We start from the raw sequence: 128,510 nt of genomic DNA, 5'->3' as shown, positions 1-128,510 counted from the left end.
TTATATTTAGTGGTTGATATTTTAACACTTTAGCTTTGTAAATTAATCAGATGTCTGTAAAAACCAAGATCTTAGACAAATGTAGTAAACAGAACTAGCCATCTCTTTCTTGTTGAAGAAAAATCCTTCTACAGGATACCATGATGGTCCCATTGATATACTTAATAACTCGTCTTTAAAAAGCCATGGGCTACATTTTTGTATTGTATCAACATATGTCCTAACTGTTCTTGGTCTTACTGGGGTGCCTCCTTCCTCTAATAATTTCTCTTCCTCGGGGGCAAACAACTTCAGTCCTTGAGTCAACCATTTTCCCCAGTTTGCCTGAGAAAGTTCTAGGAACAGGCAGCTTGGAATAAAAACAAAATAAGTCAAAACAAGAACACATTGTTTTTTGAATTGGTCACCCATTCTTTCGCTCTTCCTCAGGGGCGAGCAATTTCACTTACCTCCAAGCTTTAGACGTTCCCCGCACGGACCACCAAAATGCCGCAGTCTGGCTGGGCACACAATCACGAGCCACTCACAGCCTTGTAGATTCAAACAGCAATTCTTTATTCCCCAACTCACACCAGCACTCTACACACGTTCTGGGGGAATTCACATTCTGGGCCCCAATCACGTTCTGGGCAAAATCCCAAAATACTCTCTGAATCCCGCAAGAACTCAATGGGAACTCAACGAGCAGGCGTGCCTGAGGCAGCAGGATACGCTCGATTCCCAGCAGGGTACACCTTAAACCTGGAACCGCCCTAAACCCGGATTGTCCTAAACCGGGAAAGCCCTAAAACCCAATCTGCCCTGATCCTTGAGCAAGGTCACCTTACATGCAATGACACTGCAAATGACCTGGGTCAATATGGAGAGTCGTTCCTCTAAGCAACATTGGGTAGGCTGACAAATAAATTGCCATGTGTCATTCTTACTTAGCAATGGCCCTCAGCAGGCACCCACCAGAGAGGCCACAGCTGCAGAAGACAGGAGGTGCCAGTGAGGGGCAGGGACACTGCTGGATATGCTGTGCCATCTGCATTCCCAGATCCCCAGAGCAGGCTTGCATTGCCCTGGGGCCTGGGGCTCCTGATTCTGTGAGATGCACCCACACTTTCCAATCAGCTCCCTTGTCTCTTCAATTGTCTGAGATCAGCTTTTTTGAACCAGGTAAAGATCTCAGCCTTTCTAATGCTCTGAACGTCTCTGAATGACTCAAAGGAGTCACCATCATGGAATTTTGAGGAAAATGCTTGAGAATTAACTGAGAATGATTAAGGACGCTGGCCCTTAACTGATACTTCTGTGTGTCCCTCAGGCTTTACCTACTGACCCTGGAGAGGGGCAGAGCCACTTCCCTACCTTCTCCAGACGGGAGAACTGAGGCCAGAGAGGAACCTGAGGACCTGGAGCTTCCCACCTTGCCTCCCTACGGAGGGACGGAAAGACAGTCTCCTGGGCTCTGTGTGTCCTCTGCTCATCCAGCCTCAGGCCAAACAGGGGCCAGGGTGGTCCTCTGAAGACTCCTTGCTCACAACTGGGGCTTCCTGGTACCTTGAGAAGAAAATTCCAACTCCTCCCTGGGTTTCCTCCTCTGGGCCCTGCCTACTTCTCTGTGGCTGCATAGAGACTCCCACAGATGTCCACGTCTGAATCTCTGGAGCGTGAGTATGTCACCTTCATGGCAAAGGACCTTTTCAGGTGGGGTCAAGTTAAGACTCCTCAGGTGGGTAGATGGCCCTGGTCCTGGATTATCAGGGTGGGCCTAATGCCACCACACAGGTCCTTCTTAAAAGGGACAAGAGGAGAAGCTGGAAGCAAGAGGTCAAGGCAGAGGCCACAAGCCAAGGAATGCAGACACTGAATGTCCCAGAAACTGAAAAGGCAATGAGGGAACCTCTCCCAGACCCCTCAGAAGGAATCAGCCTGGCCAACTCTTTGGATTTAGCCCCCAAGACTCACTTCAGATTTCTGACTTCCAGAACTGTGAGATGACAAAGCTGAGGTTTTAAAGTTACTAAGCTGGTGGTCACTTGTTACAGCAGCAAGAGGACACTGATACTGATGCCCCATCTCCTCCACCTCTCTCTCTCAGGCTCTTCTCCCGCCTCCCTCCACCTCAACTCTACATACGCAGCACCCTTGCTCCAGGGATCTCCCCCTCCCCCTCCCCAAGGAGAAAGTGTGAAAGTTGATCCTTCACTTCATTCAGAAACCTTCTCTGACATGACCCTTCAAGTAGCTCGACCTGGTTCTCTCAGGGAACCCCGAGTTGTCTGTCAAATTGTGTCCCCCCAAGTTCCTGTGCTGAGGTCCGACCCCAGCACATCACACTGTGCCCTTCTTTGAGATTCATGTTTAGAGCGGCAGAGTGGAGTGACCTGGCGAGTGAGCTCTAACCCACACAACCAGTTTCCTTACGAAAAGGGGAGATTGTCCCAGAAGACCCAGAGAAGGAAGAGCATGTCAAAGGACACAGGGGGAAGACAGCCATCCCTTCCCAGCCCAGGAGGGAGACCTGGACAACCTCCCCACGCCCCCAGGAGGAGCCAGCCCCGCCCACCGCTGGGCTTGGATTTCTGGCCTCTGGACAGACAGACAGTAAATTCCTGTGTTTAAGCTCCCCAGGAAGCCAGCCACTCTTCATCCCTCCCCCTAGCCCATTCTCTCCCTGAAGGTGCTCACGGTCTCTCTCCATCACAGAGGCAAGTCCCGAGGGACACGGGCCTCTCTTAACCTCTGCAGTCCTTACGCCAGACACAGAGAAAGTCTCCAGCACGTGTTCACCGAGCAAAAGCCAAGGGGAGGGCAGGGTGGCCTGACCCCTACCTGGCCACGTTCTTCACCTCGCTGAGGATCTTCGTCTTGTTCATGCCAACGTTCTTCTTGGACACCTCCAGGAGCTGCATCACCATGTCCCTGCTGTAGCTGTCGGCCCCCTGGAACGTGCCGTACCTGTCTCTCCATGACGGGATGTCATCTGAAGGAAATCACCCAGGTAGGAACAATGAACTCTGGAATTGTGTCCCCTGACTCCAGGTTGGGCTAATGTCCATGGTGGCCAAATCCAGCCGGCTCCCTACTTGACTTTACAAACAAAGACGGGTTGGCACTTGATGTTATGAAACTTCTCTATATTTTAGTATCTGGGTCCCCTGCCTGCAGAAGCTCCACATGAGGACAGATTTGTATTCTTTTCTGTTCATCCACGTCACCTGGAAGAGCAGCTGACACCGCCTGGGTGACAAGCCAATATTTGCTAAGTGAAGAAGGCAGGATGCCCCTTACCTGCAAGTGAGCCTCTCACTGGAGGGCAGAGTGGAGAGGCCCAGAGGCCACTAGAGCCCGGCGTGGGAAGTGGCACCCCGGCCCTGCAGGACTCCCACCCTGCATGCCCCCCTGCTCACCTGAGCCTGGATGATGTGTAGGGTGCCCAGGAGGCAGAGGGTGCACAGGCAGCAGGTCAGAAATGCCCCCAAGAGAGGAGGCGGCATGCAAACCACCCAAGGCTGAGACAGCGAGGGCAGTGCCCTCCAGGAGGCCCGGGGGTGGACAGGGCACAGTCCTCCTGCTCACACTCATTGTCCCTCAGTCATTGAAGGGCAAGCCTGGTGCTCTTTGATGGACCCGGCCCTGCCCAGCGCTGCCAGCCTCGTGCCTCCCTACCCCGCCCACCAGTGCTCACCTCCGCAGTTGTCGGTGTTGAACAGGGGGAAGTGCATCACCACGGGCCCAGCCGCCCCTCTCAGGATGTGGCAGCTCCTGGGCGCTCTAGACCACTCCTGGAGCGCAGCCTCCTCCACTGGGGGGAAGGGGATGCCGTGGTGCTGGCAGTACTTGGCAGTGGCCCTGATGGTCTGACAAAGGGCAATAGGCTCCTGTCTCAGAATGCTCAGAAACCCCCTGGGACCCAGAGACCCAACAGAACCTCAGCCAGGAGCGCAGACTCACAGCCAAGCAGGCGCTGGCTTGGAGGGGGCAATGCCTTCTAACAAGGAGAAAGCGCCCCCTCTTGGCTGCCCACCCGGGGATGGTGTTCCTGCTGTTCACAAGCTTGGGAGTGACCCTAGGGGCTGGTCACACTGACTCAGGGGGTGAGAAAAAGAGAGACCAAATGACGGTTTGGACCTCAGCTCTGCCACAAATGACATGGTCCACGCCCATCTCATCAACACCACAAGAGACACCATGCTATCACCTCATAGTGGGCATGGACAGTGACTTAGACACCCTAGGCCAGTGCTGCTGCTAGTGATGGCAGGTCAGCTACAGGGTGCTTTGACACTGTCTAGTTGCTGCATTGGAAGTAAGTGTGGTGGTCGGCTTTCTGTTACTATCACCAAATACACAAAATAACCATTTTATGAAGGCAAAAGTTTTACTCTGCACCATGGATTTAGAGGTTCCAGCCCCTGATCCACTGGCCTGTGGCTCTGAGCCTGTGGCAAGGCAGTGCTTCATGGTAGGAAGCAGGAGGGAGCAGAACCACTTGCATCTTGAGCCACAGAGCAACAAGAGAGAGGGGAAGGGCCAGCACCCCACATCCCCTGTGAGGACACACTACCAATGACCACTGAGCCACCACCTAAGGGTTCTACCACCTCCAGTGTGCCACTCTGGAGATGAGCTTCACAGGGCTCTTGGGGACAGTCAAGGTCCAAACTGTAACAGTAAGGAAAAAGAAGCAAGCCAATCTGTCTTTAATCTAAATTTTAGTAGATCCAATATGCCAAAAGCATGGATAATCAATATAAAATGGTGGACAAGGTCTTTTATATTTGTTGTCTTCATCCCCTCATTAAAATCCGGGGGGAGCCTCACACGCAGCACATCTCTCTTCAGAGGGCGCACATCTGAAGTGCTCATTGTCACAGGCTGCTGGTGGCACCAAGGTGACAAGCAGCTTTGTGCCATGTTCTCTGAAGTTCCACCTTAACAGGCTGCTGTTTTGGTATCAGCACTCCTGCTCCTTTCCGCACCCCCTGGGAGCAGCAACCTTTCTGCTGAAGATCAGCTAAGCACCCGGCACTGTGAGGAGCCTTTGCAGACTTCACTAAAATGGGTCATGCCATCCCCATTTTGCAGATGAGAAAGCCAAGGCCTGGAGGGTGAGCCCACTGCTCAGGGTTACACAATGAAGATTTGAGAGACTGACTCCCAGGACCCTGGTCTTTCCACCTTTGCCACAATGTCTGGAGATCTTTATTTCAGAAGAAATCCTGGAACCTGGAAGCCTGACTAGCCCAGGTGCAAAGGCAGAAGACAGGGGTAGAGTGGCTGGCCCTGGCAACCGTGAGGGCAGGGGTGTCTGTCCACACTGTAGAGATGCCCACTGGTGTCTTTATGGGTGTGCACCGTCATATCATACCACACTGAGTGGCCACCATCGCATGCAGCATGCTATACTGGAGTGTATGACTGCATATTACAGAAGTGTATACATTTGGTGGGGTACTGGGGATTGAAGTCGAGGACACTCAACCACTGAGCCACATCCCCAGCCCTATTTTGTATTTTATTTAGAGACAGGGTCTCACTGAGTTGCTTAGCACCTCAATTTTGCTGAGGCTGGTTTTGAATTCAAGATCCCCCTGCCTCAGCTTCCCAAGCCTCTGGGATTACAGGTGTGCACTGCTGTGTGCAGCTTGTGTTTGTATTTTTAAAGAAAATATTTGCAAGCCCCATATTAAGTGGCAGGTACCACAATAAGAACCTCACCAGTACCAACAGGTGTTGACAGGTGCAGTTCCTCACCATATAGTGACGCTTGGTTGACAACAGATCACACATCTGATAGTGGCCTCCTGAGAAGATGATGAAGCTGGAAAGTCCCCATCACCTCTGCTGTCACAGCTGCCATGATGCTGTAGCACAAGGCAGCACTCGAGTTGGTGGTGATGCTGGGGTAAACAGACCTACTGTGTTTTCGATTGTATCAAGAACAGCACAGCTAGACATGGTGGCGCATGCCTGTAACCCCAGCTACACAGAAGGCCGAGGCAGGAGGATTGCAAATTTGAAGGCAGCCTCAGCAGTTTAGTAAGGCCCTGAGCAACTTAGTGAGACCCTGTCTCCAAATAAAAAGGGCTGGGGATGTGACTCAGTGATAAAGTGCCCCTGGGTTAAGTTCTCAATTCCCCAAAAATAAAAAGGCACATACTATGAAGGTGAATGACTCCCTGCTGGTTTCTGTACTTACTCGGCCTTGTACCATTATTTGGGACCTATAAAAAGGTTACTTCAGGTGTCCACCCCTGTGTGCAGCAGCAGACTCCAAAATCTCATGTACCTGCATCTCTTGCTCACCTGGAGAAGCTACATGGTGGGTCTGAACAAGACGACCCGTCTCAACTGCTGCAAGGACCCTCTGAGACATCGGCAGGAAGCTGAAACTGTCCCACTGCATTTCCCAAAACATGCCCCCTGGGAAGCTGAGGGTTCTCTCGGTGTGTAATTTTAAAGACAGTGTTTCGAAACCCCCCGCTGTGTGCCAGGCACTGTGCTGAACGCTCCAGGTATTAATTTAATCTGTGTAACAGCCCTGAGAGGAGGAATCCATTTTGCGCTTGAGGGAACTGAGGCACACGGAGGTGCAACAGCCGCTGCAGGCGGCCAAGCCGGGCAGGCAGCCGGGACAACCGAGCAGCGCACCAGAGAAAGGAGAAAGGAGCTGGTTGCCGAGGCCAGTCCGTGAAAACCACGCTTGGGTTTTCTCCCACTCAGCAAGGGCTGCTGAGAGCCAGACCCCGGGAAGCCAAGATGAACGGGAAGAAATGGCCTCGGGTTGAGATGTGCGCACGGGGGAAGCAGGCCCCAGTCAAACTAGCACAGGTCCGGCGGGACCCGGAAGGTGCTAGAACCGCCTGCCCAAAGAGGGGTCCAGCAAGGTCTGGGCTGGATCTAGAAGCTCAGAGGCCGGCTGGGGGTCGCCAGACCCTGAATGCATCAGGACCCAAGGGCCAGTGGATTTGCCTGCAGCACCCCACCCCGCCCACTTCCCAGCTGCATCCGGGTTCCTAGCTGCGGAGCTCAGAGCTTGGCCTCCAACCAGGACCACCCAGGGCTCCTCCCTTACCTGGAAAGGATCCCCCGCGCTGAAGTCGAAAGAGAGGATGAGATCAACTTGCCGAATTGGGGGCAGAACGAGCGGGTAGGGGGTGTTGATGGCGAATCCTGCATCGACCAGGTGCAAGAGCTCCCGAGTGTGCATCGCCCGGTCTCTGACGCCACCTGCGGTGCCCAGGAGGAGAACAGTGAGTCCTCACCTGCCAGCCTCTCTCCTAATGTGGCCTTCCTATGGAGACTGTGCAGCTTGGTGCACCCATGCAGCTGCAGCCCTGTCCTCACGAGCACCTGGAGAGGGGGCCAATGCCCAGCCAAGGTTCACCACTGCCAAGGTTTCAGGGTCCCCAAAGGCTCCTGTGCTAGAAGCCTAGTCCCCAGTGTGACTGTGCTAGGGTGGAGGGACTGATAAGAGGTCCCGCCTCATGGGAGGTTATTAGGACCTGGAGGCACCATCCTCTTGGGGATTCATGTTGCTCTCACAGAGTGAATTATTAGTCCCAGAGAGAGCAAGTTGCAATAAATTGAAGCCACTTCACATACTTGACCTCTCCTGCACATAGCCATTTCCCTTTTTTATTCTATGGCATGTTATGGTACAGCCAAGCAGGCTGTCAACAGAGGCTGAACAGATGGGGTCACCTGAACTTGGGCTTTCCACCTCTCAAACTTTGAGTTGTTAAAATCTCTTTTCCTTCTAAAGTACCCAGCCTCAGGTATTTTGTTAAAGCACCAAAAAAAAAAAAAAAAATGAATCAACAGCCGCTACACACAGCAATGACCAAGGAGGGCACAATTTGGACCTTCCTTTCCTGAAGAAGGCACCTTCTTGATTTGCACAAAGGCAACAGTGTCCAGAACACAAAGATTCCCACTGTTGTCTTATCACAAGAGTGGGGACCTTTCCCAGGAGCAGGGGCAGCAATGCCCTGGGAAAGGATGTTCCTCAGTTATAAGAGCAGAAGCTTCTGAAGTCTTACAGAGCCATCTCTGAGCTAGAGTTCTTTCTACCCACATGATGGGGCTCAGCCTGGGAAAGCACAGTCCATGCCAGCCAGATCCTATGCCTGACCAACAAAGAATAGAGATGTTGCTGTTTGTGTCTTTTCAGAGCCAGAGAAAACCATCAGCTCTCAGGGACGAGGACTTCACAATGTCTCCATGCAGCCACCAGGCCACAGGTCCCTCACCATGGACCACCACCCTGGGGAGGTTCCTCGCTTCAGACCAGCCAGCCCTGCCAGCCTCTCCCCGGCCCCCGGGGAAGGATGAGCTGAGATTTCCTGGTCCCTGTCCCTCCCCATCCCATCCCCATAGGCATCAAGGAGACAGAACAGGGGCTTTCTCACTGTGTTCATGCAGGAAGTTGTAGGTGGTCCCCCATTCCCACTTGGAGCAGCATATAGCAGTTTTAAGCAGAAAAACAAAATAGTCCCAACATGCAACTAGAGGGAGAAACGGAGAGAGCCAGGGTGAGGGCTATGAGATGGATTTTGTCCCCACTGCCCAAAGTCTACGCTGAAGCCCTGTATGTGGAGATGGGGCCTTAAGGAGGAAGATTGGGCCAAATGAGGTGGTAAGGAGATCGCTCATCCAGGAGGACATGTGTCCTCATTGACGGGAAGGGACACCAGGGACATGTGAAAAGCAGGGCCACACGACATAGTGAGCAGGCCTAGGAGAGGGACCTGGGAGAAGCCACCCTGCTGGCGTCTTGATCTAGGACTGACTCCAGCCTCCAGGACTGTAAGAAAATGGGTGTCTGCTGCTGGAGCCACCCAGACCGTGGGCTTTTGCAAAGGCCACCCGAGCTGACTTGTATCCAGAGACCAGTGGTCCTGGGTGTCCCTCAGGCCTCTGTGGCTGGGCTGCAGATGGTGCTACTGGGCAGCTGCGGTGAGGAAGCGGGAGAGAGGGAGACATCTGGCGACCCTGCAGCTGCCCCTGCAGAGGGTGGGTGACAGAGCAGGGAGCATTGGCGGCCTGGCACTCACCCGTCACTGATGTTTGCACTGTCCGTATGGGGTCCTGCTCTTGCCTCTGGAAGCAATAGGCCAGGTATTCCAGGAACTGCTCCTGCTCTTCCAGGGAGATCTCGGTCCAGCTCTGGATCATCTCAGTCATCCAGCTGTGGTGGCACTCATCTGCCCCAGGAGACCCAGGAGGTGTCACACAGGAGAGCCATAGTGCTGTCCACTCAGCCCTTTGAGGACGCCTGACAGCGCCTGCAGTTCTTGGTGGCCTCACCCTAGGCGGCCCCCTGCCCCACACCCCCTTCTGGCCCAGCGCCCCTCACCACTCCCCCTGCCCCCCAAAGGGCTCCTTCTTCCCATCTCCTTCCCTGTCCCCCTCCTCTGTTCCTCTTTGCAAGCTGGTATCTCTAGTATTGGGGTTTGGTCCCAAGCCTTCACCTCTTCCATCCTCCCCCCACCCACAAGGTAGGTGGAGCCCCCCCTTCAGATGGGAGTGCTGCACACACCGGCCGAGCACCCCAAGAGCCAGGCCGCCTCAGCAGGGCATATGCGTCCCCTCCCCAACCTTCACCACACTCTGTGAGGGGGACCTAGCGCCATCCCTGCTACAGAGGAGGCACTTCTGTCATGTGCTTCCCCATCTATGGATTCCCTACTCTATGGATCTCTTGTGGCAACCGTCAATCCGCGGGCCCAGCCCCATCCCCAACATGATCAACTCGTGCCATGTCCTAAAACAAAGGCTAATTAGTTATCAGCACTTAAAAATGGGAAGATTTCCTACAAAGCCCAGTTTTTCTGGCTCTTAACCTGCAGGATGGCTATTATGCGCATTGGGGTCCGGGTGCTTGGGTCCCAACACCAGCACAAACTGTGTGACCCTGGACATGTCACTCAACCTCTCTGTGCCATTGTTTTCTCATCTGGGAAGTGGGGCTAGCCTGAGCACCCATTTCACAGCCTGGTGTGAAGACCAAACGCAGCGACCTGACAGACATGCAGAATCCAGCCTGGCACAGTGACAGGGAGCATTCCCACTGTCGAGGGTGCCTCTTCTACAAGGGCCACTGGCAGGGGCAGAGCACCCCATTAGGTCCCTCCTCCCCTGCGGCTCCCCATCACCTCAGCCCCCTGCCGACCCCCCCCCCACCCCGGTGAGAGGAGACCGTGAGGGTGAAGGAGGAGAGAGACCCAGCCCTCCCGCATCCCTATGCACAGACCCTTCCTCTGCGCCTCCAGTTCCTGCTGCAGCCCCCGGAGTTTCTCCTGGATGCTGGGGGATTTAGGATCTTCGACGTAAGCCATCACCAAATCCAGGAGCGCCACTTCCACGCCTGCCCCAGCGATTGCCCGCCCTGTTTAGAGCAAAAAAATACCCTCAGAAGCACATGGACGCCCGGGGGTGGGGGGGGCCCAGTGGCGGGGTGGCTCAGTCCCGCCTCCTCCCACGTATTTGCTTGAAGTCACACCTGCAGTCAGTCCACCCACTGGTTCTCCCAGGTGCCCAGAGCCCTGGCCCACACACCCCTCCTGGGCCCACCCTATGGTGCGAGTGTGTGGGAGAATGAAGCCCAGTCCCTTGCTCCAGGGGGGACAGAGCCTGAGGGTCAGGCTGGGCTCCAGAGCCCCTCAGGACCAGGTGGGACCTCACCCCTGCCCCACCCCAGCCTGGAGCCACGGTGAGGTCTGAGTGGCTTTGTTGAGGTGGTTTCTGCATCTGGCCAGGCACAGCCAGGTAGGGCCCAGGAGGGACACCCAGGAGGGACACCCAGCCATACTGCTTTTCTGTATGAACAAAATAGAAGCTCTTGGCACCTGAGCCCAGAGTGGTGGGGGCTTCTGCTTTGGTGCAGCATGGCCCCCCTGCCCTGCCCACCGTGCGGCCTCTCCCACCACGGGCCACGTCCTTGTGCTCCTTTGCGCTCTCCCTGGGAGTCAAGCCTCTCTCTTTTGTGACTCTTAGCACATAGGACATATTTTCCCTCTCAGTTTGCCGATCACCTCGGACTGATCCCACTTGCTGCCTTCGACACACCCAGAGCCCACTGGACAGTGCCCATGGTGCTGGCGCTCCAGGGTGTTGGCCTGCACTCTGATTCTGCCCCTCCTGGCTTGTGGCCTTAGCACATCACTTAGACCACATGCCTCTTGATTTTGGTGGTCACCCGTCTTGTGCGGCTCTCACAGAATGCCACAGGCTGGGTCATCTACAAAGAGCAGGAACTCATCTCCCGCGTTCTGGAGGCCCAGAAGCCGGCACCCCATGAGCTGCTCCATCCCATGGTGGGAGGCAGACAGCAGGAGGGAGAGGGGAAGAGCAGGCCCACTGGCGAGGCCACTCCTGGGAGAGTGACATTAAGCAGCCTGTGAAGGCACAGTCCTCGTGACCTAAGGACTTCTTAGGGCCCCACCTCCCAACACCATTGCACTGAGGATCCCGTTCCCGGCCCATGAACTCTAGAGACAGACACACAGCCATCCCCAACTGCACAGCTGGCGGGGAGCTGGTTCCTGGGGGACAGCGAGCACTGAAGGATCAGCACTGGTCAAGCCTGAGGTCAGCGGCTGGGTCCCATGCCCAGCGTCCCCAGGGACTCACAACAAGGGGGGTACTTACCTTCCATGGGATGGTACATCAGTGAGAACTTTTCTCTCAGGCTGGACAGCTGGTCTGCGAGAGAGCAGAGGCAGGAGAGGGTCACCAGCTGCGCTGCGCAGTGCTCCCAAGACGCGTGTAGATTGCCTCCCGGGAAGGCCTTCCTGCCAGCGCCTGCCACCAGCGAGGCCCTGCTGCGGCTCTTCAGAGCTGCCTTCCACTCCGCCCTCAGTGAGCTCAGACGCTGCCTTGACATCCCCAATTTACACCACGGAAATTGGCAAACACCAAACCGGAGGACTCTCCTGTTTCCAGGGAGCAAGCCTAGCACTCCCTCCAGATGTGCGGAACTCAGAGCCATCCCCCAGCCATGGCCAACGCTGGGCCGTTGGAGGGGACAGCAGCTCCGTTCAACTTTAACTAACATGTGGTGAACACAGACGTCAAGGAACATCCAAGCAGGACACCTAGAACAGTGCTTGGCACACAGGAGACACCAAAAGTAGGTGTTTGGGGAAGGGCCAGTGGCTCAGATGTGAGTTCTTAACAACAGGAATGATACTTCCATAGACAACCAACGGGACCACCATGTCCAGCTACGTGTCCGGCTCTGGTCTGGGCATCTTAGACACATCAGGCATTTAAACCTCACACCTTCTGTAGGAGACTGGGAATTGCTGTGGTCTCCACTTCAAGGAGGGAGACGTTGGGTCACAGCTTAAGCAGCTTTCCTGGGTCACCAGAGCACACGAGACACAGCAAGGACGTGGATCCAGGCACAGACCTGGATCTGAACCACCATGGACCCTGCATCCATGCTCACTGGCCAATGACTCAAGGAAAGTCACTGGCCTGTGACTCCGTGGATATCAGCAAAATGCAGTGACTATAGCATCCACTTCTCAGGAACATCATAAGGACTGTGTGACAGAGCAGGTGTTCCCAGTGCTTTTATCCACCTGGCCCTGTCCCCACTGCTTGAGCAGGGTAAACTCACTGAATCCTCATGACTGCTCCTATTACCACCCCATGTTATGGATGCAGAAACTGAGGCACAGAGAGATTGAGTAACTTTCTAGAGGTCACACAGCACGTGTAAACTGGGAAAACAATTCTTCCAAGGCAGCCTGCACTCTCAGCCACTCTCATCACCCTGGCTGCCCCTGATAAAGGCTGAGGAGATGGCAATAATTTCAAGAAAGACAGTTTCGGGGACAATGACACACAGGTCTTTCATCTTCCATGTGTAGGAAAAGTATGGTGAAAATCCTTGTATAAAATACCTTGAAGCTTTGACCCTTCTGTTCTCCAAATACTCACCCCAAATAAATTTCCTGATTTCTTCAAGGCTGGCTAGAGCACTTCCCCATAAACCTACAGAGACGACAGAAGTCAAGTCACAGTTGCTCAGAGACCCGGGAACTAGAGCACAAACCTTGCATCTGCTAGAAGGAAGCACAGGATCAGCACCCTACCCACCAGTGCAGACACCAACCTCCTCAACCGGACACCTAACGCTCAAGACCTACAACCAAGAATCAAATACCAGAACAGCATCAAATTAAAAATTTGCTGCAAAGCAAAGGAAATGATTGAGAGTGCGAATAGAGCTCACAGAATGGGAGAGATCTTTGCCACCTGCATCAGATAGAGCAGAGACAGCATTAATCTCCAGGAAAAATAAAGAACTCAAAAAATGGGCTGTGGCTGTTGCTCAGTGGTAGAGCGCTCATCTAACACGTGCAAGGCCCTGGGTTCGATTCTCAGCACCACATAAAAGTAAAATAAAGATATTGTGTCCAACTACAACTAAAAAATAAATAATTTTTTAAAAACAAGAACTCAAAAAACTCTACACAAAAAGAAAAACCCAAAAACTCAATCCACAGATGGACAAAAGAATTAAACAGACTTTTCTCAAAAGAAGAAATACAAATGATCAACAAATGTATGGTTCAACGTCCCTGTCAATCAGGAAATGCAAACAAAACTACATTGAGATTTTTAACTTGCTCTAGTAGGAGTGGCACTCATCGAGAAGACAGGTAATAAATTGGATAGGGTGGTGCACACCTGTAATCCCTGTGGCTCCGGACGCTGAGGCAGGAAGATCGCAAGTTCAAAGCCAGCCTCAGTAACTTGGAGAAACCTTGTCTCAAATAAAAAATAAAAAGGGCTGGGATGTGGCTCAGTGGTAAAGCACCTGGGTTTAATCCCCAGGACCAACCAATAAAATACAAATAAGAATAGATGCTGTCAGGATGTGGGGGAAACGGTCCACACATTAATCGCTAGTGAGACTGCAAATTAGTACAACTGCACTGGAAGGAGGGTACAGATTCCTCAAAAGACTAGGAATGAAACCACCCCGTGATCAGCCCTCCCACTCCTCAGTATCCATCCAAAAGGGCTAAAACCAGAGTACTCTAGTGATATCGGCACATCAAGTTCATAACAGCATAATCCACAATAATCAAGTTATGGAACCAGCCCAGCCGTCCACTCACAGACAAGTGGATAAAGAAAATGTGACACACACACACACACACGAGAGTTTTACTCAGCCATAGAGAAAAATAGTACCATTTGCTGGTAAATAAATGCAAGTGGAGAAGATCGTGCTAAATGAAATAAGCCAGTCTCAGAACGTCAAGGGCCAGGGGTTTCTTGCACACACAGCAGGCTGCTTATGTGAGCCCTGCCATGAAACCACCTCTCCTGGGTCATCTGCTGTCTCATCAAGGAGGCCTCAGAGAGGCACAGATGACCCAGAAGTAAGAATGCGCATTCCTGAAGCCCCCGAGTCCTTTCTTTTCCTTCCAGGAACACAGGCGCTGGGCAGAGCTCAACCCTCAGGAGGGACACTCCCATCTCCCCTCCACTTTATAATCTGCTTATCCCTGTCGGACCCTGGTACTGACCTCTCAGGAAGGTCAGGTCTCGCTCGGGCTCTTGTCTGACCATTCTGCCCCCCTTGAATTGGCTTCCAAAGTGGGTGGCGGCCACATAGGCCCTGAGCGCAGGGTAGCCAGCGTGGTGAGGGGTGAACTCAAACCAGGTCTCTGGGGAGGAAGCACAGGGTGAGCAGTCAGCACACAGCCAAACACAGTAGGTGCTCAGGGGAAAAAAATCTCTGAAACACAGACTGTCAACCAGGACACAGTCTCCAGACTGCGTGGCCTCAGAGACTCGGTGGGGATCCCACCCCCAGAGCTTTGAGTCCTTATTCTGCTGGAGGCAGCTTCCTATGCCCACGACATCCTGCTGCCAGTCCTTCCCAAGCCCCCACTCCCATCATCCAGCTGCAAGTCCCAGCTGTCGGAGCTGGAGCGCAGGGACGTCTAGACGCTGGGACACAGAGGGCTCTCTGCGCATGCCAGGGAGTCACTGGGATACTCCATGGAGGGAAACCACACCATCAGATTTTTGTTCTGGAAACTTCCACTAGGCAGCCAGGGAAGGAGGTGATGTGAGACCCTGTCCAGGATGTGGTGAGGAGGGCCGTGGACTCTGGGGAGGAGAGGCAGTTTTGATGTCTTGGGAAGGACTGGGCTGGAGGGCCTTCTGGAAGGACGGGCTCCACCCCTTGGTGGGGAAACAACACAGGCTCCACATTGGGAGGAGAGAGACTGAGCAGCGGCCCTGGGGACCACTGAGCCTGGAGAGGCCAGGAGATGTCCCGCACGGGAACCCCGCCCGGGTGGGAGAAATCAGGCGTGTTTGCTGCGTGGACAGAGGCATGTTCTGCTCAGGGAGCTGGGTCAGGAGGTCTCCATCTCAGGGTCTAAATTGGAACTTCTGGAAAGCCATAGCACCTGGTCCCAGGAGGAAGACGCGGTGTGAAAGGCAAGAGCCACCCCCTGCTCGGGCCCTCCAGTGCCCCTGTTAGGACTGTCTGATCTACAGCCAGCCAGCGTGTGCCCTCAAGTGGCTTCTAGGACCCCCCTCTCCCTGAGCGCCCGGTCCTGGCTGCCCTCCGAGGAGCCCTTGCTCCCCCGGGGCTCCCCAGAGGGAAGGTCCGAGGCGCTTCCTGGCATTTCACCCTGTGCCTTCGGACCCCCAACCTCCCCCTCCCTCCGATGTTTGGCTTACTCTGGTTTTTTTCCTTCTGCCAGGCAGAGTGGAGGTCATTGTCAATGGCTGCAAATATTGGGTAGGGCATCGTCCCCTCGTCCACAAGCGTCTTCATGCTGGACAAATGAGAGCCCTGCAGCTTGGAGGAAAAGTACCGAGGTTGACTGGAGGGCAGAGGGTGCCTGGCTGGCCTCACGGCTCCTCCCATTATGGGGACCTCCCTGCACAGTCACTCTGGGCTGGAATGTCCGTTCTCCCCTTTCATCTTTGGAAACCCATTTCAACAAACGACTCTCAGTGTACAACAGTTGTTCGTTCGGTGGATGACTCTAAACACAAGCGTCATCTTTTCTGCACCTCTTTCCTGGGTGCCCCCGGGAGGATCAACTGCAGCCTGACCTGTGTGCCTTGGCCCTGCCCCTGAACCTTGTGCAGGTGGCTTGGTGTGGTCACGAGGTCCAATGCTGGGGGTGGACTGCCCTGCTTGGTCTCCACACCCACCGTCTGACCGCAAAGCCTGGGTGTTTAACCATCTTACAAGATGAAGATCAGCGGGGCAAACGCAAGGCTTCCTGTGTCTGTCCTTGTGGGGTTCCAGCAACACGCGTGGCCAGGAATTGAAAGCACACATTTAGTTGGGAAATCCCTTGGGAACAGCAGGAGTGCAACCAGGTGGGAGCAAGGATTTGCCCCATGTGGGATCCCTGAAGGGGCCTCCACACAGTTCCCACATTGCATACACCTGCGAGGGCAACAGCCATGGACAGGGGTGACAGGGCCTGTGTCCACAACTTCTCAAACGCTCACACTGGGGGAGGAACAGTCTGCCTCATAACATATTATTTTGGAGGGGAGTATCTGGGAATTGAACCCAGGGCTGCTTCACCACCGAGCACATCTGCAATCCTTTTTATATTGTTATTTTGAGACACGGTTGTTGAGTTGCTGAGGCTGGCCTTGAACTTGCCATCCTTCTGCCTCAGCCTCCAGAATCACTGTGATTACAGGTTTCTGCCACCACACCAGGCTTGTAACAGAGTTCAGAGGGTACAGTGCCGTTCTGTTAATGGCAGATCCTACGCTGTACAGTGGATCTCCAGGGCTGACTCGCCTCACATAACTGAAACTTTATATCCTTTGAGCAACAGGCTCCCATTTCTGCCTCCCCTCTGCCCCAGGTCCTGCAGCCACTGTTCCAGCCTTGGTTTATGAGAAATAGAAAATCTCCATGGTCCACTTTCAAAATACAGTATTTAACTTTAAATGTAAAATGACTTTGGATGTAGGAGAGGCAGCTGGAGGGGAGAGCAGAGTGGAAAGTTACAAGAAGGTAACAACAGAAGGTCAAAATGCACAGCATCTTGACAGACAGGTGGTGAGAAGGAAGGGGCCACCTGGCCCTCAGAGCTAAAGGTATATGTGCCAAAAGGCGCTCCACCCAGGGGGACTTTCCTACCACAAGGGACAAAAGGAGGTGGGGACAACTAAAGATATATTTGTTTAAATAACCCAATGGTCATTTCAACGGATGCTAATGCCTAGTGGTCAAGTGCCCTCTCTCCTAATAGCTGTTGGAGCCAAAGTTTGCTGTCAGCCCCACCCTAGGGGCAACAAGCCGGTGCCCTTGCCTCAGGGACAAAGCCCAGCAGACAGCCTGCTCTGTGCGCCTGCTTTGGTCTTAATTGCTGTGCGTCCTTCTGCACATGGAAAAAAAATCTTGCCCTGCTGACAGAGCTGATGAGCCCCCGAATGTTCCTTATTGACTTCCGGGGTTGCAGGACCCCTGATATTTCCAACATGCCGATGACAGTTTGACTGTCCCCGAGGCCTCCCGGAAGTGGAGCCATGCGGCCTGGATCCTCCTGTACCTGGCTCATTTCAGCAGGTGCAATCCCAGGGACCGGCCCATGACGAGCCCTGACCTGCACCTCTGACACCAGCACCTCGGAGCACAGAGGTCTTAGGAGGAGACGGATACGTTTGTACCTTGAATTGTGACAATGGCGTCACAGTGCATACAATTGTCCAAACTCATCTAGATGTACACGTTAAACACGCATGCAGGTCCGAATACTGTGTATATCAATTACATCTCAGTGAAGCTTAAAAGCAGCAGATTAAACTATGAGAGAGAGAGACAGAGAGACAGAGAGAGAGAGAGATCCCGACTCCATTCTCACTCTATTACAGGTCCCCTCTGTCATTGCTCAGGCACACCTGTCCCCCAGGTGACACTCTGGCAAGAATCCTATTCCCACAAGTCTTTTCAGCCACCATCCCATAGTGCAGGCTTTCTCTATCCCTTGCTCCAATGTCTAAGAAGGGGACAGTGTTAGCCCAACCCAACAGGTAAAAACAGGAGTCCATTGGAGGACCACCTCATTTTGGGCTCCCACCCCATGGTCACCCTAACACTCCTGCTCTGAGAACTGCACCCCACATGGAGGTCGCCGTGGCACCATGGACATTTGGACCCTAGGTAGCATCTGCCCTGACTCCAGATGACCGGGTGGTGTCTTCAGGCAACAAGGGGCTCAGTCCCGGGGTTGGAGGCTCTGGAGGTGAACACCCGGCTGCTGTGGGGCTGGGAAAACATGTTCTACTAAGCTCATGGAGAAGCTGAAAAATCAATCTGCCCGCACTCAGCCAGGGACAAAGGAGAGAAAGTCAACTTGGGTCCCTGCTGCCCTCAGACACCCTGGGATCTTTCCTAGAGAGCAGGTTACTTTATTCTTGGCATAAATGAATCAGAGTCTGATTCTGCTACCTGCAACCAGAGCAATATCTTTCAGCCTTGAGGCAAGAGCTAGGCACCCAGATCTGGAGGCTGAAAGCCTTAAAAGGTGTAAAGGGACATGTTGGCCAAGATCTTCCCTAGTCCTACCCCTGAAGCCCCAGGTCCTCCTCTGGGGGTGACTTACTTCTCGGGTTTGTTTGGAGACGACCAAGTAGGCCCAAAAGTCAGTCAGAGAGTAATTCTTCAACGTCTTCGCTGACCAGACGGCTTCCTGCAGGCTACTGTGCCTGTCCCACTCCCTCTGGTCAAATCGACGTTTCAGTTCGGCCTCGATGTCTTCCAAGTTCCCGTCCTTGGCATAAAATGAAGACATTGCCCTGGGGATAGAGGAAGCAGGCTAGGCTGTGTGGAGGGCCTGACTGTGGACCAAGAGGGCTGGGAGGGCCTTCATCAGCCCCGCAGGCCTCCCTTCCTGGGAGACGTAAGTAAGACTGCAGAACATAAAGCTCAAGGGAGACTTCAAACAGCCTCTGGGGTGATAGTTCCATTTTATAGACAGGAAAATGAGAGCAAGACAGAAGCGATTGATGAGAGCCAAATAGCGTTTTTCAGACTAACATTTATCAAGAGTTGATAGGCGACTGTCACAGGTGTTATCTGTAGATATTTATAACAAACCAACAAAAAGTAATAAGATTATCTTCAATTCACAGAGGAAGACACGGAGGCACAGAGAGATTAAGCAACTTCTGCAAGATCACACAGGTAATGTGAAGTAGAACTGGATTGTTTCCATATAGTCGACCACCTTCCCATTATCTTCTGTAGCGTGCCTGAGAGCATCATGCTGAGAACCAGCCCAGATAGGTAGACTTTTCCAAGGAGGAACACCTGACCATTCCTAGTAAGGAGACTTGACATCCATTTGTTCAGTCAATAAATAGTTTTGCTGTTCGTATTCTACTTCCTGAGTGCTGCCCAACCTGGCCCTGTCCAACGTGCTCAGCACAGCCACACGCAGCTCTTGAGCCCTTGAAATATGACAACTGTGACTTAAGAATTGGATTCTCAATTGTACTTAATTTTAATTAGCTTTTTAAAAAATTTTTAATATACATATTAGTTATAGATGGACATGATGCCTTTTTTTAATCTATTTTTATGTGATGCTGAGGATTGAGCCCAGTATATCACATGTGCCAGGCAAGCACTCTGTCACTGAGCCACAACCCCAGCCCCAAGTTGAATTAATTTTTCCAATTTAAATTCCCCTTGGTTCCTGGGAAGCGGAAGCACCTTTGGAAAGAGGTGGGTCTGGAACACTGCTTCTCAGCTGCACATTCACGGTCACTTCCAACAGGGCTCGAGCTTCCGCACTGGAAAGTGCTGAGTGTGAACTGTGCACGACTCTCAAAGAGAGTCTGAGAGAGGAAAGAAAAATCTGCTTACTAGCATTTGTACTGACCTCGTGCCAGACCACTAAGGTCTCAGAAGTGTTGGGTTAAAAAGAAGACACACTGTTACAGTTTGTTACAGCTCTTTCAAACAACGCTACTAGAAAATTTTATTGTTATTAATTAATTTATTGTCCTGGGAATTGAATCCAGGAACCCTTTACCACTGAGCCACATCCCAAGTCCTTTTCATATTTATTTTGAGAGAGGGCCTCATGAAGTTGCTGAGGCTGGCCTCGAACTTGCAAACCTCTTGCCTCAGCCTCCAGAGTCGCTGTGTCACAGATGTGTGCTACCATGCCCAGCTTAATACTATTTTTTGAAACAGGGTCTCCCTGGGTTGCCCAATCTGGTCTCCAACTCCTGGACTCTAAGTGATCCTCCTACTTCAGCCTCACTAGTACTGGGACTATAGGCTTGGCACCACTGCACCCGGCTTGAAAATTTAAATAAAAGGTGCAGCTTAGGCTGTGTTTCTATGGGATGCATTGCTTACCATTGTCACCTTGTTTACAACAGCCCTCAAGCCTGTTAACCTCTCTGACATTTGTGGAAACCAAGGCCCAAGGAGGTGACATGGGGCGCATAACAGCTCACAAAGGACAGCTCCAGGAATTTAAGGCTTCCTCCCACCCACAGGCTGCAGCACCTGCACCCTGAAGGAGATGTTGCCTCTCCTGGGGCAGCAGCGCTACCTGGGGGTAGCCACAGGGCAGTTCGGCTAAGCCCTCTGCCCTGTGGCTGGGAACCAGGTGTTGAGAGCCACAGCCAAAGGGGCCCCAGCAAACTTCCAGCTGCCGGCTGATGATTGGCTCACAGCGGCCCCAGCAACATCTAGCTGATTGGCTCCTCTGCGGTGATGCTCATTGGGCTGTTTCCCTGCCCTTTCAGACCACGGAGCTGCTCATTGGGGGACTTTTTTGGCTCCGCCCACGTGACCCAGCCAATCGGCCTCAAGAGCAGGAGGATTGTGGGAGGTGGAGAGAAGCTTGTGTGGGAGAGAGAGGCTTGTGGAAAGCCGGTGGTGGCAGTTGAGGCTCTGAGGGTTTTTCCTGAGAGGCTGTTTTGTTTGGCGTGTGTGGTTCTAAAAATAAAGTTAGTTTCTTTTGACAAGTGGCTCCTGATTGTGCCCAGCCAGACTGCGGCATTTGGTGGCTCGCACGGGGAGCGACTGAGGGTAAGTGAACTGCTCGCCCCTGAGGGCAGGGCAAGAGGATGGGTAGCCATTTTAAGATTCTTCTTTTGTTATTTTGTTTCACTTTTGTTTTAAGTTGCCTGTCCCTGGAGATGTGTAAGATGGAAGAAAAACCGCTCACATCTGAGGAACAGATAGGGAGAAAGGACGGATGGACATTTCAGGAGGCTATTATAATGATTTTGTGTTGTTCCAATTTTGTTTCACTCTGTTTCAGTTTTGTTAGGCGTTATCTTGTTGGGTTGTATTATAGTAGAAATACGGGATCAGAAATTAGTAAAAAACAAACTGAAAGAGTGTTAAGTAAATTGTTAGAGGAAGGAGGCATCTCAGTAAAATCAAGAACAATCAGGGCATACGTTGATACAATACAAAAATGTAGCCCATGGCTTTTTAAGGAGGAGTTGTTAAATATATCACAATGGAACCATCATGGTGAAGATTTAAAAAGAATAGAAAAGAAAAGCCCAGGGACTCTGCCAGTTGGCACATTGCCATTGTGGACGTTCATATCTTGTTTGCTTAGTCCAAAGCCTTCAGTTCAGACAATGGTAGAGGAAGAAGAAGACATAATGATTCAAGTAAAAGAGAAGGTCTCTCAAGTTAGTCAGACAGAGGAAAAGATTCAAGTAAAAGAGAAGGCCTCTCAAGCTAGTCAGACAGAGAAAGAAAGTGTAAAACAGAAAAAGCCATCAGGGGGAAAGTTACAACAGGAGACTGCTACTAACACCTTTCTATCACCAGAGGACGTAAGTGTCCAACTAACAAGGCCACCTCCATATGCTGGGAGGTCCCCAACCCCCGCAGTTGATAGTTGGGATCCTGAGACAAGATCTCAAATATTAACATGCCCTGTATTTGAGGCAGGAGGGCAGCGATTTTACCAAGTTTTAAATTTCAAAACAGTGAAGCAGCTAAAAGAGGCTGTAACAACCTATGGTCCTCAAGCACCCTTCACTGTAAGCATGGTCGAATCCATTAACAACTTGAACATGACGCCAGCAGATTGGGCTAATATGTGTAAAGCTGTGCTAAATGGAGGACAATACCTGTTATGGAAGGTTGCCAATGAGGAATTTTGCAAGGAGACGGCTAGGCGAAATGCAGCAGCTGGTTATCCTCAGAGAAATCTAGATATGTTGTTAGGAAAGGGACCTTATGAGGATCAGCAGCAACAAATTGCATATGATCCTGGTGTATACGCACAAATTGCTGCAGATGCAATTAAGGCATGGAAGACTTTACAAGGACATGGAGGTTTACAAGGTCAATTATCTAAGGTAATACAAGGAGCTAATGAACCTTATGCTGAATTTGTAGATAGGCTTATTCAAACAGCTACCAGAGTTTTTGGGAATACAGAACAAGCAATGCCATTACTAAAACACCTGGCTTATGAGCAAGCGAATCGTTGGTGCAGAGATATCATTAGACCATGGAAACATGAAGATTTAAACACATATATTAAATTATGTAGAGACATTAATGAACAAGAGCAAGTCGTGGCAGCTGCAGTAAAACAGGCTTTAGATGCCAGAGACATTAATGAACAAGGGCAAATTGTGGCAGCTGCAGTAAAACAGGCTTTAGATGCCAGGCCAAGAACATGCTACAATTGTGAACAAACAGGACATTTTAAAAGGAATTGCCCCATTGGAGGAGGGTTTAACAAAACTAGGTATCAAAGGAGTAGAATACCAGGTATTTGCCCACGATGCCGTAGAGGGAGACATTGGGCTAATGAATGCCGTTCTCAAACCACCATAGAGGGTACTCCATTATCAAAAAACGAACAAGGACCAGGTGTTTATCCACGATATCGTGGAGAAAGGCATCGGGCTCCATTGCCAAAAAATGGACAGGGGGGCCCAATGCTCCGGGGCCCAAAACCACAAATATACGGAGCACTGGAGGAACCCAGCAACCCCATCAGGGTAGTGCCCAGGACACATTGTCCATCAGATCCCTCATCAGACAAACCAGAGGGAGCGCAGGGTTGGACATCTGCGCCTCCGCCAGAGCAGTACTAACTCCAGAGATGGGAGTTCAAATCATTCCCACAGGGGTGAAAGGACCTCTTCCCAAAGGAACAGTAGGCTTATTATTGGGACGCAGCTCTTCTACTCTAAAAGGACTTATGATAAGTCCTGGGGTAATTGATCCCGATTATGAAGGTGAAATAAAAATTATAGCCAGTTCTCCAAAGGGTATATCAGTAATTTCACCAGGAGATAGAATAGCACAGTTACTAATAATACCCAGCCTACATGATAAATTTTCCAGTCGTACTGTAGAAAGAGGTTCCAAGGGATTAGGCTCCACAGGTGTAGATTGGGCTATGCTTTCTTTAAATTTAGATTCTCGCCCCATGCTAAAACTAAATATTCAAGGACATGAATTTAATGGGCTACTGGATACAGGTGCAGACCTTAGCATCATCTCTCGTCAAGAATGGCCAAAACATTGGCCATTACAACAAGCCACTCAAACGCTTCGAGGCCTAGGAGTGGCGACTAATCCCCATAGAAGTGCAATGGTATTAGATTGGAAGGATCCTGAAGGATGTGAAGGAACTATACAGCCATATGTATTGGATCATCTTCCCGTAAATTTATGGGGACGAGATGTCCTAGATCAATTAGGTTTGACATTAACAAATAACATCAACCAAAATGCACCCACTATTATGACTAGACAAGGTTTTAGGAAAGGAAAAAGATTAGAAAAACAAGAACAAGGTATAGCAGCACCAATACAAATAGATCAAGGAACAGACAGACATGGGTTGGATTTTCAGAAAGGGCCACTGAGACAATAAAAATTACTTGGAAATCAGAAAGACCAGTATGGGTTCCTCAGTGGCCCCTGACTAAAGAAAAGATACAAGCAGCCCATGACCTGGTCAAACAACAATTAGCAGAAGGACATATACAACCTTCTGTATCTCCCCATAATACTCCCATTTTTGTCATCAAAAAGAAATCTGGTAAATGGAGATTATTGCAAGATTTAAGAGCCATTAATAATGAGATGGTTATTATGGGACCTGCTCAATCAGGGATTCCTCAATTGTCTGCTTTGCCAAAAACCTGGTATGTTTTAGTTATAGATATTAAAGATTGTTTTTTTTCAATTCCAATTCATCCTGAGGATAGTCCACGTTTTGCATTTACTATCCCTGCACTGAATCATGAAGGTCCTGATCAGAGATATGAATGGAAAGTACTCCCTCAAGGGATGGCTAACAGCCCAACTATGTGTCAAATTTATGTTAACAAAGTAATCCAGCCACTTAGAAATCAAAATCCTGAACTACAAATATTTCACTATATGGATGATGTATTATTAGCACACAAAGATAAAAACACATTGCTAGAATGTTATGCCACACTTACAAACTTATTAAAAAATTATAATCTAGAGATAGCAATAGATAAAGTACAATTAAATTTTCCAATTAATTATTTAGGAGTTCTATTATCCTCAACCATGGTCCGTCCACCAAAAATTCAAATACGAGTAGATCAACTCAAATCACTTAATGACTTTCAAAAGTTATTAGGAGACATAAATTGGATAAGGCCTTATTTAGGTATACCAACAGGAGAGTTGGGACCTTTATTTGATATCCTAAAAGGTCCATCAGATCCAAATTCACCCCGAATGTTAACGCCTGAAGCAAGAAAGGCATTAAAAATCATTGAAACATATATGGAAAATATGCATTTGGATAGAATTGATATAAGTTTGCCTTTATTATTTATTGTACTACCAACAAAAAATATTCCTACAGGAGTATTTTGGCAAGAAGGTCCATTATTATGGATACATTTATCTTATTCTCCTAACACTATTCTTACTAGGTATCCTGAGGCTGTAGGACAATTAATACTCAAAGGAATAAAAGCAGCAAAGGGAGTGTTTGGAATTTCTCCCAATAAAATTATTACTCCATATACTATGAATCAAATTGATGAGTTAGCTAATGAGTTAAATACTTGGGCAATAATCATGTGCAAATCTAATGTTTCATTTGATAACCACTTACCATCTAATCCTTTATTGTCTTTTTGGTCATTGCATCCTGTAATTTTTCCAAAAATGACAAGAAAAACACCTATCATGAATGCTCCAAATATATTCACTGATGGGTCAAATAATGGTACAGCAGCAGTAGTTACCCCTGATCAAACTTTTACATTTTTAGTACCCAAACAATCAGCTCAAAAGGTAGAGCTTAATGCAGTTTTACAAGCTTTTGTGATGTTTAAAGATTCTGTATTTAATTTATTTTCTGATAGTCAGTATGTAGTTAATGCTATAGTATCTCTTGAAGATGCTGGTAGGATTTCCCCTTCTTCTACTGTTTTCTCTTTGCTTTCCACTATACAAAGTCTAATCTGGGACAGAAAAGATCCATTCTTTATAGGACATATCAGGGCACATACAGGATTGCCTGGAGCCCTTAGTTTGGGCAATGATTTAGCAGATAAAACTACACATGACATACATATTTTCTCTACACTAGAAGAAGCTATAAATTTTCATAAAAAGTTCCATGTCAATGCTAATACTTTACAAAAGCGTTTTAAAATAACTAAGGAACAAGCTAGACAAATAATAAAACAATGTCAAAATTGTGTGACCTTTTTACCACAAGTTAATCTTGGAGTCAATCCTAGAGGATTGATACCTAACCATATTTGGCAGATGGACGTCACACACTTGCCAGAATTTGGAAAATTAAAATATTTGCATGTTACAGTTGATACTTCTTCTGGATTTTTGATGGGCTCCCTTCATGCCGGAGAAAAAACTAAAGATGTTATAGCTCATTGCTTACAAAATTTTGCCACTGTGGGTGTTCCAAAACAGTTAAAAACAGATAATGCCCCTGGTTATACTTCTACCTCTTTTAAACAATTTTGCTCAACATTTGGCATTACTCATATAACAGGAATCCCATACAATCCACAGGGACAAGGCATAGTTGAAAGAGCTCATCAAACTATTAAAATGTACTTATTAAAGCAAAAAGAAGGAATTGGGAAGGGGTATATATTCCCCAAAGATAAACTTAAAATAACCCTTTTTACTCTAAACTTTTTAAATTTGGATTCATCAGGACTTAGTGCTGCGGAAAGGCATATGTGTCCAAAAAATGTACATAAGCCCAAGGTACTTTGGAAGGATATTCTAACAGGACAATGGAAAGGTCCTGACCCAGTAATTGTCTGGAGTCGGGGGTCTGTTTGTGTGTTTCCACAGGGAGAACAGCAGCCGATTTGGATTCCAGAGAGATTAACCAAGGTCCTGACCCAGTGATTGTCTGGAGTCGGGGGTCTGTTTATGTGTTTCCACAGGGAGAACAGCAGCCGATTTGGATTCCAGAAAGATTAACTAAAGCGATTTCTACAGACCAAAAAGAAGATGATTTGGCTCAAATCCATAACAACTGATATCCAAAACTCCAGTTTGGCTATTCTTACATCTGCAACAGAACCAGGATGCTTTTTTCAATATCTATTTTATTATTGCCCTTTGCCATATCATGAAGTTCTATTTTGTTTTTTGAGCTCATACAGACCTAGGTTAATGTTTTGCTGATCAGTTCTATTTTTTGACTATAGAGTTTTTAAACATTGCAATGGAGATTTCACCTGTAAAAAGTTATAAGGCCTTTACTATAATGTTATGTGTTGTATGTATTATATTATGTGTGCACACTTGTGTTTTGTGTTATATGTTTGAATGTATGTATGTCCATATATCATATATGATGAGCGCTCATGATAAAATGGATCCAAATATTTTTTTTTAATTCACGTGATTTAAATGGTTTAATTTAATTGGGTAAACAGCTGTTAAAGATTGTTTTAATATGTGAACACAAAAGAAGGTTAACAGATCTGTTTGTTTACTTTCACCTTTCCTTTTCATTATATTTAATAATTCTCTTAAAGATAATGTAAATTGTTAAGAAAATTGTTTTCTTTTAGTGCCTTCTGTAATGTTACATAATTTTTTCTTTAGCCATTATTGCCAGAATTCCTATCTTCATCCCAGTGCTGGTGAAGTCAAAGATAAAACCAATCTACAGCTTCTACAATAGCCATCACTGAACTGCTTGCAGAACTTGCCTGGACACATTGTGAGCTCACCTGTATGCATTGTGAACTATCTGTTGGTGCAGCGACTTGTGGTAGTGTTGGGGTATTTTTGCTGATGATGTCATCGGTGGTACAATTTTTCCAAAAGGAGCCGTCAATTGGCTTGGTGTATCTTCCTCCCTTCTGCTTGTCATGATCGTCCAGCTAAAATTTGGGGGCCAACAGAGGTGAGGCAAAGAACCTCACCCCCCCGCTGGTACAAAGACCTCTCCACAGGTGTGGCTGTATACTGGACCGGTAGTCAGTGACGGGTAAGATCCAATTGCAATGGTACCAACCTAAGGACCATATGTACTATTGGACAACCTAAGGCAGGCACGGTCCCTAAGCCACATGCTTGTTGTTTAAACAGAGAGGGGGAGATGTTGAGAGCCACAGCCGAAGGGGCCCCAGCAAACTTCCAGCTGCCAGCAAACTTCCAGCTGCCGGCTGATGATTGGCTCACAGCGGCCCCAGCAACATCTAGCTGATTGGCTCCTCGGCCCCAGCAACATCTAGCTGATTGGCTCCTCTGCGGTGATGCTCATTGGGCTGTTTCCCTGCCCTTTCAGACCACGGAGCTGCTCATTGGGGGACTTTTTTGGCTCCGCCCACATGACCCAGCCAATCGGCCTTAAGAGCAGGAGGATTGTGGGAGGTAGAGAGAAGCTTGTGGGGGAGAGAGAGGCTTGTGGAAAGCCGGTGGTGGCAGTTGAGGCTCTGAGGGTTTTTCCTGAGAGGCGGTTTTGTTTGGCGTGTGCGGTTCTAAAAATAAAGTTAGTTTCTTTTGACAAGTGGCTTCTGATTGTGCCCAGCCAGACTGCGGCAACCTGGGGCTCTTAGGTGTGAGAGGCAGGACCAGCCTCGCCCCTGAGCTCTGTGTCCCTGTTCTTCACGCTGGTTCTTGCCATCCATTATTAACCTCCTCTCTCACTCAGCCCCCAGCCAGTCCAGCTTCACCTCCTGCACGGAAAATGTGCCCAGGTGGACGAAGGTCTGCCCTGGGCATAGGAGCAGGCTCTGAGTCCCCTTCATCCCTGCCATCTGGGGCCTCCAGAGTGAGCAAGTCCCCCAGACCTAATGCAGTGCTCTGTCATAAAGGCAGGGGAGTCTCGAGCAGCTGTATTCGTCTCATCCACCTGAAGCATAAAACCACTCATGGACGTGAAGGTTCATCACAGGCACTTACCACACTGCTTGTCCCAGGCCTTCTGTGGTCCAGGGAAGCAGTTCAGTGTTTGTGGCCTATTGCTGGCACAGAGCCCCTAATGCCCTTGGGAGTTCCTGATGACAAGAACAAAGTTGTCCCTTCTGTTCTAATGAAATGACTCTTGGCCCAGGGCTTCTAACAGCTTCAGGATGGGACTGGTCACCAGGAAGACCAAAGCCTGGAACTTTCAGCCCAGATCCACACCTCCAGGGCTGGGGACAAGAGGGGCTGGATATTGGGTTCAATCCCCAATGGGCAATAATTTCATCAATCATGTCTCTGTGATGAAACCTCCATAAACCCTAAACCACAGGGTTCAGAGACCTCCTGGGCTGGGGAACTCATGGAGATGCAAGGAGAGAGTGTGCTCGGAGGGCATGGTGCTCCCCGGCCCCCAGCCCCTGCCCTGTGCACCTCTTCCTCTGGCTGTTCGTAAGTTCTCTGCTTCACAATAACTTGTAAATGGAAGCAAAGTTGTTCCTGAGCTCTGGGAGCTGTCCTAGGAAATTGTGGAACCCGAGGAGGAGGTCATGGGAATTTATAGCCAGTCCCTCAGAAGTCCTGGTGGCGCAGAACTTGGTGTGTGACATGGAGCCAGTCCTGTGGGGCTCAGCCCCTTTTGCTGATGGGATCCCACGCCACTCTGGGTAGACAGTGTCAGAATGCACGCAATTCGTGGGACACCCAGTGGTGATGGAGGCTTGGGGAAGAGCGCAGGAAACATCAGGACAGTGGTCACCAGAGAGTGGGAGGGTGGGGAGGCAGGGACTGGGCAGAGGCTGGTAACAGGAAAGAGTTACTGCCAGAGAGGAGTGAGTCCTGGTGTTCCATCACACAGGGGGGTCCAGGCAGTGAGACTGTATCGTGTCATTCAAAATAGCCAGGAGAGAGGACTGGAAATGTTCTCAACCAGCAGAATTGATGCATATTGGAGACAGGTGGATGATCTAAGCATCCTGAGGGATAATCACACAATGCACCCAGATGCCAAAGCGTCACACTGCACCGCATGCAGACATATCATTATTATCTGACACTTAACCCAGTGAGTCCCAGCTTCCCAGATGTCAAACACGCATAAAAACTTAAAGAGAGCTGAGTGCCATGGCACACATCTGTAATCCCAGCCACTCAGGAGGCTGAGGTGAGAGGATCTCAAGTTCAAAGCCAGCCTCAGCAACTTAGTGAGGCCCTAAGGAACTCAGTGAGATCTTGTCTTTAAATAATAAAAAGGGCTGGGGATATGGCTCAGTATTTGAGCTCCCCTGGGTTAGATTCGTGGCATTTAAAAAAAAAAAAACCTTAGTATAGCATATAATACACAACATATCTACTAATTATATAATAAAAATGATTGTGTATAATTATAATAATAATACATACGATCTAAATTTTATTTCCAACCTATTTTTAATACACCAGGGCAAAATTTATCGAATTTTTACAAAACTGAAAACTTGTGACTTAATGGGTTAAAAAAAAAAAACATAAAAAGAAAAGACAGCACACATTTAGTTATCAGAAGGGAAAACCTTCTTCACCCTCCTGACCAATCGGAAGTGCAGCCAACTCACCAAGTGGACCCTGAGACACCCGCGAGGTAAGTGATGACATCCAGCAGCCCGTGTCGCCTCAGCTCGCTCAGGACCCCGAGGCAGGCGATGTGGGCACGCAGCCCTCCGCCAGAGCACAGCACAGCGATGACTGGAGCCTGGGCATCAGGAAAGGCCAGTTAGAGGGTCTGCGCCTGGGGACGAGGCTGTCCCTTGGGCAGGGGTAACCTGTGTCTGTTGCCACCACTGTGGAGGTGCAGGTGGGTGTCCTCCTATTTCCGCCCCTGCCCCGCGGGGCTGAGAGGCACCCCAGAACCCTGCACAGGGGCATCGTGGGCCCGGAGCCTCCCTGTCCTCACCTGCTCTGCCTGGATGCACAGTCCGTGTAGAGCCCTCAGCACCTGGTGGCTGCGTTTCTGCACCGCCACCCTCTCTTCTTCCTGGAGCCCAGGGATGATGAAAACCCCAGAGCTGACAGGGAGGAAAAGGAACAAAACACTTGAGAAGCTTCGCCCTGAGAGAAAATGAATAAAACTATCCAGTTTATCCAGCATGACGGCGGCCGGGGGTAGCCACCAGCCACCAGCCGGGAGGTGATGGAGCAAAGGTGCAGAGAGCACATGGAACAGGCAGAACAAAGAACCGCAGCTCTCTCAGGGATGACTCGCTACAATTACAATATTTTGGATCAAATGAGTATAAATTCAATTAGCCCTCAGCATCGGCAGGCTCCACGTCTGCAAATTCCACCAACCTCAGGTCAGACACAGGGGAAACTGAGGATGTATATACGTTTTTCTTGCCATTATTCCCTGAAGATACAAGGTGACAGCATTTACATTGTATCAGACTTTGGAGTCATTGGGGATGATTTACTGTCCACGCGAAGGTGTGCTCAGGTTATGTACCAACACTACACCGTTTTGTATTATGATTACATTATATTATTATTAATTATATTTCATAAACTATATTGGAGCATCCAGGGATTTGGGGGGGTTGATGGTGGTCCTGGAACCAGTCCCTTGTGGATACCAAAGGAATTCTTCAGTAGATTATTAAGATTAATAGCATGGCTAGGCATGGTGATGCACCCCTGAAATCCCAGGGGCTCTGGAGGCTGAGGCAGGCAGATTGCAAGTTCAAAGCCAGTCAGCAAAAGCAAGGCGCTAAGCAACTCAGTGAGACCCTGTCTCTAAAGAAAATACAAAATAGGACTGGGATGTGGGTCGAGTGCCCCAGAGTTCAATTCCTGGTACCAAAGAAAGAAAGAAAGGGCAAGGTGCAGCCACAGTGGAAACAGCTTAGCAGCCCCCAGTGTCGAACAGAATTGCCACATGGTCCAGCAGCTTCATTCCCAGGTGCACAGTGAAAAGACCTGGAAACAGGCGTTCCTGAAAAAAGTGTGTACCCGCGTTCACAGCAGCACTTCCTGTAACAACTGACAGAGGAACACAACCCAAAAGTCTACCAAGTGACAACAACTGAGCATAGTGAGTTCTAGCCACACGTGGAGACATGGCTCAGCCCTGAAGAACCTGTGGCCCAGGTTGGAAACACCACCGCAGGCAAGGGCCAGATCCTGCTTGATCCACCTGTACAGGCAGATCCAGAGACAGGAAGCCGCCCATAGGTGCCAGGGTTGGGATGGAGAGCAATGAGTGACACTCCATGGTACAGACTCAGCTTCAAAAATGGCCAGAGTGAGGTGGAGGCGGTGGTTGGACCACATTGGTATGTTCTCAGTGTCACCAGATGATTCACTTTAAAATGGCTTCAAGGGGCAATTTTATGGCGCCTGTATTTTTGTGCAATAAAAAACTAAGTAGACAAAACAATTAACACCCGCCACCTATTTCCATCTACTTTTTACAGTACAGTTACAAAGCATTAAATTGCATGTGACTCACCTGTTTTCATTGTGTGGGGATGATGTGCAGGGCTGCCCGCAGCTCATCTTGTGTAATGGCCTCTATCTATTTTATTTGAAATGTTTTCCTTGATCGCCGCCGCACGCCCACTTCCCGTTTGGCAACAGGTTGAAGAAGACGGTTTGGGTTCTGGAGGGACCTCTAGCTGGGGGGACGATTCCAGATGAGGGTTCCCTAGAACAGATCAGATCCTGGAGCTGTCCTCCCTGCGTGCTTCGTTGCCTAACCAACATCCCAGTACCCAGCAAAGACCTGGGGTGGGTGGCAGGAGGGAGAGAGGGTAACTCAGTCCTCTGGCAAATTTGCTGAAAGCTCTTTGGAGGAACTGTCATCGGGCTCCCTGGCTTTGGGCCGAGTGTGTTCTTGTCCGTTAATGGCCTGTTCCTCAAACCATCTACAGTAACATGGACATTCCCAGGATGAAGCTAAGCCAGGGGCCAAGGTGTGTCTTGAGCACACCTGTCATTTCTGTAGCCATTGCCCACCTGGAGCGCGGCCCACACACATCCCGGGTCTACTGTCATTGTGCTCCCACATCTGTCCACCATCTACCTGGAGGTACAGGAGACTGTCACTCCCTGGTGAGCAGGGTGGGCGACTTGGTGAGACCACACACCCCAGCATTGCAAAGTCAGCTGGCTGACCCCCCATCAGTCCTGGCCTTGTCCTAATCCTGAAGTCCCTTTTGTGTGAAAGGCCCCTGTGAGGACATCTCATGTCCCTGCATGTCCTGCTAAGATACCAGCTGTGAGAGACCTTGGCAGTGGGTCACCATATGGGTCACTGCCAGCCTCCCTGTGTCCTTTTATCCACTGAACACCCTCCTCCTCCATGGCAGGAACTGGATGAAAAAAAGACAAAATTCTGTGGGTAAAATCAACTGTGTGGAAGGAATTACCAGGGGAGTTGGGGACTAATGGTTGGGGACTAGCAGGGTGACAGGGCTCCCATACGCCATGTAGAATGTTTAAAACTTGGCTTAATATTTTGAAATTCTGTTTAACAGTTGATCTGTTCCTGTGCTAGTGCCTTTTAAGAATGAAATTCTTCGGAGTTTTCCGTCACTTATCTGTAAGCTCGTCCCAGGGGGACCCACCCTTCAGGGTGGGTTTGCTGGCTGGCTTCCATGACATAATCACAAGGGGAAAGTTTAAGTTTTGGCTACTTACAGATTGTGGGGTGCCCAGCAGATCCTGAGCTCAGTAGAGTGAAGCAAGTGCGAAGCAAGGACAAGGGAAATGCCTGAACCCCACATTTAAAGGAGCCAAGAGGAAGCCAGAGCCCAGCCAATCAGGCAGGAGAAAGGCCTTTATCTTTGGCCACCTGCCTGGGTCACTTGGGTGTGGTGTACCCTTGGAAACTGCCTCCAGGCTGACTTGAAAAAGCCCAACCTACAATTAAAATAGATTCTGAAACCACTTGGAACTCTAAGCACTCAGGACAGTGTCGTACTGTAAAACAATTGCTATGTATTTTAACTCTCTTACAGGGCAAACTCCATGTCCCCATCCACAACCCCAATTCCTCTTGTTTTTCAGAATTCTCTCAGATTTTTGCTCATGTTTTGCTGCCAGTAATCTTTTCTTCTCGCAGATTTACTGAGTATCACTGAAAAATAGATATTATTTTTTATTTGTTTCACTGTCCTAGAGATTAAACCCATGGGCCTCCCCAGCACTTTGATTTATTTATTTGTTTAAGACAGGGTTACTCTGAGTTGCTCAGGCTGGCCTGTAATCACAGTGGCTTGGGAGGCTGAGGCAGGAGGATTACGAGTTCAAAGCCAGCCTCAGGAAAAGTGAGGCAGTAGCCACTCAGTGAGACTCTGTCTCTAAATAAAATACAAAATAGAGCTGCGGATGTGACTCAGTGGTCTAGTGCCCGAGTTCACCACCATTAGGTGCAAGTGCACGCTCATTGCTGACATCCAGCATGGCTCCAACCTCACACTCCTCGGATAGACCTTTAGTGGTGACAGTGATAAACCACACTTAATCAGAATTTGTGGGGACTACAACTTGGCCTGCCTGTCCCTCCACCCTCCTTCCCATGGCACCATGAGGTAAGGAGTGTCCTGCCTTCACTCAGAGACCAGGGACCTGAGACCCAAGATAACTTCACTTTTCAGAGTGACTTTCATTGACAAATAATAGAACTGGGACTTGCACCCAGACCTGTCTCCCCAAGGCCCCTCCAACTACTTCAAAAGCCGCCTCCCTGGAGCAGTCTGGACTGCTCTTTTCTACACCCCAATCCTCGTAGCCCCCTGTATCCCCACAGACTCCCCCTCCCCCTGCTCCCCAGTCTCTCCCTGAGCACCACCCAGCCCAGCCCTGCCTTCCTCCCCCGGGTCTCACAGTTCATGCGGACTTGCTGGCCCAGTTCGGTCAATTCCATCTCCGTGGGCATGTAACCCATTGTCCTCATGAGATTCCCCAAATCCTTATGGGAGATAAACCCATCTCGGTCCTTGTCAAACTCAAGGAATGCTTCCCGGAGCTCTGAAAGTGAAGAGAGAAGAACTTTGGAGGAACTTGAAACAGCCGGGGGGAAGAGTGGCATTCCTTGAAACTGTTGCTGAGGCAGTGACAGAGACTCGAAGGGGAATACACCATAAACCCCAGCACTGCAGAACAGCAGTGAGTGGGAAAGGCGCCCGCAGGGGGAACGGCTCCGAGCTGCTCACTGAGCCCCCAATCCTCAGGGTCGGTGGAGAGCCCTCAGAACCCCAGGAGAAGGACCCACAGCTTTGGCCTCATTTTAAGGCTCCCCTCTCCTCTCATCCCGGGTTTCTGAGACATGGGCCGGGCATGTCGCTAAGGACTCCCAGGCACTTAGCTGCCCTGAGGAGGTCTCAGGGTGCAGTGGAGGGGACAGGAAGGGGTGTGAGGTGTGCATGGGAGGAGGTGACACAGACACAGCTGAGAGCAGGTCCCTGGGGGGCGTGGAGGGCATTTGGGGGGCAGATGTTACCTTCGATCTCGTCCTGCCCCAGGGGTCGCTCCTGGAGGGAATGCAGGGAGGGAAGGTGGAGAGACAGTCAGGGTCCCCCGCTCCTCAAGCAGGCCCGTCCTCCACGCCCCTGTTCCCTTCACCTCTCCTCCTCCCTCCCCAACTCCCATTCCTCAGCTTCTGCTCTACTTCCTCCCCATCCCCTCTCACTCCTCTTTCCTGTACTTGAACCTGGATCTGCTCTTTCCCAGACACACATTCCATTGTACGTGGAGTCCGAGCCTCCCCAGATGGACAGGGTGGGATTTGCTGTCCCAGCCCAGGTGTCAGAGGCTGGCTCTGCTGGGGCTCCTGGCATTTGAACCTCAGGACGACTCTGGGAGGGAGACCAGGTATCATTCCCATCTTACCCATGAAGACGCTCAAGAACAGGGAGGTCAAGGAAGCTGNGTATTTTATTGAGAGACAGGGTCTCACTGAGTTGCTTAGTGCCTCGCTTTTGCTGAGGCTGGCTTTGAGCTCACCCATCCTCCTGCCTCAGCTTCCCGAGTTGAAAAGGATCGATTTTTAAATGGAGACCAGAGGTGACTTTGAGACTGAAACTGAAGTAAAATTGCTACTGGTTTGCTTCTGGGCATGTAACTGAGTTAAGGTGGAATTCAAGGTGGTAATGGTGTGCTCAGCCCTCTGTGTATCTGCAGATTCAAGCAAGTGCAGATGGAAAACATTTGGGAAATAATTGTGTATGTACTAAACATGTTCAGGCTATTTTTTTTTCTTGTCATTGTGCCCTGAACAACACAGTATAAACTCAGAGAGCATTTCCACTGTGTCGGGGCCTCTGAGACATGCCCCGCCCACGTCTCAGAAACCTGGGAGTGAGACAGGAGCCAAAGCTGTTGGTCCTTCTCCTGGGGTTCTGAGGACTCTCCACCAACCCTGAGGATCGGGGGCTCTCAGTGAACAGCTCGGAGCTTAGAGATGAGGTACAGCATATGAGAGGTTTGCGTAGGTTACATGCAAATACCTTGACGTTTTGGAGATGGGACTTGACCATCTGCAGATTTTGGTATCCATGGGGGTTCCTGGAACCACTCCCCCAGTGGATGCCAAGGCATGACTGTATTCGTATCTGGAAAAGCCTCAGGTGCAAATGTAACTCACACTCCCTCTTTACAGATCCACAGACGAGGAACAGGGGTCCTGACCATGCTCAAGGTTGTGCAGTCAGTCAGTCACGTCCCCATACGTGCCTTGTCCACCAGGTTCAGTTTAGAGGGACACAGGGCTTGAGCTCAGTGAGTGAAAGATAAGGGGGGTTCACCCAGCCACAAAGAAGAATGAGACTCAAGCATCTGCTGGTAAATGGATGAACTGGGGAACACCGCGCTCAGTGACATAAGCCAGACTCGGAAGGCCAGGGGAGAACGTGTTCTCTCACAGGGGAATGTGTGGGGAGGGGATCCCATGAAACAGAGGGGACATCAGTGGGGTAGGGGTTGAGGGAGGGAAGAGGGACAGGAACAGGGAAGAACCGAGGAATGAAATGACCAGATGATGCGTATGTGCACATCCCACTCTGAGCTCCACCTTTATGTGCACCCATAGAGCACCCACCTAAAAGTCAATAAGCAGAAGGATCCAGGAGAGGAAGGGACCCGGAGGAGGGAGGAGGGGAGGTAGAGAGGAAGCACTGGGGACCGAAAAGGAGCAAACTACAGTCCAGGCATGAGCATGTCGAAACTAACCCGCTAGTGTGTGAGGCTGCCATGCACTAATGAAAGTGCAGAACAGGAAACCCGTGCATGGCGGGGACCTGGGAGCCGCTCTCTTTCTGGAACTGACTGGAAGGGAGAAGCGAGGGATTGGAAGGTCAGGGTGTGGAGTCCCACTAACCTCTCCCTTTCTGCCTCAGTGGGGGGCCGTGTGGACTTTGACGACTTCGTGGAGCTGATGACCCCCAAGTTGCTTGCAGAAACGGCTGGGATGATTGGTGTCCAGGAGATGCGAGACGCCTTCAAGGAGGTCAGTGAAGGGGTCCATGGTGCTGGGGGTGGTCACGTCAGCACCATGGACAGAGCCTACCAGAGGGCCACCCCCTGCCCTCCTTGTTTTGGCCCAGCCCTAGTGGGATGGATAGGGAAGGGGATGACACTTGACATGGGCCAGGGCCTCCCGCTTGCTAGGCCTCCACCATGAGCTGCCCCCCAGCCCCTCACTTTTTCTTTAATGTAGCTACTAGGAAACTTAGAATCCCCTGAGAGGCTCCCGATGCATTTCCCCCTGGACAGAACTGCTCCAGGAAAGTCCCATCCCAGGAGAGGACACTGCACACACCAGGAGGCAGGACGCTGTGTCTGAGGAAGGGTGACAAAGGGTGACAGGGAGCTGGAAAGAACATAGCAGGGGACAGATGTGGTGGAGACCTCAGAGTTGTGGAGGGCAGGGCCCATCCACCTGTCATGGACTGGACAGGAAGCCACCAGGGGGAGTGACAGGATCTGACTTGTCCCCTATGTGACTGTGAACACGGAGCCTGACATGCAGAGGGGAGACCCTGGCAGGAGCAAGACGGCAGCCAGGGACCCCTGCAGGCTGCACAGGTAAAGGCAGAGTCTAGGAGGCTGAGAGTCCTGGCCAAATCTCAGTCTACCTCCTACTAGCTGAGCTTTGTAGCTGGCAACCAAATCCTGATAGCGACAAGTGTTTTCTTATCTGAAAAATAAGAGATCATAACTGTACTAACACGACAGATTTCTGGGGTGAGTTAAGGTAGGTAATGCGCCAGACGCTGAGGGCCACCTCTGCCTCATTTGATTCCCTTTGAGGGACCCCTTTAATAAAAAATAAGCAAATAAACTAAAAAAACAGCAATCTCCATTCATTGATTCATTGTGAATTTGTTGCTGGGAAATGGCCCCCAGCCCACTTTGTTATATGAAGCAAGAATTACTCATAGAATCAGAAAAAAACAACTAGGAAAACAATGGAGGTGAGACAAGCCCAGGCTGAAACCCTACACCAGAGTTTGCTTTGTTTCTGGCCACCTGACTGGAAGGACCTCAAGGGTAACTTCCCCTCCCCTGGTCGGGGACCTGCTGTTTCAGAGCTGTGTGACCTTCAGCAGCTTCCTTGACCTCCCTGTTCTTGAGCGTCTTCATGGGTAAGATGGGAATGATACCTGGTCTCCCTCCCAGAGTCGTCCTGAGGTTCAAATGCCAGGAGCCCCAGCAGAGCCAGCCTCTGACACCTGGGCTGGGACAGCAAATCCCACCCTGTCCATCTGGGGAGGCTCGGACTCCACGTACAATGGAATGTGTGTCTGGGAAAGAGCAGATCCAGGTTCAAGTACAGGAAAGAGGAGTGAGAGGGGATGGGGAGGAAGTAGAGCAGAAGCTGAGGAATGGGAGTTGGGGAGGGAGGAGGAGAGGTGAAGGGAACAGGGGCGTGGAGGACGGGCCTGCTTGAGGAGCGGGGGACCCTGACTGTCTCTCCACCTTCCCTCCCTGCATTCCCTCCAGGAGCGACCCCTGGGGCAGGACGAGATCGAAGGTAACATCTGCCCCCCAAATGCCCTCCACGCCCCCCAGGGACCTGCTCTCAGCTGTGTCTGTGTCACCTCCTCCCATGCACACCTCACACCCCTTCCTGTCCCCTCCACTGCACCCTGAGACCTCCTCAGGGCAGCTAAGTGCCTGGGAGTCCTTAGCGACATGCCCGGCCCATGTCTCAGAAACCCGGGATGAGAGGAGAGGGGAGCCTTAAAATGAGGCCAAAGCTGTGGGTCCTTCTCCTGGGGTTCTGAGGGCTCTCCACCGACCCTGAGGATTGGGGGCTCAGTGAGCAGCTCGGAGCCGTTCCCCCTGCGGGCGCCTTTCCCACTCACTGCTGTTCTGCAGTGCTGGGGTTTATGGTGTATTCCCCTTCGAGTCTCTGTCACTGCCTCAGCAACAGTTTCAAGGAATGCCACTCTTCCCCCCGGCTGTTTCAAGTTCCTCCAAAGTTCTTCTCTCTTCACTTTCAGAGCTCCGGGAAGCATTCCTTGAGTTTGACAAGGACCGAGATGGGTTTATCTCCCATAAGGATTTGGGGAATCTCATGAGGACAATGGGTTACATGCCCACGGAGATGGAATTGACCGAACTGGGCCAGCAAGTCCGCATGAACTGTGAGACCCGGGGGAGGAAGGCAGGGCTGGGCTGGGTGGTGCTCAGGGAGAGACTGGGGAGCAGGGGGAGGGGGAGTCTGTGGGGATACAGGGGGCTACGAGGATTGGGGTGTAGAAAAGAGCAGTCCAGACTGCTCCAGGGAGGCGGCTTTTGAAGTAGTTGGAGGGGCCTTGGGGAGACAGGTCTGGGTGCAAGTCCCAGTTCTATTATTTGTCAATGAAAGTCACTCTGAAAAGTGAAGTTATCTTGGGTCTCAGGTCCCTGGTCTCTGAGTGAAGGCAGGACACTCCTTACCTCATGGTGCCATGGGAAGGAGGGTGGAGGGACAGGCAGGCCAAGTTGTAGTCCCCACAAATTCTGATTAAGTGTGGTTTATCACTGTCACCACTAAAGGTCTATCCGAGGAGTGTGAGGTTGGAGCCATGCTGGATGTCAGCAATGAGCGTGCACTTGCACCTAATGGTGGTGAACTCGGGGGCCCTCAACCACTGAGCACATCCCCAGCCCTATTTTGTATTTTATTGAGAGACAGGGTCTCACTGAGTTGCTTAGTGCCTCGCTTTTGCTGAGGCTGGCTTTGAGCTCACCCATCCTCCTGCCTCAGCTTCCCGAGTTGAAAAGGATCGATTTTTAAATGGAGACCAGAGGTGACTTTGAGACTGAAACTGAAGTAAAATTGCTACTGGTTTGCTTCTGGGCATGTAACTGAGTTAAGGTGGAATTCAAGGTGGTAATGGTGTGCTCAGCCCTCTGTGTATCTGCAGATTCAAGCAAGTGCAGATGGAAAACATTTGGGAAATAATTGTGTATGTACTAAACATGTTCAGGCTATTTTTTTTTCTTGTCATTGTGCCCTGAACAACACAGTATAAACTCAGAGAGCATTTCCACTGTGTCGGGGCCTCTGAGACATGCCCCCGCCCACGTCTCAGAAACCTGGGAGTGAGACAGGAGCCAAAGCTGTTGGTCCTTCTCCTGGGGTTCTGAGGACTCTCCACCAACCCTGAGGATCGGGGGCTCTCAGTGAACAGCTCGGAGCTTAGAGATGAGGTACAGCATATGAGAGGTTTGCGTAGGTTACATGCAAATACCTTGACGTTTTGGAGATGGGACTTGACCGTCTGCAGATTTTGGTATCCATGGGGGTTCCTGGAACCACTCCCCCAGTGGATGCCAAGGCATGACTGTATTCGTATCTGGAAAAGCCTCAGGTGCAAATGTAACTCACACTCCCTCTTTACAGATCCACAGACGAGGAACAGGGGTCCTGACCATGCTCAAGGTTGTGCAGTCAGTCAGTCACGTCCCCATACGTGCCTTGTCCACCAGGTTCAGTTTAGAGGGACACAGGGCTTGAGCTCAGTGAGTGAAAGATAAGGGGGGTTCACCCAGCCACAAAGAAGAATGAGACTCAAGCATCTGCTGGTAAATGGATGAACTGGGGAACACCGCGCTCAGTGACATAAGCCAGACTCGGAAGGCCAGGGGAGAACGTGTTCTCTCACAGGGGAATGTGTGGGGAGGGGATCCCATGAAACAGAGGGGACATCAGTGGGGTAGGGGTTGAGGGAGGGAAGAGGGACAGGAACAGGGAAGAACCGAGGAATGAAATGACCAGATGATGCGTATGTGCACATCCCACTCTGAGCTCCACCTTTATGTGCACCCATAGAGCACCCACCTAAAAGTCAATAAGCAGAAGGATCCAGGAGAGGAAGGGACCCGGAGGAGGGAGGAGGGGAGGTAGAGAGGAAGCACTGGGGACCGAAAAGGAGCAAACTACAGTCCAGGCATGAGCATGTCGAAACTAACCCGCTAGTGTGTGAGGCTGCCATGCACTAATGAAAGTGCAGAACAGGAAACCCGTGCATGGCGGGGACCTGGGAGCCGCTCTCTTTCTGGAACTGACTGGAAGGGAGAAGCGAGGGATTGGAAGGTCAGGGTGTGGAGTCCCACTAACCTCTCCCTTTCTGCCTCAGTGGGGGGCCGTGTGGACTTTGACGACTTCGTGGAGCTGATGACCCCCAAGTTGCTTGCAGAAACGGCTGGGATGATTGGTGTCCAGGAGATGCGAGACGCCTTCAAGGAGGTCAGTGAAGGGGTCCATGGTGCTGGGGGTGGTCACGTCAGCACCATGGACAGAGCCTACCAGAGGGCCACCCCCTGCCCTCCTTGTTTTGGCCCAGCCCTAGTGGGATGGATAGGGAAGGGGATGACACTTGACATGGGCCAGGGCCTCCCGCTTGCTAGGCCTCCACCATGAGCTGCCCCCCAGCCCCTCACTTTTTCTTTAATGTAGCTACTAGGAAACTTAGAATCCCCTGAGAGGCTCCCGATGCATTTCCCCCTGGACAGAACTGCTCCAGGAAAGTCCCATCCCAGGAGAGGACACTGCACACACCAGGAGGCAGGACGCTGTGTCTGAGGAAGGGTGACAAAGGGTGACAGGGAGCTGGAAAGAACATCGCAGGGGACAGATGTGGTGGAGACCTCAGAGTTGTGGAGGGCAGGGCCCATCCACCTGTCATGGACTGGACAGGAAGCCACCAGGGGGAGTGACAGGATCTGACTTGTCCCCTATGTGACTGTGAACACGGAGCCTGACATGCAGAGGGGAGACCCTGGCAGGAGCAAGACGGCAGCCAGGGACCCCTGCAGGCTGCACAGGTAAAGGCAGAGTCTAGGAGGCTGAGAGTCCTGGCCAAATCTCAGTCTACCTCCTACTAGCTGAGCTTTGTAGCTGGCAACCAAATCCTGATAGCGACAAGTGTTTTCTTATCTGAAAAATAAGAGATCATAACTGTACTAACATGACAGATTTCTGGGGTGAGTTAAGGTAGGTAATGCGCCAGACGCTGAGGGCCACCTCTGCCTCATTTTATTTCCATTTAGGAAGAAAACCAACCGCCACTCCGACATCGAAAACTCCAGGGAACTCCATTCAGTGTGAACTACTTTTTGCTGGGAGCTCCCAGCAACATTTCCGACACCTGTGGTCATGTGATGGGACCGTGTGTTCTGGTCAAGGCAGGTCCTGAGCAGGGAGTGCTGCTTCCTGGTGTGCCGCCTCCAAACCTGCCATGTGCATGACCCAGAGTCCAGCTCATCGGCACCCTACCCTGGTGAGTGGTGACAATCCTTAAGGGTCAAAGAGGATCCCACTCTGGAGGGAGATGGTCTCCACTGCTCCCCCACCTCTAGGCTCCTGCCTTTAGTGAGCACATGAGCAAGATCTCTCCCCTCCAGACCTGACCACTTCACATCATGCCATGGCAGAAGGTCCCACATCCTCACAGGTGCACTCTGCCCATGGCAGAGACCATGGGCCTGGAGCAAACAGCCCAGGCAAATCCTGGCTGTTTCCCAGATAGTGAGACAGGGAAAGTAACTCCCCTCAAGCCTCAGTGTCCCGACCTATTAAATGGAGATATGGATGTACCCACCTCGCAGGGCTGTCGTTAGTGAGAAGAGTGCAGGAGCTGAGAGGCCAGGCAGAAGGCCCTGGCTCAGGCCTTCACCACAGGCTCTCTAGAGAATCCAGGCCAAGGACCCTGCTGAGCTCCTCGGCCCCAAGCCCTCCTCTCCCTGCCTCACTAACCATCACAGCAGCCCTGAGGGTACCTCCAACTGCAGCAAGCAGGACCCACCCGAGAACTGCCTAACAATGGGGAATTTCACTGTCCCTCAGCTTGGTGGCCACAGAGAGGCCCCAGGTGTGCAGATCTGGGCCCTGCTCCACCCTCTTCCAGTTGGTGACCACAAGACAGCTGCAAGTCCCCTGGAAGGTGCCAGGCTGCAGTTCTCAGAAAACAAGCTTTTGCAAAAGATTCCTCCCCCTAGACCCAAGATATTCCCACTGCACTGACCAAAGTCCCACTGCTGGCCTGTGTCACTGAAGCCTTGTGGAACTACACAGGGCCACCATGACCAGCTCCAAGTGTCTATACACAGGCCAGGGGCCCCTACGCTTGAAGCACACAGCAGTGGTGGGAGGATGGGGAAACTGGGGTGACCAGCAGCCTAGCAACAATGCCCGGCTCTCACTCACTCAGCCATGATCTCCTGAGCAGCTAGGATATGCCAGGCTCCAAGGCATAACAGCCAGAACAGGAGTGGTCACTGCTTGTTCTGGTGGGGCGCCTGGAACACTGTGTAGTGCATCTGAAATGATACTTAGTCCCCAGATCGGGGTGCAGAACTGGAAGCCACACACTGACCACTGAACTTATTGTCTCCCAGGAGGATGGGACCTCATTAGAAAGGGCCCTGGATAAACCACTGATGTCTGCACACAGGGCTTAGGACAGGGACCACCAGCTGGATTGCTTGGAGATCCAACAAGCTAACATAAACTGTCATAGTCAAAATGAAATATTTGAGTCCTTGATTGCACTGTCCCCATGTGGAGAACTCAATGGCCACAGGTGACTGTCAGCTGTCACCATATGACATGGAGCACAAAAACTCCACTAGCTCTGTGGAGGGTCCTGTGGGACAGCATGGGCTCCCAGTCCCCATAGTATTCTTCAATGCCCAGTGTGAGAGCCCAGAGCCCAGCATGGCCCTTGTCACACACCAAGAGTTTGGTAATTATTTATTGAAAGAAATAACAGAATGAATCCCAGACCCAGTGTAACACCCCCTCACCCCCCCACCAGAGTGCGAAAGCAGACCTGCTCCACCCTGGGCGCCTCACCAGCCCCGGGGAGGCCAGGCCTTAGTAGAAATCTTCAGGGTTGGAGTCTGAGTCTGTGTCATGTTGATTCTGAATCTGACTTTGCTTCCGGTACAGAGAGGCCACCTGAGGAGGGGGCAGGGGTGGGTCAGCAACTCCCTGCTGCTCCACCTGTGCAGGACTCCAAGCCAGTCACCTCCCTAAGAGGCTGGTCTGGCCACACAAGCCCACCCTAGGCAAACCCCATCTTCCAAGGGTCTCACCTGGGCACTGGTGGTGGCTTCCTCTGGCTGCTTGTCTTCACGGACACGAATAAACCGAGGGAAGCGAAGGGAGATGCCCTTCTCGCTGTCCACCTGGGGAGGAGGCAAGGCTCAGGTACTCTAGCCAGGGTCCTCCTCCTGCCCCGTCCTGCTGCTTCCTGATCCACACAGTGGGGCTCAGCAATGGGGGGAGGGGGGCACAGAGCAGCTGAGGAAGAGTCTGGATCCTGCCTGGTGCTTCAGAGGCACCAGCTGCCAGGCCCATGTGAGGCTCCCACCTAGCTGCTGCCCTCAGAGCCAGGTGGCCTTGGCCAGTCACCTCAGCTCTCGGAGGCACCATCTCCTGGTGTGTAAAACCGAGATATTCCTGTGGACGTTTCTGTAAGGACTACATGAGGGACATGCTGGTCACTAGCACAGTGCTGGCTGCACAGTGAGCACAGGACAGATGAAAGCTCCTTGCGCGTGTGACCAGGACACCCTGACTCAATGAGCAGTATGAGGGAGAAACTTTAAGTTCTAACAGCAGCATGCCGCTAGGTTCTGAGGATGGGACGAAACTCGCAGCACGACACTAAAGGTGAGCTTCCCTGCACTAAGGATAAGGGACGTGGTCACACTGCAACCACCGCTGGTTCTGAGGGCAGAACCCAGGGAGCAACAGCGCCCCCGGGATCTACACTCAGCACTGTGAGAACCTGGGCGAGGAAGCAACTGCGGGCCTGAAAGGAGACGCCTGGGGCTGGACCGAGTGTCCACGCAGAAGACCCAAGTTGCCAAAAGGACCACGACCCTAACAGAGCAAGGTCACTTCTCTTTCTACCACCTGAGAATCTTTTTTTACAGAAATAATTTCCAACCTCATTACTGGACACCCCAATACTCTAAAGCTTTCTTAACCATCACGTGGGAGAGCAGATGTGGCCAGGCCCACTCTCGCCCAGGCCCCTGTACTCACCAGGCCCCGGGCAGCGGGGTAGATGGGGGAGAGGGAGAGGTCCGCACACTTCACTTCCCACACAGCGCTGGGATCGAGCCAGTGGTCGGGGGCCACAGCACCATCAGCCCGCACGTAGGGACGTGGGGTGGGCAGCACCAGGGCCTATGGCAAGCAGCAGGGAAGAGGGAGGGTCTCAGAGCTCAGAGTCAGGGCCAACAGGTAGGGAGGTTAGAAAGTAGGGCAAGAGGGAAGAACAATGAAGGAGAAATGGGGAATGGAAGACAGGGAGAAACAAGACAGGACAGTAAAGAAAAAATCAGAGGCAGACACCCAGAGGGAGGGACAGACACCAGGGGGTTGGTGGGCAGGGGCCCCAAGAATGGAAGACTCGGCAAAGGACAGTGAGAAAGATCCAAAGAATGGGACAGAGATGGAACCAGGATCCAGAGACACCAATACACATCATAGAGACCCCAATTACCTGCAGCCACAGCACTCCCTCCCCTAGGGGCCCACCAAGCACCTCACAGAGGCCTCCCTACAGGAACCCCTGCCCTGGTTCCATACTGCCATGAGAAAGCCATGTGTCATGCTCAGGGAGAGACCTCTTGGCCAGTGTTACCAGCTGGTAACTGGCAGAGCCGCACCTCGAACTTGGATATGTGGAGCTTTAAAGCCAGTCTTCCTACTGCTGCCCTCCTTCCCAATCCCTGACCCCAAGATGCAGGAGACCGGTCACTGCACAGAGCAAGGGCTGGGAGGGCAAGGCCTGCAGTAGCGGGGCTCACCTGCAGGCTCTGATGCTGCTCTTCCAGCTCCTCATCGCTGAAGCCGGTTCCAAGCTGCAGGGAGCACGTGGCAGGTCAGAAGCTGGGCTGGCCAGCTGGCCCAGCACCTCCTCCCTGTTCTGCCAGCTAAGGACTACACCTTTGCACACTGACAGCCCCCAACCTACTCTGGTTCAACCAGTCTATAGAATCAGGACAAAGAGGTGGATCACCACGAGGTCCAGGGTGTCGCCCACGCCATCCAGATAGTCCTTCTTCAGCTGCGGCCAGCACTGGCCAGCACCTGGATGGTCGGCCAGGACCCTCAAGCGGGTGCCACCTCTCATCCAGCAGGCAGCCCCTCAACCACTCACTGCCCTGTGTTTGGAGGAAACGCCCTCCTCTCCTCCTCTTGGTGCTCCACCAGGTCAGGAAGTCGCTCCCCTGGGCTCACACACATCCCACCCGCCTGCAAACCAGCTGAAATCTTCCATCTTAATACTGCCCACAATTTCAACTACCAAAACAGTCACAGCCAGCAGACAAGACAGGCACCTTTAAGCCACTGACAGAAAGTCTCGACTGGAGACTCCTGCTCCTATACTTCCCCTCTTGTCCTAATAGCAGCTACTTAAAGTATCTCTGCTACAGGAATAATGTAAAATGGTGACAGACTGGTGCCCCAAAATGTGGTGAATCATAAGATCATTCTGTTCACTGCTGTGGGCTCATGAAGTCCTAGGTGAGGCTGGCAAGAGTCTGATCATCAAACATAGGGCATGGGCTCAGGAAATGGGGCCTGGACCCTGAAGACTCTTATGCAAGTATCAAGTCTGGTCACCATGCTACTTAAACTCATGACAGCATTTGAAATAAAGTTAATTATTTATGGGGTATTGGGGATTGAACTCAGGGGCACTCGACCACTTAGCCACATCCCCAACCTATTTTGCATTTTATTTAGAGACAGGGTCTCACTGAGTTGATTAGTGCCTCGCTATTGCTGAGGCTGGCTTTGAACTCATGATCCTCCTGCCTCAGCCTCCCGTATTCTTAAGACAAAAAGAAAAAGAAAAATTACTTAGAAGAATCGCAACATCATAGAACATAAATGAAACACGCCCTGCCCTGCCCTGCTTCTGGTGCTCAGCAGTGGGAGTCTTCCTAGGTGATATTCTGTTCTGTCTCTGTGACTAAAGACCCAAAGTCGCTGGATACAGGAAAACAGGAAATGCACAGGAAAGGCCAGTCACAATGCACACAGCTCTAAAACACTTTCTAAACTTAAAAAAAAAAAAAAAAAAAAAGCCCACATTTCCTAAGGACAGGAGTGAGCCATGGAGTAAGACTCTGACAAGAAACTTGGGCAGACAAATTTCTGACAGTCCTGGCTGGGACTGAGAAGGCGGCCGCCCCTCCTTGACCCCAGCCTTCCTCTTGCGGCTTAGGACACGAATCCCATGATGGAACACCTGCAGCCACACTGCGACAAGGAAGCCAGAGCATATGACAAGAAGGACCATGGAGAGACAGGAGGACCCCAGGTCCCTAAGCAGGCTGCAGAGGTGCCTGCTCCAGAGACTGCTCATCCTGTAGCGATCTCCCCCTCCTGTGCAGGATGACCTCCATTCCTTACACTCCCTCTGCATGCCTTCTAGATGAGTCTATTTTTCTATATGAAGCAAGAGTTACTCAGAGAATTAGAAAAACACAGAATGAGGAAAACAATCATCCCCCATATGCAAGAGGTGAGAGCCTCTTGGTCCAGGTCCCCCCAGAGTCTCATCTATTGGTCTCCTGCTTCAGTGGTGGGCACCCCTCCCCAGGACCTTGCATATGGCTTGCAGCTCCTCACTGTCCTCATCATAGGCGGCCAGCAGGAAGCCCCCGTACCGGCCAGCCCGCTTCCCCCGGCCCAGGTAGGCGCCGATCACCACGAGGTCCAGGGTGTCACCCACGCCATCCAGATAGTCCTTCTTCAGCTGCGGAAGGGAGCCAGAGGTGAGGGGGACCCAGGCACCTCAAGGCTGGAGGTTCATCAGTGGGCTGAGGAGGGCCTGGGTATCTGGGAACTTCTGGAAAGAACACCAGGAGTGGCCACCCCAAGGAGACATGGGAAGAGCCTCCAGGCTTGAAGCCGATGTGTGGAGGAGGGATGGGGGGGCACGGGGGGCACGGAGGCCACTTGACGCCCTCTCCCCCAAGTCCTCTCCCCAGGCGCCTGGGACTGTGGGTAGCAGAGTGGAGACCTCCCAAGACAGGAAAGGTCTGTGTGCTCACAGCTGCTTCTAGTCCAGGAGGTACACAGACCAGGGACACACAGAAACACACAGCGGTCCGGCCAGTTCAGCTCCCGCCCTGCTGCTTGGCCCCCTCCCATCCTGCCCACCTGCTCCCCTCCAGCCCCCACCGCCCACTCCCACTGCTGCTCAACCCCCAGCACGTCTGGCCACAGCCACAGAGCAGCCAGAGGACCCACAAAAAGGTCATCAGACATGTGACTTCCTGTATGAAACCTCTGCTGGCTTCCCAAAACCTTCAAAGGAAAATCCAATTTTTATCTTATGATGGCCTGAGTGGCTGTGTGACCTGGGGCCACTCTCCACTCCACCCTGCTCCCGGCATACACCTCCCACCTCAGGGCCTTTGCACCTGTGGGTCTCCTGCCCAAACATCCATGTGGCCAACCCCTTCCTTCCACCCAGGTCCCCACCCAACGCTGCTTCCAGAAGGGCTTTTCTGGATGACCCAGAAGAGGCCCGTCCTCACTAGCCCTGAGGTCACTTCATTCCCTCCATATCTGGCTGACTCCCTTCCCAGGATCCTGGCCCAATAGGGAAGCCTTCAAGGAAAGGTGGAGCCTCTTCTGGCCTCCTCCTCACAGCTCTGGGGGCTTAGGCCAGAGGATCACAGCCAACTCCTGGTGGGCTGGTCAGCCAGGAGATCTAGGGGACGTCTGACAGGGAGATGGACAGGAGGGGACCTGGGAGCATGCATGCAGCTACAGAAACATCACTGAGTGAAACAGGGACCAGCTTCAGGCCCCGGTAGGACAGACTTGGGCAGTAATCACCTTGAGCCAGTTGTGTGACCTTTTGGCAATCTCGTAGGTGGCATCGACATCCAGGGTCTTCACCATCAACCCCTCACAGGAGTCTGAGGGAGACATGGAAGCATGGCTGGTGGGACTCCCCAACTCACCAAGGCTGGCGCAGGCTGGGGACCATGCAGGAGGGAAGAGTGGCTTCCTCACCTTTAACCGACTGCTCTAAGAACTCAGCAATCTGCTCAACGTCCTTGGTGTCCAGGGAGGTGGCAAAAACAAACTCGCCCTCTGTCTCTACAAAGTGCTCACGGAGCAGCTGCCGGCGTCGTGACAAGGGTTCACGGACCAGGGACTAAAGAGGGGAGGGACACCATAAGCCCTGACCTTGAGGCCAAAGGGAACCACATGCACAGGTCATCAGCAGGACTCAGAATGTAAAGCGTAAGCTGAGGCATCAGCAAGAGGGTGGACCCAGCTTAGAGTTGTTGGTGACCTTGGGAGCACCTGGCTAGAAGCATGGCCTGGCTAGAGCTGGAATGGACTTCATGTACCTCTTGTTAACGCCAGCCCAGTAGAGCAAAGAAGAAACCAACGGCCATAAGGTTAGTAACATTGTTCCCAAGAACATGTTTTCTACATCAACACAGGATCTGGCAACTTCTTTCCAGTAAGAACCAGAGTAAATACAGTTGTCCCCTGGTATCCTTGGGGACTGGTTCTAGGACCCCTTGTAATGCAGGGAGTAGCACGAGTACACACACCTTAAATCGTCTCTCCATTAGCTACAATACCTAGTGCAGTATAAATGTAAGTGCGAGCCACGCTGTGGGGACTAGGGAATCATTACAAGAAAAGCTCTGCACACATTGATTCAGATGCAGTTCTTTCGGATATTTTCAATCCCAGATTGCTGGAACCCACAGTCGTGGAGCCTGAAAATGCAAAGGCAACTGTGTTCCTGGCTGTGTCTGCCACAGCCATCCAGCCCTGCTGCTGTGGGGCAAAGGCAGCCACAGACTGAAGTGCGTGAAAGGGTGAGGCTGCGTTCCAGCAGAGCCTCAGTTACAAACACAGGTGGTGAATGGGACAGACGTGGTTGCGAGCCTCCGGGCTTGGATGAGACCACGTCTAGTGGTGGATGCTGCTCACTTCTGCCCTGAAATGAACTCAGGTGACTTGCTCTCTGGGTATTAGCAGCCTGTCCTCCCTAGGCTCTAAATTCTCCCAGGACTGGGGTCAGCCTTTTCCTTGCCCAGCATCATGTGGGTGGGAGTATCTCAGGAGAGGCAGAGGGAGAAGGCAAGAGAAAGAAGAGCGCTTTCTCCTCACTCCCACCAGAGGATGACTCTCCCCTCCCAGATCAGGGTGAGAATGCTTCCTGCCTCAGCCCCTAGAGGCTTAATGGACACCTAAAGCAATCGTCTTCAGACTTCTCAGTCTCGGGACCCCTTACACCTTTAAAAAAGTATTGAGAACTCACTCCAAAGAGGTTTTTTTTCCTTTTTAATGTGGGTTATATATCTTGATTCGACCATTTTAGAAATTAAAAATGAGAAATTAAAATAATAGTAATCCATTTAAAGAATAAATCCAATATGCTCATCAGAATAGCACTTTTTTCTTGTTGCTGCAGTGCTGGGGACTGAGTCTAGGGCCTCGCATGTGTCAGGCAAGTGCTGTACCACTGACCCACCTCCCTGATCTCAAACAGTACATTGTGTAAAACACACCTCTGTTTAAAAACAGAAACAAAAAAACAAAGAAACAAAGAAAAAACCAAAAGTGAGAAGAGGGGTGTTGCCTGACACTTTTCTGCTTCTTTACTGTCTGGCTTTTCATATCTGCCTATGGCACTCTGATGGCTTCAATGTTGGTCTGGGTGACAAACATGGAGAAATCTGCTCCCCACAAATGGGGAGCCATAGGACCTCACAGACCCCCCTCAAAGGGGCTGGGGACCCCAGGGGTCCTGGAATCACATATTCAAAGCACTGCCTGAGCATGGTCTCCCAGCTAAGTGAGTGCAGAATAAGCAATAGAAGCCACCCTGCCAGCCCCAAGCCTACCCCCACCCCAGCCCTTGGCTGCTCCAGCCACAGGTGGAACTCACCTCTCCGTTGAGGTAGATGAGGTCAAAGGCGTACAGACACACCTGCACCTGGATCTCCGAGGGGTCTACCTCCTGGTTGGGGCAGAACAGAGACGATGAGTGGGCGAGGTGAGACAGGCAGGCCGCGTCCCTTCCCACTGGCCATGGCCAGGACACACCAGTCACCTACACTCTCCCCTTCCCCCTGCTGCAGCTGCACCTGAGAAGGCAGGTCCTGAGTCAAGATGGCTCTTAGCAAACCCCAGCAGCCTCATTTCCCTTCATGTTTGCTCTCCCAGTCTCCTCTGCAGCTAATGGTGGTGACATCAGGCAATTCTGACCATTCTGTGGTAAAGGGAAAGCCTGGGGGACCTTCCAGGACAGATCTACTTTCATTCTAAAACAAGTAAGATACAGAAAAAGGGTCTTTCCCCTCTTCCTAACTGGGATGCTGGGGTAGAACATGATGGCTGGAACTATGGCAGTCACTTTACCAAAGGCTAACAGGACTGCATTCAGCCCCCTCAGGACAGTGACAGTGTGAGGAGGGGCCACGGCAGGTGGCAGGGGCAGGCTGATGCTACCTTGCGTTTGCGAGTGGTGAGCACTTGGAATGGCTGAATTTGCTTCTTTTCTCGGTCCCAAGCCACAGCTTCCGTGTCCAGGATGAAGGACGTGACTGATGGGAGTTTAATCTGAGGAGTGAAGGAAGATTCAGAACTTGTGAGACACAGGAGATGAGTTCAAGAAACAGACACAGGGAAACAAATGGCCTTTCCTTCCACAGCACTCCACCGACTGCTGCCAACCCGAGACGTGAACACTGGCCCCTTCTGACTTCCCACTGAGCAGAACTAACTTCTCTAAGACTATGGAGTCCCACAACTGGATGCCCAGGAGCCTGTCATCTCCCATTTCCTCTCTATCACTCAATCCCTAGGAATCTGTGACTTCCCCTGAAATCTAAGCCACCTCTTCCTACTTCTCTGCCCTGTCCTGGGGGTCCCCTCGTGCACCCCATCAATCTACTCTCCTTGCAGCAGACAAGGGATTGTGGCAAACCCTGAATCGGATCATCATTCAAACCTGCTGTGGGGACTCTCCTCCATCATCCCTGGTTCTCCCCAGCACACCTGGCCCATGGGCCAGAACATCAGCCTCTCCAGTTCTCAAATGGGCTGTGCCTGTCCCACCATGCTCTCTGCACAGGCTGGTCCTTCTGGGATGCCTGCCCCCACCCTTCTCCTGTCCTGCCCGTGGCATTCCTGGGAAGCCTTCTTCTCCCTTGGTAACAGCTCCAGGGGGTGCCTTTCACCTGCACACTGGGACTGTGTGACCAGTCTGTTTCTTACACCAGCTAACAGCATGCTGGATCTTTTCTTCAGAGCTTTGATCTCCCTATGGAATTACAGAGCCAGAGCATAGACCCTGACAAAGGTCTGCCCGCCTGCCTGTGAGGACAGAAGCTTGGGCCAGGGCCATCCATGCTACACCTGGGCTCAGCAAAGGCCTGGTGCAGAGCAGGCCCCCAGTAACACCTGCTCAGTGAGCAAGAGGCCATGGACTGCACAATGCCATTGTTGGGAAGCTCCAGAGGCAAAGCCAGCCTGGGAGACAGAAGCACCACGGGGGCTGCCTCTGGCAGAGGGGCAGGCCCAGACACCAAGCCTCTCGAGGAAACTCTTTGGCTGATGAGATGCGGCCATGTTTTCTACACTGACTGCGATGCTGGTCACATGGGTGTGTGCGTGTTGACATGCGCCAGGAAACATCGCCCGGTGCTCAGCACTGAGACTCCACTGGGTACGTGGAGGTGCTACTGCCTTCACTGCCTGTAACAGGGAGCATCCCCAACTGTGCTTTCTGCTCACTGAAGAAACAACTTCCTCTCTGATCAGGGGCAGGTGAGGGGAGGTGCTCCTCAATGGGGGGGCTGCCGAGACAGGCTTCAGACGTCCTCTGGGTACAGAGGACCCCCTGCTTCCAGGCCCAGCACTGCCACATCTCTGGGCTCACAATCTGAGACTCCAGGCTGAGCTCCAGGCTGGCTCCAGGCTGGCTCGCTGCCCACTCCTCCCAAGCCTCCCCGCCTTCCTGCTGGAGAGACAGGCTGTAGAGCTCCTATTCCCAGACCTCTGCTGCATTAGGGTAGCCATGGCACCCAGTGCTGGCCAGTGGTGGGGGAAGAGTCCCATGAAGTGACAACCTTCTCAGAGGAACAGCAGAGGCTGAACCCCTTCTGTCTCTCTGGAAGTGTAATAGTTATTGGGGAGAGACCCCCCAGGTCCTGCTGGCCTGCATGGGCCCAGGTGGGTGCCCACCTTGGGGATGCGGCTGATGATGTCGGGGTACTTTCCCGTGTTATCTTCTTGATTCCTGCTGAAAATCTTCACCTCCCCGCCTTCCAGAAGGTGAATCTGCCATCAAGGGGTGAGAAGAGAAACCTCAGCCCAGCCTAGCCCAGCCCACGCAGCCCCTCTCTTCTCCTCACACCCCACGTCCCCGGCAGAGGTTCAGCAGCTCTGAGGAACCAAGATGGAGACCTGAGCGAATCGTCTCCTTGGCACCTCCTGCCCATGTCACCACCCCAAGTCCTACTCTGCTGCTGCAGGCACGTCTCCCTGGCTGCAAGTGCACACACTGGTCTGAAGATCATTATGCCCGCCCCCTGGTTTCTGTTCTGTTTTTTAATTTGGTACTAGGGATTGAATCCAGGGTGCTTAACTACTGAGCCACATCCCAGCCCTCGTTATATTCTATTTAGGGACTACAGCCTTGCTAAATTGCTGAGCCTGGCTTTGAACTTGTGATCCTCCTGCCTCAGCCTCCTGAGCCACTGGGATTACAGGCATGTGCCACAGCGCCTGGCCCCTGGTTTCTACTGTTGGTTATTTATTTTAAGTCACCACCCCATGCAGGGCTACACACAAGCCATCTCACAAGTGTTGGCTCAGGTAGTAGTTATGTATTTAAAATCACGACCCCTCTGTAAGTTATTCTTGTTTTCTCAATGTTACCTGTAAGATCTACCTGTCACACTGTGTCTATGGAATCTCCTGCTCATAACAGCCTCAGAGTTCCATAGACATCACCTGCCTCGCATGCCCCACATCCTTATGTGGTGAACACAGAAATGGACCCAGACCCCACCAGGACAAGAGAGCCATGACACACCCACACTGAAAGCCAAGACCAATGGCACCTGTGGGTCACAGGACACGCACATATCAGAGCACTAAGGGTCACATAGGAACCTCCAGAATGGCCTCATACATAGCATCCCCAAGCGGAGCAGGTATCATGGACCTCCCCCTATCGCAGGTCAGGACTTCTATGGACTACCCTCCGACAAGCTAGTGTGTGCTGGGGGTTACCACACCCACTGCGGAGAGGAAACCAGAGCCCAAAGGCAAGCAAGGCACAGGCAGCTCACGAGAGGCTGGCTCTGTGCTCAGGCCAGGTGCTTCCTTTCAGAGCCAGGGCTGTGCCCACCCCTACCTGTGCCCTCTGCCCGTCATACTTGTACTCGCAGGTGAAGGCTGCCTCCTCAAAGCGTTTCAGGACCTCGCTGACGCCCCGAGTGGGATGCGCCAACATCGGTTTCAGGGGAACCCCTGGGACGGGGGGAGAGCATGTTAGGGAAGTCTGGGGCAGAGGAAGGGTGGGGAGTTCCTGAATCAGAGTGGGTGGGGGGGAGGTGGCCAAATGCCCAGGATTGTTTTCCCCTGAGTGCTGCAGAAGAAACAAAGCCTCCACATTTCTGAAGGGCCCCCACTTGAGATGGTACCTGTCAGTCTCCCTGGCAATTGGGAAAGGTGACTAGAAAACAAACAGAGCACGTGCCCAATGTCTGGCCACAGCCTTAAAAGCAACATAGCTGCCTCCCCTCCATCTGGCACGAAGACATGATAACTCACACCTGTCAGAGCACCAATCTCAGAATGGCAGAGAGACAAAATAGAAGGATCATGGGGCTCTGGATGACCCCAGGAGCACAGCCAGGAACCCTCCCTGGCCACCTGCCTTGTTCTAGACACTCATGTGTGGGACAGATTCTATCTGGACAACCCACTGTCTTCTGGGCTACCTTAGTAGCTTTACCACACACTGGCTATCCAGAAGGGGAGGCAAGAAGGGGGTCTCAGGACCAGGGAGCAGGACTGAGTCCTGGTGGGGACAAAGGGGACTCTAGGTCTTCAGTAGGCACCTGGCAGGGCCCCTTGCACTTGCCCTGCAAAGGGTGGGCTGCACCCAGCCTCCAGGGCCCATGGGTGGTACCTGGGCTCAGCCTGCAGTGCTCCGGGAGATGCTCCAGGCCATGTTCCAGCAGCACAGGGACAATTCGATCCAGGTCAGGCACCTCACTGGGGTAGGGTGAGAACAGTATGGAGGAGTCTTTCTAGAACCTGCACAACTTGAAAACTGCTGTGTGGCTGCACATACTGCAGGCAGGGCCTCAGCCCTGCTCAGACCTGAGATCAAGAACACTTCTGCCCATCTCTATGACCATGTCCCGGCTTCCCTGCCACCCTGTGTCCTCCCTCAGTCACTAAAGTCACCACCTCCCTTTGTCACCCCCCACCCCCTCCGTGAAGCTGGCAATTCTCTACACAGCTGCACAGGGAGACCAATCAAGTTAAACCCAGCTTCTCAGGACCAGGCGCCACCTGCAAAGACCCTGACTTCAATGGTCAGGGCCTGAGCTCACAAGTTGGTGGAGCCGGTGCCTGACCAGGAGAGATCAGGGGTTTGGTCACAGCCGTACACCCAGCCCCAGGGCCATGGCCAAGAGAGACTGTCCTGGGAGCGTGTGTGGAACTGTTTACAGCCTTCCTGCCTGACACAATCACTGTTTTGCTGTCACTAGCCCTAGGCCAGCTGCTGGCTGAGGCCCTTCCACATGGTTTGCTCTGGGGCCTCACCACCATGTTCTGTGACAATCACAACCTCTCAATACAGGTCAGTCTCCAGCCTCTCCCAGGTCTTTCAGGACCTTTTCTGTGAAGTGTGGCCAGAACTCAGGCCTCCTGACACCTGCTGTCCTCACTCCAGGTCAGCATCTCAGTCTCCCTGGTCACCACCCTTCACATTTGCCACCTTCCTGATCTTCATCACCACTTTATCCCCATCACCACTTCTTGCTCTCTGGGACTCCTGCTGCACCCAAGGCCCCTGGATCTCACCAGAACGTCTGCTTCAGAATCAGGCATTGCTCCTCCAGCCACGTCTTCCTGGCCTCTGCTGTCCTGCCCTTCCCAGCATCCACCACAGCAGGGGGATATTCTAGGAAAAGAGCCAGCAGGAAAACAGACAGTGGTTTACTGCTAGGTGAGGAATGCAGGTGCAGGCGCCTGGGCACTCTTCTAAGGCGAAAAGGGGCTGGAGCTGTGGGGGCTGTGAGGGTCGGGTGGGGCACGGGCTTCTGAGGAGAAGGAAGACCACTAATACCAAAAATGGGCAGGAAGAGGAGCCAATGGAGCTCACCTTGGCCTGGGGGTGTGAGGCTCACAGCCTGGGCAAGGGCGGCCAGCACTGACTGCTCTGCGAGTCCAAGGCGCAACCGTCCACTCAGGGACCTGGAAAGAGGCCAGCAGGGTGTGCAATGGCTGGTTCCCTCCCAATCTAGTGTGCCTATTTCTGCCTCCTTGGCTGGAAGCTGGTTTAACCCCCATACCTACATCCCCTGTCCACGGGAGCAAGGAAACCAGGGTTGCCCTGGGAGAACACTTGGCACGATTTTGCTCCTCACAGCAAACTCATGGCTCTGTGCTCACAGCCCCATCAGGCCAGGGTAGATGTCACTGATAAACCAGGGCAGGCCTGGCCAAGAACCCAAGGTCCTTTTCCAGCAGTACCACGGAGGAAGGGGACAGTCTGTGAGAGGAAACCTGGGCTGCTCTCCTATGCCCTCAGGGTCTGGCTCTTGTTCCAGCTTTTCCCACCTAAAGAAGGCCACAAGCCGCCAGGCCTCCCACCTTCACCTGCCAGGTGCACGCCCCCTCAGCCCTACCCGCTCACCTGGCGATGAACCGGGCTTCCGAGTGGCGGCAGGCCACAAAGAGGCCTTTGATGATGTCCATCTTCTTGGCCATGGACTGGAGCAGGTGGGGAAAGATGAGAGTGCCTGGTGGTCACGGGGGAATCCCTGTCCTCCCCATTCCACAGCCTCTGGCTGTCCTCCCTCTCCGCCCAGCAGTGTGTCCTCATCCCTAGACTCCAGCAGCAGGAGCCTTCCAGCCACCCGCTTGGCCTGAGGTGCCCGGATGTCCTGCACAGGGTGAGCCGCCTGCCCCACTCACAGCACTGCCGGCCAGCCGGGCGATGTCGCGGAACTTGGCGAAGACCCCGGAGGTGGTAAGGGGTGGTGGCGGCAGCATGAGCCTCTGGGTGCTGCGGCTGCTCTCAGCCACAAGCCCCACATCGCCCTTCTCGGCCACCTCGGCCCGCACAGTCTCCAGCTGCCGACCTTGGAGGGGAGAAGGCAGGCAGTGCTGAGGGGACACATGTCCACACAGCTGCCACTGCTGGTGGCAGGATGTGTCCTCTGGCTCCACATGCTGGGCACGTTCCTGGACACCCCCATGGCAATGTTCCGCCCACTGGTGGGGAAAGCTCTTGAAACTTGTCTCCATCATGTCAGGGTAAGAAGCCCGAGATCTGCTCACAGCAAAGGCCAGCAGCTGGGTGCACCAGGCCTAGTCAGGGACGGCTGAGTGGGCACCCTTGTGCAGATGGCGGGAGGAGACCCCAGGGCAGAGGCCAAGGGACCCCATTTCTAGTTGGCACTATGTCTCATGGCAGCAAACATGAGCCTTTTGCTTTTTGTGTCTTTTGATGTTACCAATTTGTATGTGGGACATCCCTTAGTCTTATTGTCCAGAGTTGGGCCCCAAGGACACCCCTAGAGGTAAGAGGAGGCTAGGAGGATGGAGACGCCAATCATCATGACAGATGACCAACAACCCGGTCCCAGAGACCCTGTGGCACAGCCTTCCTAGTCTGCACTGAATGCAGAGATGAGGCCACCTACAACCCCACCCTTCAAAGGTGATATGGGGACCGGGCCCCTCTCAAGGTCCTCCCTTCCCGGCTTCACCTTCAACTCCTATCAGCCCTCATGTCCTTCTGCCCTTCCCACGTCTCCCTGTGAGCTCCTCTCCTGTTGGTCCCTCCACAACCCCCTCACCTGTGGCCTGGGCCACTGCTTTAAGGAGGACGCTGTCACCAATGCCAAGCTCCAGGCCCTGCTGGGGTGGCCCAAGGCGGTTGAGACTGAGATAGAGGACAGGTAGGAGGTCTGGAGGTGACAGGGCCACTACGGAGCGTAGCAAGTTGCTCAGCGTCTCCACCATCCGGAGCCTGGAGGAGGGGACAGGGTCACACTTGCCTCTTCAAGGTCAAGGAAAGCGTGGGAGGGTTCGGGGATGTATCAGAAAGAACAGGAAAAGCTGAGAGAAGCCGCTGTGTGAGCTGGAGCCACCAGCACCACCCCAAGTAGCTGCTGGAGGAGCAATCTGGCTGACGGTGACAGTGATAATGAGGGCGGCAAGCACACCCAGAGTAAAAGCCTCCCTTGCACAGAGGGCACTAGGGCTGGCACTAGGGTGTCCCCAGGCCTGGGGGCTCTGTGAGAGACATGCCCTCACAATATAACCCAACTTCCTTGAGACCCAACTTCCTTCCACTAACCATGAGGCATGGAAGCAAGAATGAAGTCACTTTTGGTGACTTAAGTCCACTGAAAATGGCCAGTTTCAGCCGTTTCTGTCCCAAGGTGGAGCATGTTTCCCAACCTCACAACTCTGAGCTGGTCCTATATCTTGCTCTGACAATAGAATGAGGCAGAAATGCTACCATGTGTCTCCAGAGGCTGGGCCTCAAGAGGACCTGGAGGCGCCCTGTGACAGGCCTGTGCACCCATGTCACACATGTGAGGGAGAGAAGAGAGGGCAGAGAAGTGGGCAGCAGGAGGCAGTGTCCACTGTCATACAGGGGACAGCAGATGAGCTGTCCATTGGCCACTGCCCCACTCAGGTCACTGCCCCACCCAGGCCTGATAATTACCGAGCAGAAACCTCCTCAATCTTCTCGAATGTGCGGGCCACAGCCAGATAAGGGACCCTGGAAGGAAGAGAGGTGAGAGCCGCTGGGATGGCCCCAGGTGCTTCAGCACCACCCCCTCACTCGCCAACACAGGGGCATGAAGCTGTTCTGCTCACTGCCCACTGTCCCTTCCACACTGCCGACTGTGCCCCAGGACAGGAGGGAGAATGGTCAGTCCTCCACGAGGCCCTGGTTGGAGACCCCACGGTCTAGGAAGGCGAAGCCTCACTTCTGGCCTGGTTTCCAGCAGGCGTCCTCAATGGGGTGGTAGTTGTTCTTGGCAGGATTATAGCTAGTCGGATCCAGAGGTCTGTAGGGGCAAAAAGGAGACTGAACTGGATGGACCTCTGAGCCAGAGACGCCAATCCTCCAACGAGTGTTTCCTAAGAGCCAACTAGGTGCCCGGCAGGCTGGGCCCAAGGGCAGTAACCCTGCACCCTTTTGCCTCCTAATTCCGTCTCCTGCTACTGCCCCTTCTGCCTACTCTCCTCCAGGCACAGGGCTCCTCACTGCCCATAGATATCCACAGCTGTCACCTCAGGACCTCTGCACCTGCTTTCGCTCTGCCTGGAACCTTCTTCCCCTTGGCTCACTCCCTCATCTCCTTCAGGTCTTTTACACAAATTTCACATTCCCCAGCAGGACCCTTTGGACCTCTCCACTGACCCTTGTGGCCACTCCTCCCAGCTGCTTCCCCTGGTCCTTCCCTACCCTTCTTCACAGACTTATTGCCACGGGACACACTTTGCTCACTTGCTATTTATACCCTGCTATTATCTGGGTCTCGAACGTCCCCCAAAGGCTTGCTGGAAGCTTGATGCCCAGTATTCAATGTGCTGAGATGCACTCCTGGAAGTGACTGGACCTCAAGGGCAGAGCAGCACTAGCCCCAAGGGAAAGAGCACATATCCTTAGTGCTGGGGACACACACTGGCACTGGCTCTGACAGTGGGAGGAGGGAAGAGCAAGCATCTGGCTTCCCTGAGCAGGTGAGAGAGGAGGAGCCTAAGGGCACCCTGCTGGGCAGAGTGGGCTGGGGCAGTGCTCTAGGCAGGGGCCTGCACGTTCAGAAGCAGGGAGAGTTGGCTGGAATGCGGTGCTGGGGGAGCAAGGAGAAGCCTGGCCCTGTCTGGAGCCGGGAATGTGGCCCAGGCAATCTTCAAGGGCCGGAAGGAACCCAGTGCTTATGCTGGGTGCTGGGGAACCACAGAGGGGTTCTGAGCAGGCAAGGATGGGGTCTGATCTTGGTACTTGGTAGGGTATTTATCTGTCCACCCTCCAACTGATCATTCAACAAATCTTCCATGAAGCCTCCTATCTATGAGGTATCACAGATGGGCCTAGGTATCTTCTTTTCCAAGAATTAACAATTACAATGACGTGATTGCTTAACCCTTCATTGTCCTAATGAAGGCATTAAGGGGTCCAGGACAGGGAGGGATGGCTCTCTATGGTCTAACTCCATTCACAGGCCACCAAGATTGCAGAGGAAACCTGCCTGCTGCTACAAAGGCACCCTCCAAATACACCGAGTCTAGTGCAACTGGAACAGAGGGGAAAGCAGGAGACAGAGGTGGGGGTCGTGGCCAAGGGATTAGATCTTTTTTTCCTGGGGACACAGGAAGCCATGTGAGGCAGGGTCAATTACAGGTATCACAAAGATGCTCCCAGGCCCTGTGGGGGTCAAACTGAGGATGGCAAACTGGAGGCTGGAGGTCAGAGAAGAGGCTGGGCAGGGTGGGCCCACTCCACCCTCAACTCTTTTTTGAGCCTGTGAGCTAAGAATGGCTTTGCAAAGGGGGCCACATGTGGCCAGCAAAGCCCAAGACATCTATTACCTAAGGATCTCCAGAGAAGAAAAACAACTGCCAAGCCCTGCAAGAGGAGAAAGCGGAGCCAAGCATGGGCCATGGAATGGAGAAGAGGGAACATGCCCAGGAGAGGTTGGTGAGACCGAACGCCGACTCACCCCTTGGCCTCGTCCTTTCCCAGAGCACTCGACTCCTCTTCTTTCACTTCTATTTTGACCGCCGGCTTCCGGGGGGCTAGGAATGAAGGCAGGAACAATAGGTCTTTTCTCCTGATGGCCCCCACCTCCCATCTTTCTGCACCCAGCATCACTCTGACATTTGGGGTAGTTACTCAGGGTAACAATCACTCAGAGCAATGGGTGATAAGCCAAGAGACGAGTCAGACTTTCTAAACAGATAGGACTCTCAGAGGGACAGACAGACACACCCACCTCCTGCCTGCACAGTCCAGGGACAAGAGGGGAAGAGACACTCACTGAAGAAACTGCTGAGCGTCCTGGGGGCTCTGGGAGGAGGCTTGCTCTGGTCCTCTTCCTGTGGCTCCTGTCGGCTGACTGCCTTGGGTGCCTCAGGTGCCGCAGTGCCTTTTGTCTTTGCTGGAGTCTCCGCTTCTAAGAAAAAGAGGGCAGAAGACGATACCCACTGTATCCACCTGTTTCCACTTCCGTTGCCCTCCTGACCCCCAGGTCATTCTGCCTGGTGGGGAAATGTAGCGAATTCTTCCACTTTCCCTTCCACAGCCCAGGCTCTGAGCCTCTGGGGCCTGGTGTTACTCCTCAGTGCTGACCACTACAATCAAAGCAGTTAGCCTGAAATCAGAGGCCCAGGATGGCAGCAAAAAGAAATCACAATAGTATTGGAAGAAAAGATTCTCCCTTCTCCTGCAGTTGCAGGAAATCCTATTTGGTGTGGTATCTCTAAAACTGTCCCTACAGTGCTGTCTCTAATGTGGGGCTCAGGGACACCGGCTGCAAGAGCTATCCCATAGCCTGTGGGGTGAGCCCAACTTCTGGACCCAGCTTATATGGCCCACTGAATAAATCATTGCTCAATGAATCCATTTAATTGGCACCTATGACCCCTAAAAGCTGTAAATACTGGTGATTGGTTCTTTCCTCTTTTCTCACAGGTCTGGGGAAAACTAAAAAAAAAAAAAACACCCAATGATCATAATAATGCATCTGATTCTCCCAGATCTTACATATACACAACAAACTGAAGAATCCACACCTTGAGTAAATTAACCAACCCTCAGACTCCATCCCCAAAATCAGAGCGATGGGCCTGGGGGAAGAGGACGAAGAACTCACTAGGGGGCTTTGGAGGGTCAGGGGGTGTGCTGGGGTGCTCGCCTTCAGCTTCTTCCTTTGTCTTTACCACTTCAGCCTCTGTGGGACTTTCTCTTGGGGTGTCTGCTTCTGATGGATGACACACAGAAAAGTCAGAGAGCAAAACTCGACTCTGATGCCCCAGGTGCTCCACTCAAGACACTCTGTTCCACTGTTCGTTCTTGTACCAATCAAGTGCAGCCGCCCTCCACATCTGTGGGTTCTACATCTGTGAATTCAACTAATAAAAATATTTTCAAAAAGTGCATCTATATTGGGGCCTGGGGTTGTAGCTCAGTGATACAGCGCTTGCCTAGAACACGTAAGACGTTCTATCCTCGGCACCTCATAAAAATATAAATAAATAAAATGAAGTTGTAAAAAAAATTTTAAAAAGTGCATCTATACTGAACATGTACTAACTTATTTTTCTTGTCACTGTTGCCTGAGAATCCAGTGTCAAGTGTTTCCATGGTGTTTACGTTATGCTAAGCATATGAACAATCTTGAGATGATTTACACTGTATGATAAAAAGGGTGCAGGTCAGGCGTAATACTGTGCCATTTTACGTAAGGGACTTGAGCACCCTGGATTTTGGTGTCTGCGGGTTTCCTGTAACCAGTACCCAAGACACCAAGGGAAGACTGGGTCTGCAAAGTGTGGGAAGTTGTCAGGGCCTGCTCCTGGTCAACCATGAGCAGCAGGGACTTCTGAGGAAATCCAATCTCATTGTTCACCTTTGCAGTTGAAAAACAAATGCAAATATTTTCTCATAAACTATTCCTTGAGTATTACCTCAAAATAGAAATTTAAAAGGGTTCAAAATGCATATGATAGCTTGTGATACACAAAAAATAAAATTTTTGAAAACTGACAAAAAAGGCATACCTCTAAGATAACATAAAAACTGCAAACTGGGAAAAATATGCCTTAACAGAAAGGTTACTGACCTCCCATCCCTGGACACCCACAATGGCCAAAACTGCCTAATTTACAATAAAATTTATTACTGACTAGAAAATGCCGATAGAAAATCCAATTTCCACCAAATTCGGATCTCCAAATTATTGGAGAATCTGAGCACAATAAAGAAATGAAACCCTGGCTGTGGCAAAGGCTGCAACTGGTGGAGCCTACTCCAGGTCCCCAGTGGTCAACGGGCAGGTCTTCACTGCTGCTTCTATGTGGAGGGAACTCCCTGAGGAGCAGCAGGCAGTTCCCATTCCCAGAGGAAACCCAGTGACACCTGCTGGATGCTCTAGGAACTACTAGCTTGGCCTCTTTCAGTTTTCAGTATCATTAGTTGGTCCAATGTATCAGGGGTTCTGCATCCTGGATTTAATGAACCAGAGATCAAAAATACTTGAGAAAAATTTTATGTGCTTCATACAAGGAATATATTCAATCAACAAAATATATAAAAAAATATTCAAAGATACCTATGGTGGCACACACTGGTAATTCCAGCAGCTCTGGAGGCTGAAGTAGGAGGACCATGAGTTCAAAGCTAGCCTCAGCAAAAAGCCAGGCGCTGAGTGAGACCCTGTTTCTAAATAAAATACAAAATAGGGCTGGGATATGGCTAAGTGGTCAAGCGCCTGTGAGTTCAATTTCGTAAAAAAAAAAAAAAAAAAAAAACCCTCAACATCTCTAGCAATTAGAGAAATGCAAATAAAAACTATATTAAGATTTCATCTCACTCCAGAATGGCAATCATCAAGAATACAGGCAACAATAAAAGTTGGTGAGGATGTGAGGAAAAAGGTACACTCATACATTGCTGGTGGGACTGCAAATTGGTACAACCACTATGGAAAGCAGTATGGAGATTCCTCAGAAAACTCAAAATGGAACTACCATTTGACCCAGCTATCCCATTCCTCAGTTTGTACCCAAAGGACTTAAAATCAGCACACTATAGTGATGCAGCCATGTCAATGTTTACAGCAGCTCAATTCACAATAGCTAAACTATGGAACTAAACTAGGTATCCTGCAATAGATGAACGGATAAAGAAAATGTGATTATATATATATATACAGTGAAATATTACTCAGCCTTAAAGAAGAATGAAATTATGGCATTTGCTGGTAAATGGATGGAGTTGAAGAATATCATGCTAAGAGAAATAAGCCAATCCCAAAAAACCAAAGGCTGATTGTTTTCTCTAATATGTGGATGCTAATTCACAACAAGGGGGTCACTATAGAAGAATAGTGTTATCTTAGATTAGGTAAAGGGGAGCGAAGTGAAGGGAGGGGAGGGGACCTGGGGATAGGAAGGATAGTAGAATGAAACAGATAGTATTACTTTATATACATACATACATATACATACACACTTGTATGTTAAACAACAAAATATATATGAACATAAATTCATTTATATATATATATACACACACACACACCCATAAATACACTCTACTGTCACGTATAACTACTAAAAACAATTAAAAAAATTAAAAAGTACTGTGTCTGTGCTCAACATGTACAGACATTTTTCTTATTGTCATTTCCTAAAAAGCAGTGTAACAACTATTTATACAGCATTTACATTGTATCTGGTATGTAGGTCCTATGCAAAGGCCACACCATTTTATGTAAGAGGCTTGTACATTTGCAGATTTTGGTACCCAAGGGAGGTCCAGGAACCAACCTTCTCAGATATGAAGGGTCAACTGTGTGAGATCATATTCCTCTCAATGAAAATGCATCTCTGCACATTTGGGTCTTTGCTGGTTGCTATTATAAAAATCAAACTAGCCAGGTGTGGTGATGCACACTTACAATCCAAGGAACTCAGGAGTCTTAGGCAAGAGGAACACAAATTCAAGGTCAGCCTCTACAACTTAGTGAGACCTTACCTCAAAATAAAAAGGCTGGGGATGTGGCTCGAGTCTTGAGTTCAATTCCCAGTCACAACAACAACAAAAAAATCAAGTACTGTGCAGAGACCAATGTGGGATAGGAAATGAGGACAGTTTTATACTATACTCCAGTCTGAGATGCTGTATAGTAGCCAGGGTACCTCTTATTAGTAATGACTGCAGTTAAAAAGAAAACAGTGTTTTCTTTCAACGTGTTTATCTTAGTAGTTGTTCAGACAACCACTGAATAATGGAACTCCTAAGGGACTGCCAGAGGGGCAATATCTTAAAATTACTGAGAAACTAAGTGCACTGTGAACCAAGCAAGTTTGGGAACCTCTACTTTATGGTAAAATGTTCAAGGAAAAAGAAATATTTTCCATAAAATTAATATTAGAACACTAGACAACAATGGAAACTATGAATGAATTAGTACTGAGTTAACAGGACCAAAGAGTATTCCAAATGATTCTTAGAGCAAAGTTCTTGTGCTGTGTGAAATTCCGACTGACATGCTTGGATTCCTGGATACAGGCACCAAATCAGTGACTTCCTGCAGTCCTCCCTGCCCTCCAGACCCCACCATGCATGTGAGTAGACACACCCACACAGTGCTCTCACCTCCTGGGACCTCACCTTCATCTGCCTTCCTCCTCTTGGCTTCTCTTTCCATGTCTTCACTCTGCTCTTCCAGGACATCTTGCATTGACCGTTTCGGGAGCTGCTTCCGAGCTGGGAAGACAGAGGGCTCAGTGTGGCTGAACTTGCTGGCCTGTCTCTACCTTTGAGGGATCACATCCCACTGACAGGGCCCTGGGAAGGTCTGGACCCCTTCCCTTCTGCACTTGCCCACAGCCACTGCCCTAGTGCAGGCCTCACCCTTCCAGTCCTTGAACAGATCCCTTGGACTCTCTGTGCTTCCCTCTTCAGCACTTGGAAATGATCCCAACAAGTAAACAGACTCAGATGACATGCTTGGCTTGGGTACCTGACTCCAACAGGTGCTCTCAGCACCCTACCCGCCACCCCTGTGGTTTTACTATCTCCATATGTTCCAAATGGCTTTTGGGAACCTCAGAAGTCCAGAAGTGGCAGGGAATCCACAGGCCATGGGTGTGGCCTTGCCCCAGTGACTGATGGGAACTGGTACATGACCACCCAGCTCCCTTGAACCTGGGGGTGACTCTGAAGCCCACATATATGCTGTTCCCAGGTGTCACACAGAATTAAGCTCCAGTTGTCTACCGCAGTAACTGACCTAGTAATACAGGTCCAGTGGCTGCTGACCTTCCCAGTCATCCCTGTGGATGGCCCCTCCCCAAGAAACACCTTGCACTTGAACATCGCCTCAGCGCTACAGAGGCTGCTTCTTTGGGACCCCAAACACATACAACTCGCAGTGAAGCACTCACTCAAAGGCCGCCACAGGTGTCTTCAAGTTCAGGGCCCATCTAGACCACTGCATCAGCTCCTCCCTGGTCTCCCGGCCCCCAGGGTCTCCTTCATACAGAAGGACCTTCATCAGCCATGCCAGTGCTGCTCCTCCCTGCTCAGGACCCTGCCAGACCCCACTCTCCATTTTCCCAGGATAGGGTCTCCTGATGTCCACTCACCCTCCTGAGTCTTTCTCCTCCTGACCTCATTCCTCCACACCACACACTCTGCTTTCTCTTACAGATAAACCTGTGGTGTTCCAAACCCACCAGGCCTTCCCACGTGCAGATTCCTGTCTGTAACATTCTCCACCTGCCTTTTCTCAGCACGGCCAGCCCTATCCCATCCGCTAAGACTCAGCTCAGCTGTCGCCTCCTCTGGGCTGGCTGAATTCTGAGCTCCCAGCATGCTCTTTGGTACAGCACTATCCAGGGAGATGGTCAAAGAACAGATACGTGACCTTAAACTTCAGAGCAGCCATTTAAAAAAAAAAAAACAAAAAACAGGTAAACTTAGTTTCACCACTTATTTTACTAAACTCAATACATCCAAAATGCAATCCCAACATGTGCAATAATAGACTATCAACATTCTTTTTTTAAACTAAGTTTTCAAAACTGGATGCCTTGATTGCACATCACAACTTGGACACAAAACTTAGCAGAAATATTTATGTGATTTTAGGTTTCATAAAATTTATAGTGGCAACAGTAGATCCACACATCCAAGTTGTTGCTAAAACACTGCAAAGTCTTCACTAACTGATCCTAGAATGGCTAATCATCCCTTATCCAAAATGCTTGGGACCAGAGGCGCCTCAGATTTGAGTTTTCATCTTTTACTATTTGCATAAACTTTACCAGTTGAACTGATTTGATGCTCAAATGTTTCTGATTTCACAGAATTTGAATTTTGGATTAGGGATACTTGACTCATACTGGCTTCCAAACGTTAATCTAATCAAAATGGCTCAACATTATACTTCAGCCCTTTGGTCACCCTGCCCTCACTCCAGTGCACAGCAGGCCACAGGCACAGCAGGCTCAAGTTTCCTGCGTCAGGTGTGCATCTCCCCTTTCCTTCCCCTCCCCTCAGGACAAAGGCGCCCTTCCTCAGGCTGGCTGTGCAGACCTCCTCCACCTTCCACGCCAAGCCCTCAATCCTGCGCTCCCCAGACCCCAGTAGCCCCAAGGACCTGCCAATGCATGCTCTTCCCTCCTCCTTTCCCAGCTGACTCCTCTTTGCCCTTCTGGGCACAGCATGGTCAACCCGTCTTCCAGAAGTCTCCCTGAGCTCTGCAGCTTTCATCACTGCACGACCAACGTCCACTGAGGGCTCCTGTGGGCAGGGCCAGGTCCCAGCACTTTATACTAATAACCTCTAACCCCTGGACTCTTGTGCCATCACCTTTAGATCAAGTGACTAAGGCTCTGTGAAGGTAAGTCACTGCTCAAGGTCACGCAGCCAGTGAACGATGAGGCCGTGCTTTTACCACAGTGCTGAGATCAGGGCATGCTAAAAGAACGATGGCTGCCTGGCACAGAAACCCCAGCAGGGAGATAGCAGCTGAAAGGGCAGGGGCCCAGATGTCCTTACCTGTGAGACGCTTTGGGATCCCCGATGGGGAGGTGTCTGCAAGGGAGGTGTTGGAGATGGAGGGGCTATTCCCAGAAGACAGGGCAGGACTGGGAGGAGAGCCTTGGGGGGAGTCTTGCACAGGCTTCTGGGAAGGAAAAGAAAAAGTTCTAGATGAGGGGAGGCAGGAGGAACCACCTGGTGATCTCAGCTCCCAACATCTGAGAGCAGCTGGGGCTGTGCCTACCCTCCTTCCTGGCCCACAGTCCTGGCCGCAGTCCAGGCACCTGTCCCACCTGGGCCATCTCTCCATTTGCTCGCATAGCTTTTTGGTGCCAGATTCTCCCCACCAAAAACCCATTAACAATGCTTTTTAAGCAGTAGAATTTGCCGTTCAGCTTTGCACAGAAGAATCCACATCTCCAGCCTCCTTCCCGCTGGCTGGTCACGAGCCAAAGGACTGCATTTGGTGGCCTGCCGTGCTGACGCCCACAGCTCTGTGTTCCAGGGCATAACCAGAGCACCTGCCCTGCTCTAAGGGAATGTCCCAGGTCCACAAGCAAATGGGAATTAGGGTTCTGGTGCAAACGGACAGGCTGATGGGGACCTACCTGGCCACTGGGTGGGGTGAGGGCTTCATCCTCCTCTTCTCCCTCACTGCTCAGGACCCGGGCCACCTTCCTCCCTGGCCTCTTCACTGGTGAGTCACTCTCGGGCAGCACTCCATTCCGCTCCTTCAGTGCCACTCTGGAAAACAGGGCCATGTGGGCCTTAGACAGTGTGGCAGTACTACCCCCAAAGCTCTAGCTGTCTCACTGTACTTCTCCTTTCTGCCTTCCAAGCTCTCAGAGGACACTTTCTAGGTGCCTCCTGGGCACTCACTCCCTATCATCCACTCACCCCTCTGTCCCAGGACTCCAGAGGCCCCTTAGTGCCCGCCTGTGATGAGCCAGCCACAAGCTGTGTGTGAGCTGTGAGCATTTTGAGCGCACAAAGCGGACAGGACTGATGCTGCTGCTCTGCCTGGGCTGTGCACGTAGGTGTTGCTCACTCTGCCTTTGATCATCACACAGCATGAGAGATGGGTGTGGCCTTCCAAGATGCCAGTCAACCTGCTGACAGCAAGACCTCACAAAGCTAAACTCAAGACCTCACAAAGCTAAACCCCTGAAACCTGACCCTTTGCCTCATTTGAATGGCTTCTCCCCAATAAAACCTGGGTTTGAGGCATGCTCTTTCTTTCTTGCTTGCCTCCCCCTGTGGGAGCTGCAGCTGAGGAGTGGTTAATGAACCCAAAGAAAAGGTACTTTCTGTGTCTGTGTCCCCAAATTCACTTGGAGTGATCCTGACCAGTTTAGTCATATGTCATGACACCTGCCCTGTGACAGGCCATACTGAGAGGCAAGGGCAGGGCTGGCTTTCAACATCCCCTGGAAGATAGTCTCTCTTATTCAACACAAGCCCCTGAGTTTCTGTAAGGCTCATGGCCACCCAACCAAGGACTCTCCCCAGCTACCCTTGCAGCTAGGTATGGGAAAGTGACAAGTTCTAACCAACAGGATACAGGTGGCACAGAAGAGGCAAACAACTTGCTCCTTACTGCCAGCCCCCTACTCTGCTACACCCCGGAACTGACCTGCCCACTCACTGACAATGCAGATGAGGGTATCAGCCTGAGCCCTCAGGACAGCCTGGGGCACTGGGCCACCCACCTGCTCTACACTGACCACAGCTCAGGTCTCCTACAAGAGAAGGGTAACATGTACTTTAAGTAACTCATAGTGACTCTGGTTAGTGTTAAAGCAGCCCAACCTCCCTGACATGATCCAGATCTGTGAAGGTGACAGACACAGTCCACCACAATGCAGGGGCCATGCATGCTGATGGAGGTCATGCAGGCACTAAGAACATGGCCTTTGCCTCCAAGCTTCTGCACACAGAGCTCACAGACTGAACAGACAGCCCAGCATTTATACCGCCAAGTCCCTGCTTACCATTGTGGACACTCACTTTATGGAACACCGTGTCAAAGAATGCTGTAGATTCATATGCAATGCCAAGAGACCTCTCTATGGCTTTTTTAATGAGGGAAAAAATAAAATCAGCTGTGGGCCCATGAGAGGGATGGTCATCCATCTTGTTCACCACTGAACTCACAGGGTCTAGAACACACTAGATACTCAATAGCTATTTTCTGAACGGTGAATGTGGAAATGTAAAGAAAAATTAGTGTTTGCCAATAATATGCAAGCAGTATGCATATACAATAGCCCTACTTTGATATTTTAAAACATACTAAAAGGTATTTGTATGTCGCCAATCTATTACAACAGGCATCATGCCAGCTATTCAAGTGAGCAGACAGTTCCTGTTACTACGGGGGGATGCTTATTCACCCAAGGAGTATTTACTGAGTGCCTACTACATGCCAATAACTGTGTCAGATGTATTACCTCAAACTGGGAAGTGAACACTGGAAGAAGTTTAAATTTTTGCTTTGTCTACTTCTCTGAGTTGATGTTGTTTTTATAATTGCCACGTGTAACTCCACATGTGGCTATCTCCTCCCTGTACCACAGACTTATTACAACCAATTGGAAACAACCAAAACACCCAGCAGTAGGGGCATGCTTAACAATTTCTATAGACCATCAATAAAATGGAGCACAAGTAGAGGGTGAAAGGATTAAGGTGCACCTATGCTCCTGAGCAGAAAAAACCTCTGTCACGATGCTAACTAAAGGCGCAAGTTAATGAAGTGTACATAGATGCACACAGTATAATTTGGTTTTTCAAATTAAATAAACCAAGTGTGAATATAACTACAGCAATGTGTACATTGAAGGGCCAGATCTGAAAATCCAAGATGTTGGAAAAAATTCATTATTTGATACTGGCCACTTATTGAGTACCTTTTATGAATGAAGCATCGTTCTACAAAATGCACATCTGTTCACTCATGGAATCCAACAGCCTGGTGTAGATTAGATATTCTTTCACAGTGAAGAAATTGGGGCACAGGAAGTAAACCTACCCAGGGTCCCAAATGAGGGGCAGGAACTAAATCTGGCTCAAGTACATGCTCTAGCAAGCTGACTGGCCCAAGGGTGGTCATGTGACCCAGGCAAGGACTTCCCTAAGACCATGACCTTGTAGGAAAAGCCTAGTCTAGAATGAAGCCAAGACATGTAGAAACAGAGCCCTGAAGACAAATCTGAGGGCCTGGATCCAGCTGTGCATGAAATTGGACCTGCCTTATGACTTCCAGCTACATGAGTAAAAAATTTTCCTTTTGGAGTCGTAGATATTTTGAATGAGATTTATAACACTTGCAACCCAGAGAACCATGACCACTGAGGGAAGAGCCCACATCCTGGTCCCTATACATACTTTGGAGGGGGCTCCGTCTCTCTGCTGCTGTTGGTTGTCTCTTTCTCAGGTTTCTTTGCTTTACCCTCTTTTGTGGGGTAGAAAAATGACCTAGAAGAACACAAGGGGGGAAAATGGGAAATGATAACAGCACCAATACCCCTCCTATCTGTGCTGCGCCCTACAACTTCTGATACCCTTTCCAACCCAGCACAGATTTTTTTTTTTAACCTAAAAAGGAAAGGGAGAAAAAGAAAAGAAAGGAAGGAAGAAAGAAAAGGAAGCAAAGCAAGAGAACATAAAGCAATTGAAGGTGTTGTCAACCCAGGACCGACTATCCCCAAATTCCTCATCACATGGAAAAAATGCAACCTGGAATCCATGTGAGCCACTGACTCCCAGATTCTCCAGCAGCTGTCCAGGTCTGGGTCTGTCTAGCATCCATTTCCTGCTTCTGGTAACAGCCCCTCCATTTTCCTCTTGGGATGTCTTCCCCCAGAATTCTCTCAGCTCACATGATAAAAGTAGGGCTGACCTTTCACCTACAGCCGCACACTGACACACACCCCAGGCTTGGCCAATCATGCATCGCATGCCTGTGGCCACAGTGGCTGCTCAGGATGTAGCCCCTGAAACTTGACTATATATTGTTGGAACAGCTGGGAGAGAGAAATTCTCTTTCCTCTGGGATTGTTAATACAGGACAAGCCTGCCTGAGTAACAATATCATCAAAGATTGCAGAGCTGAACAAGAGACAGGGTCCGAGTGACAAAGCTTTGGCAAATGGATCCCATTAAGCCTAAGACCATTTACTCGAGGTTTCACTTAGTTAAGTCATAAAGTCCCCTTTCTTTCCCAAAACCCACCTGCATTAATTACTATAGGGTTTCTCAGCCTAGCACTACTGCCATTTGAGGCCAGGCCATGTTTCACCACGGGGTTCTCCTATGGGGCTCTCTCCTATGCAGCACAGGATGCTTGGTGCATACTGACTCCAGCCCATGAGGTGCCCGTGCAGACCGCCCACCCCAAGCTGTGATAACCAGACTTTCCCTGGGGGCAACAGCACTGCTGCCTGAGGACCCTTGGGTTAGGGATTCTGCCCTGCAATCAAAAGGAGTTTTGGTTAATACACTCCTATCTCTAATACTCCCTTCCCCATTCTCCCTCCTAGCCAACTCTTGGGAATTATGACATGAAATCTACTTTTGGAGTTTTTCTAAGAAAAGGCCACATCTGGAACAAAAAGCTAGGGGTTTGGGGAACATAAGGGGGATGGCAGGGTCCTTACCTGATACTTCGCTGCATGATGGGTCTTTAAATCTCACTTCCTCTTTTTTCTCAGCTGTTTCTGAAACAGAAATCCGAAGACTTATTGAAGATACTGGTTGTGCAGAAGCCAAAACACAAAAAACCCTTCCTCAGGGGGAAAAAAAAAAAAAAACAAAAGAAAACCACTTTCAGAAACAGGAGTCTCCTATTCAAGAAGAAACTCCCATTTTTATGAACCAAAACGGATTTGCTAATAAGATTTATTGGTGAAGAATAAATGTACATCAGAGAAAAAGGGAAGATGTCTCCTTTATCAAATGGAGCCTGTTTCTCAACTAATTCACTGAAGACCTGAGGAGTTTTTTTTCCTTTCTTTGAAAGTTTTAAGGTTAGAGAAAAATTGGTTTTAGGTGTTATATAAAGCCCTAAATTGACTGTGAAATATAATTTATAAAATTGTACCTACTGGTCTACAAAACCCAGCTGTTGAGCAATTTTTAAGACATGTTAATAGAAATGAAGGGCAGTACACCACAGACAGTAAGAAAAGTAGAATGCATAATATGAATTGTAATGCATTCTGCTGACGTATATAATAAATTAGAATTAAAAAATAATAAAAAAGGAAGAATATGTAACATGATATAAACAAAGGAAGAGTGTGTCTTTGATTCTACATGCACAGAATGTGTCTGCTGGGAGAAAGCAATGGGCAATGCTGCGCTCTTGGGGGCCAATCTTGGGGGAAGTCACTGAGGGAGACTGTTTACTGTGTACCCTTTTGTGTGCAAGGCCACCCGAATACATTACAAAATGTCATTTTAAAACTTAAGTATTTCTAAATATAAATCTATTGCTTAATGAAATCGTAAGTCATTAGGGTTTCTATAGAGCAACCCTAAAGAAAGGTTCTTAATCTGGTGTCCACAGAATATTCCTATTACACAGGAGTCCAAGAATACAATTCAAGAGGTCTATGAAATTTGATGAAAAATAAATCATAACTTAATTTTTACCAACTTGCAAGTGGAACTGAGCCTTATCAATACTGGCAATAAAGCAAGAAGTAGCACCAGGATCTCTGAGTGGACAGCTGGAATTACTCTAGCACCCTGGATAACGCTCTGTCGGCACAGTGACACTTGCCTCATGTCTGCCCGTTTCCCACAGCCTCACCCAGTACAGTCCTGGCTCCAGGAACTCAGACTCAAATTTTGGAATCAGAAAACATATTAATTTCTAAACAGGGCTCCTTAAGGTGATTTGGGAAGCAAGAAGTGAGCCAAACTCCCTCTAGAACTGTTCACAAAGAAAGGAGATTAGGAATCAGCCACCAAAACCCTGAGGAAAGAGAAAGGCACACTGATGACTCTGATCCCTGCTGAGTGCCTCCCTGCAGGAACTTTGCATTATCTTATTCAATCTCCACAACAACCCTAATATCAATGAGGAAACTGAGGTACAGAGAGGTACACGGACTCAATCTAGACCAAGTACTTTCCACCCAGACCTGCCTTCTCCAAGGCTCACCTCTCAACCACAGGCTGAGGTGCAAGGGAGGAAGGAAGAGCTGGCCACTGACCTGGAGGCTAACTCAACATCTGACAAATTGGTTACATTCCCAACCAATACTCAAGTCAGCTCTTAAAGAGGTATGATCAGCCCCACTTTCCACATGAAGGTACTGAGGACAGAGGGACATAACTGGTGCTTCAGCAGGGCCTGGAACCCAGGTGTGGCTGGCTAAGAGCCCAAGCTCCTTCTTCTTTACCCTGGGGATTTTAAAAGTTGGCCTCATATTGCTGGGCTGGTGGGTGACAAGCTGGCCAACTTCACTAGAGGGTTTCCTGTCCTCACCATCAGAATGGCAATGCCAAGAGAGACATGCATGCATGGGCCAAGTCTTGTGAGCAGAGTTCCTCTCTTCAGCACTACCTGTAATGAGAAAAGACTGGAAACTAGTGGGATATTTCATAATAAATGGGGTCCCCACAAAGGGGTGGAAGGTGGGGAGGGAGGGTGAAATGCTAGGAAGCAATACTGACCAAATTATATTGTTTATATTGGGTGCATATAAAAACATGCAATAACAAATCCTATCAATTTGTACACCTATTTGAACACAATAAAAAATGTAGAAAAAGAAACAGGGGTCCCTGAACACTGATCTAAAAACTGATGAATCCCAGACCCGAATAACTTTTCTACTTTTGGTCTCCCTCACTTCATCCAGGCTCTTTCCTCTGCAAAAAGTAGGGAAGAAAAAGAATTCACTGTCCAAGAAAGGACAGACACATGCAGGGGGAGAAATGAAGAAATGAACAAATAAGCCAATCAATGAACTCAACCAAAACCTCTCAATTCTCAGCTAAGGACTCAGTGCCTGGCATTAAACACCACTTATTCACTGATGTTGACCTTGTCTGTCTCAATTCCTGCTAACCAATGCTTTCTGTCACACCCCATTCTCCAGCGCCACATTTTCCAGCCAAATTCCTATAGAACTCAGCTCCTGCCTGCACACCTGGTAGATATACTCCCTCTTCACAGGGGCCCTGCCCCATCCTGGTGCTCCTGCCGCCCCCCCCCCCCTCACTTTGTCACTTAGCTGGCAACAAACACCACAAAGCAGATTCAACCCACTGTCCACATGCTCTGTTCCTGCACCTACAGGATCCCACAGCATCCCTTGGAACTTCCGGACATTTCTCTAGCCCATCAACTCTCCTGCTCACCCACACACCGCTTTCCCAGTCAGCAACTCCCCCTCTACCCTCATTCAGCTGAGAAAATGGAAGCAGCCAGGAGAAAGGCAAGCTTCCACACCACAAGCCACCGACACAACTATAACCGAGTTGGCTCTGGCTGCCTGCCACCAGCAGTTATTGGGGGAAAGTTTATAGCAGCTCTGTCTGAGATCAATCATCAAATTCTGGCTACAACTTGAGTGTCCTTTGGGTAAAAGATGACTGGTATATATGTTAGAAAAGGCTCTTTCCTGCCTGCAGAGCAGTATTCCACTGTCGGTGTACTGAAGTTCCTTTATAGCACTGAGCCATAAAAAGCAACGAACTCTGGTTACACCTCAGGGATAAGACAAAGCAGTGGTTGCTGGGGGAAAGATGCACTGCAAAGGGGGTGCAAGGCAATTTTTAGGGGTAAAAGAACTGAAAGTTGATCATGGTAGTTACATGACTCCACTCCTACTTCAAAAATCACAGCAAAATATTCACACCAATGAGTACACTTTACTGTATGTAATACTTTTAAAGACATTTTTTAAAACCCTGGAGTTCCTGTTAACTAATGCTTTCTATCACACCCCAAATTCGTGTACTAATGAGTCTCATTGGCTGTACCTCCAAAGGACAAACCCAATCAAACATGGCTGGCCACTCCACTAAGACCCAGGTTAGGCCAGCAGGGTCCCCTCCCCTCCCATCTCGCTTAGCATAAGCTCCCAAGTTCATTCAGCCAGTCAGCGGATAACCGGATCCCCTCCCTACCTCCGGCTTGGGGGCTCCCAAGCCTCAGCTCCTCAGGTCCTTTGCTGCAACCAAGCTGGCTGCCCACAGCTCCTACCCCCAAGACTAGGCTGTCTGCAGAATCACGTCCTAGCTTCTGTCCTTATAAGCCACCTCCTCCCGGTGGCCTTCAGTGACTGCCCGGCCAAGGAATAGCCACCCGCCCCCCCATAGTGACATTCCCGCACTTTAATCACAGTGGGAAGCCGCAGCCCCAGGGCTCATGGGGAATAAGACAAGGAAATCAAGGAGCCCTTTCTTACATTTGACCTTCCCAACCTTCCCTCAAGCCCTCCTGCTTCTCAGGTAGGCAGAAATTGGGGTGGAAGGCAAGAAGTGGTCCTAATCCCATTTTCCAGTTCCCGCTTCGCTAACCGCCGCCCTCTCGCCCCGGAGCTTTGCTTTTTCAGATGCCAGGCCCGCTCTCCAAATGTCCCTCTTCCTTTGCCAGCTCCTTGCCCTCGCCCCTCCGCGCGTGCCGGTTCCCTCCCCAGGTTCTCCGCCAGGGCAACGGCGAGCCCCGACTCCCTGCGCTCCGGGCCCCCGCCTCTGCGGCCCACCTGTTCCGNGTCGCCCCAGCCCCAGCCCCCAGCCCCAGTGGCCCCAGCCACTTGCCTCGCGCCGCTCCGCGCGCCGCTCCCCCGGACGCCACGCTCAGCTCGGCGCCGCGTACCCTAACAGTCCCAAGTTCGCGCCACGGAATTCGCGCGCAGAACTCGGCGGGCGGGGCGGGGCGGGGCCGTGAGGGCGGGGCCTGGGTGCCGCCGGCGCCGCCGGCGCCGCACGGAGGACGCCGGGAGTCGTAGTCTCCTCAACGTCAGGCAGCCTGGAAAGGAGGGTGAAGCAGGGCAAGCCCTCGCGCACAGCATGCTGGGAAGCGGCCCGAGCCGGCCCGAGCCTGCCCTCTCCTGAATGAGCGGGTGTGGCTGCAGGCCCCCGGGGTGACTGGCGGGAAAAGGGGATTTGCCTTTCGGAGGAAGCCGCCGCGCCGGGCACGGCGGGAAGAGAGGCGAGAGGCCGCGCGGGGCATCCCGGGAACGAGGGCCGGGCCGGGCTTCGGCGCGGGGCATTGTGGGAGGTGGACGCCGCTCGGGGTTGGGTAGGTGAGTTGGGGGGGGCGGGAAGGGTGCACATCTGGGGGAGCCGAGAAGCGCCGCTGGGAGGGACGGCGGGGCGGGAGGGGCCTCGGCGAGCGGGACTAGGAGCGCTTGGGGAGGCGGGAGAAGGCTGGAGGGAGGTGTAGGAGGGAGGGGAAGACGCCGGGCATGGGGGGAGCATCTGGGGTGAAGAGCCGGTCCGAGGACCAGGGGCCCTGTCTTGAAACCAGAAGCACATTGGAAAGGACAGTGGCTCTAGCTGGGAGGAAGGGGCCGCAACTTGACCTGCGGGGCATGCATCTTAGGAGGAGGTGCACCACAGATGAATATTGGTGATACCTCAGAGTTGGACTGTCCACAAGTGGGCCACACACCTGTAGGCAAAGGGTCCGAGACTGAACGTGGGGAGCACGTCTGGACATGAGAGCATCTCTGGGAAGCAGCAGCCACAGCTGAATGTGATGATTCATAGGGTCACATCTGGGGGAAAGGCACCTGCTGCATATGGGAGATCTATCTGGGGAGGAGGGAGCCACAGGTGCATGAAGAATATGCCTGAGGATGAGAGGGCCGTGCTTGGATATGGGAAGCACATCTGGAGATGGAGCATCTGCAGAAAGGGGCATGGATAGCCAAGTGTAGGCACCTGAAAAGGGGAGTTGCAGATGAATGGGACACTCCGATTATTGCCGAGGGTGGGAGACATATGCCAAGGGAAAGAAACCTTGTCTGAAGTTCAGAAAATAAGGAGTCATCTGCGGTTGAGCTTCAGGGTCATATTGGGAGAAGTAGCCCAACTGAACCTTACCTCAGTTAGAATAAGTTGCAGTGAGCCAGGGGGAAATGGGTCAAGGAGAGAAGAAAGACGGGGTGGAGACTCATATCTAGAGAAAAAAATCTTGGATCCAGCTGGGGTCCCTACAGGTAGAGGTACCATCACAGACGGGGTAGACTAAGGATATGAGATACCTTGGGTGGGGATGGTTCTGAGGTATAGCACTACTCCCCCTTTCCACTCAGGGCCCCAGGATGGAACTGCCGGAGCCCCAACCCAGCCCAGCGGCCGGGAAGGAAGAGCAGGAGCTGCTGGAGCGAGCCTTCTTCTCCTGGGCTGAGTTCAGCCGCTTCTTCGACAAATGGTGCCAGCAGCGGCTGGTGGTCTTTTCAGTCAAGAGCTCCACTCATGTGGCGCGCAGCCCTTGGGCCAGCGCGCCCCCGCTGTACAGGCTCATCCACGTGCTCAAGTACAGCTACGTGCTACTGGTGTGCAAGGACATGCGCGCGGCCAACCAGCCCGCAGCGTGGTGCGTGAGCTCGGCAGGGGGAGGGACACAAGGGGGGGGAGGGCAGGGAGCCCCGCACCCAGACATGTGAGGGAGAGAGCCAGACTGAGGCTGCTAAATATCCAGAGACTGCGAGTCAAGGAAGGACGCTTAACTAAGATGGAGGTGGAGCCCAATTTGTAGACTTTCACAGAGGGAGACACAACCAAAAGACAGGAAAAGAAAATTACAGAGACTTCAGAGCAAGCCAGAGAAAGAGAGCCATGTTTAGCACACAGAGAGAAAAAGTCAGAGACTAAATTGTAGGGAAAGCCGCCAGACCTAAAGATTCCTCTGTCAAGAGAATACAATAGTTAAGTCGGGTGGGGCTGGGGGCATTGAGCAAAATCCCTGTCCCTTCTAGAACTTTCAGACTGGACAGGTAGATGTACATCCAGCTCACAGGTAGCTCTCTACAGCTGTGAAATATGACAAGGAGGGGCAGGAGAACAATCCTGGGAAGCCAGTTCTCACCAGGGCCAGGGATGTTCTCATTGATCCACATTTAAATAGCTCATTTAAGTCAAGCCGAGTTTCTAGATTCCCTTGGACAGGAAAGGGAGCTAACGGCCATCTCTTCTTTAGAGCTTTGGTGCTCAGGTTTGTGCCAGACCCTGTGGCTCTGCTGCTTCATGTTCAGTGCTCTCACTTTCCTTATCCTACCTGCTTGGCCTCTGCAGGTGTGTGAGTTTGAGATCCTGGGTTGTGGAGCCATAGACAAGAGTGGAGTGTTTTAAGAACACAGGCTATGCCTCAGGCTGCCTGAGGCCAGCTCTGCTGCCCACTAGACAGGTCTTTGGGCAATGGACTTCACATCTCCAAGCCTCACTTTTCTCAGCCCTGAAATGGGGTTGTCATAGTATCTGTCTCTGAGGGCTGTTGTAAGGATGCTGTGAGATTGTGCAGGAGAAGGCCACTGCCCCAGGTCCCAGGGCAGCTGGTTAAATGATGGCCGTAACAAGAGTCAAAAGTGCAGAATGAACTTCCTCTGTGGAGGATGAGTCAGTGCTGTTGAGCGTGTGACTTCACCTTTCTGGCTCAGTTACCTCACTTGGAAGATGGAGGAGTCTGTCTGATAGGTTTGGTGAGGATTGACTGAGCTGATGGATGTTAATTGTTCAGAAGCTCATCTAATACAAAAGGAGCATTCCACAGCTCTCCTCGCCCACAGTTATTTAAACATTTGTTGTTTAACATTTACTGTTCTCTAGTTGCCTCTTTATTCTAGAAGGAGAGACTCGAGGCCAAAAGCAGAACAGTGTCCATCCTGCTTAGTCTTCCCTACAGCTTGTGCCTAGAACCAAGAGATCTTTAGGGTGCTGGTACTTTCAACACATCACACGGCAGTCTAGAACATGGGCTTGCAAGAAGCTCAGGCCTAATCAGGAATCACTAACAGGGTCCAATTCAATGTAATATATTTATTGAGCACTTACTGTGTGCACACCTTTTGCTGGACATTTGGAACCCAGAGCTAGCTAGGCCCCTGAACTGCTCAGAATCTGATGGAGAAGACTAAATAAGTAAATGGAAGTAGTGGCCCATAATTCCGAGAGTAAGATTGAATACCTGAAAGCTTACAGGATGGTTTGTAGAAGGCTTTCTATAAGAGGTGACTAGTAATTGGAACCTTGAAGGACTTTGTTTCTATCTTTATGTATGCACAGTGTTTGACTTAATAAGTACACGGTGCTTAGTATGTACAAGTAATGTCCCAATGATTATCAGAGCCCTGGGCAGGACAGACAGGGCTATAGAGTAGGTGAGGACAGTGTCTTGGGTATGGGCCTGGTGACCAGTTGGACCATGGGGTCGGAAGCTCAAGAGGGGTCAGTGACTTGGACCTATCAATCATTTCTGAGCTCTTACACCTACCCCCAGCTGCTTGAAGCCGGGTCTCTTCTGTGTCACGGTCCCTGAGCCAAGGTCTGAGACTCAAAAGTTAGTGCAAGAAGAGGCAGAAGTGAGGAATGTCTTCAAGGCCTGAACATTGCAGGGCTGAGTCCAGTGGCTGAGATTTTATCCTGGGGGTGCCAGGGAGCCCCAGAAAGCTGTGAGCAAGATCAGCTCTGGGTGTAGCAAAATCCCTCTGAGCCACGTGGTAGACAGTATGGAGGAGAGTTGGGGGGCTAGAAAGGAGCCTGCAGCCTGGGGTCCAGGAAACAGGGGGTTTCTTCCTGGCCATTCCTCCCCTCTTTCCAAAAGTTGCACAGTGACCCCCTCCAAGTCTCCCTGCTGCTCCAGCTGTCCAACTGCCAGTCCCTCTCCCTCACCTCTGAGCACTTCCCTCTCTAGGTCAGGATTGCTCAACCTTTCCCAACACCCTCCAGCCTTTGAAAACATAAAGATATTTAAAACCTGCAAGATCAAGAGTAAAAGGGGCAAGGAGAACACAAATAAATCAAAAGTACTTTTAGAAGAAGAAAAAAAATGTATTAAAAATAGTGGCTATTGCTTTTCAAGTGTTGGTTAGGTACTCACCCCTTTTCTACATTATTTAACTCTGTCTGTGAGGCTGATATGATTTCAGCCACAATTTCCAGATGAGGAAACTCAGGCACAGACTTTCCCAAGATAGCACAGCTGCTAAGAGGGAGACCAGAATTGGGACTCCACTGTCTGACTGCAAAGTCATGCTTCTTATAGCCATGGTCTTCCCTTCCCTCTGTTTTTACTTCAGTCAGTATGTGAATTGAACATACCAGCACCCTAAAGATCTCCTGGTTCTAGGCACAAGCCTCCTTGTCCAAGAGAATTGTTTTGAGCACTTGCTAAGTGCAGGGTATATACCTTCGATGCTGGGGTTTTCTGAGGAGTGTACAGAACAGACAGCATCAATCAAACCATCACCTTGGTGTGTGATGGAATTTGTCCTAGACCAAAGATGGTCAGGGAAGGCTTCCTGGAGGAGGTGGTGCTGGTTCTGCAGTTGAAGGATGAGTAAGAGTGGACTAGGTTGAAGGAAGGGAGAAGGGTGTTTCATGAAGGAGGAAGCACTGATGGCTGTGGAGAAATCTGGATGGTCAAGAGAGGTTTCCGAGGAGTGATGGGCAGGTGGTGGTGATGGATGGTTTTGATGGGATGGGGGTGCATATCCCAGGGAAGGTGTGACAAGTGTCTAGGTCACCAAGTGGATTCAGGCGTTCACTTATCATACCGTTGTCCCTGGGGATTGGTTCCAGATACCAAAATCCTCAGCTGCTGAGTCCCTTATATTCAATTGCTTAGCATTTGCACATAACCTCTACATCTTCCCATCTACTTTAAATTGTAGGTGACACACCTAATATGTGTAAATTCTATGTAAATTGTTCTGTGTTGTTTAGGAATTGACAAAAAAAAAAAAAAAAAAAGGTCTATATGTTCAGTACACAAGTTATTTTCAAATATTTTGATCCATGGTTGGGTGAATCTGAGGATGTGGAACCTGTGGATATGGAGGGCCAGCTGTATACTTCCTGAACACCTGCAGAGGCAAGGTACTGGTCTAGGTGCTAGGGACACAAAGATGGGTAAAACAGACAAAAGTCCCTGTCCATGTGGAGTTTGCATTTAGAGTGGGGGATGGGTAGCATTACCACCCCCACCCACAGGTGGAAGGAAATCACAACAATGGTGTGTTGGGGCACTTGTAGGTGGTTATGTGAGACTTCATGAAGAGGTGGCCTCCCCTGAGGGAGGGCCTGTCCTAGGGGCTGAAACTCCTAGGCTGAGAGAGGCCAGACCAGTTTCACAAAAGTGCATGAACTATTCCAGGAAAATGGCCTGGGTAGAATCCTGTGAACTTGCCATTTGGTACATCAGAAACAGCTGCATGTGGGACATGGTGGCGCTGTAATCCCAGTGACTCAGGAGGCCGAGGCAGAAGGATCAAGTTGGAGGCCAGTCTGGGCAAAGTAAAGGCTGGGAGATGTAGCTCAGTGGCAGAGTGTCCCTGGGTTTATTCCCCAGCACTGCAAAAACAAACCAACACAAAACTGCTGTTGGCAGTTTCTTTTGCTTTCACCTGAAGCCGAGTGGTGAGTGGACATTTGTTTTATTTATAATGATTTACATGCTTAAAATTTTTCTCGATTTGCATTATTTTGTTGCTTTAAATTAGGCAAAAAGTTTCTAACTCTAGCCAGGTGTGGTGGCACACACCTGTAATCCCAGAGACTATGGAGGCTGATGCTGGAGGATCTGAGTTCAAAGCCAACTTCAGAAACTTAGCAAGACCCTGTCTCTAAATAAAATATTTAAAAGGACTGGGGCTGTGGCTCAATGGATGAGGGCCCCTTGGTTCCATCCTCAGTACCGAAAAAAAAAAAAAGTTTCTAATTCCAGATTTTCTTAAACTGTCATGTAAGAGGAAAGGGGGGGTGTCAAAGATCCCCTTTTGGTTTAACAAGAAAATTCTTGAGTATTTATCCTGGTGGTCCTGAGGGGGGTCCCTTTCTCAGGAGCACATGGAGAAAATGTGTGATCATTCTCTAGGGGGCACTACTGCCTCACCAGGAGCCAGGGCTTCTTCACTACTGGCTGGGCCCTGGAATGTTACCAAGCTCAACCAAGTAGGAGGCCTTGGGGCCAAGCCCAGCCTGTGACCCATTGTTATAATTAAAGCTTTATTGGGACACAGCCACATCCATTCATTTGCACATTGTCTATGGCATGTGTGTAGAAGAGCTCCAGGAGATGTTTATTATCTGGCCCTTTGTGGAAAAAGTTTCCTTCACAAACCTGAAACCTCCTACCAACGATGCTGATGTCACACCCTCATGGAGAAGCACTGGCCCTTCCCCGACCTTTAAGGAAGCAGATGCCAACATGAACATTACCAGGGAGATGCGGGTTGAGACTTTTTGTTTCTTTTTTTATTTGGTTTGGTTACAGTGCTGGGAATCAAACCCAAACACAATTTCTTTTTCCCGTTCTATTTCATTCTTCATCCTGGGGTTCTAACTGCCTGTGCCATGGGCTACATACACCCTGCAGCTTGAGGACCACCCTCCAGACAAGCTTGCTTACACTCAGAGGTGGCCTGGAGAGGGCCCAGTGGGATGCTGTTTGTGAGGAGGAAGACCTGCGAACCCTCCCAGCCGGAGAGTCTGCAGTGAGCGTGAGGCAAGGGTGAAGGAACGAGGCTGAAAAGGGAACCTCTGAGCAGTAGCTGGCAGGCTGCCAAGGGACACGGTGACGCCGTCTCTCTCTCCATAGCTGTTGTAATGAGCCACGACCACCACACTGCCCAAGATGATAATTATTATTTTAGAGTTCTGGAGGTCAGAAGGTCTCACTCCAGCCTGCGGTCCTCCCAGGGGCTCTGGAAGAACCTGCTTCCAGCTTCTGGAGCCACCAAAGTTCTTTGGCTCGGCTCCTACCTCCATTGTCAAAGCCAACAGAGCAGCATCTTCGTCTGTCTCTGTTTCTTGAAGGAGATGACATTGGGTTCGACCAATAATCCAGAATCCCCCCATTTTAGGACCCTTAATTTTTTAATTTTTTTTTCTTTTTTTTTGGTACGAAGGATTGAACTCAGGGGTACTTGACCAATGAGCCACAGCCCTATTTTGTACCCTATACAAAATACATTATTCTGTATTTTATTTAGAAACAGGACCTCACTGAGTTGCTTAGCGCCTCGCTTTTGCTGAGACTGGCTTTGAACTCATGATTCTCCTGTCTAAGCCTCCCAGAGCCACTGGGATCAAACTTTCAAAAAGTTTAATATAACATCATACATGGGCAACATGGTGATTTTTCCCCAAAATCAAACGTGTAACTAGCACCCTGAACAGAAGCCAGAACATGTCTAACTCCCCCCACACACTTCCTCCCTCCCCTGAGGGTTAAGCCCAGGGAAATCGCTGTCTAGCCTCCTCCAACAGCCACTTGCTGCTGCCTGCTGTTGAAGTCTATCTGGCTTCTGACAGCTGGTGTGTGGAGGGCGTCCATGTTGGAGATCATAAAGGTTGTGCCTTCTCAGTGTTGATGAGCATTTTACTCTTGGGATCTGCCACAACTTGCTTTCTCACTCTTGGATGTTGGGTTTCGTGTATTTGGCTGGTAGGTGGCACTGCGGTGAACAAGCCAGCTCACAGCACCTGCACGTCTCCTTTGGTGCCCATGTGCAGGCATTTATCTGGAGTAGGATGGCAAGGGCACAGGGAGCCGGGGCCCTGCCAGTGGGTCTGCCACACGGTTTTCCATTGATGCTCGTGTTGGTGGCATGACAGTTCTGGTTGCTCTGTGTCCTTGTCAAGGCTGCATGTTATCAGTCTCTCTCTCTCTCTCTCTCTCTCTCTCTCTCTCTCTCTCTCTCTCGTGTTTTTTTGTTTTGCTTGAGACAGGGATCTGGCTGGGCTGCCCAGACTGGCCTTGAACTCCTGGACTCAAGCAATCCTGCCTCAGTCTGACAGGCAGCTGGGACTACAGGCTCCTGCCACCATGTCCCTCACTGGTCTCTTAGGGCCATCCTGCTGGTGTGTAGTGGTATTTCTTTGGGTTTTTCACTGGTCATCTCCTTGGTCATTGCCCCTGGGGTATATGAAGTTGGAAAGCAGAGAAACACACCTTCCCTTGCTTAGGGGCACATAAAACCATGTGGGAAGGTGAAGTCCATGATTTTGGTAGTGGCTGCCTCTGGGGGCAGAATGAAGAGGGGTTTGTTAGGACAGAATTCACCCAGGGCTTCAACTTGTGATGCTGTTATTGCTAAACCAGAAGCAGATACAAGACTAAGATGTTTTATTGCTGAAGTCTTTGGAGGTAATATAATAAAGCATTGGTTCACTTTTGACAGCTGGTGGTGGGTACAGAATTTTCACAAACATGTAGTGCTTACTGTGTGCTCTACACGTATCAGCCCTTTCCATCCTCAACCCTATGAAGAAGGTCTGATGATTGTTAACCCACCTTTGAATGTATGTGGAAACTGAGGTACAGAGACCTGAAGTGACTTGCCCAAGATCACACAGCCGGCATATTCTTAAAAGGCTCTCTACTCTCCTCTATGATTAAAACTTAATTATTTAAAAACAAGAAAGAAAAAAACAGGAAGGAGAGAGCGGCAGAGGGATGTGACCTGCTGTGGTGGTTCCTCCCGCAGGCCCCCCCAGCCCAGCTGCCCGGCCTTCATCACCGTCAAGCTGAGCCCCCTGCGGGACCGACTAGTGGTGTCCGAGTGCCAGCTGACCCACTCGCACCCGGCCTGCCCGCGGGAGTTCGCCTACCACTTCCGCCCTGGGCACCTGCTGGCCAACGCCTGCCTGCCGGTGCGCATCACCAACCAGATCTCCAAGCAGTTCGTGGCCCCCGCCGACGTGCGCCGCCTGCTGTCCCACTGCAAGGGCCCCGACCACGGTGTGCTGGACGCCCTGCACGTGCTGGAGGGGCTCTTCCGCACCGACCCCGAGGCCAAGGTAGGATCTCAGGAGACAGCGAGTCGCTTGTCCCTTCCCTACCCACTCTGCCCTGCACCCCTTCCCCGCACCCCTTCCCTGCACCCCTTCCCTGCACCCACGCATTCCTTAGCTCTGTGGGCAACCGGCATGGGGCAGAGAGAGACTCGTCCCTGTCCCCTGTGGGATGTGCACCTGTCCCCAGTGGGAATGTTCTGATCCTGTGCCTGTGAGTGCTTGAATTGCAGCCAGTGTGAGGGGAACTGGATGCGTTTAATATTAATCCATTGAAATTCACATAGCCATTTATGACCGTCAGCTACTTGCAGTTCCAGTACGAGAAAGCAGCAGTGGACAAACACGTCCAGGTGTCAGTACTTCGGGGGAATAGGGGGAGGACGCCAAAGCTGGCAGAAGATGCTAATTGTTTTTAAATTAAACTACAGATAGAAAATGCACAGTACAAAACGATCAGTATATAGTTTGAAGAGTGTTCACAGGGTTCCACGCCCAGATCAAGAATGAGAAGGGGGTGCTGTGCCCTAGAAGGTGACCGAGTGGAGACCTGTAATGCAGAGCAAGGCCGGGGCTTTCAGAGACGCGCTGCAGGGGTGCTGTTTGATCTGAGTGGTCAGGCAAGGCCTTTTTAAAGAGAAGGTGAATCAGGGAAGGGACGGGACGCCCATGTCGTCAGAGGGAAGAGCTCCAGGAGAGGGGGCAGCCAGTGCCAAGGCCTAGAGGCTGGAGCAAGCTTGGCGAGTCAAGGGTGCTGCCCCTCCATCTCTGCAGCCCAGGGAGGGGGCTTGAAGTTTAATAAAAAAAAGGCAAGGAGGGGGGAAACTGGTATCTCCACGTGGCTGTATCTTTGTCTTTCAAGCTTAGAAATGAACTCAGCTCAGGGTAGAGCTGAGCTGTGCACCCATCCCCCTTGCACAGGCCCAGAGTACTCACCCATCACCTGGCCAGTAACCGCCTGTATCCTCAGGTAATGCTGATAACTTAGCTAAAGTCTTCAGTGTATCAGGCACTACCCTAAGTGCTTTCCATATCCTCCTTCCTTATTCTGTTCTTTGTCCTTTGTTTGATTGTTTGTTTGTTTTTTGATCTGGGGATCAAACCCAGGGCTTTAAGTGCTTACCACGAGCTCCATGCCAGCCCTTGTTGTCATTGTTGAAATCTCACCTCAGATGAATGAGGAAGGCCTTCACTATTCTCATTCCCCATTTTACAAACAAACAAAACCCCTGAGGCATTGAGAAGTCAAGTAACTGGCCCAGAGTCCCAAGCTGTTTAATGGCAAAGCGGGGTTGGGGCCCACAGTCTGGATCCAGGCTGTAGTCTTCACTGCTGTGCCCTTGCCCAGTTGGAAGCATGGCCCAGCCCCACTCCAACAATCCCATCCTCCAGAAGGTAACAGCCCTACCCAAGTCAGTTTGCTGCCCTGAGAAAAATGGGGGTATGCACACACAAACTCCCTACTCCACTGGTCTTCACAGAGCTAATAACTGTCACCCACTGTCCCCACTGAATAAATAAACCTCAGGTGGTCTCCCCAGAAGCATCCCGCAGGTCTTCCATGAATTAAAGCCATTTGTGGAATGGGATTGGCTTTAAAACTTCCATCTTGGATGCTGCCAACCCAAACTGGGTTTAATGAAAAGCCCCTTTGTCACCTCCTGGCCCCAGGTCCCCTCCTCACAGGTCAGCAGAGTCACCAGTTGCTCATAGATTTAATATCTTCTTATTCTATGGCCCAGCATTGACTAGTGGATCTTTCTACAATGATAGAAACATCTGTGCTGTCCAGTGTAGTAGCCACTGGCTCCTGGGACTACTGACCACTTTGTTAGTATGAATGAGGAACTGGAGTTTTAAAACTTAAAGTAATGGAAATTTCAACAGCCCCATGTGGCTGGCGGCTTCTGCGTTGGACAGCACAGTGCTATAAATGTGCAGGTAAGTTTGCATTTCTGTATTTTTAACCTCATTAACTCCTCCGCCCCTGCCACTCAGCAGGGCTGTGTGTTCTGCACACGACTTTGCTTCTGGCTTTCTGTGTTGGGGAGGGCCAGGGGTCAGTGTCTTTCATTCTTCCTCTGGGGCTGGTCAGATGCCCCTGAGAAAGCTCCATCCTCCTGGCTGGAGGAGAAGGCCAGGCTGCCCACTTCTGGAACCTCACGGGGAAGAGGCAGGGGAGCTGGCTCTTGGTCAGCAAAATGCACCCAGTCCCATATGGGATTCCCCCTCCCTCATCCTCAGATGGGCCTGATTCCCCAAGGCCAGTGCCCCTTTCTGCTTTACTGTCTACAGTAATGGGGACCAGCAGACAGGGTAGGAGGAGGGAAAGGTGGGATTTGGGGGTCAAGTTGCTTCTTTACTGCACCTGTATTGTAACTTCCCACTGCGGATTTGCCAGGTCCGTAGGAGGACTGTGCGGTTGGTACTCAGTACTCCCTAGCTCTGACTTAAGGTTTATGGGGTTTTTTTTGGTAGGAGAGGAGTCAGCTTGTTCTTCTGTTTTCCAAATTCCAAAGCTTGGTACCTACCATCTTTCCTATTGCCCCTGTTCTTTCAGGTTGTAAAAAGTCATTCCTATAGATGGGTTTGAGGTTCAAGAGAAAGTGAGATGTGTCCAGGCCATCACTCACATACTTTCACCAGCTTGCTTTCACTTAAAGGGTCTATTTAAAGAGTTCTGCATTATTAATATGTCAATAATTATAAAAAAGAATGCTTTATTGTCATTCCAAGACTAGCTAAGCAAGTGTCATACATTATTCTTTTCGCTTTGCAGCAGTCTTCCAAAGGAGAATGTATCTCTTTGGGTCACTGTAACAAAATGCCCAAGGCAATCAATTTATAAAGGGGAAAGTTATGTATCTCACAGTTCTGGAGGTTCCAGTCCAAGACTGGGCAGCACAGCTGTGGGGTGACTTGGGTACAAAGTTGATAACTGTAATTGGTGAAAGCAAAAGATTGGAAACAACCAGATGTCACCAGTGGGTGATGGTTGGTTATTTAATCTATGGCACATTCATCATGGAACACTATGAAGTTCTAAAAAGGAATGAGAAAACTCTAGGCCCTGATCTGGAAAGATCTCTCAAATGAATTTTTTAATATATATATATATTTTTAGTTGTAGATGAACATAATACCTTTATTTATGTATTTATCTATTTATTTATTTTGTAGTGCTGAGGATCGAACCCAGAGCCTCACACATGCGAGGCAAGTGCTTTACCACTGAGCCATAACCCAAGCCCCTCTCAGATGCATTTTTGTGTTTAAAAAAAAAAAGCAAGTTGCAAAACTGCACACAATGCGCCATGTTATGTATAAATTAGAGAAAATAAGACATACAGGTATGCTTGCTTATATTCACAGAAAGAAACTTCAGAAGCATGCCAAGAGAAGTGGATGGGGTGGAATAGAGAGCAGAAACAGGATGATTAGAATGGAGAGCTGGGAGTGTGACATTTAATTGCTTAATTACATGAATTCCATCGTTTCACTTTTGGGCCATGTGAAATTTGCACATTCAAACCATTAATTTTTTTTCTGGCACTGGGGATTGAATCCAGGGCACTTTACCACTGAGCCGCATCCCCAGCGCTTTTTATTTTTTATTTTGAGACATGGCCTCCCTAAGTTGCTGAGGCTGGCCTCAAACTTACAGTCCTCTCAAGTTTCTTGGATTATAGGCATGCGCCACCATACCCAGCTCCAATAATTAATTTTTAAAAAGAAAATGAAAAGTGTGAAATAGTCCCAATGTACTATACCCATTTGTTTCTCTTTTAAGAGGAAAAATTAGGGGGCAAATGATGGGGCCGCGTCAGGCCTGGGGTTTGCTCTAGTAACAACCAGCCCTGGCATCTCAGTGGCTGAGCTCAGTGGGCTTTACTCACTGCTCACCCACAAGGAGAGGAAGCAGGAAATACTGCCAGTCTTTCATTTGGGCACCCAGAAGGACAGGCTGTACTCTATCTGTCTGGGATGGCAGTTAGGGCTCTGTCCAGAAGTGATGTCTGAGGTCATTTCTGCTCCCAGTTCATTGGCCAAAGCAAGTCACATGACCCTGCCTACCTGCAAGTAGTAAGGAGAGGTGCATAATTACCTAGTGTCCCGGATGGAGAGAACTGCAATTACTTGGAAAAGGATAAAGGACATTCTGGGGAGCCACTTCACCAAGACCCTCCCAAAACCCTGCCTGAATCTGGGGCTCAGGGTCCCCCTGCTCTGTAGACTCTGGGCCTCCTGCAGCTCACTCCCAGCAGGAGTGTTCTCTATGAGAGCCTATTTTTGCATTAGATCAGCCAACTTTGGAAGGACAAAATAACAGCTGCCAACTTCTATGTTGATATGTGCTAGACAGCTTTTTACACATTCTGACTGCTATGTGTGGCTTTGGGACATTGAACAAGTTATGAACAGGCTACCTAATTTCTATGAGCCTCAGTTTGGGGACAAAAACAATAGATAATACCTTATAGAACAACAGATAATACCTATTGCTATGTGAGGAATAGGTTTGTATGTAACAGGAAGAGGAGAAAACAATGCCCAGAAAGTAGGAAGCCCTCTAGGTGTTAGCTCTCCAGCTAGTATTTTTATTCCCTCAATCCCCCCCGCCCCGCCGTCCCCCGCACATCAGAGTGGAAAATAGTACTATTCTGATCTTGTGATAAAGGAAATGTGGACTCAGATGTAGGAAGAGGCATAGGTAGAACATAGTGCTGTGATTTCTGGTGTTAGCACATGTAGAATCTTCTAAGGTAGATGCTTTTTCTGTTACCAACTTGTGTGTCTGGAAGTGACACCTACACTCACTTGGGTCCTCAAAGTCTGCTCCTCCCTGGGCTCCTGTGTGCCCCCAAATGAACCACCATGCACTATATACCTCCAGCCAGAAAACTCTGGGTCAGACCTGTTTGGTCACTTTCACAAAGTCGTGAGTGTACAGTGATAACAAACAGATCAAATCCTCGCTCTACCTGGCAGGTACTATCTGGGTGACTTGAGGCAAGCAGCTGGACCTCAGTGCCTCAGTTTCCCCTTCCAGAACAGGAAGATGACCCAGGCGTGATAGTGTGTGCATATAATCCCTGCAACTTGGGAGGCCTAGGCAGGAGGATCACAAGTTCAAGGCCAGTCTCGGCACCTAATGAGACCCTGTCTCAGAAAGGGCTGGGGTTTGGCTTTTTGATAAAGCACCCCTGGGTTCAATCCCCAGTACTGGGGAAGGGAGTACAGAGGGATGGAAAGCTGATAATTCTGTTTCATAGGGTGGTTATAAGGTTTAAAAGAGTCAGTGCACAGGACTGTACCTGGCACAGGGAACCCACTTCATGTGCGTTGTTACCTTCCCAAGGACTTTACTCACAGAAATCATCTTCTTTATATTTATTCATTTCGGTTTGTTGGCTGTCTCCTCCCACTCTGGGATGTCTTATTGTTCTCCTCAGTGTCCAGACCAGTACCCAGCACATCGCACTTGCCCAGTAAGCCTTTGGTAGAACAAGGCATTCATTACATAATCCCACCTTGGTCATGTCACCACACCCCTGAAGTACCACCCACACATCTCCTCCCACCCCTACCTTTGATCCCCAACCATTCCTAAAGGCCTGAACCTGGCTCCCAGCCCCTCCACTTGCTAATTCCATGGACTTGGCAGGTCACTCCCCTGGGGTAGTTGGGGGTCCCTAAGACCATCCCTAGGTTCAGTGATTCACTAGAAGGACTCATAGAACTCAAAGAAATCATTATACTCATAGTTAGCATTTATTACAGCAAAAAATACAGATTTAAGTCAGCAAAGGCAAGAGGCACACCAGATGGAATCCAAGTGACCAGGTATGAGATTTCAGGTGTCCCTGCCTGGAGGAGAGGATGTAAACAATGTTTAGTTCTCCCAGCAGTGACAGGTGACAACATTGCATGAAGCATTACCACCTAGGGACTCTAACCCGAGCCTTGGTGTCCAGGGTTCTTGGTGGCGGTCTGTCACATAGACATGTCTGACCTTAGTCTCCAGCCTCTCCAGAGGTCCAGCATATACAGCATGGCCCAAGGCCCCCACCATGAGTCACACAGTGTTAGCATAGACTGCTTGATGTGACCTGTGTCTGCGGAACAGAGACTCTGTTATCAGGCAGAATGGCCAAGGGCCTAGAAGGGCCCTCCCAGAAGCTGATCAAGGGCCAGACTTTTCTTTGAAGTGTGCAGGGTTTGGACAGCCCAGGTCTGTTGAGTTCATCCTTTACTGCACATTCGGGCCCTTCAGTCTCAGTGTGCATATCTGCAATCTTGGGAAATAATGATTCCTTCTCAGCGATGACCCTTACTCCATCAGAGGTAGACACAGCAACCCGGTCCCATTAGCCTTTCTGTTCAGCATGCATTCCACACTCAGGTAACCACTAACACCCAGCGAACACTCACGCCAGCACTGCCTGCGTGCTTCACATAGATTAACCCTTTCAGTCCTCATATTATCTTTATAAAGTAGATGCAGTTATGCTCCCTGTCTTTGCAGACAAGAAAGAGTGAAGCACAGAGAAATACAGACACTTTCCCTAAGTCACACAGCTGGTGTGTAAACGTACGCAGCTGGTAGGTAGACAAACCTGGATTTGGATTTCTGTGACAGTCTGGCTCTTGGCTCTAGGAACTCTTAATTTTCTGATCCTTGTGCCTCTCAGCTGAAAGCAGCACCAACTGTCCTATTGCTCATTGACTCTTGACCAGTCCAACAGGGCAGGACTTGGGGCCTGCCTTGGTCTTTTTGTCTCCTTTTGGCCTAGCATAGGGTTTAAAGAAAAAGTGGGTATACAAGAAAAAGCTTATAGACCCCACTTTGAAGAAAACCCAAGATCAGGAATCAGAGTAGTTCATGGAAGAGCAGAAATTAGCTTCTGGTTAGTCAAGTGCTTGATTTTGGACAAGTCTCAAGGCAAATGTTTTACTGTCTATCTCTATTCCTGACTCCCAGGGAGAAGAAGATGTGAACTTCCCTAATTCTGTAGAAATGTGCACTTTATAAAAACCCATTATGGCTTTTATATTTAAGTCAGTTTCTAGACCATTGCTGTCCATTTCTGTGATCATGGACATGTTATATATCTCTGCTGCCTAGTAGACACTAGCCTCATGTAGTTGTTGAACACATGAAATATGACTAATGCAGCTGAGGAAATGAATTTTTATATATTTAAATTTTTTTCTTGCAGTGCTGGAGATGCATTCATACTAGACAAGGGCTCTACCCCTGGAGCTACATCCCTAGTCTTAAATTTTTAAATTTAAACATGGGATTCATGGCTAGCAGGACAGAGCAGGTCTAGATTGAACATCTACTAAAAAGATTAAATCATAGAGTAATAATGTACAGATTAATGATGGTCAAAAAATTGTTAGCAGTTATGTAACTCACGCAATTGTAAGCATACTGGTTTTTTAAGAAATATCTTGAATTTCAATGCTGAATATATTATTTCAGGGTTAGGAAAGTATTTCATTCTTCTTTTTGAACCGAACAGTAGGTTTGTTTTTGTTTTTCTAAACAGAGCACAGCGCAACACTTTTGAAACGTGAAATGGTCCTGTAGGATGGGCTTGGGTGGTGCAGATGTTTATGGAGAGACGTGTGGACAACTGGATTCAATCCTGCCTCATTCTGCAGCTGTGCATCAGCTCTCTTAGGGACTGGCTGAGGGACCCCAGCCACTGGCACAGTATGGGGGACCCTGGCTCATAGCTACCAATCTCTCCTCCCCATCAGGTGACTTTTTGGCAATAATGAGGCCAGAGTGGCTGAGACCAAAGTGGGAGAGAGACAGAAGATGAGATCAAAAGGGCTAATTTCCCCTATTAGTCAGCTTTGTATCACTGTAGCCAACACCAGGCATGGGCTGCTTGGGAAATAAGAAGAGGTATGTTTTGGCTCATGGTTCTACGAGGTCCAAGTCCAAGATGGAGCTGCCCCACTGGTTTGGGGCTCTGGTGAGGATGGCACCTCGCGGTGCCTATACAGGCCAAAGCAAGTACCCAGATGTCCATCCAGGAAGGAGAGAGAGAGAGAAAGGGACAGTGAGAGTCCAATGGGTCCCTCAGTTCCCTTGAGGGACACATCTCCAATGACCTCAGGACCTCCCAACAAGCCCCAGCACTTCAAGGCCAATGGCACCTCCCAATACTGCTGCCCTGATGGACAAGGTTTAAGCATATGGACACTGCCCATATTCAAGCCACAGCATCTCCCAAGGCCCATAATTGTGATGTGGATTCTTGATCTTAATTGGAGTGGGAGGAGAAGGCCTGGGAAGCTCTTTCAAGCAGGGGAGGGAGCAATCTAATGGGAGTTTTGAAAATGCTTCTTGTTGCCACTGTGGGGAACAGACAGGGTGAAAGTGGACACCTGAAGCCCAGGTGGGAGAATGTGGTGGCCCCAGCCAGGATGGTAGCCGTGGGGTTAGGGAGAAGTGGCTAGGATCTGGACTCATTCTGAGGAATAGTTCTGGGATTTAGGCATGGATTGCATGTGGAGGATGGAGAAGGAGAGAAAAGAAGCATCGCCCCGAGTGTTGGGCCTGAGCTACAGGAGGATGGTCTATAGCTGGGATCTGTACATGCCAGGCATTGCTGCAAACCTTGGACAGGACTGACCTCATTTTAGCCTCACCAGGACATCCCATTTTAAATAGACATTCTCATTTTGCCGGACAAGGAAATTGAGGCTCATTGAGGGGGATGTCACTGCCCGGGGTCCCATAACTAATGAGGCAAACCTGAGATTCAAATGCAGTCTGTTATCTGAAACTCCACTCCTGAGAAGTGGCCATTGGATTTCCCTCCCTCCCTCCCTCCAGATGTTTCAAACTGTTTTCCTGGGACAGGTGCCTTGAAAAGCATCAGAGATGCAAAAGGGAACAACATTCTGGCCCTGTGGGGCTTACATCTTAGGGAGGGCCAACAGGTAGTGGGTGAATTGACAAAAAAGATACCAAGTCCTGGAGGGTGGCAAGTGCCATGTCCCACAGGAGCTGGAGAGAGATGGGGCCTTGGCTTAATTGGGATGGTGGTGTTGGGGCAGAGCTCATTATTCTAATATTGAACTCTTAGAGAGCACTTACAACTTGTCAAATGAATAACAGTAGTGACGCTATTTGTGCCAGGAAGAGTTCTAGATGCATTTCATCCTAACAATCAGAGGGGTTTTTTTTGTTTTGTTTTGTTTTGTTTTGTTTTGTTTTGTTTGGTGGTACTGAGGATTGGACCCAGGGTTGTTTTACTACCCAGCTACATACTCAGCCCTAGTATTATTACTACTATAATTATTATTAGGGTCTTGCTAAGTTGTCCAGGCTGGCCTCAAACTTTGTGATCCTGCTGCCTCAGCCTTCCAGGGTGCAGGGATTACAGGCGTGCCACTGCCCACTGAGGACTGTTCACAGAGGAACTCTATTATCACTTTACAGATGAGAGGGAGGTTAGGGAAATTTCAAGAGCCAGCGAGCCAGGAAGGGTCAGGACTGAGATCCCAGGACGTCTGGCCAGTCAGTCAGTCTGTCCTCAGGGGCTTTGCTTTCAACTGCTGCTCTCTTCTGCTGGAAGAAATGAGTATTCAATTCCTAGGGCGAGAAGTCTCAGAACCCAGAGGGTTTAAGGAGGAACTGAACTAAGATACTGAGAGGGAAAGTCAAGCAGTTAGGCTATGGTAGGGGTAGGACTCAATCTGGACGTTCTACCTCTTTGGTCCACCGTTTACCACTAGACTGCCTCCTAATTCAGCCCTAGGAAGCCCCAGCATGGAGGAGTAAAAAAATATTTCTGGGCCCCACCCAGAGTTTCAGCCTTAGTAGGTCTTGGATGAACCCCACAAGGTGCATGTCTATCCGTCAGCTGCTGCTCCTGGTCCAGGGCCTGTACTTTGAGAATCACTGCCCCTAGGCCGCCTGACGACTCATGAAGCAATGAACACTCCGTTCCCAGCAGGAAAAAATGAAGCTAGGCAAAAAGTGTGTGTGCAGATATCATATTGCTAACAGGTTGTGGTGCCTGGATCTCAAACCCAGACAATCGGGCTCAGTCTGCTTTTTTTTTTTTCCCCTTTGGCCTCTGTCTGGGGAGCTGGGCGGGGTGGCCCCTTTGTTCCCTGACTTCTTTCCTGCCTCCTTGCCCTCGCCCGCAGGTGAAGCTGGTGTTCGTAGAGGATCAAGCTATGGTAGAGACTGTGTTCTTTCTGACATCGCGCACCAGAGCGCTGTTGCGGCGTTTCCCGCGCATACTCCTGGTGGACCGACTGCCCGGCCTGCAGGGCGCACTGGACCTGCTGGCGGTGCTGTGCGTGGACAGCGCAGGACGCGCACGCCAGGCTGCCTGCTGTGTGGCGCGCCCTGGCACGCCAAGCCTCCTACGTTTTGTGCTGGTCTCATTGCTTCAAAGCGCACCCGACGTCAAGGGCCGAGTGCGCTGCCTCACTGCGGGGCCAGAAGTGGCAGCACAGCTGCGGGCCGTGCGCCAGCTACTGCCATGCGCACGAGTGCAGATCTGCCGCGCGCAAGGCCTCGAGACGCTCTTCAGCAAGGCTCAGGAGCTGGGCGGTGCCAGCCAAGAAGACCCAGGTCTGTGGCCCTTGCTGTGCCGCCTGGCTGGCGCGTCATCCTATGCAGCCTACTCCGAGGCACTAGCCGAGCTGCGTGCCCAGGGCCCGGCCGCCTTTGTTAAATACTTCGAGCACAACTGGGCACCCCGCCATGACATGTGGGTGCGTTTCCGTGCCTATGAAGCATCCCGTAATCTGGATGCGTGCGCCCTGGTGCGTGGCCACCGCAAGAGACTTCTGCGCTGCCTCAGCCCCTCACACAGTGTGGCACAGTGCCTTCGCGACCTGGTGGCCATGCAGTGGGCGGACGCAGTGGGGGAGGCAGCCTCCGAGGGCGCTGATGGTGATGGAGCATGGCTGGACAGCCAGCCCGGGAGGGGGGGAACCCAGGTGGAGAATGAGAGGGTGAGGGGTCTGGAAACCAGTGACTGGGGAGGAGCTCAGCCAGAAAGTGAGAAGGGGAGGGGATTGCAGGCCAGAGAACAGAGAGGAGTCCAGTTGGAGAACCCGAAAGTGAGGGGGCTGGATGGGATTATCTGGAGAGGGACCCAGTTGGAGAAAGATCACTTGAGAGGGCCAGAGATCAGAGACTGGAGGGGAGGCCAGTTGGAGGATCAAAGGATTAGGGTGTTAGAGATCATAGAAAAGAGGGGAACCCAGTTTGAGTCTGAAAAGGCAGGAGGTCTTGAAGGGAGCCCCTGGAGGGGGGTCCCGTTGCAGGAAGAAAGGGCAAGTGGTCTGAAACTTGGAGACTGGAAGGGGCCTCAGGCGGAAGTGGACAAGGACAAGAGACTGGGTCTCAGAAACTGGAGGGGGATCCATTTGGAGAAGCCCCTGGATTTAGTCCCTGAGAACGGAGATCGGAGGGGGTCCCTGGGGGGAGAAGAGGGGAGGAGGGGGCCAGAGCTAGCAGAAGAGAGGGGAGGGAGGTCGGGGGCCAAAAGAAGACGAGGCCTGGAAGACATAGTTGTGATCCAGCTCGGGGACACCAGGGTCACAGGTGTGGCAAATGGAGAGGGAGCCCCGTCCATGGGCCCCACAAACAGAGCAAGACAAGGGCTGGACACAGGAGGGAGGGGTCCAGGGCTGGGGAATGGGGTCCTGTGCACCACCCCCATGGGAACTGTGTTGGAAGGCAATCCAGAACGGGCAGTGATGAGGAGTGAGTCCCCAGCTGCAAGGGAGACCCTGCAGGAAGGAAGTGAAGAAGGCCCAAGGGAACCAAAGAGGCTTTGCTGCCCCTCAGGAGAGGAGGAGGTAGACTGGGAGCCACTGGCCAAATTCCGAGCAGCCTGTGGGCCAGAGCTGGCAGACCTGGTGGCTGAGGAGCTGGCCTTCGCCAGGCAGCACGGGACCCGGGGTTTCCACTGGACCGGAGCTGGGTTTGCTCTTAAGGATGGCACCTCAGACTTCTTCCTGGACGGAGCGCTGACCCACTGCAGCTGCTCCATCCATGCGGCTCGACACCTACCCTGCCGGCACCTCTTTGCAGCCCGCCTCCTCACCGGGGCAGCCTTATTCCACATGGACCTGCTCAGGGATTGCTGGGGGAGCGCCCAGGAGCCCTGACCCTTCTGCCCTCTACCTGCCACCCTCCATTTGGAGGGCATTCTTCAATCCCAAAGATAACAGTGCTGAGGCCAAGGAGGGCACCCCAGTCCCTCTGGTCACCTCCTGGGTCATCCAGGGACTTCATCTTGGCAGTTTGCCTCTCTGGGTCCAAGGGGAAGCTGGCAACGGTCTCTGAGGTCCTAGAGCCACAGCTGTGGAAACTGCCGATGGCCAGGGTGGATTCAGAGGGCTTCCCTCGGAAGAGGAAACGTGTGATGAGAGGTATAAACAGGGTCAGGCCAAGGTGGAAAGCAGGAGAGGGGCTGAGCTGGGGGGAGGGAGTAATAGTGGAGGGAAGGGATGACACCAGGATGTGGGGAGGGTCTGGTCCAAATTGAACTCGTCCGGCCAGGGAGTGCACAGGGGGTGGGGGAGCAGAGGAGGACAAGAAGACATGGAGAGGGAAGGGCAGAGAAGATAAAAGGGGAGACCCATGGAGGAGAGGACACAGGAAGATGCAGAAATGGAAAAGAAGTAAGGAAATGCAGGGGAGGCAAGAGAGGGTGAGGATGGGAACCAGGAAGAGGAGGAGGAGGAGGAGACAGGGAAGAGGGAATTTTAAAAGGAGATGAGACAAAAGAGAGGTGGAGAGAGAACTGAGAGGAGAATGGTCTGGGTGTTTCTCCACTTGGCTTTTCTTCACTTTCTGGTTGGCCATTCCTGGAAAAAGGGGGAAAGGGCAACAGGGGTCTGGAGGGATGGGCTGGAGACTCTCCTCAGGAAGGGGAACTGTCTGGACTACTGTGCTTAAAGACCGGAATAAAGCAGTATTATTTTGGTTTCCATGCTGAGTTCATGGCTTCAGGGGGAAAGTGGGAGGTCCAGAAGCAGAAGAAAATTGAGCTGGCTAGTGTCCCTCTATTTTCTATCAACAAAGCCTCCGGGGGCCAGATGGATGGAGGAGCCACAGTGAATCAAGCCATGGCAGCTCAGGCCTCGCCTATCTCCTCTGGACCCTCAAATGACTGGCCCCTGCTGATCATCTTTGCCAGTGATTGGTTTGAGAATGGACCTGTGACCAGTCCTAGCCAATGAGTCTGCTCAGGTTGGGGTGGAACTTCTAAGAAAGATTCCCTCATTCCTAAGAAGTTTCAGAATGAGATGGTCTGGTCTAGACCTGCTTTGCAGTCACCCTGAGATGGTGTGACTAGGAACCCACACTGTGGAGGACTGAGCTGAAACATGAAGACAGTCTGATCTTTGCTTGGCTGATGGGAGTTCCTGGAGTCTGCTCTACCACAGGACTTCTTAAATGAAAGATACCTTAGTGATTTAGGGAAGTTCAGTTGGGGTTTCTGTTGTCACAACTGATGTAGGCTAGAAAGTCCTGGTTGAGGTGACTGAACACTTCTCAAAATTGTGTTGAGATGCAGTTGGATTCAGTAGGTCTGGAGTGGGGCCTGCAATTCAAGCAAACTCTGATAATGCAGTTGCCGATGAACAGCAACAAAGGAGATTTGAGGTAAAAGACAATTCAGAGGTTCAAGTTGTGAGAAGTGAAGGGCTTCACCTGCTGCTTAATGCTGTAACAATGTCAGGTTTCGCCTCTCATTTCTCCTGTTCTTTGTGGATTCCTTCCAAAGAAGGCCCTCTCTTGGCTGAGAAATATAGCTACTTGAAGTTCTGGTAACTTCATGGCTCCGTGGCAAAAAGACTTTTCTACCAGCACCCATATAGTAAATCTCAAGGAAGAAACTGGACTTAATAAAGTTATCTGATATCTCTGGGTACATTAATGCTGTGTAAACAACAGCAGCACCTCAAAGATATATAACAATGAGCCCTTATGGCTTATGTGTCTTGGGTCATCGAGGGGGTTGGCTAGACTTTTGCTTTTCAAAGTATGGTCCACAGAGCAGCATCATTGAGGTTTCCTGGGAGCTCCATTAGAAATACAGAGCAGGAAGAGATGTATGGTCAGCAGAACAGGCCAGGGTAGATGATTCTTCTAGAACTGAAACTTGAAAGACATGTTGGCTAAGAAAAGAGGATGAAGAAGTACATTCTTGGCAGAGGTAGCAGCATGTACAGTGGTATTTTGCCCTTGGGAAATGCAAGAAGAAGGGAAAAAAGAAAAAACAAGGCTAGTGGCCTTTACTCCTCTCTATATAGTCCACCTTAATATCCCACATGCTCATCCCACAAGTGAAATCAGTCCCTTCAGGTCTCTGCTGAAGTATCGTATCTTCCTGAAAGCCATCCCTGAGCATTTTTTCTAAAGTCACTTTACCCTCTTTCTACTTTATTCTTAGCACTACTTCCTGAAATCATACCATAGGGCTATTTACCAGTTTAGCATTGTGGTTAAGTTTATCAAGTATGAAATCCCAGCTCCAACCTTGTGGCCTTCAGTTGCCTGACCTCTCTGTATTAAGGTTTGGGAATAATAATAGAACCTACCTCGGGGCTTGGGGATAAATGGATTAGTATATGTACCAATGTTTTAATGTTGCCTGCATTTCCGCAACCCCCAAACCACCCCAATTACCTGTTAACACATATTGTGTTTTCCATTGACCTGTGTTTGCAATTATTAACAATCGTCCCACACACCAAAGTGAGAGATCGATTTTATGCTCCACTGTACCCCAGTGCCTGTGCAAAGTAAACTCTGGTTTAGAAAGATCATAGAATAAAATGGCAGACTGGCTAGGAGGGCTGGCGCGTCATCATTTCTTCGTTGCTAGGGTGGGGATCGCGCCGGATCTGAGATGCCTGGCTTCAGTAACCTTGTTCCTGCCCCCTTCCGGCTCACCATTGGCCGGCCACTGGTCCCTGCTGCGGCGGCAAACACGAAACTACAACTCCCAGGAGGCGGAGCGCCGCCCCATCTCCGCGCCCACGGCGGTCGCACGGAGAGTGCGCGCGCGGTAGGAGCCGCTGTCGGCGCTCCGTCTGAGCTGTGCGGGCTGCTTGGGGCTTAGTCGGGTGCCTGCGGAGGAGTGCCGAGCACTCCTCCCATTTTGGGTCCCCTATACATCTCAGGGTCCGAGAGGTTTGGGCCCAGGGTGCCGGGTCTATGGATGAGGGCCATTGGGAGGGGGAGGGGCATTTTCTGGTCTCCATGGTAACGGGCGGTCTTGGCTGGCGCAGAAGGGGGTGGAGCCACAGATTGGCGTTGCCGTAGTAACCCTGGGGCGGGTTAGTTGTGGGGGGCGAGGAGCTGGGGATAAGGACATTTTGCCAGGAATGAGAGTACCAGCCCGGGAACCGGGGTGTTCTCGAGGAATGGAGAGCGTGATGGAGGAATCGGTTTGAAATAAGAGAGCTGAGCTGATATTAGGGGGGTTCGGGTATTTTGAAGAAGTGGGAATGTTTTGATAAATTCGTATATAATGAGGGGATTTAGGGAGATCGCCGAGAAATCGGTACCTGAGTAGGTAACTGGGATGTTTTGGGGGTGGGTGGAAATGCAGGAAGGAAAGTTGGGGCGCTAAACTCATCATCTCACAGCAGTCTGTAGCGCTCCTAGGAAGTGCAGGCACTGCCAGATGTCAGAATCCCGTGGTGACTTTAGAGGGACTTGGGTTTTGTGGAGAAGTTAGAGCGGTATAGGAATGGTGGCTCCTGTGCGCTGCGGGAGCGACTGGGGCCAGCCTGCCTGAACCTGAGTGAGAGGGTGAGAACTGAACGAGATGGATTGTGCAGGACCCTGCATGTCAAGGTTAGAAGTTTGACCTTTATTCCGAATGTTTTGTGAAACTATTGGATGCCTTCCTGAAAGAGTAACATGTTTTTTAAAACGTTCTTCTGGCTGCTCTGAGAATAGCCTAGGAGGCAAGGATGGAAGCAGACCAGTCAGGAGGCTTTTGCAGGCATCCCTAGGAGAGGTGTCAGGATGAAGATGCCCTGAAGTGGGCAGGGAGCACTGATAGACAGAGAGCCACCTGGATTCAAGAGAGTCTCGGAAATAGAATGAACAAGGGCACTTTGAGAAACAGGAACCTGATGGGGAAAGATAAGCTTTAACTAAATGGGTTAAGGAAGTAAGTAGGGAACCACTTAGCAAGGTATTAACTGCAGACAATCTGGATTCTGATTCCAGTTTGATTATTAATTGCTCTGTGACCTTGGGCAGGTGATTAGCTCTGTGCCTCAGTCTCCTTATCTGTGGAATGGGAATAATAATAGTAGCCATCCCATCACTTCCTTTGAGGAAGAACTGCAATCACGGTTGGAATGCAAAACACTGATGTTAAAGCTGGGAGGGACCCAAAGTCCTGCCTTCCATGTCTCATCCTGTTCCTAAATTCTGCCTCATTACACCTGGGAAGAACCCTGAGTTTCCACAAAATGGTTTGAAATCCACCCCTTTGAAGCAGATCATCTCAGACTGTCTGGCAACACTGGGCTGGTGTGCTTTGTGACAGTAGTTTGCAGATATGTAGCAGCAGCTCTGTCCCCACTGTCCCCTCCTGTCCTCTTTCACTCATCCATGTTGTCTGCTTGCCCCATGATGACATGTGATTTGCTCTGAGCCACTTTATGTACATGCTCACCCAGACTGCCAGGAGGTGGCGTGCTGCCTCTTTTCCAGCTGGGGTGACTAAATAAGATAAGCTCTGTGACTTGCTTAAGGATATACAGCAGAAAGGAAAGTCATCCCTGTGCCCCCAACTTTCACCTATGTTGTCACTCACTCTCATTTAGCAGAAAGTGCCTGATGGAGTCACAGTTTCTGTCACCCACGTGCTAAGGTTCTTTTGCTCTGAACATGAATTCATCCTGTGGAAATGGTAATGATAACCCTCCAAGATTGCTTTGAAAATTGAAAATAATATCTTTAAACCATCTAGTAAACAGGTTGATACATCAGTGATTGGTTGTTATTCTAGATTAGCCCACCTCCCTGCCTTTCTTTTTTTTCTTTTTTTTTTTTTTTTAAAAAACAAAGGATGGAACCCAGGGGTGTTTTACCGCTGAGCTACATCCTCAGCCCTTTTTTATCTTTATTTTGAGATAGGGTCTTGCCAAGTTGCTTAGAGCCTTGCTAAATTGCTGAGGATGACCACAAACTTGTGTTGGGTGCTCGAATTCGGGACCCCCAAAAGACCACCAGAGACCAAGATCGATGTAAGCAGCGAAGAGGTGTTTATTGCGAGCTAGCTCGGTCCTCCGCGTGCACACACAGCAACTGGTGACGCTGAGAGGCCCCGAGCCCAGGGTTTGCAGCAGTTTTATACACTCTTTGGGGAAGGCAGGGATCTCCACATACATCATAGCATCTCTTAGCAAATCATCACACACCGCGGGAAAATCAAATAACAACTCTAAAACATGATTAGCACATTCACTGGCGGGAACAAGTCGGGTAGGGGTGATTGGTTACTACGAGAGGGGGATTCATTTGAACTGATTGATTTAAGCCAAGAGGGGTGTTCATGCTGAATTACATGGTTTCCCAACACCATAAACTACTGGGAGGGTCATCTGGCATCCCAAGTATTTCCCTGTCTCATGCTGATTGGTGGCTGCTAGGGGGATTACTCTGGGTCCCCACCTAGCCTGACTGAGTCAGGGACACCTATTATTTGTAGATAAACAACTCAGCAGGGTGGGAATGTGCCTAGGAGTGCTCTGTGGGTCTTTCCAAGAACAAAGGTCATGTCCCTTCCTTGGACAGGCTTTGCTCTGAAGTAGAGGCTGGTTTTTCACATGCAATTCTCCCGCCTCAGCCTCCCAGGTGGCTGAGATTACAGGAATGCACCAACATGCCCAGCTCTCGTTTTTTTTTTGAAAGACTGAAGCTTTGGGCTGATATTTGAGTGGAGTTCGGTGATGCAGCATGGAGAGGGGCTTCTGCTATTTGTCAGACCAAGTCAATCTCTTAAACACCAGCCCTACACCAGAAATACACCGTGTGGTGCACTGGGGCAGCCTGAAGTTCTGCTGCGAGTGCTCCAGTGGGGGGGAGGGGGTCCTGTGAACCGAACGTTCTCCTGGACATACGGGGCAGAGCATGGCACCGAGGCGCGTGGGAAGCAAGAGGGAGGCAGCAAAGTGTGAGGAGACCCTGGCCGAACCTGAAGAGCTCTGGGAGCCGTGGTCGGGTGGCCCCTCTACCCCTCACACACCTGAGTCCCAGCCTCACCTGCTGCCTGTTTTCTTGTGCCACTCCAGGAAAGGGAGGAAGGGAGTGGGTGTGAAGGGGCCATCTGGGTGGCAGAATACTTGTCATGGAGGCCGGAGGGAGCACTGAGGGAAAGGGGACCAAACTGCTGCAAGAGGAGCAGCGGGAGCTCCTGAGGACTCTGGCTTGAAGGGTGGGGTGGGGAAAAGAGGTGGCAGGCAGAAGACCACTAGGTGGAGTCAGAGATGGAGTGGGCGAGTTCATGACGGTGTAGCGAGGGGGTGTCACTGGTTGGAAGAGAAGCTGACAGGAGACTTCTCAGCAAAAAGAAGAACAGAGGGGCTGGGGACAAGAAAAGCCTTCCAGGGCACACCTCCGTTGGCCTGTGGGCTCCAGCTAGGTCCCACCTCCCAGTAATCCCCTCAGCCATCCCTGGATTAATCCAGCAGTGAAGCCAGAGCCCTCGGGATGCAGTCACTTCCCCAAAGCCCCACCTCTGAACAGGAGAGACCTTGGGGACATTCTAGGTCCAAACCAGACAATCACAAAGGGGTCAGTTCAGCAAGAGAGAAAAGCAATTCTAAACAAGTATATATCTCTCCAATATTAGAGCACCCAAATATAAAAAGCAAATATTAATAGACCTTAGTGGAGACATAGACTCCAACACAATAACGGGACTTCAACACTGCACTTTCAGCAAGGGGCTGATCATCCAGACATAAAATCAACAAACAGCCAGCAGAATTAAGCAGCACCCTAGACCAAATGGATCTAACACACAGCTACAGAATGTTTCATCCGACAGCTACAGAAAGCATTCTTCTCCCCAGCGCATGGAACATTATCTAGGATAGATCACAATGTAGGCCACAAAACAAGTCTCAACAAAATTTAAAAATTGTAATCATAGTGCTACTGACCTCATGGGCTCTTATGCTATCAGAAGAATAAAAGCACAACTGGAATCTCAGCACTACAATCAATCAATCAATAAAGCACAATTGAGGAATGAGACTGACTCTTTATTTTTATGCTTGTGCCAAAAGAGGCAGCACACAGTGAACAGAAATCTTGGGCTGAATTGAAGGACAAAGGAATACAGCTTTTTTGGCATCCAGGGTTGGCAGGGACCCCATCTCTTGATGTCACATGGAGTGTTAGTTACACCCAGGTGCTACATCATGCGTCTTTGCAGGACACACATCTCATCATCATCTTAAGACCCCACTCAAGAGTGTGACTTTTATTTTGGTAATAGAGGTAATCACGTGTTATAGTTAAAGCTTCGTCCCAGGGTTTCATAACCTGACTTCCAGACCACTCACATATAATCGAATCAAGCCTTTATTGAAGCACACCGATGGCGGCTGACCAGAACATAAAGCTGTTTTCCTGATCAGCCCCAAACAATTGCGAGGGCACTCCTTATAAGCCTGAAAACCGCAAAAGGGATGTTGGGGGGGGGGTCTAGCCAATGCAAGCAAGCCAGGTTACNATTGAAGCACACCGATGGCGGCTGACCAGACATAAAGCTGTTTCCTGATCAGACCCCAAACAAGTTGCGAGGGCACTCTTATAAGCCTGAAAACGCAAAAGGGATGGGGGGGGGGGTCTAGCCAATGCAAGCAAGCCAGGTTACAGAAGCGGGAGAGTGCAGTCAAGCGGAGGGAAGCCTAACCAATCCCAGTTAGCCCAGTCACCCCAGTTACAGAAACAGGGCCCCGTTACCCTAGTTACAGAAACAATACCCCATTAGGTAGTTTTATGTTCTTAAAGGTTTCTATAGCAAAAGGAAAAGAATATCTTGCTCCAGTCATGACTCTTCTACTTGGCATGGTTGTTTTTCAGGATGAAGTCATAAAACAAAATGGAGTCACATTTGCTCCTACTACCACAATGTGAGTGACTATTCTATGCATCATTTGTCTCTTACCAACAGAAAGTTGCCTCTTATCATCTGGGAGAGTCCCTGATATTATTTTCAGAACAGGGAAGGCACTGTCCTGTCTCAGTGGATTTCTTTTTTTTTTTTTTTCATTTTTTTAAATATTTATTTATTTTTTTAGTTATCGGCAGACACAACATCTTTGTTGGTATGTGGTGCTGAGGATCGAACCCGGGCCGCACGCATGCCAGACAAGCACGCTACCGCTTGAGCCACATCCCCAACCCTCAGTGGATTTCTTAATGACCTTGTTTTTCTTGGCCCTGGCTTCTCAGTGTCCCCATTGACCAGAGGCTTTGAAGGCTGTGCTGACTTCCCAACCTCTCATTTCCAGATGTTATCTTAGCTCTATGGCCATGAACACTTGTCTACTTTTGAACTCCAAGTTTTTGGGTATCTTAGATATATTGATGTTGAGGGTCTTTTCTGATCAAAATGCAATAAAGTAAGAAATCAGTGACAAGAACAGTTTTGGATTTTTTACAGATATATGGAAATTAAACATGCCCAATGGCAGGAAACCTGCTTACTCCATCTCCATGTTTCTGGTTCCGTTGATAATCCCAAAAGATATAAACATATCACTGCAGTTAGTATTTCTATGCACTCAACTTTATAACTGTCATCTGAATTACCATGATGGAAACCTAAGTCTTTTGATGAGATTGGTCAAGAACCACGAGGAGTCACCACACAACACGCAGTCACCCAAAGAGCCATGATCTTGAGAAATGTCATCTTTCACACATGGAAGCAAACAAAAAAGACTTCTCTCCATTTTCTGAGCAAGTATCAGTGGTTTAATGTACGTGCATAATGATTATCCGCAGTCAGTGTTGTGAGAATGTGCTTCTAGAGAGTCAAATTTGGAATAAAATCTGTAAAACAAATTAGAACCCTCTAAGAGATTCTACACAATTTATACCTCTGAGAAATTATATGAAAGTGAAATAAATAAACTGTAAAAAGTTAATGTTGATAATTTTACATAGTCCCGGGGGACTAAAAACCAAAGTAAAACAAAACAAAAATGAAAATCTGACATGATAAAGTGTATTACAGGGATAGATTATGGGCAGTTGCGTGGAGGTGGTCCATAGAGCCGGCCAACATTCACAACCCTTAATCAGATTTTGAAGTATTGCATTATGATGAATATCTGCTTTTTTCATTTGAAGTATAACTTTTCTTGAAGGATATGTTCACCTTCATTTTCTATGTGGCACTGCTCTCCTTGGAATTCTATGCTTCAATACACACCAACATAAGTGCTGCCTATTCAGCATTCCCATCTTCTGTGCCAGGCTCCATGCTGTCTTGGGCACATGGAAACCCGTTGCCCACGCACTCATCTACACACCACTACAATGGCAGAAATAATACTGTGGTCAAGCAGCAACACCATTTTGTGTCTTCTTATCCTTTTGTGCTTGTGATTCTTTTCCAACCTGTCTGTAACTTTGCTGGCTTATTCAGACACATAAAGCTGCAACTCATTAAAAGTTCCTGGAATTTAATCAGCTGGAAGGAACGTCACTGCAGACAAGTCAATTGTAGACTAAAGATTTTGCAGCTGCTGTATCACATGGTTAATGAATCCATCTGAATTTTCTTTCAAATTCATTTGGACAGATGGAAAAAAACAAACTTAGTAGGTAACACTTTGAAATTCATCTTCAGAAGCCGGTTTGCACCTCATTCCAAATCTGTCATTACCGTTCAGGAATTCAAATGAGATCCTTTTTCTTCTTCAGTGTCCACCAAGTCTTAAAATAAGTGTTCATAAAGTGTTTTACTTTTTCCAGTTATTTGTACATAAATGAGCAAGAAGTTCTAGAATTTTTGATCAACCAGAGGAATTTATTGTATATATTTGATTTTTCAAAAATGGGATAGTTTTGAAGGTTCCGTGTGTGTAACTAGATTTTATTTCTATTTCTTGGCTTGCATTATGTTTTCATATATATGAAATAGTGTCAATGATTGTTTAAGTATTTGTATACTATTGTTACCAGTTGGCTGAGGGTTCTTTTGCTCAATTTGGATAGAAATTGTAGAAAAGCAAAATGCAGCTCCCTCAGTGCTGCTAACAGCTCTGAACTCCGAGAGCCGGTAGCTCTTGGTTCTTATTGTTAGCAGCTCTCCACAGCCAGAGCTAATGGCTCCCAGCAGCTCTCCCGGAGCTCTTGGTCATTCTGGAATTCTTCAACAGCTCTCTGCTGCTACATGTTCTCAGTAGCTTTTAGTGTTACCAGCTTTTGGTGCTACCAAACCTGTCTGCTGTAATTGGGATAGAATTCACAAATAGGCAAGCTAAAACCATCTGAAAGAGGCTTCTTTGGGCAAGCAGTGCACAGCATGTAGATCCAGCTCCGTTTGGTCCTCCAGCAGCATCTTTCTTACACCCATCTTGGTGGCCCTGAACACCTACTTAATTAACATCCTGTCTCTAGGACCTCTGAGTAAAATGAATGTTGTTCTCCTGAGCCCCTTCTCTCTCTTCCTGTAGCCATCCCTGACTGATCATTATGCAACAGAGTAAAAAAAAAAAAAAAAAAAAAAAAAAATTTGCAGTATGATGCCATCAATAAAAAGTGAAAGTCTAGGGTTGGGGTAGACCACCTGCCTACCATGCATGAGGCACTGGGTTCCACCCTTGGCACCACACAAAATAAAGATATTGTGTCCACCTATAACTAAAAATTAAATAATTTTTTTAAAGTGAAAGTCCATAAACCCTCCAAACATACATACTTTCGAAATCAAACTTATACCAACATTAAATTTAAAAAATAAAGGATAATATATAAAACATTTAGAAATGTTAACCCCTAGAGGAAATAAGGAATATATTATACACATATTAGGTGTTCATAGTAATGGCTATTGTATTAATTAAGCTGTTTTGAATATGTATATGGGTTCTTTTCATTTACATTGCATCATATATTGTGTAGGAAATATTTAACAGTGGAATTTGGAGGGAAATTTCAATTTTATATTATGGCAAACAATTTTAAAACAGCAAACAGATTCCATAACAAACCAAGTGTGTAACAAATCCTCAGTGATGTCAGGGCTACAGTATACCCTGCTGCCCTGTCAGGCCTGTGCTGCACGGAGGGTGGAGGAGCAGGGGGCACAGCGGCCTCCCCTGAGGCAGCCAGCGTGTCCTCTGGGGTCCTGCTCAGGGTCAGCTTGAATCGAGGGCTGTGCTCATTTCCATCAGCTGCTTGGAAACTTTTGGTGGCTTTCTAGGTTCTCAAGTTTACTTTCTGAGGCAGTCCAACGAGGGAAAACACAGCCTCAGGGATGACGTAGCACTCCTAATTAATAAACCTAACAGTTACACCCAGAGACTCACTGTGCCTCTGGGAGAGGATCTGTTGCTCCTCTGGGTGCATCAAAATGATTCCTGGTAAACAAGGTCATTGAGGCAACAGGTGACAAGGTGATCAACGACCCCTGGGAGTAGAGTTCCTATCATTGTGTCTCTGAAATACAGTCTCTACTGGCCACATGCAGCCTTTCCAAGATGGCTCATTGTGTTGGGGAGGCTGACTGCCTGGAGCAGGGACCCTGCAGCCCTCGGCCTCAAGAGAGAGTAAGGTAGGAAGTCCTTGTCTGTATTCCCATTACCACGTCTAACTTCTGCACAGAGATTTCAGTTATTTTTAGATTTTTATTTTTAATACTTCCGTTATAATGTACATGCATGATCCTTTCTCTTAGTTTCTAACTCTTTTTTGCAGGAGGATACGGGAGATTGAACTCAGGGGCACTCGACCACTGAGTTCACATCCCCAGCCCTATTTTGAATTTTATTTAGAGACAGGGTCTCACTGAGTTGCTTAATGCCTCCCTTTTTGCGGAGGCTGGCTTTAAACTCACGATCCTCCTGCCTCAGCCTCCCTAGCTGCTGGGATTACAGTGTGCACCACCACACCTGGCTAGTTTCTCTCTCTTTTTTTAAATATTTATTTTGGACTTAGTTTGTGGCTCAGGTTTGTGTCTCAGCACCACATAAAAATAAATGAATAACATGATGGTATTGTGTTCAACTACAACTGAAAACTAAACATTTTTTAAAACAATATTTTTCAGTTGTAGTTGGACACAATACCTTCATTTCATTTATTTATTTTTTTATGTGGTGCTGAGGATCAAACCCAGGGTCTCACATGTGCGAGGGGAGCCCTATACTGCTGAGCCACAAACCCAGCCCACTTTCTAACTCTTAATTCTCTTTTAATATATGCCTGTGCTATCTCCATTCTTTCATTCCTGTGTGTGTTAGTATCTGTTATAACTCTGCATATCTGTCATTGTTTAAATCAATTGAGTTTTGTTGAAAGTATCTGACACACATTCTTGATGTGCAGATCTTGAATTTTCTTTTAACATATATGTGAAATTTCCATGCAGTTCCATGACAATCTTAGGTCTCCTGTATTGTGTGATCTTTCTCACACTCTCATCTTCATATTCAACGGCTCAATTGACATTTGCTTATATTTCAAATGATTTACATCCAACTTCATTTACTCCTTTTTCTACTCTACGATTAAGTTTTAGTTTTCAGAGCATATACATGTATATATGAAATATGTAATATAATAAACATAATACATATATTACCTTTTAAAAATTAAAGGACATTCATTTCATTAAATGCTATAGTCACTTAGATTAATTTATCATATCATTTCCAATTGGGTGCATAACAACTTTTTATCATATATTAATTCTGAGGTTTGTCTTATTCTATGCTATCTAAATGGTATCCTTCTGAAATGGTGTTCTGATAATACTTTTGTGACACAATACAGCAATCAAAATTATTTTTATACTGACTTTCTTCCCCATAACCTTGAAAAATCCCTCTAATAATTCCAATAGTTTAGTCATTGATCCTGCAGTTATTCTCCATAAGATTTAATATATATGAAGAAAGATAATATTACTTTATTTGCAGTTGTTATAAACTGTACCTTCTCTGTTGACAATAATGGCCCTCTGCAGTCATGAGGAGCAAAAGTAATGAGAACAGATCTTCACTCATATGTGATCTGGAAGGCAAAGCTTTCCATGTTAAACCACACGTATGATATCATGGACTTGGTTCATATTTTTACCATAGTAAATAATTTTTTCTATACCTATAGCATAAAAATTTTAATTTTTATATATGTTGCATTTTATCACTGGTTTTATATATCTATTGAGGTTGATGATGGATTTATGTCTTTGAATCTACTATTATGGGTGATCACAGTAGTCAAGTTTGAACCTGAAACCATTATCACATATTAAAGACAAGGTGCATTTTCAAAAACAACAATATGGTCACCATAGTCAATCATGGCAAGTATCACAATTTCTTTTTTTTTTAAATATTTTTTAAATTGTAGGTGGACACAATATCTTTATTTTATTTAAGTGGTGCTGAGGATTGATCCCAGGGCCTCACACATGCGAGACCAATGCTCTACCGCTGAGCTCCAGCCCCAGCCCAAGTATCACAATTTCAACTAAGTCAAACTCATAAAACATAAACTGCATAGTTGGTGGAAGGCACTAAATAGCCTGTGGAGGAACAGGACTCCAGCACTGTGGGGGCTCAGTAAATAATTTGAGTGCTGCTCCCTTAACAGGATAATGAGTGTGGGATCATTGCAGTACAGATCATGCCCAAGCAGGAATGGTGGTGGAAGCGCAGCCTGAGATGATCTGAGAATGTTCTCATGGACTTGCTCAGTGTGGAGACACATGGGGAACTGAACACAGGTCCAGGAAGAAATGAAAGACAGTGGTTCAGGTGAAGGAACAACTGGGTCAGTGGGAGAAAGTATCCGTAAGCAAATGAAATAGTGAAATAAACTCCAAATTCCAAGAAATGTGGTTGAGATATTGACCTCTTCAATTGCATATTAACCTGAAAAAATGTCCAGTCATTTCTGCTGCAATAACATTGTTGAATCTACTCATTCTGTTTCCATAAGCACTCAGAAACAATCAGACCAAAGGGTAGATGTTACAAATATCATAGTCCTCAGGACACAGGGACCTTGTTTGGATTATCAACCATGGTATGAGTGCTGGTTGTGCGGGACATTCCATGTTCTGGGGTTTGTCCAGAGCCCTGTGGGATATTGAGCAGCAGTCTTGGCCTCAATTTTCTGCATGTCAGTAGCTCTGCACAAGTTGTGCACAAGTTGTGGTCAGGTGTCTCAGATCACTGCTGTTTGACCCATGTGTTGGGAGGGAGGTGAAAAGTTTCCACATGGAACACGCTGTATTGCACGATTGTTTAGCAGTCACTGACTTGGAGGAAGGGTGTGTGCCATGAAAACTCCAAGGCAGAAGTTCAAGTACACAGTGTAGTCTGTCTGTTAGAAGGATCATATTCTTCAGAGAGGCGAGACTACGGAAACACAGGCTGAGGATGAAACACAGTCTGAGGCTCATGCCAGATAACCTGTACACATGCCGTTCACACAGGCTGCATGGCCCCTGCTCACTATCCAGGAATGTAGTGATGTGGCTTGAGTTCCCCTTCTCTCTCTGCCTACTTCTGTGATCTGTTGCTCCCAGGAATCCCTGGAATCCAGGCTCTGGAACTGTCTAACTACACCCTCACATGCAAGAAAACTGTACATTTCACCACCTTTTTTCCTCCTGCAATGTTGGTGTTCTTGCAGAAGTTATGTCTTAAAAACAATTGTAAGTAATTTTTTTTTCATTGTAGGCCTAGTTTACCTCATTACAACTTTTAAGCCATCATTAAGGTAATATTTCTGTGCTGGGGGCGGGGTAGCTCAATGGTACTGCGCCTGCCCGGCATGCTTGAAGACCTGGATTCCATCACCAGCAAAATAATCATAAAATAATGTTTCCAAGGAACACAGTCTTTGGGGTTTTCCTCATCTTTCAGCTGTGCATTGGAGTCCCTGGTAACTCATTCCTCTTCCTGCTGTATATGCACACCTTCTTATTTCAGCATCATGTGAAGAAGATTATGGAACCCATTTTCTCTCTTCTCATGTTGGCCAACACTTTGACAATCACATTCACATTGATACCACATATCATGTCATCCTTTGGAGTAAGATGGTTTGGGGACAGTGTTGGTTGCAAAGTAGTCTTGTATACATACAGAGTGACGCGGGGTGTTTCCCTGTGCACCACCTCTCTCCTTAGTGCCTTTCAAGCCATCACTGTCAGTCCCAGTAACTCAAAGTGGGCGTGGCTTAAATGTAAGCTCTCTACATGGACTTGTCCCTCATTCCTTTTCTTCTGGATCTTCAACATGCTCATCTACTTACGCATCATTGAAACTGTCACAGCCAGGAGCAATTTCACTCTGGTTGGTCATGGCTATGTTGATGCCTACTGTCAAACCAGGCAGTTTGGGAATCAGAACTCAGGGACATATATTATGAGTCTGTTGGTGATTCGAGATCTGGTGTCGGTGCTCCTCATGATCGGCACCAGCCTGTACATGGTGAATCTCCTCTACAGACACCGCAGGAGAGCCCTGCACCTCCACAGCCCCCACGTCTCCTCCCAGACATCTCCTGAACACAAAGCCACCCGCACCATCCTCCTGCTTGTAGGTTGGTTTTTGTTCTTTTATTTCTCAAACAACTGTCTGACTCTTTATTTATTTTATGCACATGAGAAAATTCCAAGCCTGGAGGGGATTAGCGCAGTTTTATCATCATGCTACCCAACCATCTGCCCGTTTTTGCTGATGAAAAATAATAAAATTGTTTCTCAACTTATTTCATCCTTTTCCTTGATAAGAATAACAGGTTCCCATGGAATATTTAATGGCTGAACTGACTTCCCAAGCTTTAACAGAAGAGAGTCCTTAATGATGTGTATGGGAAAAGCAGATCCATGTAGTACTTGAGCACTTAAGATGCCACTAGTTTGAGTTCATTTATTCTATAAATCTAAAATGCACTCAAAATAGAAGGCTTAGTTTGAATAAATATATATATGTATCACTGGAATAGCTTTCACATTGATTACATGTCTGAATTAAGACATTTTGAGTAAAATGAGTATATTTTCTATATGCTATTAAAACTCTTCTGTTTGCTTTTCCTCTCTTGAAATGCAGCAACAAGAAAATGTAAAATTGACTTGGAGTTTGCATCATGCTTCTACTACAGTGTGCTGGCCTAAGAAACTGCCTGTGTATCCCACCAATGCCCATTGCCCTCCTTACATCTTCCAGGTAAGATATTAGGGCTTGGATGTACTCCAGTGTCCTGAGAGCATAAGACATGATAACCAAGGGACTCAATAGATTCTTCATGGTGCAGGGATCATATCTGTGATATGAGGAGAGCTCTACAAGTAGAGCTGGGGAGGAGAACTGGGAGGCCTAGAGATTCACTCTGAGCCTGCAGTGAGCTGCCCTGGGGCATCTCTGACGTCTGCAGAAACCTCTCCACAGTGACGCCCACTCACATTGGGATGGAGGGCTTCCTATCTGGATGCAGTCTCTCATGTCTAAGCTGACGTGTGTCTTCTCTCAGTCATTCTCCATGAGAGGCTGCGAGCCCCTTTCCATTGCTGGCATCATGGACTTTGCGGAATCTTTGCCCCACACCTCCTTTCTTTACTCCCACCTCCCCGACTTGAAGTCCTTGTTCTGTAGAAGCCAGTGCTTCACTCAGATCCTCAGAATGTCACACAGGGATTTGTAGATTGAATCCTTTCCTGCTTTGTCCACCACCATGGCTCATATTTCCTTTCCTGCGTGAGGGGGCCAGGGAGGCCCTCAGCCTCACCATTTCTACTGATCAAGGTGAGAAAGTGACATGGATCCCTGCTGCCAACCGCACAGCCTGCCTACTGGTGCTGGCTGGGAGGCTACAGTGGAGCTGTGGAGCCACAGAGTGGCAGCCCTGGTGGGTTGGAGCGTTGGTCGCTTGTGGCAGTGTGGAACTTGCCATGCCGGTGTGGTGGGCCAGCACCGAGTCAGGGCAAACTGACCCATCATCCCCGGGAAGGTGGCCTGCACACAGTGGGCATGCCCGCTGCAGAAGCTCCTGCCTGAAGCCATTTGTGAAATGCGTGGGGACCTTTTTCAGCATCACAGCCAGTGAAGGGGTAAATCTGGTACAGGGAACCTCCCATGCCAGTCCCACCGGGATAGAGGGCTCAAACACAAGTGAACTCCCCCTCAGCTCTGCAGAGGTCTCCTGCAGCACCGGAAATGGGAGTGACCCCCTAGAAACCGAGCAGCCTACCTGCTCTGACCTTTATCCTGTTTTGGTGAAGAACTTTCTACAGGAAGCCTTTGATGTATTCCAATATAAATAAAGCAAGCACGGGCCCTTTTCTCTGTTAGAAGCCGGACCCCTCTGGTCAGCTTTGCCCATTGCTGCCCTCACTTTGACACTACTTTCTGTGTTCTGTGGTTATTTCATGGTATTGCTTTTCTTAGCTTTTATTTCTCAGCCAGCCCATCCCACTGAAGGGTAACCTGTGCCCTTGCGTGCAGATGTGGGCGGTAAGTGCCCTTCAGATAGCACAGCAGCGCCATCTGATGACATCAACCTCCTGCTTCCTTACCTGCCAAGAGAAAATGTAAGTGGGGCAGACCTAACAAAAGATGGGACTCCAGAACTGATCAAGAGCAAGAGCGTCAGTACATTTCCAAGCCCTCATTATCATAAATTTGGACCAAGTGCTATTTAAACCCCTAGATCAGCACACTGGGCCCGTAAACCTGCTGTTGGTTTCCCTCTTGTGCTGCAAGAGTTCTGTTCCTCAATAAACTCTACACTCACTCATCCTGGTCTGTGGGTTTCATTCTCTGATTAATGAGTCAAGAACCCAGAAAGAAGAAGAAATTGAAGATGAGCTGCTGGGTCTGCTGCCACACTTCCTGGCAAATAGGCCTGCCGCTTGCGCAGACCCACCTGTCAGCACAAGCAGTGGATTGAGTTTCATCTTAAAACTCTAGTTCAATAGGGCCTCAGAAGAGGGTCCCTAATCTACCCAGCCTCGTATTTTACATATAAACACGTGTACGTGAAGGTACCTGTGTGTGTGTGCATATACCTTACCTCTGTGGAGAACTTATCTGACTTAAGTGATATGTTAAAAAGCTGTGGATAACTCCTTTCACCACGATTTTTTGTGAGGGTTCCTGGGTTGCTTTTTCTTTCCCTGCCATTCTATCTTGTGTCTGCAGTAGGTGGCCAGGAAGCTGATTTCCATTGAGTGCCTCTTCCCCTCTTCCATGAACCCCTGGAAACTCGGTTCCTGTTTTATTATATCTGATTTTGTTCATCTTGATAATATTCAAGGGTGACAGAATCCAAACTTAGAGGCAGATTTCACAACATGGTGTGCTTTCAAAACAAATGGAAGACACTGCAAAATGCAGTATTTTCTTTATTAATGGAAGCCCATCTTAATAACTGACAGTGAAGACAAAAGGGCTAAGGACGCTCCACGTATTTCCAAGGCAGTACACAGGCAGAGTTGTAACTCAGGAAGTTGGTTCAGCTTTTGTTGTTGTTGTAAAATGTGTTTCTTGGACCACTTTTAGGTTCAGGCCCTCCCTTTTACCCTGTTCATAAGGGTTTACAGCCTCCCCTCTCTCAATCTACCGACCAGAATTCAACACTTCTTAAAATGACAGAACCTATGTTAACACATTATTATCCAAAACCATAGTTCCCTCTTGGTTTTGTTCATTCTATGACTGTGTGCGTGCGTGCGTGCGTGTATGTGAGAGAGAGAGAGAGAGAAACTGGGGACTGAACCCAGGACCATTCCTTCTCTAAGCTATACCAGCGACCATTTTACAAAATTTTATTTTTTAATTAATTAATTTATTTATTTCAAGATACTTTATTTACCCTTTTTTAGAGAGAATTTTAATATTTTTTTTTTTTTTTCGTTTTTGGCAGACACAACATCTTTGTTTTTATGTGGTGCTGAGGATCGAACCTGGGCCGCACACATACCAGGCGAGCGTGCTACCGCTTGAGCCACATCCCCAGCCCTCAAGATGCTTTATTTTCAAAACAGGTCACAACATTAACCTTTTGACCTATCCTGACATTGTACAAGCTACCAATGCCAGCTGGGCAGCTGAGGGGACATTCTCTAGTAGCTTGTTTGAAAAGTGAATAAAAATCCATACCAAACAAATATTCAATAGTTTCCGTAGGAAGATGGGTAAGTGTGACCCCACCTTCTAATCTTACACACTACTGCATCTGGGCCAACCTACTCTTATGGAGAACTTTCAAAACTAGCAGTAATTAAGTCCAGTGGTCCCCCAGATCCCTGCAGTGAACAGCTTCAGAGTGACACCTACACTCTGATACTAGTGGAGGTGCTCACAGCCGGGTGACATTTCATGCTGCTTTCCTGAGCACAAGGCACAGGCAGAGTGCCCACGTCCTGCTCCTCCACTTCGGGTGGGAAGCCATGGTTCTGACTTTGCTGCCTGCATTGCCGTGTTGGTCATGACATCACATGATAGATGGCCTCTGGAATCCACTGAAAGTAGCAGCAGTGGCAACAGTGTATGTGCCCATGTTTTCCAAAAGCATCCAATCACCCACATGCATTCTGGGCAGGTCATAGCTCTCGACACTCCAATCAAAGCCACCAGAGGTTGGTCCCCATATGCTGGATGAATAACACTTCTCATCTGGTTGAGGTCTCTTCTGTAACCCCGTCATTCACATGGTAACAAAGGACTGTTCACCTGACTCATCTTCAAGGTCAGAGCCTGTCTGTGCTTTTAATACAATTTTTTTTTCCTTTTTTTTGTACCAGGGATTGAACCCAGGGGCACTCAACCATGGCCACATCTCCAGCCCTATTTTGTATTTTATTTAGAGACAGGGTCTCAATGCACTTTGCAGTTGCAGAAGCTGGCTTTGAACTTGCGATTCTCTTGTTTTAGCTTCCCAAACCACTGGGATTACAGGTTTGTGCCAGTGTTTAATGCAGTATTTTTGGCAGTGAGATTAACTGCAAGCATGAGAGCCGAAGCAACAGGATATCTGCCTGGCTCAGCTACTATCCTCACCCCAGAGTCTGACCGAAAGTACTTGTCCAAGTGTAGGCATCACCCACTGGGGTTGAGTTACACTCACCTGTTCTTTTGTAATCCTACCCCTTCTGCCTTTTTGGATAGAATATTCTAAGAAACAGTGACACCCCCCCAAATAAAAGCCCACTTCCAAAAATAAAAGCCCACTTCCAAACATGCTTGCTCTCTCTCCTCAGCCTCTGGTGACCTTCTCTTGCCCCCTTTGGGGAGCCTGAGGCCAGGAGACAGGAAAGCTGTCCTGAAGCTCATATAAAAGGTATTTTGTGTCCGTGTGGTATTTTGTGTCACCCCAAATTCACACGAGTGACTTTACTTCAGCTGCCTGTGCTGGACGGGGGCGGAATGTTGCCACACAGAAAGATGTGCATCATGAGGAGGAAGGAAGAGACAAATGGACAGAGGGGCCATGGCAGGAAAGAACATCGAAACCTCCAAAATATGCTAAGGAAGCAAACATCATGGTTGATAATGACATTGAATCTGGAGAGATCTACAAAAAGACTGTTCAGACTGCATTATTTATAGGCAAAGATGTAGAAAAATATTGAAAGCAAAAAGAGAAAGATAACTCATTATGTATATAAGCGGTCTTTGAAAAGACTGCAGGTCATTCCTCAGCAGAGCCCTAGCTAGGAGGAGAGCAGGGATTGAACGATTAACATGCAGAGTGCATGGTATTGTACCTGGCTCAACAGTCCTTCAAAGTAAAATGTAAGTTCCCATCTTCCAGGTAAAAACAACTGAAGAGATTTGTGATGGTCACAAGAGGTGCTGAAGGAAGGGTTTCAGTGGAAACTAAGAGAAAGTAAACAGTGACAGAAAAATCCGTGAACAACAAAATCTCAGTGCTCAGCGTAGATGCATGTCCGCTGACGGCAGGTGTCCTCTGCAGTGGTCCTTCACAAGCCAACGCCAACGCCATTATACAGCTCTCACTTGTTCTGTGAGTAGTTCTGCTCTGTGTCCTGCACATTCGAATGTCATTCTGTGAGCTTTCTTCTTCGTACCCAGTCGAGCATGTGCATTTTTTCTCCTTCCGATCAGGTCTTCTCTCAACTCAGTGTCAATTCAGAATCCAGAACATTCGTGTGTGATTCAGACCACTGTATGTGCCTCTGTGTTTCATTAGCTCCTAAGTCCTCAGTGTGCTGATGAGCACTGGCACCTGCATGTGCAGGTGGCTTGACCAGAGGATGTCATCAAGACTTCATGAGTCATTGTCCGGGCTGCTGTGCAGGTCCAGTTTTGTTCTAGGAGGGCAATGGCATTTCCTACCCTAAATGGAAACAGACCAAACTTTTCCATGATGATAAAATGATACAGTTTACTGAATTGGGAACACATCCTGATGAAGCTTTTGAAAAAGACACAAACAAAATTCAAAGTCAGATAGATACATTGCTGATATTAAGATTCAAAAGTGAAGTGTGATTTTCAAATATGATATTAGCTATGTAAACTGCAGGTGATAATGGAACAGAACACAAATGATGAACAGAAAAGTAAACTGTGTGGACAGAACGGGTCAAAATTAAGATTATTACTTCACAAAATGTGAATCACATGAACTACGAGCCAACTAAGATTTTTGAATGTCTAGTAATCAGGACCATTAGTAATCAGGACCACAGTATACTCATCAAATTGCCAAATCCCACAGCCTACTGAACCTCATATGATTGGTAGAGCCAAGACATTTAAATACTGTCAGCGTCTATAAAGATGTTGTTGGAATGGATGGGAAATCACAATTAATGACACACATACCTAGTGTCATTAACTCCTCTCTTTTATATGTTCCCCAAAGAAATGCAAGAAACTCTCCAATAATCACAGAGAGCCTTTCATGCAGGGGTGCAGGCCAAGGAAAGTTCATAGAGATAACATCTATCAATTCAGGGAGGAAGAATTTAGGGCATATTCACAGAAGGAATGCAGGGCAGCAGGAAAACGAGTAACCAGCAACTTCAAGTTTAAGCTCCAGAAAATAGAAAATCCCTCTAGAAGATAAAAATGTCAACTTGAGAAGAATTCATGCAGCATAAGCCTTCTGCAAAAGCATAAGCCCATAACAACCCAAAGATTGTACTGGTAAATTTAAATCTGCACAGGTTTTAGAAGGTGAAGGATATATGGGCAATGCGGGGATTTGGGGCCTTAGGAGAACTGACATTTCATTAGTCTTAGGAGCATGTATTTTAGGTGTTGAGAGTCACGAACTTCATTTCACAATTCATCGCGTTAGGAATGTGCTTTAACTACATTTATTGAGCTTCTATCACAGGTTGCATGGGAAACATTTCAGAGCTCAGTTCTGGAGCACTTCCCACGTCTCCACAATTCTGAAAGGAGAGACAGGTCCACACAGGCCACGCGTGCTCCACACAATGGCGACTCCCTGTGCTGCGGGTGGCAGTTCACCCTGTGCCCTGCACCAGCCTGTGCTGCATGGAGCCTGAAGGAAGGTAAAACCCACTGTAGGCAGAGGAGGCACAGTGGCCTCCTGAGTCCTCAGGGTCCTGCTCAGGGTCAGCTTGGATCCAGGCTTGTGGTCATTTCCACCAGCTGTGTGGAAACTAGTCTTTAATGACTTCCTGGATGCTGAAGTTCACTTTCTGGATTCGTCTTGGGAAAACCACATTCTCAGGCAGTGACTGCACTCACTCCACCTGCAAGTCCACCAGGAGATTCCCAGTGCCCCTGGGAGAGGACCCGTTGCTCCTCCTGGGCTTCAAAATGAGGCACAGTAAACAAGGTCCTTGGGGCAACAGGGGACAGGTGAGTGATGTGCCCTGGGAGGAGAGGTCCTGTCATTCTGCCCCTGAAATACAGGGCCAGGCGCAGCCTTTCCAAGACTCCTCACCGTGTCAGGGAGGCCGACTGCCTGGAGCAGGGCCCTGCAGCCCTAGGCCTGGAGAGAGAGGAGGGGAGCCCGGGGCTCTTTTCCCCCTGCCCAGTCCACGCCCGGTAAGGACTGCATTTGATGTCTGGTTTCCTCCTGAATGTTCTTCCTCTCATGATATGCCCATATCTTCTTCTCTCTTAGTTCCTTCAACTCTTCTGTTCTTTTCTGCAGACACGGTTTCCCTTTCTGATCTGGCCTGTGTTTAAGTCGTTTGTACTTCTTAGCTCTACAAATCCATCCTGTCTTCAACTGAGTTTTCCTTTAACACTGAGAGCACTTGGTTTCCTCTGTTCTGGGTCCTCTCCTTCCTGATTAGAGCACAGGTGAGAGTTCCCTCCAGTCCCGCCCTTGACCTCAGGGTCTCCCGTGCCCTGGTCTCTGTGAAGCTCTGTCTCCATCTCAGTGCCTCCATTGATGCGGGGTTATTCTGGAGCAGTTTAGCTCCAGGGTCACTTCATTATTCCTTTTTCTGCTCTGTAGCTAGTTTTAGTTTCTCTTCCCAGATTCCTTTTACTTTTCATACATGTCCAGTTGGAGGCGTAGCCTAATTTTATCATGTAACAATTGGTAGGTTCATTTTATTGCATGCGGCTTAACTGTGTCATACTTCAATGGTGTTTGAATAATAGTTTTATGGTGGAATACAGACCTCAAGTGATTTTTATGCTGATTTTCTCCCAGTAGCCTTAATAATCTCTCAAATGATTCATATGATTTAGCCAACATTATTGTCTACAATTTAATCTGTGTAGGTAAAAAAAATAATGTTGCCTTCTTCCCAGTGATTATAAATTATTCCTTCTGTGTTGACAATAAAGCCCTCTACTGTCATGAGGGGCAAAAGCAGAGAGAGAAGTTATCTGCATTGGTATCTGATATGACAGAAGCTTTCTATATTCAACCCCAAAATGGTATTGTTGACATTATTGATATTTTATTATAGTAACAACATCATTTTTATTCCTAGCTCATAACAACTTTAACTTTATATGTGTGGCATTTAATCCCATGATTTTCTGTGTCTATTGAGGTTGATGATGAGATTTCTCCTTGAGTCTACTCCTGGGGGTGGTCACACAGCTGACCTTTCTAATGCTGAGCCTCCTTGCACTTATGGGCAACTCACTTGCTCATTTGCTGGAATCCTTTTGCACAGTGTGGGATTCCTGTCAGCCATAATTTTGTGCAGATTGCTTTTCATCTGGAAGTGGAAGGACACACTCTTGTCATCAACGTTTCAACTACATTTCCTTCTGTTGTGAAGGCTATGCGGCCCTCACAGTGTGATTAAGAGAATCCACTTTCCTGCCCTTAGGAAGTGTTTGCAGATGTTTCTGCATCTGGTGGTTGGCATCCTTTGCTATTGAAGCATTCCTTGGGAATCCTTAGGAAGCCCTTTTTCCCAATATTCGATGTCATGCTGGAGAGCACTGCACTGTGCTGCTGCCTGCAGGTCTGAAATCTATGGTAAGTCGAGTCTCCTAGGGTTTTCTCAAGTCTCATACCTCTGAATTCACTGACATAGTCCATCCCAACATCACCTTTTCACACACGTCTGCGGTTTCTCAGTGTCTCTTTCTCACACTGTACACCTGACACTGGGGAGCCTTCACATGGGGCAGTGGGACAGTCTCACAGGAGGGGATAAATGCAGCAGTCTGTCCAAGGAACTGTGTTTGCCTTTGCTTTTCCTTTCTATTGAGGTTGTTTGATAGTTTTCTGCTGCCTTCACAGAAATTCTCTCTCCCTCCATTTCTAGGGCTCCTTCTGCTCTTCCTGTTCTAATGCCATCATTCTTCCACGGGCTCTCATCCAGTCTTCACGTTTACTTCCGGAAGGCACATCCACAGTGCTCTGCATAATAGAGTTTGAGTCACCAGGTGGTAAGTAAAAGGTGCTTTGTGTTTTGAACATACTGAAGATCAGGGTTTTCCTGTTTCTCTTTTGTGACTCCAGATGGATTGCCATGTCACATGAGCCCTTGCACTTGTGGCCCTCACTTCAGGGCTGGCTGCTGGGTGCATTTCCCCCTGCTTCTCAAGTGCCTGGGGAGAAAGCTGGGATCTCACAGTGACTGTGGGGGTGGTGCTTTTATAGCAGTTAGGTGGAATGTGAATTGACCTGTGGGTCTGTTGTGTCCTGACCTGGTGTGTTCCGCCCACTGTGGTCCACTAAGGATGTGTGTGTTTACACCATAAATATTGACGCCCTGTGTATTTGAGGACAGCCATTTAAGGGGTGCATTTCAACGCAGTGGGCTTTTTATACCCAGGGGTTCTGTCCCCTAAAGCACATTTCCCAACATATGGAGGGGGACACCTTTAGTTAAGTCCGAGTGCAGTTTGTGATATCATTGTTCCTTGGAAGTCCCCATATGTCCTTCACTGGGTGGGTGTCACTCAGCTCGTGTGCTGGTGCTGCAGGCCAGTTCATCTGTTCTGCACGGGACCCTCCGGGATCTGCTGAGGAGCTCGTGCCCAAGACTTGTCCATGCTGTTGCTTTTGACTGGTGTTCTTTTCTATGAACAGTGTGACTCTATTAGCACACACAGATGTCCACCACTATTCAAGTCATACTAGAGTCCTTAGTGTGGATCTGCTGTACAAAATTACATCAGACCCACAACAAGACACAAGAGATGTGGTATTTTTCAGTCTTGCAATCTCTGCCTTCAGCTTAGTCTGTTTAATTCAGTTACTTTTTACAGATTTATTCCAACTTTATTGAGGTCTAATTAACAAATATTACCAATAGTCTTTTAGGTGAAGAATGTGTTGACCTGGTGTACTCTGTAAAATGACTACAAAAAATCAAGTTGGTTGACAAATCACAGTGTGTGTTTATGTGTTGAGAGTATTCAAGATCACTTTTCAACAAACTTGAATACACCACACCTTAATACCATCTTCTTGTTGTATGTTACCTTGAACTTACTTCTCAAGTACATGAAAGTTTGTACCCTTTGATACCTTGTCTCAGTTCCCATCTCCCAACTGCTGGCACCCACCTCTCTCCCTCCCTGTTCCTCTAAGTTCAACATTTTTAGGGTTCACATATAAGGGAGATCATACAATATTTCCCTTTCTATCTGGTTTCTTTGACAAATATAATGTCTTCTAAATTGATTCAAGTTGACACAATTGAGAGGATTGCTTCCTGCATGTGAAGGAATATTATTTCATTGTATCTGTGTGTGTGTGTGTGTGTGTGTGTGTATCATGTATCCATCCATACATCACAATCATTTAATCCTCATGTTCATTGGTGGACACGCAGGTTGTATCTATATCTTGGTTTTATAAACATGCTGCAGTGAACGCAGGAGGCAGACACCTTTGAGAGACTGATGTCAATCCCTCTGTGTGTGTTGAGGCAGGATTGCCAGGGCACACGGTTGTTGCAGTTGCAAAGTTTTGAGCCAACTCCACCCAATTTCCATCAAGGTTGTTCCATTGAACTCCTACCAGCAGTGCCCATGAGTCGGCTTTGATTCCCATCTCAACCGCTGCTTGTTCCTCCTGCTTTATCATAATGGCCATTTGATGAAGTTACATCTCATTCTGATTTTGATTTTCGTTTCTCTCATGGTCTGTGAGGTAGAGCACCACTTCATTTGCCTTTGTCCATTTAAAGAACTCTTTAGAATAACTGTCTATTCATGACACCTGTCAATTGAAATAATAGTCTTTTGCTCTTGAGTTGTATCATGTCCCTTTATATATTGTGGAATTAGCCTCCTGTCTGATATAGTATTTGTGAACACCTTCTCTGATTCAAATTGCCTTTTCTACTTATTCCTTTTTGTCACGCAGTAACTTTTTATTTTGAATTGCTCCTTCTTGTTTCTTTTTCTGTCACATGTAGTTTTGTTGTCATATCCAAAAATGTATGTCAAGGAGGTTTTTTTCTTATGATTTTGTCCAAGAAATCATATGGAGACAGATCTTACATTACATCATTAATCCCATCTGAATAGATGTTTTTGTGTGATAGTAGGAAAGGGTCCGCCATCATTCTTTGCATGTGGAAATCCAGATATTCCTTATCCTGCAATTACAGGGATTTTCTTTCTCCATTGTGAGTTTTTGATGCCCAAAGGTTAGGTGACTGTATATATTTGGGTTTACTTCAGGAATCCTCATTCTCTTCAGTGGTTAACATTACTTTTATGCCACTAATGTACTTATTAGATTACTATAGTTTTTTGATAATGTTTAAAATCACCAAGTGTAATGACCCCAAAGTTTATTACATCTCAGCAGAGTTTTGGCTATCAGGTATGTTTTTGGAGAGCCTCATGACTTTCAGGATTGGTTTTTCCAATTCTCTGAAAACTGGTATTAGAATTTTCATTGAAATTCCATTGAATCCACAATCCAATTCAGTAGCCTGGGCATTGTCCCCACATTAATCATTTGTTTTTCCTGCCTAATTGCTGTGGCTAGGACTTCAAGTATCATGCTGAGAAAAGAGGCAAGAGTGTGCTTATTAGAGGAAAAGCCTTTGGCTTGTCGGTATTGAGTATGATGCTGGGTTGAGCTTCTCACTCGTGGTCTTCACTATGTCAAGGTACATTCTTTCCATGCCTAATTGCTTGAGAGTTTTTATCATGAAAGAATGTTGATGGTATTTTCACATCAATTGAGGATGCTGTGTCTGCATCTCTTGGGAGGATCAATGGACTTCACATTTCCTTCTGCTAATATGAGTATCCATTTATTCAGTTGTGTGTTGATCCATACTTCACTCCCGGTGTAAATCCCAGCCCTTCAGGTTGAATGTTCCTTTTAATGTGCTGTTGGATTCTGCTTGTTATGATTTTTTTAAAGTGCATGCAAGGATGTTCTTCAAAGACACTGAACAGTAGCATTTTTACCACATAGTGTCCTTGTCAAGCCTTTGATTTGGGATCATACCATTTCTGAAAAATGAGTTTGGTACTACTTTTTGTGCTTATATATATTTTTTTGATGTATGAGAGAATTAGCATTATTTTTCAAATGTTTGTTAAAACTCAGCAGTGAAGAACTCCTGTCCCAGACCTCCCATCAATCTACAATTTAAAAATTCAGATTCCATCTTTCTCATTTGAGTTAACCCAGATTACCTATTTCTTTATGATTCATTCTTGGTAGTTGGCATGTTTCTAAAAGTTTATTCATTTTTTGTAATTCATTTAATTGCTTAGAATACAACTGTTCATAAAATCTCTGATCCTTTTTGGTTATACATTTTCCCTCTGCTCATCTAAGTGGGGCTGATCCCATTCATCCACAAAGACTATGCAGCTTGTGTATGAGATGTCCAGATGAGAGACTGATGTCATCCCTGGCCTCCTGCCCCTGGCCAGAGGGAGTGTGGACTACATCAATATAGAAGGGAATGTTGTGAATAGATCTGGATGATAAAATGAGGAAATGGCAAATGTCCCAAGCAAGGAGAGAAGATGTTGAAGGAAGATCTCTGGCTAGGGTGAGGAGGGAGAGAGGCCATGCCTTAGTGAAACTAGGGAAAATAAAATGATCAAAACATTTGAGGTTGAGCCTGAAATCATCATAACGTGATTAAAGACAAGATGCATTTTAAATAATGAGAGTGTGGTCGCCATGGTAATCTGTGACTAGTTCACAAATTCAAACCATTCAAACTCACAAAATTTAAACTGCATAGTTGGTGGAAGGCACAAAAGAACCTGTAGAGGAACAGGACTCCAACACTGTGCAAGTTCAAAGAATAATTTGAATACTGATCCCTTAACAGGACAGTGACAGTAGGATCCCTGCAGTACAGATCATGCCCAAGCGTGGATTGTGGTGAAAGTGTAGCCTAAGATGACCTGACAATGTTCTCATGGACTTGCTCAGTGTGGAGACACATGTGGAATTGACCAGAGGTCCAGGAAGGACTATGGTTCAGGTGAAGGAAGAACTGGGTCACGGAGAAAGTATCCCCAAGCAAAAGAAATACTGAAATAAACTCCAAAATCCAAGAAGTATGGTTGAGATATTGATCTCATCCATTTCATTGTTAACCTAAATGAACATCTTATCATTTCCTCTGCAATTACATTTCTGAAACTAATTCTGTTCCTATAAGAATCAAGACAAAAATGCCAGACCAAAAAGTAGCTTTTATTCATGCTGCAGTCCTCAGAATACAGGGTCCTTTGTTATCCTGGGTTATCAACCATGATGTGAGTGCTGGTTCTGCTGGACATTCCATGTTATGGGATTTGTGTGGAGCACTGGGGAATATTGAGTAGCAATCTTGGCCTCAGCCTTCTGCATTACAGTAGCCCGGCCCAAGATGTGAGCACCACAAATGACTCACATCATTCTAGTTTGACCCATGGGTACAAAGTGAGGTTGAAAACACTGTGTCGGATGAGTTTTTAACAATTATCGACTTGGCAGAAGAGTGGGTGTCATGAAAATCCAAGACAGAAGTGCACAGGGTAGTCTGCCTGTTTTAAGTATCATGCACTTTAGAGAGTTGAGAGTACTGAAATGTAGGTTGAAGATAAAACATAGCCTGGGGCTCAGAGGAAAATATGCCTTATAACCTGCACATTTGTCTTTCACACAGGCCACCTGTCCCCTGCTCAGTGTCCTAAATGCTTGATGTGCCTTGATTTCCACCTTCTTTGTCCACCTCCTGCTGTGAATCCCAGGAATCCCTGGAATCCAGGCTCTGGAAGTGTCTCACCAGGCCCTGAAACACAGAACTGCACATTCCATCATATTCTTCTCCTCCGGAACCCTAATACTATTGCAAATCTATGTCTTAAAAATAATCCTAATTAATTATTTTCCATTTGGGGCCTTATTTCCCTCAATAAAATCTTCTAAGCCATCATTAAGATAGTGTTCCTGGGCTGGTGTAACTCAATTCTCTGCACCTGCCCAGCATTCATGAAGACCTGGATTCTGTCCTAGGCACAGCAAGGTCATAATAAGGAGAAAATGTTCCCAAGTGACACAATGTTTGGTGTTTTTCTAGTCTCACAGCTGTGCGTGGGAGTCGCGGGGAACTTGTTCCTCTTCCTGTTGTACATGCACACCTTCTCAGTCCAGCGTCACATGAAGCTTATGGATCCTGTTTTTTCCCACCTCACCTTGGCCAATACTTTGACAATCACCTTCACATTGACACCACATGTAGCGTCATCCTTCGGAGTAAGACAATTTCTGGACGATGTTGGTTGCAAAGCAGTCCTGTATATGTACAGAGTGACGCGGGGTGTTTCCATCTGCACCACCTGTCTCCTGAGTGCCTTTCAAGCCATCACTGTCAGTCCCAGGAACTCTAAGTGGGCGTGGCTTAAATTTAAGCTCCATACACAGATTTGTCCCT

The 128,510-nt window shown here is 49.3% G+C and overlaps 5 protein-coding genes across 20 annotated transcripts in view; 3 read left to right on the top strand and 2 right to left on the bottom strand.

Moving 5' to 3' along the window:
• Pla2g4c (phospholipase A2 group IVC) overlaps positions 1-33,590 on the bottom strand; it is a 39,024-nt gene extending 5,434 nt beyond the window's left edge. For 2 of the 5 annotated variants that reach the window (XR_007343003.1, XR_007343004.1), the window contains exons 1-15: positions 33,095-33,586; positions 31,905-32,099; positions 30,354-30,465; positions 30,016-30,152; positions 18,618-18,810; positions 15,715-15,835; positions 14,544-14,684; positions 12,943-12,996; positions 11,644-11,697; positions 10,247-10,381; positions 9,048-9,197; positions 8,403-8,498; positions 7,067-7,221; positions 3,677-3,848; positions 2,821-2,971 (exon numbers count right to left, since the gene is read on the bottom strand). Coding sequence is in view for 3 of the 5 variants with exons in the window: in XM_048790631.1 (XP_048646588.1) it covers positions 2,821-2,971; positions 3,677-3,848; positions 7,067-7,221; positions 8,403-8,498; positions 9,048-9,197; positions 10,247-10,381; positions 11,644-11,697; positions 12,943-12,996; positions 14,544-14,684; positions 15,715-15,835; positions 18,618-18,810; positions 30,016-30,152; positions 30,354-30,465; positions 31,905-31,951 (1,718 nt within the window). In the remaining 2 variants the exon portion in view is untranslated. Of the gene's footprint in view, positions 1-2,820; positions 2,972-3,676; positions 3,849-7,066; positions 7,222-8,402; positions 8,499-9,047; positions 9,198-10,246; positions 10,382-11,643; positions 11,698-12,942; positions 12,997-14,543; positions 14,685-15,714; positions 15,836-18,617; positions 18,811-30,015; positions 30,153-30,353; positions 30,466-31,904; positions 32,100-33,094 lie in introns of all 5 variants that reach the window. The other 3 variants (XM_048790632.1, XM_048790631.1, XM_048790633.1) reach the window with 3 other exon arrangements.
• Positions 33,591-36,434: 2,844 nt separating this feature from the next.
• On the top strand, positions 36,435-41,238 carry LOC107151579 (calcium-binding protein 5-like). Its single transcript, XM_015496980.1, has 6 exons — positions 36,435-36,438; positions 36,793-36,902; positions 38,399-38,429; positions 38,902-39,045; positions 41,026-41,135; positions 41,233-41,238. The coding sequence occupies exons 1-6, from the start codon at positions 36,435-36,437 to the stop codon at positions 41,236-41,238; spliced, it is 405 nt and encodes a 134-aa protein (XP_015352466.1).
• Positions 41,239-43,625: 2,387 nt separating this feature from the next.
• Positions 43,626-76,878, bottom strand: Lig1 (DNA ligase 1). 10 transcript variants are annotated; one of them, XM_015496620.2, is made up of 28 exons: positions 76,729-76,878; positions 72,609-72,668; positions 71,338-71,427; positions 68,559-68,694; positions 67,969-68,095; positions 65,560-65,670; positions 62,051-62,158; positions 61,217-61,351; positions 60,899-60,974; positions 59,159-59,239; positions 58,891-58,947; positions 58,013-58,185; positions 57,126-57,292; positions 56,845-56,921; positions 56,311-56,402; positions 56,010-56,109; positions 55,105-55,190; positions 54,325-54,440; positions 53,148-53,243; positions 51,411-51,521; positions 50,848-50,919; positions 48,945-49,089; positions 48,765-48,847; positions 47,521-47,673; positions 45,713-45,766; positions 44,943-45,086; positions 43,985-44,077; positions 43,626-43,847 (listed from the first exon to the last, which is right to left on the bottom strand). In XM_015496620.2, exons 2-28 carry the CDS (start codon positions 72,623-72,625, stop codon positions 43,764-43,766), a joined length of 2,784 nt encoding a protein of 927 aa, XP_015352106.1. In that variant the 5' UTR covers positions 72,626-72,668; positions 76,729-76,878; the 3' UTR covers positions 43,626-43,763. The 10 variants fall into 10 exon arrangements, with proteins under 10 accessions (XP_015352106.1, XP_048646582.1, XP_015352108.1 ...); XM_048790625.1 differs by having other exon boundaries at positions 62,093-62,158; XM_015496622.2 differs by having other exon boundaries at positions 65,575-65,670.
• A 153-nt stretch (positions 76,879-77,031) lies between these two features.
• On the top strand, positions 77,032-100,783 carry Zswim9 (zinc finger SWIM-type containing 9). Of its 3 annotated transcripts, none has more exons than XM_015496619.2 (4): positions 77,032-77,212; positions 78,231-78,514; positions 85,623-85,935; positions 96,109-100,783. In XM_015496619.2, exons 2-4 carry the CDS (start codon positions 78,240-78,242, stop codon positions 98,089-98,091), a joined length of 2,571 nt encoding a protein of 856 aa, XP_015352105.1. In that variant the 5' UTR covers positions 77,032-77,212; positions 78,231-78,239; the 3' UTR covers positions 98,092-100,783. The 3 variants fall into 3 exon arrangements, with proteins under 3 accessions (XP_015352105.1, XP_015352104.1, XP_048646586.1); XM_015496618.2 differs by having other exon boundaries at positions 77,032-77,216; XM_048790629.1 differs by lacking the exon at positions 77,032-77,212 and adding an exon at positions 77,366-78,134.
• An 11,989-nt stretch (positions 100,784-112,772) lies between these two features.
• On the top strand, positions 112,773-115,936 carry LOC107151578 (vomeronasal type-1 receptor 4-like). The gene has a single exon (XM_048790630.1). The coding sequence runs from the start codon at positions 113,041-113,043 to the stop codon at positions 113,989-113,991; it is 951 nt and encodes a 316-aa protein (XP_048646587.1). The 5' UTR covers positions 112,773-113,040; the 3' UTR covers positions 113,992-115,936.
• The last annotated feature ends 12,574 nt before the right edge of the window (positions 115,937-128,510 follow it).

This window comes from Marmota marmota, unplaced genomic scaffold, assembly GCF_001458135.2.
Source record: "Marmota marmota marmota unplaced genomic scaffold, marMar, whole genome shotgun sequence".
Classification (NCBI taxonomy): Eukaryota; Metazoa; Chordata; class Mammalia; order Rodentia; family Sciuridae; genus Marmota; species Marmota marmota.
The sequence above is the reverse complement of the archived record's forward strand: the minus strand, read 5'-3'. Positions and strand labels throughout refer to the sequence as shown.

Bases quoted from the DNA above. Each gene is read 5' to 3' on its own strand.
- Zswim9 (XM_015496619.2), top strand. From the start codon at position 78,240: ATGGAACTGCCGGAGCCCCAACCCAGCCCAGCGGCCGGGAAGGAAGAG. The intron at 78,515-85,622 runs GTGCGTGAGCTC...TTCCTCCCGCAG, and splicing joins GCCAACCAGCCCGCAGCGTG to GCCCCCCCAGCCCAGCTGCC. The intron at 85,936-96,108 runs GTAGGATCTCAG...CCTCGCCCGCAG, and splicing joins GCACCGACCCCGAGGCCAAG to GTGAAGCTGGTGTTCGTAGA.
- LOC107151579 (XM_015496980.1), top strand. The intron at 36,903-38,398 runs GTCAGTGAAGGG...CATTCCCTCCAG, and splicing joins TGCGAGACGCCTTCAAGGAG to GAGCGACCCCTGGGGCAGGA. The intron at 38,430-38,901 runs GTAACATCTGCC...CTTCACTTTCAG, and splicing joins GGGGCAGGACGAGATCGAAG to AGCTCCGGGAAGCATTCCTT.
- LOC107151578 (XM_048790630.1), top strand. From the start codon at position 113,041: ATGTTTCCAAGGAACACAGTCTTTGGGGTTTTCCTCATCTTTCAGCTG.
- Lig1 (XM_015496620.2), bottom strand. The intron at 56,110-56,310 runs GTGAGCTCCATT...CTCTTTTCCTAG, and splicing joins CCTCACACCCCCAGGCCAAG to AATATCCCCCTGCTGTGGTG. The intron at 47,674-48,764 runs GTGATTACTGCC...TCCCTTCCGCAG, and splicing joins GGTCACACAACTGGCTCAAG to CTGAAGAAGGACTATCTGGA.